Source organism: Hippoglossus hippoglossus, chromosome 1 (assembly GCF_009819705.1).
Source record: "Hippoglossus hippoglossus isolate fHipHip1 chromosome 1, fHipHip1.pri, whole genome shotgun sequence".
In the NCBI taxonomy this organism is placed as follows: Eukaryota; Metazoa; Chordata; class Actinopteri; order Pleuronectiformes; family Pleuronectidae; genus Hippoglossus; species Hippoglossus hippoglossus.
Genome location: NC_047151.1, coordinates 13,639,693 through 13,749,387, shown reverse-complemented (window position 1 = coordinate 13,749,387; position 109,695 = coordinate 13,639,693). Strand labels below are relative to the sequence as shown.

Here is a 109,695-nt window from a genome sequence, read left to right as displayed (position 1 = left end):
AGGGTAAGTCTCAATGATAATCATATTATTTATTCTCTCTCTCTCACACACACATACACACGATTCTGTCTGTGTGTATTCGCAAATATAGACAGATTTATATGTGTATATAAAACGTAGAAAATTTGCATATAAAAACATTTTCAACCCACATCTGACAAAAATCGTGTTTACACAGAAGTGCTCAATTTGGCAGCGTAAACATTGTGTGTATGTGGCTACATGTGGATTGAGCCATGGAAAGACAAAATATATAAACAAACGTTAAAATGTATACAGACTTTGTGTCCCTATTTAAAATCTATATGTTCTATTTTAACCGCATTGATCTCTAAAACACACTGTAATGTACTGCTCTATGAGCAGAGGAAAAATAAGATACGAGTGAGTTTAATTCGTTCTGTATAAGGGATTATCTGATCCTTCTGAATAGCAGGGAAGAGTCTGCACTTTGGTGTGTTTTTTACAGTCAAGATTTCACTGTAAAGAAGGAAATAATCAGCATCTATAATAATTTGTATCTAAGCACATGCTCTCATTCAGAATTAATAATTACTATTATGAGATAAAGGTCATTCAGACATGGAAGCTGAAGCAAAGTATTTCACAGCTTTCTTTCAGAAAATGGAATTTTAATGCTCAAATTAATTGTTTCTCGCACATTTCAGAGAGCAGCCTCGAGCATGTGTGCATTTATTTTGTGTTGCTATTTTTCAGCAAACTTCCAAACCACCTTGTGCAAACTAATGAGTAAGACATTCAACTATTATTGCTTAGTCACCTGTTACCTTTCACAGCATAATGAAAGTGTTGGTAAAAATAAACGTGGTGTGTGTACAAGGTTTGTGTGATTCAGCTGGTCTATATCCCTCAATACATCATACATACATTTCAGTAGCTGACATGCCACTTGCAAATATTCATTTGTTACAGGAATAGAAAGATTCTGCAAAAGGAGAACACCAGCCTCAAAGAAAATCTTAACAAGTGGATCTATAATTTAGCGCCTGCCTGCAATAAGATTTATCACCAAAAAGGAATAGAATCATTGGATAAATATGAACTGTTCCAATGATCCATCCATGTGGAGCCGAGAGGCCACTTTTATAGAATATTATTTACGGGTGCTGTTGACAGGGTGTGTTCTCTGGGGGAGTTGAGGAGAAAGACGGAGGCAAAGGGAACTCATTTACTGGGAGACTTTAAGCTTGTATTATAAATTCTCTTTTCTTGCTTGTTTGCTTGGCACAAACAGGAGAAAATTCCAATGTTCACAAATCAAATAACAGTGAGTGACACACTGAAAATCGGAGTAGAAATCTGTCTCTTATATCACTGTGCTGTTTCATTTGAATCCTTTCAGACTCCCCAATAAAATGTCTCCCAATAACAAGGACAGGTTCCTTTATTTTAGAGTCAACTTTGATCCTGCTTCAACATTACCAGATCAAACTGGCCTTCAGCAAACCACATCATCTGGGCACTGGCTGTGTTTTTGAGTTTTTCAAAATCTGCTTGTTGAAGTAATATGGGGTGAGCCTATATTTGTGCTGCTCTTAGAGACTGGGAAACTGAATAACATACTCAATCAACAGGCAATACTGTCCAGAAGCATTCAGAAGCTCATGTGAATAAACATCTTCCTCTCCATTTAAATTGCAAATATTATCCAACATAGGTCAACACATAGGTAAATTCAATTATACGGCTATAATTTCTCTCAAAGAAAAAACGATTTGAGGGCTGCACCAAAGTAATTTGAGTATCCATCATTATGTGGGTAGATACTAGATAAGTCACATTCCCATGTGTGTGTAAAGGGCAAATTAAATCTCCAAATACAAAGTCTAAGAGGTCATCATTGGAAATTTGACACACAAAATCCAAATGTCCCAACAGCAGTGAGTGAGGACATCATGTTCGCCTGTTATTCTGTTATGGAACGATCCATTTGCATGAATGGAGTGGCCGAGGACATCTGGGCTGGGAAAACTAACTTAACGCTCCGCTCTACTCCAGCAGTTATGTGAGTGAGCTCAAGGGACGTCCTTCACTCCCAGTGATACTGGCAGAAGCTGCAGAGTGGCTAAAAGTAAAAGTTTCATTCTGCCCTGTGTTTCTTACAAGGGATCTAGTAACTGTTTGATTATGAAGCAAGTTGATGTTGGGGGGGAAAATGCAGCAAGAAAAATTGAGCCAAAATAATCACACTGAGATCAGTTTAACAAAAAGTCTGTAGTAGGAGTGTTAAACGCACCATTGGACATAAACACTATATTTGATTATGTGAAAAGACAAAGTGCAAAGCGCAACCTTCATAATGCCACATTCACTTCTCCGATTTGTACGTGATATTTAAAAGGCCTACATTAAAGGACTCAAAAAACATTTTTATTTAGTATATTTAGATTTTCCCCTCCTGTAACAACCAAATTAACCAAAGATGTGAGAGGCGCGAGTGTTATACATTTCCGTGTCGTCCAGCAGAGGGCAACATAAACATACCAAATATAAAGTGATATTTTTTAAATGGCGAGGCATTGGGTTGGATCAAAGACTGTATGGATGACACATTTCCTCCCACTATCCAGAAGTCAAGCCAAAATATCCTCTTGCTCATTTGGAGCCAGTCTGGCGGTAGCGACGTCCCACCGATACAGGTGTTCAGCCAATCAAGAGTCAGTCTCAGCTGTCAATCATGACGTTTCAGCCCGTTTTTATAGAATCAAATAATTAAGTAAAACTAAATTTACCTGAACAATTAACATTTCGACATACATCAGTGTGATAAGAAGTACCGTAAATGAAACCATCTTTGAGAACAATTCAATTGACGTGAACTTTGACTTTTAAGTTTGGTCCATGACCCATCAACTAACAAGGAGGAGGCGGAGTTAATGAACTATACTGCAGCCAACCACCAGAGGGCGATCAGGATGCTTCGGATTCACTTTTGGGAGTCATGCCGTCCATCTTTATATACAGTCTATGGGTTGGAACATGGGGCATTAGCAGATGGCAGACAGTCTTTCAAAATAAAAGTTTCCTGTGGGCCAGTAGCTGTAGGGACACTGATGTTGACGGAACCTTTAGCTACATTTACAATGTGCTGCAAGAAGACGACAAACACACAATTAGCAGGGTCGTCTAGGCACGATTATCAGTAAGTTAGCTAATTAAAGTTAGCTCACAGTAAACGAACAGAAAAAGGAAAATATATAAAAATGTATTTTGCTCTTACTTTATTTCTTTGTTTGATTTGTTTCCATTTAGGCATTCTAAGTCTTCTGTGGTTTAGACTGTTCAGGCAAGGAAAATATAAAGGATAAAAAAAACAAAGCACATGGAAAAACATAGCTTTTTTGCACCCACATCTCCAGTTCTCTCTCTAACTGCCCATATGCTGTCAGTGTCAGGCTGCACTATTACCAGCACTCCTACGCTGAACCTTGACTGCATAAATGTGAGTATTTGTGAGGTTGAGCGTTAAATTCCTCACCATCAAGTTTTCTAGCTTTCGACAGCTGTCTGACGGCAAACTAGGACACAGCCACATTGTGCATTTTGAGCCAGGAGAAAATGTCAGGACTCCCGACACCTTCATATACCCACAGATTGAACAGTTTATCACACGAGATTGAGTCCGGATAGCACAGAAAAACCATTAACTGAGAAAAATAAATAAAAGAGTGGAGATTAAAAGGAAACAATGGAATGCATTCAATAAAGTTCACTGGTGTTATCTCAAACAATCCTCTAAGGGTCAATATTGCATTAATATTAAAATCCCAAATTTGAGAGTGGTAGAGAGGTTAGCCACAAAGCCCTACTGGTTCTGGTAGACTTTCATTTTCTTGGCCAATTAATAATAAAGAGTTCCAGATCAGTGCTTCTCCAGAATACCACTCCTACCCTCATAGCTCCTAGCTCATTATACTGTGGACTTTGTGCTTTTTTCATTGTGTGTGTGTGTGAGTGTGTGTGTGTGTGTGTGTGTGTGTGTGTGTGTGTGTGTGTGTGTGTGTGTGTGTGTGAGGGCTTCTGTACTTCCAGTGCTAAAAAGACAAACTCATTGGTCTAAACTGCATATAAGTTTCTCAGGCACTTGTTTCAAGTGATAAAAAACAGACAAGAGATGGACTTCCTCTGACAAGTGATGGACACGTCACATCATTTCATTCTGTTCTTTATATCCCAGAATTCAAACTCTTCATCTGCTCTGTCTCTGCTTCTTTGTTTTCTGGGAACAAAAAGGATATCGCTGTGAATTTAGCTCTATTGCTTTGATCTCAGAGACTGGACGTCGTTCACTCTATATCAGGGACAAGGCTCCGTGTGTGTTTGTGTGTTAACTAGCTCTGTCAGAAGCTCGACTCGGGGACTGTCTTTTTGCGCCCCAGTGAGGTTGTGCTGTAACGAGTCCTCTGCAGGGTGCCGTAAGATGGTTTGTCCGTTGTCAGGCTGCGTGACGGTGCCGGGGCTGTGGACATGCCATTGCGATGCAAAGATGCTGTCCTGTGCATGCTCTGCTCCGCCTTGGTGGGGATGTTGGACTGACTTTGGGAGCGTTTGATGTCAACCGTCGTACGTCCAACTTTTCCATTTACCAGCTCATCGCCCAGATGGCCTGAGCCATTAGACTTTTCTCTTTCTGCAGCACTCCTGCCTCCCGCTGCTCCGTTAGACAGTGGCAGCCTTGACAGCGTCCTTCGGCCTCCTTCCTCACCTCCTCTTCTCCCTGACTCACCCTCCTTGGACTTCCTCTGGTCCTTATCCTTCTTCAAGAAGTTGCCTTTTAAGAAGGAGAACAGTCCCTCCTGACTCTTGGGCACTTCTCCTCTTTTGGTCTTAGAGTTTTCTTCAAATGCACCTGGATGTTCAGCCCTGTCTCCCCTTGGTCTTCTCAGGGTCCCATCATGAAGGCTGGGTGTGCTGTAGCTGGGCTGAACTCCAGCACTGAAATGCCTTGTTGTCTCCGTATCCTGGGAAGCTTTGGCGGAGCTCTGCTTCCTGGAATCCTTCCTTCTGGTGAGGGTGTTACTGCTAGAGCTACTGCTGATATTCAAGGTGCCCTCATCTCTTGTCTTGCTCCCCTTGCTGCGTCTCAGGCTGGTCGTCTTGTCTGATGGCCTCCTCTGGCCCTCTGGGACCTGTGGAGACTCTAGCTGCTGCTCATCTCTTGCTTTATCCACACAACTCATACTCCCAGCATTGGACGATTTGACATTGGCTAAAGCGGGGGCCACAGCAGCTTCCTTTGTGCTGCGCGGTTCGCTCATCAGTGTTACTATTGGGTCCTTTGTGCAGCGGGGACGCCGGCCAGATTCCAAGTACTGCACTAGCTCCACAGGGGCAGGAGCTTGATCCGGCGGAGACACCGGGTCAGGTTTTCGTCTGTCCTTGGAACCAAAGGACCAGCGAAGGGGAAGTACTTTACTCAGAGTGTCCTTAGTCTTGCTGGGGGTTCTCATGCTCTTGCTGCGCCCCTCAAGTCCCCTGACAAATGGCCTGCTCTCAAAACCTCCTAACAATTATTTAGAGAAAAAAATCTTTTAGTTTTCTCATTCAAATGCAAGACCTTTACACACAATTGACACACTAAACTGATTAGGGCAAATGTTGGGTGTGCTCTTTTACCCTTTTCATCTTTACAACCATCGTCGAGGAAGACGGGCGACTCTGGAGAGTCGGGATTTGAAGACGGGCAGGTGGTGGACGATCGAGACACCAGACTGCCTCTCTTACTGTCCACTGTGAGGCGGACGAGCCAATGGTCTGACATTGATGAGCTTGTGGAGCCTGTGAGACACACAGAAAGAAAGGAATACACTGAGAACATTAAATAAACAACACTTCTAAACGGTTAGCTCTGATGTTTAAATTTAAATGACCTTTGTACAGCCAGAAATAGATAAAATCCATGGTGTCACTTACCTTTGTGGCTATTACAAGTCTTGCAATCCTTTAAACTAGACGTGTTAAAAAAACATCAGATGTAAAAGTAGCAAAAGAGTAGATTGGCCCCTGTAATGGTTTCATTACTCTTTATTACTCATGCCTGAATGTGAAAGTGCTTTTTTTAGGTACCTAGCTGGAGTGGAAAAACATGTAATTAGTTCCACCTCCACTTTCGTTATTTGTGCCTCCTGGTCTCCTTATCGTCTGAAAACCAGCCTGTACCCGTGACTCGATGGATATTCAACAACTTTTAGAGGCTCCAGGCGGGGGGGAATTAGAGATTACACCAACACAATTAAATCCTGTGAGTGCAAGTCTCCGTCAGCTGGACAGAAAAAAAACCTTCACTGAAACTCAGCCTATTGATTGGTAGCGGGCTGCCATGGAAACCAAAATTACAATATGTTAATAAGAGATAATGCTGGACGTCGTGGAAATCAGGACAAAGATGGAATCAAATCTCCCCCCCCCGTACAGCTATTAATGTGAAATTTCACGTTTACTCCCATAATATCTAAACGTGGCTAAACAATTTAAATATCGACTTTATTTTGACAGCCGTTAAAAACGTACACAGTTTACTTATATGCTGTTCTTTTGGGTCATTTGGATAGCAAGTACTTGTACTGTAAACGGCAGGACATCTCATGATGATAAAGGTTGAGACCTTGATGATAGGAGACATTCTGACATTTCCAGGATCTACTCCACCATGGCCTCCTCTGAGCAGCCACAACAAAAGGTTTCAAATTCATCTGCACACATTCTGTTATGTTATTTCCGTCTTTGCCTTCCTTATATAACCCTGTCAGTCGCAGTTAGCATGTCATACATTGTCTTAGTTTAAAAATGATCAAAAATTATGAAAACACATTTTGACAATCACATGTATGTATAAAAATGTATGTGATTGACAGAATCTACTCTGGATGCAATTCTTTTGTCTTATTGAAAAGACTTGTGAACTTTTGAGGGTTTAGAACTTCACCTTTATTGATGGGTGAGTAAAAGTGAAATGGGCAGACAGAGTGGGGAAGACAAGCGGCAAAGGGCCAGGTGGATTCCAAAACTGTTGCTGCTGCAGGAGGACCCAAGCCTCTGTATGCAACACCTAACCACCTGCTGGCATGGGCGTCTTTTCAGCAGACCTTCTGATTTATCTTTGTGGATCTTTTGTTGGACTCATTGTGTGTTTCTGGACTTTTCCCTTCTTTTCCTTGCATTTGTGAGCAACACTATCTCTGTCAAACATTTCTGCCTAGGGCACACGCAGAGTAGGATTGAACCGCCGACCTTCTAGTTAGAGGACGACTAGCCCTCCTCCCCTCTGTGTTAGCATTTCCTTATATGTAGTCCATGCGTTTCTCTTTGTTTGTCTCGCCAGTACTCTGAACGTTCCAGCATTCTCCTTTTGCTTTTCCTGAGTACATGACCAAGCAAGTTTTTAACATTGACTTTTTGCCCGTGTTTTTCGATACCGTTGCTTGATCTGACTGCTGACTAATCTTATTAGGGAGTGTTGTTTTTCAAACTGACTTCATTTATATACATCAGACCGTCCATAAAGAAGCAAAGGACAATGTTTCTGTTGCTGAACAAAGAGCATTAAGGCTTTCAACACTTTAAAGTTTTATAATTTTACATGTTCACGACCTTCACTAAAGAGTGGAGATAATAACCTTTCATCAGTTCGGTGTTTCCTCTTATCCTCTCGTGTGCCTCTGCATCACAAGGTTGAACAGTTTTTTTCTGGTGACTTTAGATCAACACAAATAGATAAACAGGCCGGAGGCAAGACTGCAGGCTCTCAGCTCCATCCAGTACAGCTGGACAGGTATTTTATTACCCTCTCAGAGTTTTTCCAAAGGTTTCTTTCACTTTTGCCCAAGACTGGGCTGCTTCAGTATTTGATGTGAAGTGTGCAGCCTGCAATCTTAATCACATCAGGGTATCTAAGCACAGCATGGGTTTAAACTGTCTCATTAAAAAACATGAATCACAGAACTCTGTACTGCAACTGTACACCTTTTTGCATAGACTGAAGGACGGCTTTGTTGCTCTTTCAGTTGCAGTGTGTGGAGCTGTTTCAGAATCGATAGCACACTCTTTGTGATCGACAGGGGGAAATATATAATGAGGCCTTTGAATCCAGCACACGTCCACCAGAATTTAAAGCTATGAAACATTTCTAGTTTCCCTGCTGTCACACATTTGAGTGTAGGAGTGGATCATCACGGTGCCTCCAAGCGGGTACTTGACATTGTGCATCATAATTAATGTATTCCGCAGGGGGTGTCTATGTTTGATTCATATGTGGAAGAGTTTTTTCATTTACGCATCCAAAAATCTGTGTTGCCAATGACGTCTGGGGGCAAAAAGACACAGGACACATCTGCCCTGTGGAGTAGGAAACTATAATTGATGCTTATGTAACAGCTTTACTTTTCCACGGTGTTGTAGGAGCTGCATTCTGGCCTTTAGTCAGAAAACAAACATTCATTTTGGCTCCCATTCGGTTTCACTTTGTGAAAAGGAGAGACTGTTTGGGTGAGTGTTGGGCCTGACACGAAAATAAGCAACCCCTTCTTTAGGGCATTTCAAGTATCTTAGGTACTCACAAAGGAGGAAAATCAATGAAGCAGGAATTCAAGAACCGGTCGTGACTGTTCAAAAACAGCCAGTATGAAGAAGATGCTAAGGTGGTGAGCAACTGCCTCCGCTGTCGTTGTATTGAGTAGGTAAATAAAACATATTCTTCAGCCTGTACATGCAACAACTAGGGTGCAAGAAAGAGGACAAAGACATTACATGGCAGAGGCACAGTCATTGCATCCTAAGCTAAGTGCCGCCCAAAATGACTGTGATTTAAGAAATACTATGATGATATTTTAAGAATAAGGTCATAAAACCATGAGAATTAAGTCGTAATATCACAAAAATTAAGTCATAATTTCATGTGTGTCACTTTAGAGGGTGAATATCAGAAGATCACCATGTCGCCTCTGTTGGAACGAGAATTGTGGAGCATCTTGTTCATAAAATTGGTTTCATTAACAAACAATCAGCACATCTGAACTAGACTATCATAAGTTTCAAGACTTAGAAAAGATTGTGCAAGAAACGGATTCTATTCTGAAGAAAGAACCACACAAACTTTTTTGAAAAATCTTTTGTGGTCGATTTTGGATCCACAAGGAGTGGAACTCCAACGAACACGGATTGTCCTGACTTTATGTTCTTTATTCTTAAAATATCATGGCTTTCTTCTCAGTTACAACTTTATTCTAGTAATTTTCAAATGTACCTTGTACTAGCACGTCTTTCTACTGAATTCAGACTTTACTCTGGAAATGTTATGTCTTTCTTCTCAGTTATGACTATTCTTGTAATAGTGCGACTTTATTTTTGAAATATCCGATTTTTTTCTTCAATATTGCCCTTTTACGCCTGTTTTTTGCCTTATAGCAGAAAGATAATGGTTCAGCCAGACTCGTCTCCAGCAGTGTCACAGTGCTGTAAAGATAGGTCTATGTGAGACTATCCCTTGGATGCAATCCTTTCAGTACTGCTCCAATCTAACTGCGCAACTTAATCCTGAATGCCTGCGTTTGAAGCACACACATAAATTTAAACATTCTGTCATACATACAGGCATATCCATTATATCATGTGCTTGGTTATCCATTGAATTATGTATGTTTTCCTGTTTGCTAGTCTTCTGATAGCGTACCTCTGATTGAGCTGCTGGCCGACCACTGAGGAATGTTGTTGCGTCTCTGGTAAAAGAGGATGTAAGCTCCTCTGGTACATACTTCCTCCTCTGGCACCAGGTCGACGCTGCTGTCATCATAGCTGTACCACTGGGCATCCACTGAATTTCTACAGTAAGCTGCAAAAACAAGGGACATGGAGAAAATTCTAAAATTTCATCAAGTCAAACTTAAAGAAAAGTAGTAGTAGTAGTAGTAGTAGTAGTGGTATTTGTATACACACCTTTGCTCTTGGGTTGCAAGTCTTTTACTGCAGTGTGTGGCTAACACTATTGATCTTCCCTGTTTGTCAAAGTTGCAAAGCCACATAAACAAAGACCCGCTCGCCGACACATTGAGCTGCTCGCCTCAAATCAATAATGCAGCTGCAGTGGAGTTCTTTCTTTAGCTCTGCTTATTGCAGTAAACAAATGCACAGCACATGTGAGCTTAATGCTCAGTCAATCTTCCCTGGATAAACAAAACTGTGAAAACTCTTATGGGGCCATTTCATTGTGGAGTATTACTGTTAAAACGCTGTAATTAGTCCATATTTAACTTTTATCGGGCTGTAACCATGTCATAGTGCACCAGAAAAACCCAGTGAGAGGATACCCAAGCTGTCATGGCAACGGCTGCTGCATCCTCCACATTTCCTGCTGTTTCCAGTTCTCCTACATTTCTCCTCAAAGTTTTGTTTCTTTAACAAAAGATCTCCATGCAGTCCCAGGCCTAGTGTTGCCTCGACTATGTATCAAGTTCTCCATCCTGCTCGCTGCCCGATTGCATCACCAATCCAGTATATTTGCAATTACCTTACAGAAGTTGAAGGGAAATAATATAAGACTACAAAATGCCTCCAACACTGGCAGGAAGATGATTTTTTTCACGAATTCCAGCTCTCTATTCAGTTGCAATATGTTTCTGACATTCAGACACCTTCACTTCAATTCTGACCAGTCTCCCAGTTCATGCTGTGGAGAAGCAGGGGTTGTGGATACTTTAAGCTCCATGCTCACATCCCACTTTCCAATTATGACAAAGCATGTTGGGCTATTTAAAAAAACATAGTCTGGATGTTGATATGAACATTCAAACTCATGAATGGCCTCCGCAATAAAAAACTAGTGATAGACTGAAACGTATGAACGTGAAAGTATCCATAGCAAAGTAAATAGGCTTCATATAACAAATGATTTGAGGGAATGTATTAAAACAGCTGGTGTCTGCTCAACTGTCAAAAATGCAGTCAACTCAATGTGAGTGATGTTTCATGTAGTAAATAACATATTATACCAGGTCCACACCTGTATAATGTCCTCCATGCATTCCTCCGTGATGGTTACACACAGCGTAGAGGTCGTACTGATAGTCCTGTGGGAGGGTCATGTCGGGGTGTTGTCCTGACGGCTGCTTCCAGGCTGGGGGCCACGGCCCCAGGTTCCGCATACTCTGACTCCTCTTCACTATGTGGGGGGCCATGTCCAGTCCCGTCAGGGGGAAACGCACCAAGGTCGACAGCTTATTCCTGCGCTCACCCACCTGTTGAGTAACAATGTTTTTAGTCATGAATATATAAAAATAATGTAACAGGCTGAGATGTAACTTTGGATCACCTGATACATCCTGGAATCAGTGTGTAACTAAAACCTCATGCAGCTTCCTGCCTGAGTATGTTGAATTTTGCTGAGAACATAGAGAATGTTAAAACGGCCACAATACATGTTCAAGCACTTTGACCACAACCCTGTTAACATCAGTGATGTTGAATCACCTAAGTGTGGATGACTTGGGTTCCTTGGAGTCAATGTGTAAGAACAACTGATCGACCTCCTGTTTTTCCTCAGGTAGTTGAAGCAGGTCCAGCTCTAACTAAAACTGATGGTCAATATGAGCAGGGGCACGACAGAGCATCAATACCAACTGCGTCACTGTGTGGTAAACCAGCCTCACACTACTGGCCGAAGTGAGCAGTGCCATCGGGCAGATACGTGATCAGATATTTTGATGAGCAGTTATTCAGAGCGGAATAAAACATCTTAATAATATCCTTTTATCATTATTATTATGAATATTGGGCTATAAAGGCACTGAATTTAGCAATTGGTGTTCACGGTGAGGAGCTGTGGAATTGAGATCCCTGCGATACAGGTTACTGCAGCAAACCACCAGGGGCAATCAGGACTCTTTGGCTTCACTTTCAGGGAGCAGCCATGCCATCCATCTTTATTTATAGTCAATGTGTTGAACCAAACCTCTGCTGACTTGAACGCGTGGGTGGAATAATAACATTTAAAAGTTAGCTGAGGGTTAAGGGGATGTCATTGGTTTGCAGATATCTTTATTTTGTGTATTTATGTATTCATGCTCCCACGGCTCCAGACAGAGACAACCTTGTTGCCGGTGGAGAGGAGGGATATGCGGCACTGACTCCTTTATAATTGCTGGGCTGAAGGCAGTGACATTGTTAGAGAACATTGTGATGGTAAGAGTGATGGTGCACCCGGTAATGCTGCATGTTGATAGGTTGCTCTAACCTACATGCATGTTCCATAATGCAAAGAAGTCAGGGACTGTGCCTGTGATAGATGGAGGCGTTGGAAATGTTTATTTCAGCAGCAGAACATAGTTAGAGTTTGGCATCTAGGCTCCAACCTCAATACACCCCCAGATATGATTACATGGATATAATTGGGAGTGATGAGCAAATATCTTTGAGTTCCCCCCTGTCGAAGGCTGCAGGTGGATGCTGAGGTGGTGGTGGGGGGGGGCTGAATCGACAGGCAGGGCAGCAGAGGCATTGACGAGCAAAGGGAGGGATGGGAAATCTTTGCAGCTTAAATTGGGAGGATGTAGAGACTAAGGCATGTCACATGATCAAAGCAGTGCAACTCCAGTTGAGGGTGTGAAGGAGCTCGCAAGCATCGTTGCATCGGATGCAGCAACTTTAAGAGGATTTTCTTCCTTTCAGATAAATAGTTGTTGATCATTTAGTTTCTTGCTGCCCCCCCCCCACAAAGGTCAAATCACAACAAAAACTCAATAATAGAGAAAATATGGCCAAAATTGAATTTCTATTTTTTATTCTTTGGCCCCTTGTGGGAGACTGGAAAACCAAACAGTAGAAAACCATAGAGAGTTGTTTTGGCATTGTTAGAGAGAACATACTTAACGGACAAGGAGGGACATTAGCATTCATTTAAAGTTGTGGTTTTGACGATCTGTCAAGGCAAGATCAGACTCTGTAGCTGCTGAATTCTATGTTCACCAGCTAGTTGCTAAGTTTGTGCGTTTGCTGTTTGGTGCAGTTTAGGTACAGATGGTATTTGTAATTAAGAACTTTTGGTGATTAGTGCATCCTACCTGTCGGAAACGCTTGAGGTGGAGGATCAGGATGTCAGGGAGAGTCCACAGGCTCATCTTCACCATGCCCTGCTGAAACTTTTTACAGTGGGGACACTTCCAGGCGTCGTCAGGGGCAAGCTGGAAACAGTCAGTGAAATCATCAATGAAACGTTTATACAAATAAAACAAAATGATGTAAACACAAAATGTTCACATCTGTGGTCACTTGGTCTGGCAATGAGACGTAATGAGACGCATTTTTACTTCAGATTAATTGTTCCTATAAATACGTTTTTCATTAAATCCACTCTGATTAAAATCCTGTGAGCTTAAAAGGTCATGTGTTATTAAAAACAATCAATCCATTCATCCATCCATGGTCATTCGGGGGGAAGCAACCAATCAGCCAAATCCCAGCTGACATTAGGGGACGCAGGGGGGGGGGACACATTGTCTGTTGATTATTTTCTTGATTAATCGATTAGTTATTTGGTCCATGAAATGTCAGTGGTAAACAATTTTGATCTGTGCACCTGACACCTCCTCTATCTTCAGTCTTATACCGTCCACAAACCAAAGATATACACTATAGTGTCATTAGAGAAGCAAAGAAACTAGAAGAAATTCACATTTAAGAAATCTAAAATCAAAGAATTTGGACCTTTATTTCATGAAAAAACACTCAAACCAATTAATCGATTATCAAAATAGTTAGCGTCAAATTTTGTATAACTAACTTTATTGATCGATCAATTGTAGCAGTCCCACAATCACATAAAAATGTGGCAACAGTGCATTGCATTAAATCGTGCAGATGCAGATAAGGAGCATCATATAATTTTCCAGACGACCACCATCTGTCCAACAACCGTTGATTGAAGATATCGATTAACAAATGGACAAATCGACTCTGTGAAGCATTTCAAATGTGGCGGGTCCGAGACGTCAGCTGAGTCTGTGGTGTGTGTCAGCGTGAGGGGGAGAGAGAGAGAGAAGAGTGAGAGAGTGGAGTTGGGATGGACTGAAGAATGAATTTATATTACATATTATATAATAAGAGCCAGTTCCTGGTTTATTACCTATAGAGTTGAATGAATTCTTGAGAAGGCAGACCATTACATTTGCAAAATACAATGACAAAATTGACCCAAAAAAACAACCAATGATGGACTCAGCCGATTGCAGAAAGACAAAATATCCATCCCTTCACCCGACAAGAACATGCAATGAGTGGATGCAATGCAGTTGGAGATGTTTTGTAGAAAAGAGGTCAGAGGAGGACGATCAGGAGCTATAGTAACTCAGATAACCACTCTCTACAACTGTGCTGAGAAGAAAAGTATCTCAGAATAAGCCAAACATGAAACCTTGAGGTGAATAGTCTCCACTGCTGTCGGCCAACAACAGAACTGCACGGCTGCAGTGGACACACAGTCAAGTCTCCTGAATCGGAATTCTGCTGTGGCTGCAGATGGCGCGGTCAGAGTTTGGTGTCAGTAGCATGAATCCGTGGACCCAATCCGCCTTGTGACAATCATCCAGGCTGCTGGATGATTAGTGTGTGGGGACAATTTTCTTGGCAAACTTTGGGTCCCTTAACATTAGTGAATCATTGTTTGAAAGCCAGAGCCTCTCTAAGAATTGTTGTTGGCCACGTTCATCCTTTTCTGGCCACAGATGAGTTGTCTTCTAATGGCTACTTCCAGCAGGATAATGCATCATTTCACAAAACAAACGTTTTATAAACTGGTACATGGACCCCTTTATATTGTTGTATTTCAGGGGAGATGTACGTGACATTTCAGTCATTAAAGTTTTTGTATTTTAGCTTCTCTATTATTGTGGTTTTAAGTTTACTCGTTAGTTGAGTTATACGATCATATGCCAACCTACTTCTGAATTTGTGTAGGGGCTTCATATATGTCAAAATTGCACGGAGGATTTGTTTTTCACTTGGTTTGTCAGGGTAATTTTATGTGTATTAATATCATTCCCTTTTTATTGTTGTACTCTATGGGAGAGGGGGTCCACGTTTGTAAAATTAGTAGTAAAAAACTCCACCAGTTACATGACTATACAGCTGATAAATCTGCAGGAGATATGTGATGTTCTCAAGTCCACATGTTCCAAACATCTGGTTGAATCCACACCACGAAGAATAGAGGGTGTTTGGGAGACAACTGAGCTCCAACCCAGTATTAGTTTGGTGTTCCTAATAAACTGCTCAGTGAATGTGTTTAAGGCTAAGTCCTGTGCATCAGTGTGGTTTGAGTGAGCTGAGAGTTTGAACAGTCATTAGGATAATTTCCAGCAACTCTCCCCCAGTAATCTCTGAAATTAATTCATGTTATGTTTCTGATGAGACACGATTGACTAAACTCCATCTCTGCTGCGTCCTAAGTGGCAGCACGCCTCTGTTCGTGAGAGAGAGAGAGCTGGTACATGCCAAGAATAAATATCAGCCTCTGCATGTTTGCCCTGAAATAAAGTGATGACAAACATCCAGGAAATTCATTCGTCACACGTTAAAATAGACAATTTTACCAGACGCCACTGATTTGTGGACCTACAGCTGTTTGATTGTAGTGGGAACACAGAAAAATCCCATTGGCTTTTGTGTTCAGCGTGATACAAGACCACAGAATTGTAATAACGCAATGAAAACCTGCTGCTGCCATTGCAGTTTGAGCCTGGACTCATTTCATCATCCGACACATATCTTAATCACAAAATGATTGTCCTATTTAAAGTGAGGGTACACTGCATATTTTGTATTACACAATACAGCAAATGTATCGTCCTTTCAGTATTTCAATATGTATTCAGAGAAGATTCAGCTCCACAGTCACAGTGAAGTGGCACACAGAGTATTTGTCCATGAGGTTTGTATCTTTAATATAAAAAGCAGGTTTCTTTATTCTTCTGAAATAAAAAGGAAGACAGAAGATGTGCAGAGAGCCAATGTGGGAGTAGAAAGGCCTATGACCGTGAGGCTGAGCCAATATGCCAATATGTTCTCCATTTTTAACAAAAAAAATGCCAAACACTCAACAACAGTTCCAAGTTTCAATTAAATCCAACAATACACATTGTGTGTCGCTGAAGTCTGAATTAACTCATTTCTATAGTCAGAAGGTTGATCACTGTCATTACATCCCAAAACAATTAAAAATTAATTCAAATATAGAGAACGCAGCAGGAGAGTTTCGTGCACATTCAGGAAACATTCAGAGAGCTGAGCATTAATGAGGCAGAACATAAAGTGTAGACTGCGGAGAGTGCAGTGTTTTGGTTTACAGAAAGCTCTCAAATCTCATTGTTTTTCCAAGTTCACATCTTTGTCAGAATCTTGATCATGTATTTTTTGTATTAATTTAACACAGATATTTATTCTTCGTGTTCTTGCGTCTGTCACTCCCGCCCACTTGTTGGCTGTGAATTACTGTTTCTGGACATTTTCCTGCTGTTTTCTCACATGGGCTCACACGGACATTTTATTATGTGGGCTGGCAGGAAAAGTTCAGAAAAAATCTCCAGTGCAACTGACTCGGATATTTGCGTCCTAACATTACATACTCTACTCTAACTAACATGCTATACTGTACAGTGTGTTTTATCTGAAGAGATCTTCACTCACACACTGCTGAAAAAAGTGACGACGAACCTGAAGTAATCGTCAGCGGGTCATTCTGACGTCTTCCCTCACAGCTAAGATCCTTTTTATTGAACACAGCAACATTCAATGAGAGATATGCATGAAGTGATGAGCTGCTGTTGTGTGAGCTGATTCAGTCACTGGCTCCCTGCGGTGAAACGGTTTCTTATTACAACAAACTCCCTCTCCACCGACTCACTGCACTCACTTATTGATGTTTTTATTGTCCATATATTCAGTGTGAGCTGAGTTATAAACAGTCACCAAGGCTCTGAATATGAATCACATCCATCAGGAGTGAATAACCAATCCATCTGGTCTGTAGTTCCTGGAACTCACAGTTTTACAAGTCACAAGTGAAATGTTATTGCCTTTTCTCAAACGTTAGGTCTTTTTCCATACCTCATTCAACCCACGGCCTTTGACATTTTTATTTTGAGGCTAAAAAGAGAAGTGACATTAATCAGCAAATCAGGCATATGGCAGGAAAAGCTGCAGGAAATTGAAATGCAAACGGGGAAAGGAAATTGTTCTTTTAAAACCAGTATTCTTTATTTAGTTTGTGAATTCAGATATTTGTTTTTGTTTTCAAACCCAATTTCAAAAAGATTTTAAAAATAAATAATTTATTGCTGAATTCAAGTTAGAGTTGGCGAGTTGTGTCTGAAGCACTCTTCATCGTATTTGTTAGAATCCTCCTCATGTCCCCACAGCAATATATAAATGAAGTCAGTGTCAGTGGCCCTGGCAGGACTGTAATAAACACAACCAATCATTTCATTCAGACCTGCGCCCTCACTGCAGATGACACACACCGCTGAAGCAGAGACGATGGTGAGAAGGTAGCGAGCAAGTCGCAGAAAAGTCGTCTTCACGCAGTCGTCAGTCTGATGTATTGGTTGCACATTGTATCCTGCTCTCTCTCCCTAAAGCTTTTCCAGGCTTTGCAACCCCAGCTTTAACGTATTAATACATGCCTCCCTTTTTAATTCAAACTATTTATTGATGCAGTAACTAATTTGTAATTTGTAAATTCCTCTTATAATTGCAAAGCGATTTTGTTTTTTTATAATTTATTTTGATGCATATTTGTATTTTCCACTTAGCTATTAATTAAATGATTTGTTACGAATGCCGCGATTACAATTGCGGTCCTCAGTTTGCTGTACGCTTATATCTGTATCCAGCCCAGTTATCTTCAGTCTGCCTGTTGATTGATTTTCAACTAACACTCGTTCAGTTAACACAGACTAGTTTGGAATGAAAAGGGAAAGTATGTGGTATTCTCCTCGTCCACCAGTGACCCTGAATATCCTCCCATCAATAGCAGCCACATTACTCAGGTTTTGTGGTACAAATACTGAGAGATTTAACAACTTAATGAAACTAGGCTTCTTATATAGAATTTAAAGGTTACCTTTTGTTTTTTGAGAAAGAGATCAAAATCTCAAGGAGACTTCCTGATTAAATAAAGAATAAAATTTAACAACCGATTCTTAAGTAAACCTAATTGGAAAATGTTAGGGACAAACAAAGTAGAAAACATCATTTACGTCTTTAGAACAGAGCTGAATAAACTCTGTTACACTTGGGAGTGGTGCAAATTCCCAGTCCCCTGAAAGATCAACCTTGTGCTGTGTAAACTCATTGAACATCTGCACAGCACTTCAACACAGGCCGACAGACACTTTACTCAGCCTCTCTCTTGAGGACCTTTTCACCCGATTCATCCTGCAGCTCTGCAGAGACGTCTGAGCTTTTAGCGAATGAATTAACTCATGGTGTCACTGTGAGGGAGTCGAGTACTCAGCTTAGAAAAGTCTCTTACACTCAGAACAAGAGGAGGCTGAGAGAAGTACGACTACAAGGTGAAAAGTTTGGATGTCGGGATAAAGTTTTGGTCTCATCGATGCTGCATTGTGTGAAATGGTAATGAGTGTGCATGTGAGCGCTGGTGCCTCACAGCCAGAAGGTTTATTTGCATGTGCGGGTCTTTTTGTGTGCAGTGTCTGCAATACATGCAGATTAGGATCAGCTGTATCGAAGACAACATTTTTATTCATAAGATTTAAAATATTATTATTATAAATTGACTGTAGGTGTGAATGGTTGTCTTTAATGTCAGAACTGGGATCCAGCCCCCCCACCTGCAACACTCTAAGGGACAAGGGGTATAGATATTGGGTGCAAGGATGTCAGTCAGTTCCAGTGCAGTAATCACCTCTGCTCACTTCTACAGAAAGTGAATGCCTGTGTATACAGTGCGTCATCTCAGGGCTTTGCTGTAAATGAGCTTGATGCTCAGTCAATTTCCCTGAATAAACAATGGTTCAATTAAAAATGAATGTAACACAAATGAACTGTGTGAAGTTTTGACATCAACTCCTTCACCTGCAGCCACCTAACTGTCGTCCTGCCCCTGTCTGGTTATACACACACACAGCAACAGCAGTCTGAACTCAAATTCTTCTCAAAATATGGTGCATTACCCATAATAAACTAAATTCAACTAAATTACTCCTTAATTCTCATAATATTACGATTTTATTATCCCTTTAAGGAAGCTTAATATTCCATTGCATGTGAGACTCAAGTGACATCACTTAAGATAATTTTATCAGACTTCATGCAGCCTCCTCTGGAGCCGATAAACTTAATTAAACTATTCATATATGCAAACTGTGAATGAACTGTGAACAGAGCGATGTGTAACGTTTGTTTCCTGGTTAAAAAAAGTACTGCATATATTTACAGCCAGACTGTTGCATCAGTGGCAGTTTGGTTTCCTTATACAAGCCACAGAGTATTTAATTAACGTTTGGATAAAAATACTCTAAGATACAAAGATGTTGAGACTAGAGACTTTTGGTTGTTTACTTGGCAGTCGTGCTGCCTTCAGTCTTACCTGCTCTTCTTTGGTGTACAGCTGGATGCACTCGTCTAAGGTACAGCTGTGCTGCTGCAGGTGTTGCTGCTGCTGGTTCCTCACACTCTCTGCATCCTTCACCACCTCCTCCTGGATGGTGCCAAACAGACTGGAGCGCACACACACACACACACACACACACACACACACACACACACACACACACACACACACACACACACACACACACACACACACACACACACACACACACACACACACACACACACACACACACACACACACACGTTTATAGTGCTTGAATCAGTATGTTTCACATGTACTCAGTTCTAGGAATTGAGTAAAAAAATTAAAACTGAGGAGGACATCCACAGACGGTGTGTGCATGGAGCCTACATGGAGGCTCGAGGAGTGAACATGTATTTGCATGATTCTTACCATTCTTTATTCTTGTGCTCCCACTCTATGACGAGCTTCACGTGAGGAGGCCCCCCGGTGCCACACATCTTCAGAGCTCTATAATCCAGCAGGAGAAGAGAGTGCGATTACATTTCAAATCTACATTCACATCTTCTGACCTTTTGTTTTTCAGTGATAATGAAAAGTATTGTCTCCATAAACCTGAAGCCACAAACAACAAGGGAGGCTGAAATCTGCGCTGCTGGTGAGCAACATGCAACAAGCTTTTGTTATCTATTTTTATTTCATCTTGTTTCAGATACTCGCACACTAGCAACAGAAGGATTGCACAGGATTACCAGGCAGAGGTGAGACCTGGGTTCACATCATGCACTAACAAATGGCTGATGTTCGGTGTTTATATTGCAGAGCTTCACTCTCTGGAGTCTGAGTCAACACCAGCATGAAAGGATCACCGCCAATGAACCGAACAAAAAAGAAGAAGAAGAAGAAAACAAATAAAATACATCATATAAAAGAAACTGCAAAGGAGAAAAAATAAAACAAATATAATAATAAAAAGGTTATTTTTGAGAGATGACAGTGAAGTTGTCAGTCTGAGTTACTCAGGTTAAAGTTCAATAGTGTTGGGGCCCTGACAGAAGAGTAGTATCATGATGATGATGATGAAGAGTACGATCATCCTGTCTTCAGAAGCAGACCTTGTGTCGTCTTTGTTCTCTGTGCACTCTACTGTTTGTTGCAGGAATATGTATGTGCAGCAGAAACAACACTAGAGGTCAGGCTTACACAACATTTGAACAATTCAGGGACACAAACAAACAAACAAACAAACAAATTAATTGTTATTTAATTAATCTGTTAATTATTACTTTTTTTCCCAAAACCGATTATGAAAAGAAGCGGAAACTCATTTGTGATTATTAGCTGAATTCTCTGCCTCCTGTCTGCTCACCACAGTCTCTCTTCTTTCTCTCTCCACTTGTTAATGTACTTGAGTTTTACATGAGTGCTGCAGTAATTCTTTACTCAGGGTGAAGAGAAACTTTGGTCACATTGATGTCACACAAACTTTCCCTTTCACACATCATTCATCCACTGTCGGTACAGTTTCAGGAGAAATTTGGGGTTCAGTATCTTGCTCAAGGACACGGACACGCATAATGGATAACGCATAACTCTGTTCAGTGGGCAACCCGCTCCATCTCCAGAGCCACAGCCGGCAACCAAACATCTTTAGTTTCTTTATGAATTGTTTTTTTGTGTCTTCTATGAAATCCTAGTCATAGAGAAACTGGAGGAGCTTTAATCGGTCCGACTCGTGCCAACAGCCGGCCAATTAAACTCTTTAGAAATCTTGAAGCGGCACAAACATCGTAACCACACCCAGACAAGGAGTAATTACATTGGAACAAAATTAATGTACAGTTAAGCAGAGTAGTAAAGTACAAAATCATTATTCTCTCCTAATAAAACTGTGCGTGCTTTTCTAAACGATATAAGGAAAGAGAAGAAATCTAAAGATATGTGAGTATAGGTTGGTTCATGGTGGAGGAGAAGTCAGAACTTCAGTGGACTAAACAAATCCAGTTTCTAGAACTTTAGTCACAGATCTTCAGCTTGTGTCAGAGATGGGTGGGTTAATATTTTCTTGTGATAATCCGAAAATTATCCCCTTTATATCGTTGTACTCCTCTGGAGACGTACGTGACATTTCAGTCATTCAAGTTTTTTCTATTGTAGCGTCTCTGTTATTGTGTTTTTCCTCATTAGTAGAAAGTTATAATATATGATAATCTCCTTGTGATGTTTATTTTGCGTAGAGACTCCACATATGGACAAAAATCGACCAGAAGATTTGTTTAATAAATGAACAAAATGTACTGAAAGCATTGACATGCACACTGGTATATTCTTATTTGTCTAATACATATTTATGTTGATCTCCCTGTGGGTATTGTGTGTTTGCCAAATCACATTTACATTTAAAAAAAAAAAAGCTCTATATCTCTCTCTCTCTCACTCACACGCAAACACACACACACACAAACGACAACAATCTCATTTCCTTGCTCCTGTGTGGTCCTGCGTGAAGTCTGACCTTCGCTGCAGCTCAGCAGAACAGCAGCAGAGATTTGTACTAAGCTCCTCAGCTGTATAGAGAGACACCTTGATGCTCTCTATCACACAGCAAATAAAGGCCTCATCGTCACGCTGTCAAACTGCCATCATTATACTCTGTTGCCTGTAATCCTCTTAGCGTCTAGTGGCTAAAGGGAATTGTAGCTCTTTTTCTGATGCAATAGAAAACCTGTTGACTACAGTTATGAATATGAAAACATGCAATAATTTCAGTTTTTCAATTTCAGTTCTGGCTTTGAGTTGCTTTATTTGGGTGTTTACTGCAACAGATGTCCATGTTCCATCAATCTGCCATGGCTGATATATGTTATTATTGTAAGGCTATGAGTAAGTTATTCAGAATTACAGCTTTAGCACCCCCTGCAGGATCAATACATTAAAACACTCAAACTCCCTGATTAACATCTGGCAGCTGCTTCTGTCGCCTCCAACCATGAACAGAGAAACTACAGTTAGAGATGGAAAACAACCAGGCTGTTAAGATAAGAGGGCTGAGTGATTACAGAGCAGAACCCAGTTATTAATGCATGTGTTTTTAGGATGTATACATGTGCATTATCAGTTTTTCAGCATGTATATGTGGTATTTGTCTCATCCATCCTGACAGATCCGATCACAAGTGGACAGCATTAAGATCTTCTGTCACTCTGCATGATGCACTCTGTTTTTAACCAGTCGGATGACAGATGAGTCTTATGACTGTGTGTGTGTGTGTGTGTGTGTGTGTGTGTGTGTGTGTGTGTGTGTGTGTGTGTGTGTGTGTGTGTGTGTGTGTGTGTGTGTGTGTGTCGATGTGAGCGAGAGGGAGAGATAGAAAAAGCGATGGAATATCAAGACCAATTGAGGACACATTTGGGTGCGTTCAGACCTGTACTGTGCATGTACAGCTCCTTTCACATATATAACCAGAAAGTCCTGTGCAGACATTGTTTTAAGTTGGAGGCACACAACAGGAGACTGTCTCTGCATTGACACATACTGGATATATTCTCTATGGTTGAGGCAGGACCGGGGTGGTGCCTGGATAGAGCCAGCAGGAGGCAGTATAGGACTGCAGGATTAGTATCTTGGTAATTGAGTAGTGCAGCATGGTGTACTGTAGAGCCTCTTTGTGTGATTGAGTGTGTGTCCTACCTGTCAACAGCAGGGTTGTAGAGTGGCCTGCTGTCCTGTGGCGACAGGTAGCTACAGGATGTCAATCCTCCCACCACTCGGATCTTGAACAGCACCCCCACCTTCTGCAGAGAGACACAGACACAGTGTTACAGCTGTGTCTTTAAAGAGCTGCGATATTCCATATTAACCAATAGCATCAGTTTAACTGGGATGATCTGACAAGAGTTGAAGAATTCTAAGCACATCCTTGAAGTTTGGACCATTGATTTTTCAAAGCAGCATATTCTAGCTGGAAGTCGATGAGCAGTCTGTAGCAAAGCACACTGATGCCTTTATATACATAGTTTATATAGCTAACTTTGCAGTAACAATCATCAGTTTCTCTGAGGACACAATAAAGAGAAAAGTATAAATAACACAGATTCTATGTAACTTGGTAGCCCTGGTGTTAACATCTGTCTCGTGTGATCTGACCACAAGTGGACAGCGGAAAGTTTGTCAGTTCACACCGGGCGTTTCCACACATCTCCAGTGACAACTAGTGGACGTTTCTGTTATCCAAATTATGTTTATATTATTATTATTATTTTTACTTTTGGATTTTTCCAACAAACTTCACATCCCAAATTACAACCAAGGAATATTACAACCAGATCATGTACAAGGAAACAAAAGATACGCAGAAACAAATGTGGTGTTTTCATATTACACTGTGTTCCAGCGAGTAAACAAAAGTCTGGTACTGGTAAGATGCTTGAAGTAGAAAGAACTATCTCACATTACATAGGGTTTTTCAAAAATACTGGATATTAAAATAACGCAAAACAATACCAATGGCATAAATTACTTACTTGGGGAAAAGGTTTTTTCTTAATAACATTAAATATTCAAGTAAATGTAAATTTTTTTGTACGTAAATAAAGAAATTAACCCAAATGATTCAAACTGTGTGTGACCCAACAGTGATGAAAAATGATGTTGGTAATGTCACTAATCGAGTCCATATATTTCTACACTGGTAAACATCAGAATGATTATGAATGAGTGATTCAGAATGAAACATTCACCTCCTGCACGATCTCCTCTACACATCACATCACATCACCACAACACACACACCTTATTTACATCTGGCAGCTGCTTCTGCCGCCTCCACACTTGAACAGAGAAGCTGCATTTAGATGTGACAACAACTCCTCTGCTGCTTCGGCAGCAAGGACAAGAGCGCTGAGTGATTACAGAGCAGGAAGCAGAATCAAGTTGCTAATGTGTTCATTCTGAGCAGGCTGCCGATGAGAGAATAGAAACCGTAGCCAGGCATAAAGAGAAATAAATGAGTTGCTTAATAGGAGCCTAAAGCAGCAAATTAACAAGGCACAATCCCTCTTTTTGGTTTTAAGGGCCTGAGCGAGCGTCTTATCTCTCCATGGGACTAAATGGAAGAGGAGCCGACAAGACGCATTGGGCTAATGAGTAATCACACAAGAGTTTGCTACAATTTTGGAATTAACTTCGGAGAGATACGCATCCAAAGCCTCCTTCAGGATGATCGGCCTGAAAGAAAATATGGAGACACTGTGGACGACGCTGGGTATTGACAAACTGCCCAAAGTGCTGGGTAGATGTAAATAGATCAGAATATGTGACACTACAAAGCTGTGTGGTGTTTAAATGGTAATAAAAAATAAAATAATAATAATAAAAATAATAATATCAGCTTTATTTGTAAACCACATTTCTTAAGTAAGTTATAACGTGATTCACAAGAGGAAAAACTACAATAAAACCAAAATTAAATTAAACTAAATTATAAATCCTGGGTACTAACTAACATGTTAAATTTGGTTGTTTTTTTTTTTATTTGAAAAGGACATCATCAGTTACAACTCAGGTTATGTTCATACCTATGGTTCATACCCAAATGTGTATTTTGCTAAACAAACCTCTGGGTGTCACCAAAACATTTTATATTTAAGACAAGGTGAAGCGAAGACCAAATGAATAGAACTCACACAAATCAATACAGAATATAAACAGCACTGAAATACGTAATAACTATAATGTGGACTCAAAAATACCATCTGATTTCAAAACAAAACTAAAGCTCTCATTTCCTTAATATTTCCTATTTCTAAAAATCGAGTTCAGAGTGAAAGTAGCGTTTTGGATCAGTGGGATATGGGTGAACTTTTCAGCTTAAAATATCTGTACAATCTATGACCTGGAGAACCTGATTATTGTTTACCTTAAGACAAAGAGGAAGAGGAGGGCGAGCGAAGGCTCAGTGACTTTGTATTTGTCCAGACAGGCTTTGAGGCCGTAACTAAGGAACTGAGATAGTGATCAGTAAATAAGTCAGATATTTCTCTTTCTTCTCCTCTTTAGTTCTTTTGTTATAAAGAGAAGCGCTGCTCTCTCTGGATAAGGACACCTCAAATATTGCCGGCCACCATGGAGTTGCCCATGGCAACTCGTAGGCTGGCAGGGGCGACAGTGTGTGTGTGTGTGTGTGTGTGTGTGTGTGTGGGTTTGTATATGTTTGTGTACAGATCACTTGAACTAGGATCTAAGGCAGAGATGTTCTGATACCATATTTCCCTTCTCAAAGCTGACACCTGGGCTTTGCAGATTGGCTGATACCGATTTCTGATCCAAAACCAGTGCATTTAAAAAAGATTACTTGTATAGGGTGTTTTTAACAGCTGTATGCTACTAACCCTGTATGGATGATGCTATCACTGTTGTATGGCCTGACTCAGGTTAAGCCCTTTAAAAAACAAATATATAAACTCAAAAACAACACAAATAAACACATCTAGGAATACACCACAGTTACTTCCTTTAAATAGCTTGATACTTAAGTGTTGTATATGTTTTACTTATCAGACTTTCTACTGTGAGATGTTGCCAAATTGCTGACATTGTAGCTCGCTCTGGCTGATGCTCCACTACCAGAAATAACTTCTTCTTCTCCTAAAAACAGAACTCGCCAGTGGCAGCGTAGCGATGCTGCTGTTTTGATGCCGCAAAAAAGTGATTTCCCGGAAAAGAAAATTGCGATTTTATCTGTGGTTTTGGAACATCTCTAGTCAGAGCAGAACATGCAGAGAGGAAGAGGAGGTAGAGGTGGACTTCAAACAATTCAGAATAACAGAAAGAATTGTGTAAATTATATTAATAAAAATAATTTAGAAATGCAATCATACATTTTTTAAATAATATTTCAAACCAGCTTCTTAATTTAACTCTGTATTCTTCAATAGAGAGATTTGTGTTAGTGTGGTTTGAGGGGGCGGTGATATAATTGAATTTATGCACAGCCCATAAAACCATTATTACTCTCCCATAAAAGGCTTGTACTGTCTCTGTGTGAGTGCGATGTCCTCGGTTGTACTCTGCCACTCTACCGTATGGTTCGTCCTAATTAATTTTTGTGATTAAACTTTAAACACTCCTCTGAATGAATGAAGGTCAGGGAAAACCCTAAAGAACACAGACAAAGGGAACTATGCGACATAGAATTGGGAAATTGTTGCAACCATTATTCTGGTTTTGGAACAAGGTGCATGGTTCAGGACTGCAGCAGCAAATCTGACTAAACATGGTTATTTAATAATCAGGAGCCAAAAGACACTATGTCCCAATATAAAATGAGTGTCCCCAGAGGTGTGAAGTAACGAAGTAAAAATAATTAGTTACTGTTCTGTACTTTACTTGAGTATTAGCTTTTCTGACAACTTTTTACATTTAGTCCTAACTTTCTAACACAAATACATGCACTTTCGACTCCTTACATTTTAAATTCAGGCTTGTTACTCTTTCTGAGGGAAATATATTTTTTTTATTCTGCATCATTGAGAGCTGCCTTTCCAACGTCAAGACAGATATCAACCGAGACAAAACCTGCAAGAGACAGACTCAACCGTGTAGAAGAGGAGCAACAACATGGAAGAAAGTGAAGAATCAGCCAATGTCGACAACGAAGCAGAGCAACTAAGCATTCCCCATCTCTGGCCTTATTTAAATCAAGAATACTTCATTCAATACATTGTACACATTTCATCCTGGACAATTTCTCATGCTCTCAAGTAAGTGTGGTCTAATTTAAATAGTCTTCAAACTATATTAATGTGACACAAGTCACAGATACAGTCTGTAGAAATGACATTCAGTGGGTAACTTTATACCCTTATACCCTACATTTCTACTTCAACTTGAGTAAAGAGGTTGAATCAGTACTTATACTTTTACTTGAATCGTTTTTTAACTAAAATATCTGTACTTCTACTTGAGTAAAGTTTGTGCATACTTTTGCCCCCTGAGTGTCACCTACTCAAACCGTCACAACCATTCGCTCAGCATCCTAAATCTATTTCATAGTGTCAGAGGTGCAATGAGCTCTGATTAAAAATTCATCGCCAAAAGCATGAAAAACAAGCATCAAACAGACTGTCTTTTCCAAATCGCATTGATATGTGGTTTAACCTTTGTCTTTCATTTAAAAATAGCTCCCAGTGTGTCTCACACAGTTGAAAACAGAAAATGACAACAAGCTATTTAAACACAAAACCCACCAATAATTAAAATGAATCAAACTACCACCGAACACTCTTCTCCTTGTGGCTTTTTGAATTTAGCCACACAGAGACGAGAAGGTCCATGAACCCCTGAGCTGAAGGGCTGAGGACACAGGACAGAGTGGGCGACGTGCCTTTGAATACTGAGGGTGCTGCCATTACCTGAGCCTGAGATCCATTCAGCATCAGATAATAGAGCTTGCTGAGGATGCTCTGCTGCAGCTGGTCCCAGGAGATGCTCCTATCCTCGCGCATGAGAAATGGAGGTCCGAACCTGACAGGAGAGGAGAGGAGAGTAGAGGGGGGTAGAGGGGAGTAGAGGGGAGAGGGGGGGTAGAGGGGAGAGGAGACGAGACAAGAAGAAACAAAAGGAAACACATAATTTAAAATCAAGTTATGTTGCTTTTAAACAGACTGTATTTAAAGATAGACAACATGACTGCTCCCCTAAAGTGAAGCCCATGCGTCTCGATCGCCCCCTGGTGGCTGGGTGCAGGAAAGGTCATAGACCCTGCCTCCTCCATGTTAGCAGATGGGACATGGACCAAAGTTAAAACTAAAAATAGACTTCTGTCATTTTAGGTAGTTCTTATTATACTGATGTATGTAAGTGTTCATTTTCCCATTGAGTTTGGTTTTACTCAGTTAGTTGATGCTATAAAAATGGGGTGAGACGTCATGATTGACAGCTGAGGACCCTGGACACCAAATGCAAAAGATGGCGTTGATTGTATCGGAGTATTTTTGCAAAATTTGGAGAATTTTAAAACATAGACTGAATTTTCATACAGTCTATGTTTTAAAATCATAAGCTCTAAGGAGAAAATCTGGACAGACTTTTGGTTTTCTTGAATGAAATCAATCAATTGTTTGTCATTTTCTTTTCAGACCAATTATTTTAGCTGGACGTCCACACTACAAAACATAATATATTAATTTCCAAGAAGGTTGAGCCTATTGAAAGTTTAGAAGGTGGCAGTCGAGGTTTCACTGTCAGAGCCTTGGGTCCTGAACTGACAGACTGTGTGAGCGCTGAGGAGCCAAATAAACCAGTCTGATAACGTCTGAGCTTCATAATGTTTTCTCTGTCTGCTGGTTCACTAAAGGCTCACACTCCTCCCGACTGCTCCGCAGTGGTTAAAGTACATTAAAGGCTGTTGTGTGGGAGGTTAATGGGAGAGGCAATTGAGTTTGTCTAGACAGACAAGTCCAGTTTATCAGCAAAAGTTGCACTGTGTTGCTTTAAGCATCCACACACTTAGTTTGAGTCTCCTCGCAGCAGCCAGATTACCTGCGTGTTGCATACTTTCATTTTAGTTATAGATGACAACTGAGAGAGATTCAGATGAGAGTCCTGCGACATGTGGACAGACGAGTCCTCAAATGTCAAATCCTGACATTATCAGGCCTTTCATAGGAGCATCTATTACGTGGTCCCATAGGTGCATGAGTATGACTCTGCTGAGTTTGACTCCTGTTAAAAGCTATGATATTGAGCCCAAATGGCACATGATGATCACCTGAAGGTAAATATATGAATCGAGTCTTAACAGGTTAAACTTTATATAATGTAGGGAAATCTGAGCCATTTATATAATTTAGAAGCATTAATAGTGGTGCTGGTGATGTTAGTCTTTGCACAAAATATACCTGTTTGTATTAGAGCATCATCAGCACAGTCCTAACCAGGCAGTCTTCATTTAGAATACTGCTTTGTTACAGAAAACTACATGAACTCAATATGGGTTCAGGAACATTACAGTGATTTCAGGCAGCAATAAACTGCAGTCCTTGGAAGTGCATCTTTTACAAGGTTTATGTGCCTTTAAAAAATCCAGCAGGAACTGACTGACCCTATACACACACACTGTACACCGAGGAAAAATATGTGGGCATGTACTGAACCCATGCTTCAGATCATTTAGACTCCAAGTATAAAAAACAACTACTGGACAAAAGAAGGTGGTCTTAGTTGTTAACAAGCTGGGCTAGTCAAAGACTCATTATGAATAAAGCAGTGGACTGATCCTGCAGGTTTTTACAGTAAACCCATTGACAGATTATTCTCTGAAACACGTTGCTTAAATGTGAAAAAGACAAAAAAAAGAAAGAAAATCACTATGTGGCAGTTAATGTGGATATTGTGCAACATGTGACCTCCTCTGAAGTGATCAGATCTCAAACGGTTCAGAGGAACTTCTGCCGTTCGGTCTAACTGATGCTTTTAAGGTGAGCGACCTAACAATGCTGCCTAACTTTGGACTAATACATGGCAGCTACTTACACCTAACTTAAAGTGATAATGCATCCAATTTGAACATGTGATTCAACTCAGTCTCAGGTTTCAACAGCGTCTGCTTCCTGCTACAGCTGCGTCTGAGCTTTCGCTGCATGAACTAAGAAAAGTAGGCCTCATCTAAGGAATGTGTGCAATAGATATACAGGTCAAAGTCAATTAGAAGTCAGTTTGATGTTGACATTCAGACAACATTGGATAATTATAAAGGGAAAAGAATAAATAAGGTATTCTATGACTGTAGAAACAGTAGAATATGAACGTGTCTGGTGCTCTACTGGAACAAGCTTAAAACACAGCCTCACAAATCTGAGATGACTGATTGAAGTAAATTAACTGGCTCTGCTGGTGTGTGCTCACCAGAAACTATTTAAAAGCTGCAAAATCCATTAATAAAAACGCAATCAACAAAAATAAAAAATAAACAATCCGGTTGCAGCTCACCTGACAGCTTGCTGGCCGGAGCCCGCTGTGTTACAGATGACGAGGAGGAGCTTCGTGGAGCCGCCCTGGTTCAGGTACTCGGAGGAGAGGGTTCCAGACGATGGTAACCTCTGGCCATCAGGTCCAGCCGAGGAGGAGTAGGGAGAGGAGGGGAGGCTGTGGTGATACCCTGAGCAGAGCAGAGGAGAAGGCTGATGAAAAATCTGACTTCCTGACTGACTGAGAAACTATCACACCAAAGTTTGTCTCTGCTGCCAAAAATACAAAAAAACCCTGGTGTTAACAGGTTTATGAAGAAATGTTTTCACAAGTAAAAATCCTGCAGCAAAATTTACCGGGTTCCTCCTTTAGTCGCGTCTCATCCCTCCACAAACTTTAATGGGTTCCTGTTCCAAACCACATCCCAAGTTTTGTAGTAATCCATCCTGTAGCTTTTTTTGTATAGCTAACAATCGCTGTTAAGAACATAACCTCTTAAGCGAAGGTAATAAAATAATAAATGAATATTTTATATATTTTTATATTTGTGACATTATTAGATTTAATTATTTATAAATGTGAAGGATACCAAACACAGCTATCCTTTTTAAAGATAATCTAAAATTCCATGCTGACATTAGCCGTTAAGAGCCTTTCACAGACATCAAAGACGTATGAAAGTTTTTATATTTTACAGAATAATCATTGCAGAAAAGATAAGTGATGAATAATGACATCACAGGAATCATTGCCAATATATCTGTATCCTAAAAAAATTATTATTATTCTGCTATTCTGATATGAGTCAAGAGTCAAGTTCATTATTAACAAATGAGGATTAATGTCATTAAGAGAAAATAAAAGGTAAGGAAGACAGAGTGTTTCATAGGTGGTGTGTTTCTATTACACCTTCTTCCAGCTCTTCTTCTAGGAACACGTTACTCATCTCAGAAGCTTATTCTATCAAGCTGCAGGTGTGAAATGGACCAAGATCACAAAACAGCTCTGGGTGCCAAAATGAGAAATTGCAATGCAAAGAGCAATATCTAAAAAATATTTTCAGAAAAGAAAAAAAAAAAACATTAAACTAGAAATGCCCTTTGATTCTTATTTACCCCGAGGAGCCATAAAAAGAATCAAATCTGCTGCCACACATTCACTGGCACACAACACACGCACGTGTTATGATTAATAGTGGGGTAATAGCTGAAGGGGATACAGGAGGCCCAACCTCTTGTCTCCCTGGAAACATAAACTTTGACATTATCAGATGATTTAATTAAACAATGCTTGTTCGATTCCGCATGTGCAATTAATCACTGCCACCTTCCAACGTCACACACACACACACACACACACACACAGTAACACAGTAACACGAAACCTCAACACACACGGATGAGAGCAAGTGTCAAAAGATGTAAAGCATAAATGTAATGTGCACGCGCACACGGGTTTGTCACTCTCTTCGCTTCCTCTATCCTCTCTGTCAATTCGAATTCACACTTTTTGATTCGGGAGGAGGAAGTAAAGATTCCCAAAAGAGACAAACGTCTTTCTTGTCTTGTATTGTCACATTTGCAAATGGGTCCACACAGTCACAGTCAGACAGGATGCAGCAGAGTGGAACGTGGAGCATCGGTTAGATAGAAGGTGCGTCTGTGAGGTGGGACTGATCCTGATCCAACAAAAATGTTTACTCTTGTAGTCAAATATGCAATAATTGGGTTCATGCAAAGTTCGAGTGATAACAAGGTTGGCAGGTTTAACTCCCAGAAGTCAGACTGCTCTTAGACAGACAAAAAACAACAAAAACATAAATTTTCCATGACAGCGTATAGGCACCAATTTCTGTTTCACCCACAGAGAATACAAATCAACCACATGTGCCAACACACTGTCTGTGCTACATTTACATTGATTTGATATCCAACTTGAATCAACTGGAGGGACTATACACTTCTGTGATTGGTTGTTTTGCCTTCTGTCACATGATCCAAACCCTGACCACCAATCAGAGTGTCGCTCCAGATGATCCAAAGTAACGATGAATGGCGAAAAAACAAATCCAATGAGAATAGCTGTTGTTTGGGCCTTTGGGTTTCAGGTTTTTGTAGACTGTGGTTTTAAGGTGTATTTTTGGTGTGGGGGTCGGGCATCATCACCCACTTGAAGAAACTAAATCTGTGTCTGTGCATGACAGGTTTCAAAGCAGATTATTCCTTAGATTGCACCAAGGGAAGTGTGATGTTCTTGTACCACAGGGGAGACACAGCCCATGTCGTAATTCAGATTCTTATTTCATTGTATCAGATATCTCTGTCAGATGTAGTGAGGATGATTTAATCGCATGAAATCATCCTCCACCCCCTTAAAAGCCTTTCACACCAGATCTTTAAGAGGTCTCTGCCTTTTAATCCTCTAAATATTGAGGGGATTTATTCAATAATAAAATCTCTACGCTCAAGGATTTCATCTCCTATTTCTTTATCCTATACAGAAAAGAAAATCCTAATGACGACTATAACTATGGAGCCGTATCCAAATGACGCTTTAGGTTAAGGCTTTAAAAAGAGGGTGGTAGACACTTTGCTATAAAGGCTCCTTTATTGTGGAGTAAGCTTCTTTTGGAATACAATATTTTTATTTAAAAAACAAACAATTATTCAAGTTTTGTTTTTGTTTGATACTTTTACTTTTAAAGCTACTTTTTCTATTAAAAACAAATGTGTCCATCGTCTTTTATCTTTGTTTTTTGTTTTTTAATCTCTTGAAGTAGCATGTTTTTGTGAAAAGTGCAATAAATAATTCTTATTGTCTAGGAGACAATTTGAACAACATCAAAGTAACTCAGGCCTTATTTCAACAGCACCAGTATTTTAGTGTTAATAACATTTCCAGAACCAGAGAGTAATATGGTTCGCCCACATGTCCAACATGTGCTGGGAGAACCTCCTGCCAGACTCTCATTCTCACCTCCTCCTCCCTCTCCTCCCTGAGATGAACACGGGAGAGCCAGAGAACGAGGGAGGTGTTAGCAGGGTGGACGGAGGAGTGACAGGGAAAGGAGAGAAGAGTTGATAGAAAAGGAGAGACGGAGAGTGAGAAAAGGAAATGAGAAAATCAGAAAATGAATAAAGAATAAAAAGAGACCAGACATTCAGAATGAGCAGCACTGCAACACCTCAGATCATCAATTCAAATGATATTGAACTATTTGTGGATTTTATTGTGAATGTAATGGCCGCTGAGGGAAAACGGTCTAATCAGAATAGTCTAAAAACAGTCAAGTGAGCAGAGAAAGACAGGGATAAAGAGATAGAGGTAGAGAAATAACACTAATTATAATAAAGTAATTAGTACAGCACCTTTCAAAACACAATTACAAGCTGCTTTGTGAATTTGTGTAATCTGGGACATTTTTTGCAATTTTGACTTATGTCTGTTTTACACTTTAGGTCAACACATTATTCCTTTCTGTAATCCTTCAGATGTTTTCTAACCACACCAGAAGAAAGTATGGATATATCATATCATCATACCACATTTCAATTCATGTTTGATAAAGTGGGACAACTAAAAAATAATTGGAAAAAAATTAACTAAAACACATTTTAAACGACTAAATTATCTACCTATAAAATGTGTCTATAAAAGAGATCTAAAATCAAAAGAAGGAGTTTGCTACACGGATCTCCTCAGGGAGGTTGTTGCAAGAGTGGAAGAGCCAACATAAAAGGCCTGGTCCTCTCTGGTCCGCAGCTGGGACAGTGGAATGGTGAGCAGGGAGGACCTCGGGTTACGACCGGGCACATATGGTATCAAAAGATCTGACGTCAGAATCCAGAACAGCTCTTCAAAGTGAGCAATAAAATCTTTAAATCATTTCCAACATTTGGGGGCTGTGGGGGGAGAAGCAAGAAAATAAACAGAAATGCTCTCGCCAAAAAAAAAACCTTGGAGATGGTGAGTAAGACCATCTTAAACAGATCAGCCCCGAGGACCAAGCCATACCCCAAAGCACCGTCTATTTCTTCTCTCTGTATCGTCTTATACGCCCCCCCCCCCCCTCTCCCTGTTACACTATTGACCCCATCCCTTCCCCACACACAATGATTCAACTCCACAGGAGAAGCCAGGGAATGAAAATAGGAACAGAAAATCTGGGTAACAATTACAACAAACGCTTTTTGGTTTTCAGATCTGTGGGACGCTTGACGGAGGACATTCACAACAAGTTTGAACCGCGGCTCCGTTCACACAGACTCATGAACAGTTACAAAGTCTTTTCTATCTTTGGGATGTTTGCATGAGAAGAACCTCTGAACTCCACGCTGAGTGACAGCTTTGTTCTTGTGACAAGTGTGAAGACATTATCTTTCAACTGATGGTTAAAAAACTAAACAAGGGATTCACTAAGACTTGGATCTGTTGAAGAAGACCATCTTTAAGAAAAGGTTCAAAGTTCAAAGCATTTATTGTCATATATAAAGTCCTGTACAGTGAAATTATTTATTTGACTTCCACTATGAATACCGTGTTTGATGTCAAGTCTTGCAGTTTCTCGATTAATATCTACAGACAATGAGTTTCTGCACCAGTAGCTGTGATCTTGTGTGATGCTTCCATTATTCTGCAGGCATCCATTCACTCTCAGACACACACACACACGCACACACAGACGCACACAAACACACATATTTATTTTAAGTAGATAATCATATTTTGCTGTTGCACCAGAGGCAAAGTCTTTCAACATTTAGGTCTTATTTTCCAAAAACAGTTTGTTCATTACTGACGTGTAAAAATAGCACGAGTTGCGTAACACACAAACCTCAGAGAGGAGTTTGGGCACATGCTGACTAGAAATGACACTTCTCCCATGTGGTTCGAGACCGAATGAGTGACCCCTGTCAGTGCAATCCACTCACCTTACTAAAAATACCCAGGGGGCCCGTGGGCTTAGCCTCGGACGAATCACAAGCCCTGGCAGCAAACCACAAAAGCCTCTGATGACAGCGAAGCACCTGAGCTTCCTGCCCGACAGCGAAGTGACAGATTAAAGAGGCAGCAGAGGAGGGACTGGATACACCTGATGCTGCCCTCTTGTTTCTTTCTTTCACCTGTCTACCTTTTCTTTCTGTCATCTATCTTAAAGACAGCAAAAAAACCAAATAGAGTGTAAACAGTACGGTCATTGTATCCCTGTTGTGTGCTTGAATTAAAGGAAAACAACACGAGAGTAATAAAGTTGCAATGAAACTGTCCATGTCTCAAATATTGGATCAGCAACACCTTCTGCTCTGCTGACTGATTCACCAAAACACAATTAGGTTGTGTTGTGAATTACTGTGCTATTTAAAATTTACCAGGAAGCTTTCATGTTGGCATTCGCGCCGGCATTTATGCACCATTTGTGTCGCTGTTAATAAGGCAGCCGGGCTGAGTGTTGCTGTTATTTCCCAGATGACTTGAGAACACGTTCCAGAGGCAGTCGTGTTGATCAGAGCACCGACTGTAGACACAACACAAATGTCTCCCTGCCTCCATTCTCTTCAGGTTATTCTAAAATAATGAATTTGACTGGAGGGGGCAAGAGTTCCCCAGTGAATGTTCTTGGAATCTTCTTGCTGTTCTGCACCGAGTCTGCTCCAGGCGTCCTATTAGTGCCTTAATGGAAGTGCACAGGATGTGTACTTAGCAGGCTTAAATTTGCATGTGTGACATCTTTGCCATGTGGTGCCAACTCACAGAAAACAATTCAAGCCCTGTATATGATGTCTATTTTATGATGCTACTGATGTATTCATATTGCGACTTGAAAAGCACAAGTAAAATACTGACAGTGATAGTGGGAAGTGTTTTTCCTATAGAGCCGATCGCACAAATGAGTAGTTTGTGTGTGTGTCTATGTGCTTATGTGCATTCAGGCAGAAGTGATGTCTCCTCTGTGAGAAGCCGATTGACTGCCCAGATAAACCCCTCAAAGTAATGCAAAGATCCCAGACTCTCCACTTGGTGCATAGCCCATAGTGAGTTGATGGAAATGACACAGTGGTTTACTGTGACAGGACCTGAACACTCAAACAACCTGCAGGAGAGTTAGTGGAGCCGCACTGTATAGTCAGCCAGTGTGTGTGAGTGAGATGAAACCAAAGAGGGACTTTGATTACTGCATCTATCTCGAGACAGATCCTGTTAGAGAATCGTTTTACTACTCTATTACCCAGAGAATCTTCTCATCTTCTCTTCATGAACATACAGTATAAACAACTCTCTCTCTCTCTCTGGCCCAGTTCCGTCTTTAACGATTTATTTCAAGAGCACCATCACACTAAGTTAGCACGCTCCGTTTCTATTCAACGCAAAGTCTTTTTATTTGTGCAGAAACACACAGCTTCCTCACCCTATTTATTCGGGGTGGGAATCACTGGGTAACTCACGGTCATGACAGTATTCGCAATAACGTTAATATCACGATACAGCGATTCTGCGATAATCAATATATTGCAAGACAATCATGTTAAAATACGTTAGATACGTTTTAAATGCACTGGGATCGGATCAGTAATATGTGTCAGCTGACACACAAAGTCCAGATATTGAATCCGTTTCGGGAAAAGGAAAAAAATGGTATCGGGAAATCTCAACTATATACGTGCAAACTCACTGAGTTATTGAGCGTGAAATTGGTTGTTGGAGCTATTTCCACCATGTGACCTCCCGCTGCCATTGCCTGTAAACACAAAAGCTCATTACTGTACATGAGTACAATAATAGTACATTGATTCAATATTCCCAAGAATAAAGTCAGAATTTCCCACAAGCTAATATAGACAGCAGCTGACGACAGAGGATTCCTTGTATTCAGTGAACTGCCGGTTCTTCTCCTTGAGGTTTACACACAACATGATTTTTGCCATATTATTAAATGGATGACTACTCAGTATTAATAGGTTCATGCAAACGAAGATGTCTTTGAAAGCTTTTCCTTCCTCCTCCTCCTCCTCCTCCTCCTCCTCCTCCTCCTCCTCTATCTCCATCCTCATTACTGTTTCCTTCCTGTAGCCAAGTAATGTGGAGGAGGAGGCACAGACAGGAAGCCAAGAATCCAGGGCAAGTGGTGACTATTTGTTCAATTTATTTATTAACTCTAAATGTCATTCTGCTCCAGCCTGCACAGCTCTTGGGTTTGTTTTTCAGTAACACTCTCACAGTAGACCTTTTTTTTAAACTGTTAAACACGTACTCCGGTGAATTAATTAACTAGAAAACACAAACAAATGTGACGCCTACAATAACAGTTGGGAGACGACTTTCAAATTCTTGTGTCAGAAAACAACCGGCCAAAATTTTGAAAGGAGCGTTGGCGTTTTAAACCCATGAAATGTTTTTTCATGTTTTTTGAAACTTTGACTCAGACTCTTAAAAGACGGCCACATTAATAAGACTTGAAGGGGCTGCATGTGTGTGGAGGTGTTCCTAAAAGTACCGGTGACAAATGAAATACAAGGTCACCAAGAAAAAGATACTTGGACACCACACGGCAATTTATAATACGACAAGACAGTTGAAAGGTAAAAAAGGGAAACTAACAGTTAAAGTTAGACAGTAATCCAGCAGCTTGAACATATTATATTGGCTAATGCAGATTTTGGTGCTATTAGTGCCACTGTCATTCTGAACGTGGCCTTGTCCCCAAAGTCTGAAGAGCACACTTGCTCAGAACATGTTCCAAAAGCTTCAGCAGCAGCTGTATGGTGACAATAATAATATCACTTTAAGGATCACAGAGGACAAAAGGAAGCGAAGTGAGCACAGAGTTGCGATGATCCAAACTATGTCACTGCAGATAATCATCTTTTGTGCTTGCTGCATGTCCAGGTTCTGCAGGGTGGTAAATTGCTTCATAACGGTTTTATTCCTCCCTACCGCCTCTGCTGCTGAAGCACAGACCCTCTCCTAACAACCCATCCAGAGGAGGACAGTGTACGAAGAGCATTTCAGAGCTGAGACTCAGTCTGATGCTTTAAAATCAATATACAGCTGTCACATGACCCACAAACTGTCCTGCTGTGGGAGCTTGGCAATGAGATAGAGACAATCCTGGGAGGACTCATGAGATGGTATTATCTACATGCTGGCGTCAAGTATCGATATTAATTTATTTAGTCTTGTTTAATAATAGTTGGTACTTTTGCCAGTTGTATTTTACATTGGAATGACGGCACATGTGGACACTGACAAGTTACAGTTGGTTTGTTTAATAATAAAAAGGCACTAAGATAAGACTTTTTTGTTTCTTCTCAGTTTGTATCAAACTCGGGGAAACTGACACCTAATTGCAGTGAATAAATACACAAATGCAGCATTTTGTATTCTTCAGTTTGACAGAAATCGTGACGTATCATAATTTGTTTGACTTTGAATTGCTGTATTGTAATATTATCTTAATCGCGGGCCATGTATTGCGTATCATATCAAGAGTTACCCTGAAATTGCCACTCTACTGCAGTAGACAAGGATTTTAAATGACTACGGCTCTGATTGGCAGTTATGGAAACGTGATCTTCATGATCATTCTATTCATCCGAAAGACCTGTATTCATAAAATATTATGTGTACAGGGTAAACATTTTTTTTTACAATTAATCACACATAAGTAATTAATGGGAATGAAAGTCATATATTCACATGACAAACAAACAAACATCAACCATCTCCTGGAGGAAAACACAACTCCTCAGGAAGTTGGTGTGTGACTTGTGAGTGTTTTTCATTCCACTGTTGGTCCTACAGGCTCTGTGTACAGTCATCCATCACAACAACACGTTTAACTTTTTCCACACAACCGGAAAAACAAACTATACCACATAGCGGACAGTAGCAAGGATTCGCACCACACAACAAATGTGTCCTTAAAGGAAACGGAAAGAAAGATTAATCTGGTTTCAGTGAAGACGTATTATCTGTGTAAAAATATGTGGGTCTTATTTCCTACTAAGTGCATCACACTTAAGCTTTCAAAATCCCTGGTAAAACAGTTGGATGTGTTATTAAAGCTGGACTTCCTCGGTATAAAGTGTCCAGAATGTCAATGCACTGCTTAACAAACTGCTGAGTCATCATTATGTCAGCAATAATGAAGGGAAAAAAAGAGGGAGACACAGATACTAATGTGAAAACGACCCAGAATCCAAAGTCACCTCGGGAGCAAGGTCACTTTAAGGAGTGACTGTGTTTATGAGTGTCTTCAAATGACTGTATTGACAAAGCAGCGCCCCCTTCAGGCTTACATGACCTCATGAACCACAGTGAAACTTCCATTGCATCAAACCAGTATAGCTTGTTTCACTTTTGTTTTATTCAGATGTCAACAATGATTCTTCACTGCAAACAGAAATAGACTAAAAGGAAATATGAAAACAAAACCACAAACCAACCTTGACTTCTCCCCTGTGCTCTAAAAAAATCGAATTATGCTCAATGTAAAAACTTTCCTTGTCATAACTGTGCTCCTCTCTACTCGAAAAGGAAATTATACACCAAACCCCAACATACATCATCTTTTATCTCCGTATATCAAATGACATGAATTCCACTGAATGAAGTTATGATATCCTGGACTCTGGCCCGCTGTGATCTAATGAATTATTACGAGGTAAGAGTCATTCATCATTTTCATCAGACTGTTCCCAAGAATGGGAGGCACCTTCGCCAGTGGGCACTTAAGTGTGATTCATTAGATATACATGTGTGTGTGTGTGTGTGTGTGTGTGTGTGTGTGTGTGTGTGTGTGTGTGTGTGTGTGTGTGTGTGTGTGTGTGTCTGTATGTGTACACATACTCATATCTTACTGAGAACCATGAGCAATGGAGTGAGGACATTTTCGGAGGTTGTAACCTTTTAAAAGGATTGTTTGAGGTTTAAGACTTGATTTTATGTTTAGGGTTGTGTGACCAAATGGGTGTTACAGTTCTTAAGGTGTCTCGAGTTAGTTCATTCCATGAAGTGTGTGTTAGAAGGAAAAGGGCTGGCTGGCAGTGGGTTGTGTGTGCAGCTCACCTTGGGACAGGGTAAGGGGCTAGAGAATGCATTACGCCAATGAGTGTCCTCACTAAGACAAATGTAAAGATGTGTGTGTGTGTGTGTGTGTGTGTGTGTGTGTGTGTGTGTGTGTGTGTGTGTGTGTGTGTGTGTGTGTGTGTGTGTGTGATATTTTTACAATGAGTGACTGAATCTGAATCACAGCAGTAAGGAAAGGAGCTGACACACTGTCTTCACTGTGTGAAGTGACAAGTGAATTATTGATGTCATTCGTCTTCGGGGGGTAACAGCCCCCCCCCCCCCCCCCCCCCCCCCAGCAGTAGAAGTGGTGAAAAAACACATCGTACCTAACTGGCAACCTGCAGAGACTGTTAATGCTATTAATGCCTCACACTCGCAGCCGTAATATGACTCAATTAAGCTCTTTTCAGACACAATCACTGGCATTTCATTTAATTTGTTTGGGTTCGATCAGGCATAAAGATGCTGACTGAATGGAGTAACACAAACTAGGTTGCAGACACTGGCTGAGGTAAACATGTCTGCCCGTGAGAAACACTGTGCTTAATGAAACAAAAGCACTGCTGAAAGTGAAAAACTGTTAGAAGTGCGAGTGCAAATTGGTGCAATCAAGAGGCCAGAGGGAGGCTAAAGAAGAGAACGAGCAAAACTGTCCTCATCGGTGTGCGAAGTTAGCAGTGATTTTTTTTGACGGACATCTTGTTGCCGTGGTTACCTGAGTGCGGTGCAGAGCCTCCACGACTGGAGAGGGGAGGAGCCTGGAAGGCGTAGACCACGTCGCTGTCTGCGATTGTCGTCAGGTCGTCGTCATCTGAGAAGGAGCGCTGGAAACCGGTGGAGTACAACTCTGACAGGATGACCTGAAGAGGGACGGACACAGGGAGATCGAGAAATTAACAAATTGAACTGTGTTGACCAGATTTACTTATTGTGAGGAAAAATGACTTCCAGAAATGAATCAACAATGATAATGTATACAGGTAAAGTCAGGAGAGGAAATAAAACTACGTACATGTGAAATTAACTTAACGGAATAAAAATAAATAATGTGTGTGTGTGTGTGTGTGTGTGTGTGTGTGTGTGTGTGTGTGTGTGTGTGTGTGTGTGTGTGTGTGTGTGTGTGTGTGTGTGTACCTGGTCTGGCGAGATTTTACCCTCCTCTGCCACCATGGCTCTCAGGCAGGACAGGGTACCAAGGAGAGGTATGGCCAGCCCCACCCGCAGATACCTCTGACCCTTCGTACTGAACACCAGCGTCACACACATCGGTCTGCAGGGCAAACAGAGGGAGGGAGGGAGGGAGGGAGGGGAGAAGGGGTGAGTTTGTGTGTGTATGTTTGTGCGTGTCAGGTGGGGAGGGGCAGGAGGACAGGGAGATGAAGGTAGACAACGAGATGCTTCTCGTTACTATCGAGGTTTCTGGCACAACCTCACCCACTTGTAAGCTGCAAGGAGATAAATGGGTCAAAACTCCAGCTACACTTATGATGTATAAATATATTATGCTGTTTCTGCTTGTGGCCTTCATCAGTGTCATCTGAAAAACATTGCATGTGGACTTAACCATAAGCATCCACATACACCACAGTCAATGTTAAATGGGGTTTATAGTTTCCTCCAACTAAGAGGCTATGTTTTCATCAGTGTTGGTTCGTTGTCAGCTGATGAACGAATGCGGCATTGGGTTAGGAAACCCAAAACGAGTCAAATGTTCTGCATGCGATAGTGTTGACATCTGACATGTTTGTGTGACCACAGACGCACACATCAAGCAAAGCCAAAAAGAGTTTATTAAGAAACTGATGTGATTGTGCAGGATATTAGTCCACCAGGAGCAACAGAATGATGTTTTCCATTTGTTTAAGAGATGACTTTAGCCTTAGCTGATCCTCAGCCAAGAGGATCATATTTTCCTGTGCATTTGGTTGTTCGTCAGCAGCGTTACACAAAAACTAGACTGCTGAATCTTTTTTTCTCCCCAATATCTTTAACATCGTGGGATAGGGCGTTTTTTTGATTTCCAAGGGAATAATTCATGGATCTTGATGACAAGTAATTGGGCACATTGAGGGAACTGATATCTATGAGTCTGTTACATTTGGTGCAGCTTGATTGAATTCACAGGGAATGTTCGACGAGGTATGTGCTCTACTAAGTGCTCTTCTAGTTTTACATACTACATAGTTTACAGTTTCAGCTTCCTAACAGCAAAAAAAAAAAAAAAAGCCCTTGGATAAAATGTGAGTTTGAAAGGCACTGTTGATCTGTTTAATGACTAATTAATGTTGGGGGAAAGATTTCCTGTTCATATTTTATGGGCATAAACTGACTGATTCATCTGCGTCTGATCTAATATCTGAAGATGATTTAACCATTTTCCGCCATTGGAGTGTTTCATATTTCCCTTGTGTGTGACGAGATATGTCAAGCAGAACCAGAACATTGTTGATTGACCCACAGGACGCTGCTGTGTGCTGGGACATTATGGGATTTACAGCAATGTGAACACCTCCTGTAAGTGATGGGAGGGTGAAAATGACTAGAATGAGAAATGGAGGGAAAGAGGGGAAATAAAATAAATAGAGGGCGGGATCTGTAACTAAGCGAGTTTGCGATGAGTGAACGGAATAAAGGACAGAAGAAAAAACTGAGAATCAAGGAAAATAAGTAGCGAGTAAGGTCACGCCTTCTCATTTGGAATGAAGACGGTGCTGACACCTCTGCTTCCCGTTTCCCATCATGTTTTATTCAGGTGAGTAATGTGTAAGCTGTGGGGAGGTGGACAGGGCAGACGGCGGCGGATCTGAGCAGCTTTGTTTACGTTGTTAGATGCTGGAGACACCGACACGTGAAATCAAACGGGATGAGAGTTGTGGGATGACACTCGAGAGGAACAGGAAATGGAGATGTCATCTTAAAAAGCAGGTTTACTGCAGCCTCGTGACGGTTTAGAGTCTGAGTCCTTTGTTGTGTGTATCCGTGTTTTGAATCCCACATTGTCGTCAAATCAGAACGGCACCACCATAGTCAGACAGAATGTAACAATCTCAGTCACCTGGTTTGTCAACAAAGCTTGATTCCTTATTATTAGGACAGAGTAGTCGTAAACGTCATAGTGTCACAATCTCTATTGACGTCTTCAAGGTCAATCATAATGTTAAATCTCTGAATCCATGTTGCATACAATCATAAGCCTGGGTAGCCTGTTTGCCCTGTTTCACTTTGCTACCTACAAACAGTCTCAGTGAGACATACTGACTTAATTCACTTCACTGAATTAGTCACTGAGGAGAAACCAACCGAGGAAAGTTTTCAAATTGTTTTAAAAGTAATAGTTCTATAAAACTGGCATGTGTATAGTTCGATGGTCGGTGGCAAACACAGAGGACAGAAGCATCCATCTTTTCTCTCTCTGCTATATACTGGTATTATCTGCTGCACCCAGGCCTCGATGCCACGCTGCCAGCCAGACCCTGCTGCGTCTCTGGGGGCCTCAAACTTATCAGGCATTCTGCTGGGATACTGCTGCAGCAGGACGGTGCAATGAGGCCACTGTGTGTGTGTGTGTGTGTGTGTGTGTGTGTGTGTGTGTGTGTGTGCGTGTGTGCGAGTGCGAGTGCGAGTGCGAGTGTATTCATGTGTATGTGTGTATTAGGTCCGTGTGAGGCCGGCAGTCCACAATGAACCTGAATGAATTTCCCTTTATGCTGGGCTCAGACAGACCACACACTGTCAGAGGACTCGCGTTGCAAGTTCAGGGTGAGCGCTGCGGAAGCCATGCAGAGAGGATGCAGAGCAGAGGCATCTGCATGTTTGAAGATAGGAGGATTCACCCAGCACTGGATGAAGGCAATTCCAGAAACTGGTGAAGTGACTAGAAACTTTTTTTTGTTGTTTTTTCCTCTTTTTAGATATTTCATGGCAAGATAGAGACAGAGGGATTTACTTGGGACAAAATCCACTGAGGTTACCGGGTGCACTGTGGTCACTATGCCCCACAGTTAACTCATTCTAAACGGGTCTGCACACACAGGACTCCATCTACCAGAGAGAATCGGTCCCTAACGCTATCATGTGACCCAAATCTAACATGAGACTGAAGAGGACACATCCTGTCAATCTTCCTCTATCATCCCATATTATTTGAAATAATCAAATTATATTCAAATTTTGTTCATGTTAATTTGTAATACAATTTAGCCTATTATTACCATGTATCCTGCATACAGCAGCACCCCACACATGCACTGCTCTTCTAGAGATTTGGGGTCTTGTATTTTCTACCTGAGTCAAACGTGGTTCACAGCAAAATGTGAAAATGATCTGTTGATAATTATTCTCACATCATACTAGCAACATTTACCTTTCACAGGAATTGCAATGTCTATATCTGTATAATACGTAACAGAGATGTAAAGGTGCAGGTTCTTTTCTCCTCTCTCTCTGCTGTGTGTGTGTGTGTGTGTGTGTGTGTGTGTGTGTGTGTGTGTGTGTGTGTGTGTGCGTCCACGCTCTTCCCGTGGGGACAACACACACACACCCGTGAGCCACAGCAGATCTGCGATAGAGGCCGAGCGCGAGCCAACACATTTATAAAAATAAATACAAAATACAAAAGTCCCAATAGTAGTTACAGTGTTCGAATGTGTTTGAATTTTTTTTTCATTATTTAAATAATATTCGACTCCTGAAATTCGTTCTCACACCTCTACTGTACGTACACACACACACACACACACACACACACACACACACACACACACACACACACACACACACACACACACACACACACACACACACACACACACACACAGAGAGAGATACTATAACAGTCAGCGTGTACTTCTGCAAATGCTTGGCTACACATGTGATCAAGTTTCCCTCTGATACATGTCCTCTCATGGTGCATCTGTTTTGATCAATGGCTTTGTTCTACTTATTCACTGAGGCAAATCATTCTGCTCCATCGGGCAGTCGAAATGATCACATCCACTGGATATCACTGATATCAGGTGACAGCCCCACACATCCAGAGTGTCAACTTCCCAGCAGCTAAGAGAAGCTTTTGCTTGTCTAAACAGTTCTGGGCCTGACAGGAGATTTACCATATAAACCAGAGAATGGTAAATTATTCTAAACAAATATGCTCGACACATATACTCAGACCACAGATACACAGATGTGAAAACATAAAAGAATCCCTAAAAACCGAGTTTGGTCAACAACAGCAAAAGATAATTGTTCTAGTACATATGCGTTTGACTGTGTTATACATCACCTGGTTTGTCGTAGGGGGATCGGCAGGGAGATACATAAAAACGGGTCGAAGGTGTTGCTCTGCTTAAGGCAATGAGGGCACGTCAGAGAAGACCTGAAGAGAGACGGAGACAGAGAGAGCACATGTTAATCACCTCAGCTCCAGCATGAAGGCCCTTTCTGTGTGGAGTTTGCATGTTCATCCCATGTCTGTGTGAATTTTCTCGGACTTTCTTGCTTGCATGCAGGGGTGGATGGATGCATGACCTCAGCTGACTTAGGTTAAGATAGTCTAAACATCCCTTTTCCAAATTTATCCTGCTTTATTCAATTTGGGTATGAGTTTACATTATAGAAAAAAAAAAACTTTCACTTTACATTGCACAGATGGATAGACAGACATTGCTGTCTCTAAATGCCAAATCCCCACATGTACTCTTGTAAGTATTGAGTAAATGTGAAGTAGAAATGAACTGTCTTATGTGCTGCATAGTGATTAAATGGTGGTGGTGAAAACCAAGCACTGAAAGAGGACATCTGGACTGGGAACAGGGAAGCAAAGCAACAAAGGTGGGATGCTGTTCAAAATGTTTTTGCACAAAAAAAAGAACACTGCCCTAGGCAGGTGAGATACTGCAGTACATGAAAAGGGCTGCGTGCTATAGAACATACTGAGCTAGGAAGGAGAAAAGGAGGGAGTGATATGGAGAGAGAGGAAAAAAGAGAGGAAAGGTGAAGGAGAGGTTAAGACAGAGGGAATGGTAACGAGAAAAGGGCTCAACTGGAAAAAAGGGGGAACAAAGATGACTTGATACTAAAATGAAGGGCAGCAGATAATGGATATTGGAAAGGCAGAGGAAACAAAAGGAGAGCAAAGACATGGAGATGAAGAGAAAGAGAAAGACAACAAAGTGCGGGGCTCAGTGGGAGGACAGATTACAAATGAACAGAAGGTTGGCAGCAGGACAGTTGAACTGGAAAAAAAACTAGAAAGCAGAAGCTGGGGGAGAGGGAGACACAGACAGGATCTCTGAGCTGAGCAGAAGAGAGCTGATCAGAGAGGAGGCCTGACAAGACGAATACTGCTTATGGACATGGTGTGTGTGTGTGTGTGTGTGTGTGTGTGTGTGTGTGTGTGTGTGTGTGTGTGTGTGTGTGTGTGTGTGTGTGTGTGTGTGTGTGTGTGTGTGTGTGTGATCATTTTTTTTAATGAATAGAATATAGATTGTTGCAGTGCAATCATCGTTAACATACATATTATCACTGCAATATCCAATGGATCACTATATTAGTTTCCTACTCTCTGCTACATTTACACAAATTTACATTCGCAGAGGGAATTACTACCATAAACACACAGTTTGAGTACTCTTTCTGTGTACATTTCGTTATGACCATGGACTGTATATAAAGATGAACAACGCTGCTTCACTTCCTCAAACTACTCTGAAATGAAGTCAAAGAGTCAGCTGGGAGTCAGAGTCTGCCCAGGACCAATCAGTGGATGGAGGCGTGTTAGAGATACCAACGTTCAACCAATAACAAATCAGTCTCAGCTGTCAATCATGATGTTTCAATATATATACGTTTTTTATAGCATCAAATACAAACATTCCAACCAAACTTACTGGAAAAGCATTTGGACACACATCAGTGTGAAAAGAGCTAGCATAAATGACAGAAGCCATCTTTGAGGAAAATGTATTTGAGATGTATTTTGACCTTTCCATGTCCAATCACCACTAACATGGAGGATGCAGTATTTATGACCTATAATACAGCCAGCCACCAGGGGAGGGCGATAATAATAATGTCTTTAATTATATATCACTTCTCAAAACTAAGTTACAAAAGTGATTGACAAATAAAAGAAACTCACAAGTGAAATACCAAAAAATATTTAAGATAAATAAAAACACAGTCACTAAAGAATAAATAAAAGAATAAAAACACTAAACGTGTGACAAAAATGTTATCACCACTACCCATTACAATAATACAATCTAGAATTAGGTCAAATCAGGGAATATGGTCCAATAAAGCTCTTATGGGGAGAAGTCATGCCGTCAAAGTTAATAATAAAAACAGTTTTATGACCACTGCTTGGCTAGACTATACTCTGTTTTGAATAAAAAGTGATACAAATAAATTAAACTGTTACCTTTGGACAAATAGGCTGGCTGTTTCCTCCTGTTGTCATGATAATCTGAGCCAACTGACTGCTAGCCATAATATTAGAACAGCCATAGGCTATCGAACAGTTTTGTTGCTCGACAACCCACTGGTGTTCTACAGCTCTAACCTGTGATTCAGTAAATATCTGAATCCTTGTCTCAGAGATTCCTCAGGAAAACTTCAACATGTCTTCACTGCAAAGAGGATTGTGTGACGGAAACAAACATTGGCCTGACACTGAAACAGAGTGCAGGGACGGATGAGCAAATACAATAAGATTCAGCTCTGACTACTTAATCCACAGAAAGGTTCCCTTCATGCAAGGAAATTCCCTCGTGTGGGTAAAGCTTTTTTTTATTTTATCTTAAGAAACCATGACCAGAGTCTGGCCTCAGACAACCTGTTGTTCTTGCCTAAACCTGACTGTAATCTGTAATCTAACCTTTTCATATGGCAATCATGTGAAAAAAACACATTCAGTTTGTTCTATTGTCACATAATCCTCTCAGTGTAGGAATGTAATCCTATTACTCATTTGAGATCATTTGTTGTCATTCAGTTGCCTTCCATTACAAACCATTGCATTTTCTGTTCCTGTTTGAAGCTTTGAGGTAACTTAACAAACATGGTATATTTATCTCCGTCAGAGGGAAATCTTTTGTCCTTTATTGGTTTAAACAAGCGCGAAACTGCTGAGGTAGCAGTTTTTCATTAGTACTCTTATATAAATGTACTTTAAATAAGAAAAAACAACAAGTGTGGATATGCAGTAGCTTGTTAACTCTTTGCAGTACATTCTTTGCACTATATTGATATTTATTTCTTGCTTGTATTTGATTCATGGAGGAAACTGTTGCTTCCTGAGGTTTTCTTCTCACTGGCAGCGTTAATACAGTGTCTGCACATGCATGTGTGCATGTTGACAGAAACAAGCTTGTCAAATGTACAAATACGCTGGAAACAATACAACAGTTTTCAAAGTCTATGTTCGTTTTCTCACTGTCAGTGTTCAGCCTGGTGCGCCGTGACAGCCAGCCACAGGCTCGCTAATGATGCCAGTTTGTAGTCAGCAAAACAGGCTGACAGGCTGTACACACACACACACACACACACACACACCAAAAGCTCTTTGCATAACCCTGAACTTCACATGTGCGTACAGCAATCCCCCCCCCCCCCGCACACACACACAGGGCATAATTTAAAGAAGTTTTGTGGTGAGGCCCACAGTGTTTCTAGTCTGCAAGAATACACCATTCAGCTGTCAAACCAAAAGACCATCACTCTTTCATTTAGCCGATACGCAACACCACATACGGTGGCTGACAGAACTCAACACAGACGAAAATATGCAAATACTCATTAAACCACCAAATATACACAAACATGCTGCAAGCTGCTCAACTGAGACGCTTTGCAGCACAATACAGGGGATGATGTAAGAGATTCAGATGATGAAATGTAAGCAGCACAAGAAGACAAAGATAAATGTAACGTGATCTATGAAGTTATAATATCAGGAATGAGCTGACATTGTTGCAGGGTTCGGTTTATTAGACGATAGAAGAACAAATTCCTCCACTCCACTGGTTTTAATTTGTATTAATATTTCCTCCAATCAAAAGTCTGAGCCACACATGCGTTAGTGTTTCAGGAACAAACCTTTGCCTTCTGTCATTTTGTTTTTATTTTGAGTTTTTATTTTTGGGCACCGCCTAAACCCTGCAAAACTTAAATGCTCTAGTCTTAGAAACCTGAGTGTTGAGTCTCTGTACTCATGACCTTATTCACTGTGTAAACAGTTTGAGCAGACAGCGATGGATGGAGGTGGAGAGACAGACCTATACCATGTAACTTTAAAAAAAGATCGACTGAGGATATGAGTTTTAAATTGTTGAGGTTTCATAACTGTAGATACTGTAACTGCTTCAATTGGATTGGTTCATGTTACCATTAATAACATACAATGACAGCTTCATCTAGTTTCTCTTACAGCTGCCAAACACTTATTTCGGCAACTGGTTTTTATTTTAGTCTATATCTTCACAACGATGTATACAATGTATTAGTTTTATTTACATTTTAGGCATTTGATATATCTTAGTTTACATTTTAGTCTAGTTTTTGTCACTGATATTTTAATCAAATTTTCCTCAAACATTTTTATTTCCATCACTTCACTGCAGAAATGAACTCCGGAGGAGGTGCATGTCTGAATGCAAATGTTCGCGTGAGAACTTTCTCTGCTCTTACACATCACTTCCTGTCTCTGCCTGCTGCACACAGTTGCTCCACCTTTCGATTGAATAATGCAGAGGATTTGTTGCTGTTGTGAAACGTGTCTGTGCAGAAAACCTCTCGCTGTGTTTTGCATGTCTGAAGGGCAAAGTCCGAGTAAAGTCCGAAGAATTGGTTCCGGTCTCTACCCAGACTTTTTCCCAGGCCGTGTCTGAAATCGGCTTTTGTTTCTTTGCCGCCTCTTGTCTCTCAGTGGATTGTGGATTAACCTAATCCAGAAATCTGATTCTTCCAAGAACAATCTCAGATAACATCCTTACTGGCAAGACATACATATAAAAACAATGAGTTTTTCTTTTAACAGCAGTGAAAGAGATCAAGCAGCAAAATCTTATTCTGAACAGATATTTTGGGCAGCAGAGGAAACTGTGTTTTAATGTTTGATTTCCCAGATACAGGGTGTTGAATAAGACTTTTCACTAAAACATCTCCTTTATTGATAAGTTGTAGTTTTAGTCTTGTTTTTGCAGTGATAAGTAGATTATCAACCACTATTTTCATCGCAGTTGATCGCATTAAGTCGCAAATGAATACTGGTGCCATAAGGCAGATCCTCGTAGCACAAAGAAATCTTCACGATCTTCTCAGTACCAACATGTTTTTCAGCCAGGAATAGCTAAACTAAAAAACACACAGCAAACAGCAGCAGCAGACTTATTGATGGATTTCTTAAGCCCCCCAAAAATTGTGTATGAATCAATTCTTCACTAAATTAATTCCCTGCGGCCCGCTGTAAATGATGAATGATCCAGTGTGCAGAATACATATTTATAGCATCGACTGTTTGTAGTAAAACATCACTGACCATTCATCAGCCGGCCTCAGGCGCATCCGACTTCAGAACTTTTGGAGCAATTATCAATACAATGATTGTAAAGAAAGTAAGTGAGTAAAGTGTGACGTTGTCTCTATGCCCTGTGACTGGCACACCTTGTGTTATTAGTTATACCTGTATTCCTAAGAAAATATGTGACTCATATTAGTATATAGTAAAACGTTGGGGTGATGATGAGGTTTCTAACATGTGATGGACACAAAAACAAAAACAAATGTCTCGTCATGAGAAAGCAGTGTCAAAGGTGTAGAAGTCAAGATGTCAAGGAGTCTTTTAACCACGTTGAAGTAAACTGTAATTGTAAAGATAATTTAATTTTGTCAATAAACACACTGGCACTATCACCTAAACACAACCCCAGCAAACCAAGAGGTGCATACGTCACAGTTCTCCATACGTCAGTCTTCCTCCCGACACTGACACTGACAGAGCCCAGAGAGTTAATCTTCTTCTGCTCGCCTGTCAATCAGTGGGTCACTGGCCGTGGATTGGAGGGCACTCATCTCTCTCTATCAGAAAATACTACGTCCTGTCGGGGGAAATTAACTCAGCTAAAGTGGCTGATGAGACTCTCTCACTCACGCGCACGCGCACACACACGCACACGCACACGCGCACACGCACACAAACACGCACTCTCTCACATTCACTTTAGGAACATTCTCGGTGTCACCTTCATACTTAAGTTTCCTCCTTCCTGGATGAAACTAACTGACTAATTAACTGGGTGATAAATGGGTTCACGTCAGCTCGTTGAATAAGTAACAGCAGTTACCTGAGCACGTTGACATGTGTCAGTGGTGACGGCAGACGTCTGCATTGCAACAGTTTGGTTTTACATCCACGTTTTTCAGTGTAGAACAAACAACGAAAAAACGAAAACCCAAAGCAGCGTTTTAGCAAGCGGGTGAATTGAAACATTTGAGCTGCTTCTCTTTCACTCAGTCGCTCTTTCTCATTTCCTTTATCTCTCATGCTTTCGTTCTCATGCATTCTTGCTCTCGCTTAATTGCTTCATCATTTCTTGGTGTGCAGTGCTGGGAGAGGCATTCACACGATTGCGTGACTCATCCTCATCGAGTTCTGAGGAGGGTTCTGCCAGTTCTGCTGGAGGAATTAAAAAAGCAGCAATAAATACTAATGGACCAAATCATTAATATGATTAAACATACTGTGTGTAGTAAGGGATTGGGACGGGGGCCGCTGAAGGCTTTTTAAATCGATCAGTGAGGGTCGTCAATAGCCAGATGCATCACCAGTCAGCTGATAGTGACGCCCCTCTGTGCTCTGTTACAACACTGGAACTGCTTTGGAGGCAATGTTGTGAGTGAGTGAACGGCAGAACTCACATAATAAATACAGAGCAACCCACAGCTTTAATCAATGAGGATTTTGACACATGACGTTGTGCACTGTGAGAGCAGTTACTGTCAGACAAAAATGAATAAAAATGAATGAATTAAAACGTAATTTAGAGTCAACTCTAGCAACATTTTGCAGGAGTTTCATGCTTTTAATGTGTAAGACCAGTGTGTGTGAAGATCTTCCTCACAAACACTGTGTATTGCATTAATGGACAAAAAAATCCCATCAACACAAATCTGCGCAAATGACTTCAGCCTTCGCAAAACAAAAAGGGAGAACGAGATCAAAGAGTTGTGGTAATGACTCGATAATGTTCTGCACTAACTGGCCAGCGCCCACTTCAAAGTCTGCTACTGCAGGGAGGCAGGTGGTATCAGCGGGTGGGGGAGTGGGGGGAGTGAGGCCGGGCCTGTAGAAAGCGCTGTGGGTGGTGCAACGAGTCAGAAATCAAAGTGAGGAAGGTCAATGTCGGGCCATATTTTCTGCAGCCACTCTTCTGTGAGCAGTGGGCCGATGCTTCTGAGAGGAAGACGCGAGCACATCCCAACCTGGCTGCATCTTTGGGGTAAAGTGGAGACCGTGCACAACATCTTTGAAGATAAGATGGAGTCTGCACTTTTTTTTTATGATGTATCGAGCCTTCAAAGAATCCGGTATAAAAACATATAATTGGTGGAGAGGAAGTGTCGTACTGGATATCAGTTTTCGTTCTTGCATAAGAAGCTTTTAAAAGGTTTTGAGCTTTGCTTTCTGAAATATTGATTGTTTTCAGCTCTCAGCGCAACTTTCCAGGGACAAAAAAAATAAACAATGGGATTTCCTCACTTGCATGTATTTCAAAAGATCGCTCAATCTCCAAGTCATAATTTACTAGAGTTTCTGTCTCAAACCATTTACACTGCATTACACTAGCTGTATATCATTTCACACTGAATCTGCATCTAAATACAAACCACTGTGATGGGGAAAAAAACCCACCCACAACATTCTTGTTTGCCTAGATGGATGCCGGTGCGTTCTGCACGTCTCCTGTGCCATTAAAAATAGATGCTGCAAACTGAGAGTGACAGACGGAGGAGGGAGGGCGGGAGGCTTTGACAAAGACTCATTTAAACGCCACGGCACAGCGCAGTGACTAGAGCACCGGCTCCCACATCAGCAGCCCAAACCACAAGACAGCCCCGGCTCTAATCGCAAACATTTATTCAGATCAGACAACTCCACCAAAGGCCTCTGAAGAGCATCTCTGTGAGATATAAAAAGAATCAGGAAGGAGAACAAGGGAAGAAAGATGGACCAACCAAGTGATACAGATAGAGAGAGAAGGGCAGGCCAGAGAGAGACGTAGATGCAGCCAGAAACAAAAGGAACAAAAATTAGACACAGCAGGGATATGTTGTTAGTCCACATTTAGAGGCAAAGTGACTCCAGTTCCACCAAATAATTACATGCAGCTAAGAGGAGGTCAAGAGTAAAAGAGTGAAAAAAGAAGAGGAATGAGTCTCTGCTCTGATTTATTCAGTGTGCAGACTGAACTCAGTCTGCAGACTAATGAGATGAGACTACAATGTGAAGAACACACTGAGGAAGGAGAGATAACAAAGTCCAAACCATACAGAGTCTGTGTCCATTATTTATCAAATGTGAGTGAGTCACGCTGTCTCAGAACTCAGAGACAAATCAACACTCTGTTGTTTCAATTAGAGCAACTTGTGTGTGTGATGTGTTCTGCAGTGGAGTGGATGGGGCTTGGTTTAGTTCTTGGAATAAAAAACAAGAACCCGACAGATGACGATACAATGATATTTAAGATTTAAAAAATGTGATCAGTCAATAAACATATGTCAAAAGGAAAATCTGTAGTGATTCTCAAGATATCATTATCAAACCCTTAACACAAAGAGATGTAATTGAGGTTTGGTATTTTACAGATTAACCATAAATTTCATTATAAATAACTATAAATAAAAAGAAAACACAAATACATATCATATCGAACTTGAATAAGAACCATGATTTTTTTTAATGTAAGATTTACTCTATTCTGCATTGTAAACATTTTTGTAAACATTGTATTGGTCATTGTAAACATTTTAAGGACAAACTATTTAATAACATCATATTCAAAAGCCAAAGTATTTTTTGCTTTGTTTTCTTTGATTTCATATTGGCAAACATTAACACGTTTGTCTGTGAGAGGCTGATTTCAGCTGATAAATCAGTCAGGGTCTAATGAGAAACTGCTGATAAGTAATAAACACTTAAACAGTAAGAGTTGAATAATGAGTTTGAATAATTTAATTCTGATTAAGTTGAGTGCTACAAAAAATTAAATATGGTGAGGAATGGAGAACAGGTGAGAAAGTTTAAGGAGCTTAATATATTCATGAAGCTATGAAGTAGGAGGGAATATATATGTATATGCAAGATGTAGACAATAATGTAGTGTCTGACTACTAACAACCCTGTATAGGCTGCTACGGAAGAAGCTGTTGTCCCACAGTGGTACATACATTTACTGACCAGACATCAAACCAATGCAGTGATTTATAGTGAAAAAATGTTACACAATATAAAACTAAAGGTTCAGAAACTATGGTTTTAAAGAGAACTTGTCCTCGGTATCTCAGAGAAAATATATATTATGTAATGATATGCTCTGTAAGATGAGATAAGACTAAACTAAATCATTCTAGTGGTGTGAAATCGTCTGTTTGCAGCAGCAACCGGCAGAAAAACGGTGGAGACAGAAGCAGAACAAACGTGTTGAGCTAAATGTACTGTTTAGAAATGAGGACAAACCGTATTTAACATAAGTATGTGAGTAAAGGTTTCAGTACATGCATGTGTGCTTCTTTAGTGAGGAGTCACAGAGTTTTAAAAGACCAAAATGAAAAATATACTAATTATAAAAAACTAGTGCTGAAACAAGGGTTAGACTATTTATCGAAGAACGAAGAACAATCAATGGGCTGGAGATGTGAAAATTAATCGTTTCAAATGAGCAAACAAGCTTTTTAAAGACTTGGGGGCTGGGAAATAGCATTAATATAGATATACAGAATAAACATTCTGAAAAAGAAATAAAGAGAAATAAAAAAAACATGGTTCTCGGTTCTTCACTCCATCTCAACCAGGCACACACCCACTCTTCATCTCAGCCCCCCTCAGGTTAATCCTGCGGTCCCACAGTTTCAGGTTTCCAGTTACACGATAAGCTTGTTACCACCGGTAACGACTCGTGGAAACAGCAGGAGAAAACAGCTGGAATAATAAGACCAGTTCACTGCTCTCAACACTCACACTTAGTGGTGAGGTGTGAATCAAAGGAGTGATTACTTTGTATGTTTAGAGTGGTTAATAGTGTTTTACGTGATTTTAACTTGAAAATTGGAATTTAAAAAATACAAAATGTCATCTTTCCCAACTGATGATCAGACATAAATTTATATCCAATCCGGACTGAGTTTCCTTTAAAAGTTAGGAGTCAATGATGCGATACAAACATTTCACTCAGACAAGACCACTCAGGTTTAGGATTTTAAGATCTGCTACAGTATGTCTAATGTTAGTGTCAGGGCTTTAGTATATGGCTCAAAGAACAAATGCACTTAGATGTACCAGAGGATGAGTCTGGACTGAGGTTCAGAGTACAAAGTACAAAGAACAAAGTGGGGTCGGACATGGAAACAAAATGTTCTCACCACGATAAAGCTTCCTTGGTCAGATGTAAATACATTTTTACACTTACTTTTACAAGACATCAACCTTGAGTACACACTAGGATGTTTTTAATACCTTGTATGTCATAGTAGGTTTAGCTCCTTGGACTTTACATCAGTCTTTTTACAGATCTTTTTAGGAGTTTAAAAAGTTGTTTAAAGCGTTTGTGGCTCCAGAGGGAGCTGTTAATAAGTGTGGTAATTTGCCTGCATTTATGTCATATAGGATGTTTACACTCTGCTTTTATCCAAAGAGCTGCACAATGTTTGCCTCCCATTCACTCTCACACACGCACGCACACACACACGCATGCACTCCTGAATGACTCAAGGCTACATTCACTGCTACTATTAAAACACTGGAATAACAGCCAAACTGTTGGCAATTAGACTTGCAGTGTGTGTAACGTAGGCGCCAGTTTTTACCAACAAGGAAGAAGAGTGGGTGGAATAAAAGATACACTATTACTGGTTCTGCTGTATCGGTCATGTCCAGGTGAGGATCCACATACAGAAGACACACAAGGACTGATACACAAAGTCTTTCATTTAGGCATATGACTGTAAGAAAGGTAGTGGTATGAAAAAAGTCAAAAAGCACAGTCATAAAACACAACAGGGTAAATACAGGAGGAAGAACACTGGCATGAACACAGATGAACTCACACGGAACTGACCAGACAAACTGGCAACAAGGAAGAGGAAACAAAGGGATCAAACACACAAGTAAACACGACATGAATCTAATAAAGGCGGGGAACGTAATTCAACAAAGGAGGGAAAAAAGACACAGACAGAAAGTAAAGAAAGAGAGACACAAAAGGAAACAAAGACAAAAAACTAAATGTACAAAACACAAGATTGTCCATAGCATAAATCAAAAGTCCAATAAGTGTTTTCAAAAGGGCCAAACATTGTACATGGGGCAGAATCAGTCAGTATCAATTTGACTACAAAAAAAATAAACTATCCAGTGGCAGGCAGTCAGGCCAAACAAGTCAAGCAGTGCGAAAGGTAAAAATCGAATCAATCAATCAATTAGATGATACCTAAGTAGAAGTGATATCTCTTCTAACATCTGATCACAGAACAGTATTCTCTCACATTAGAGAGCTAATGTCGCCTGTTTGCATTAATTTGTAATTTACTGCAGACATTAGAGAAAAGCAGGTTGTTGTCTCCAACTTGATTTCATATACATCAAATCAACAAAACCCATAGTGTAGTAAGACACCGCATGTCACCGAAACAATCCATTGTGAGTCCAACAATATGATCCACACAAAATAAAGTACTCCAAAGTTTACAGCATGTTGTACCGCGCCGCCTACGTCAACAGCCTAACAAACATCAAACAAGAAGATTCTGGTGCTTTTCACACTGTTCTATTTGAAACGGCTCTGCATTCTATAAACCCATATGTGATGGTGAGCGTCTTACAGATGACCTGTGGTCCATCACTAGTCCATTATGAAGCGTCTCCAGTGTCCCTACCAGCCTCAGGAGGGATCACGCCTCAGCACAGAGCCTCTTCAGCAGAGACAAAGCAGTGCCAGGATGCAGAGGCATGTTCGCTAATTACACCACCTCGGTAATGATCGTGTGTGTGTGTGTAAAAACATGCCATACACGTCTCTCTGCTGTATAAATGTGCGTGATTGTAGCAAATACAGCTATTTATTCTCTCCACACACACACAGAGCAGGACAGGGAGGGGTTCGGGCGTCTAGCGCTCATTACAGCAGGTCTCATAAAGGACAAAAAAGACATTACCTCATCTGCACTCACAGCCACATAATAGAGACACAAAGAAATGCCCCTCTAAATATAGACTGAATTGTTCATGAAAAGAAAAGGAGGAGAGGGGACATTGGTTAAATGTGGGGAAACAGGTGTGTGAGTAAGTCTGGGGAAAAGAACAGGATGTTTGTGTGTGTGTGTGTGTGTGTGTGTGTGTGTGTGTGTGTGTGTGTGTGTGTGTGTGTGTGTGTGTGTGAGCTGTTTAAAGATGCAGTAGATGCTTCCAGGGACTTGTGTTGTGAAAATTTCCCCCAAGTGTTGTTGCTCTAATCAGCCAATTAACTGGCAGCTAATCTGATAATGACACATAAACACTCAGGTGTTTGTGTGTCTGTTTGTGTGTGTGTGAGAACAGTGTGAGAGACAACAGGGAAGAGAGAGAGAGAGAGAGAGAAAAAGAGCGTTTAGCCTACCTCAGGGAAACAGTCCAGTTCTAAACATTCAATTCATCATCCTTCAGTGAGGGAACGGGCTAATCCCACGATTGAATGGCTGGTTAATCTTGCAGTGAGCCGGTCAATACAGTACATGTGTCGCAGGCTGACCTTTTTTATTGATTGGCTCCCGGACTAAACCGCTGCAAGTCGACTATTTGTGCTCACCCAAACACAACAGGTGTACGCTCTGGTGTGGCTGTGACTCTGTGCCTGTGAGGGACATGATCACTTCACACCCAGGGACATTTTTAACTAAATTTTAACTGTGAAATCTGACAAGTTGATTTTACTTTAAGAAATCCATAGACACAATTGCCTTGGAAAAGTTAATTAAATAAATTATTAAATAAAGTTTTGTTTACTTTACATGTCCTTTCACTTAAAATTTGGAATAATTTACTTAAGTTTTCCATTTTGCCAGCCTACATAATGTTTTATTCACTGTTCATTGTATTTTTATTTATTTTTTGTTTTGTTTTTATGTCTGCCTTGTAAAGTAACCTTGAGTGCTGTGAAAGGCGCCTATATACACAATTTATTATTATTATTATGTTTAAGTCGTTTCAACTTAAACGTGGCAAGTAAAATTTACTTTTAAAGTTGAAGCAGTTTAAGTAAAAACAGGTTTGGCTGATTTGAGAGAAAAGTTGTACTTATTCATTAGATTTTAAGAAACTCACTGTTTTAGCTAAATGTCAAAGTCCCTTTAAGACTCTTTATAAAACTGATAATTCTGAAAGGCAAAAATTTAAAAAGTGATTGACTGATTAGTACTGCACAAATGTATTGTTGTCAACAGGCTGCTAAGAATATTTACTTAACACACATTTATTTTAGGGGCTTATATGCACATCACTGATGGTACTAAAATGCATCCATTAAAACAGCAACATTGCCTACACTGAAAAAGGATTTATCACAATTGATAACTTTAATTTGAAAATTAAAATTAATTTGTGTGTTATAAAAATGCTCTTTTGAGCTGGTAAACAATTTTCCTTCGGCAGTGTAACACAATCTGCTGAATCAACCAGATAGTAAGTGGATAAGTAAAGAACATTAAGCCTTTAACAGTGTATCAATAATTACATCTGGCATTTACATTGTGAATTCACGCATGATTTACTGTGTTTATGGGTGTGTATGTATTTACTTATTCATGCATGTTCAAAAGTCGTGCCTGTTTTAGGTCAGGCTTTATTTTCCATTTTAGAAACTTCTCTACTCAACATAAAAACAAATGAACCTTTTCCTATTTGCCGCCTGGCTGAAACAACGACAGGAATTTAATTGAAACAAGCTAGAGGACAAACTTTGTTTGGTCCTAATGTCAGACACAGCAGGGTGGTGATGAGGGGAAATGTCTACTCCAACAAACTGACTGACAAGCTCATCTACAACTTGAATTAAGAGCCGACTGCAAACAGACGCTTAAACCGGTTCACTAAAAGTCCAGAGAGCTGAGCGAGCACAGACACAGTTTGTCACTCGGACAAGCTGGAGACACCTGTCGTCAGCTGGTCGTCATGAGCAGATCGATTCATCCACATTTCACGAACTGGAACGGCACTCAGTAGAGTTCATACCGCCAAGGCCCAACAGTCTTACACATTTACATCCAGCAGATCTGGACACCAATTGCACCAAATTGCACACACTCATAAATATCAGGCCCCCTAAACATGTCAGATTTTTTTCATGAAGATGAAATTGTTTCAGTACAAATAACACTGAGCAAATTAGCCGGGAAAATTAAAAAAAGGTTTAATTCTAAAGTCATGATTTGATTGTTTTTCCTGATTTATCTGCATCTAAAAAATGGATTATTGCCTGGCGTTTAGCAATACTCATATTAATGTTGTGTTACAACAAGTTACAGCAGATAGAAAAACAGGGTCTATAATGACTACATATTTCAAACATTTTCTAGTTATTACTACTAGATTGCTGATTATTTTGAAAATACTCTGCCTCTAAAATGTTCATAAAATGTGAAAAATGTTCATAGTAAAAAAGGCTTAAAAGTTTTGCTGAATTTAGCTTTGCTTACATTTTGTCTTTGCACAAGAGAATAACTGTTGTTTCAATTTTTGTCATTTCTAATCATCTCATTGATTGATCACATTTAAATCTGAGCTGAAAACTTGACTTCAACCTTATCTCCTGGATTTACCATCTTTTTTTGTTGAAATTGTTGAGGAATCAAATGAGAGACAAGAGCGTAGGGTTGAATAAACATCCTCTGCCGTGTGTGGCGACAAGGTTCCTGAAAGGTCTAGAGTCAGTTCCATTAGAGGGTCTATCAAACTTGAGAACCCATGTCTCTGACTTTCAGCTGTGAATGAAGCAAAGAGACCCAGAAGCCATTTCTAAAGATAAACCCCCTGAATCCATTGCAGGCCTGTCTGACCTACTTTCTCAAGCTACTGATTCTTATCCACAGGAGAGAAAATACCTGGGCTGAATACCTTTTCTCTTTTTTACGGTATGTATTGTACTTGGTTTATTCAAACGCAACCTCAGGGCGTTAGTTAAAGTGCCCAGTGGAATCACGTGCACGCTGCATAATTGATGAGGATAGTTCTTCAATTGTCTCCATCTTACTTTTTACTCTGAGCTTTGAGTTATTAGCGTTTGACAGAAATTCCTTATGCAGACGATAAAACACCAGTATGACACTTAATGTCCACCACACGATGGACAATCAGCCATTAAGACCACACATCTGAAACGTCTGAGCTGTTTATGTCCCTCTCACCTGTACTGAGCCTGGAAGTGTTCCTGGACAAAACTGTGTCGACCCCGAGGCTGCTGTGTGCTGGCTGAACTGGGACTGGAAGAATCCTCCACTGGACTGGGTCCCTGCAGATAAATTAACCCAAGGGAAAAAATATAAACACATGGTATTTACTTCAACTTTTAAGAATTATTTGCAAAGACACATATTATCATTATCAGATTATCATTCCCAGTTTTATATTTACAAAGGCACGAGAATACTAAATGCAATTTAAGCTGCAGCAGAACAGATTTTGTATTTAGAAATGTGTTCAGGCTGCATGCACAGTGAATCCTTATTTATTTGATTCCCTTTGCCCAAATTCATTTCAGGAACCTGATATGTAACTGACATAAGATTGTTATTGTTTTGTTGCACAGGAGAAGATAAATCAGAACTTCAGAGAAAGAGGGCAAAACTCTGAATAGTAGATTTCACCACAGCTGAAGGCAGAGAAGAAAAAATAAAATATTTGTGTGGCAGGTTGAAGTGAATCAAAAGCATAAGTTGTGCAAGTGTCTGGGTAAATAAAATCAAATAAAACGTTAGAGCAGGGAGGTATGCTATGTACCTGTGAGAGAAGTAAAGTTTAAATGGTAAAAAGCAGAACATTCAGCACAGATTGGATTTTTGTGTCAGCCGTCCTCAGTGCCACGCTGATATCTGCTGAATAAACTAAATCGCTGCGATGGCCTGCATGCTGTGTCGGACGCAGCAGGAGAGCAGAAAGACTTTTAAGACAAACCTAAGAATGAAAGCATGATGGCAATGAATTAAAGATGGACAAATGACTTGGGGAAACAGCACAAAAGATTGCTGAATCTTTATCTTGTCAGTTAACTCTAGGAGGTAATGACTGATTAAACACACACAAGCTGTGAGTCACTGTATGTGCAAGTGCTGCGGTGTCGTGTGAAGTGAAGAACACACCAGAGGGGTGTAAAAATGTGTTTATCGGCAGAGCAACGGGCACAGACTGCGATGGGGTGTTCAAAGGCATCAGCCATAAATCGAGCTCTGCAGCGTCACCATTTTTGTAGCAGAAAACTTTGCACGATTTAGCAGCATTTGCGCAGGTGTAATTAATAACATAATAAAATAATTCTATAGGTGAGCTGGCTCCGTGGTCTCGTACACGCGGGCTTGCAGACTGATTTACTGGGGCACTTGACAGAACTGAACCAGTGATAATTGAATGTGTTTCACCTATGTTGTTCTGCTATGACAAGCTAAATTGCTGTGAAAAGTGTCTTCTTGTTGCTCTAATGACACACGCACAGTACACTCTTACACAGGTAGGGCTGTTGTAGCGCCATGTTCTGCCTGCCTGCTTGTCACGTGAACAGCGCAAAACCGATACAGTTTATGCTGGTCTACCTGCCTGCCAAGGATGGTAAACACTTTATGAATCTTTTAATGGGCCACAGGTGGGATTTCTCCCACTGCAGCTGATGGTAAGTCTGAATGTGACATATGGGTCTATATGTTTATGTGTGTGAGAGGAAGTGACAGTGGGACAAAGAGGACTGCACACAACTCAACAAAGAACAAGAAGAACTGCAGTGATGTCATGAAGAAGTCCGAAAATGACATCATGCATAGCTCAAAAATGCACTTCTCAAGGTATCTCTAAAGTACTACAGACACAACCTGAAGCTTATATAGACTGCAAAAATCATCTATGTCTATGAAGTCAGAACATGACATTATATAGTGTAGTAATGCATTCACTAATATAACCAATAAGAATAGAGACAAGATCTACGGCTTATTTAGACTGACAATCATTTGTCACAATTTTGTGTAACTGTCATTATGATATCTATCTGTGTGAAACACACTGCATCCTCTTCCCAGGGAGATTAACGTGTTGATTCTGTACATTGAAATTTGGGGATATCAATAAGGATCACTTTTTAACCTGTTGCATTGCTTCAGGATGGGGTTTCAAACTTTCACTCGTGAGAGATTATCCAGTATGTTGATGACAAGTTGTTGATCTTCTCTGTACCTTCTCTGGGGGAATGAGACTTTCTGTGCTGGTCTCAAATCATGCCTTTGGAAGTAATGACGACCCAACTTTGCAGAAGTTTGTCTGTTGTTCAAACCAAATCTAATCATCTCTGCATTCACTTTGAACAATTACCTGCGTGGTGGCATCTCAGAAAATCCCTCCGAGGATGGCACTTTCCAGATTATTTAATGAGGCAAAAGCTCAAAGCCCAGAAACCATGTCAGACAGTTTGTTTGCAAACTTCTCCTCAGCCCATTTCCAGACTTGGCCTTATCTTACCTTTAGTGTTTGCCTCTATACTGAGTGGATAAAATCACAATATAAAGCCAATTTTCCTTTAAATCACCACAAATTCAATAGCGATACTACTGGACTCTTACAAGGAGAAACCACGAGACAAAATCCACAATTAGTGCTGCTGTGTCTTGCAATGACACCAAGAGTTAACACAACAGAGCGGAGAAGAGGCAGCTACACCTGCTGTTTGCTGGGATCACTATTTACTCATGATGTAGAGTAAGATAAGAGTGACAGCATTTAGAGGAAAAAGCAGAGATAAAGTAAGAAATAACAGACGGATGCAGGTGCTTCTGCCCCCGAGCAAACGTTAGCAGTATATTTATTTCTATAGCCCATATTCACAAATCGTTAAATGTTATCGGGCTTAACAAGGTGCGACATCCTCTGTCCTTAACCCTCAACAAGAGTGAGGACAAATATACCCTATTAAGGGGAAAAAACTAAGAAAACCTCAAAGAGTGCAATAGATGTCTCGTGTAGCTGAACAGTATGAACACAAAAACATAATTACAACATTTACAATTCTTAATGGGCTGTTTAGAAAGACAGAGTGAGCTAAAGACATTGGAAAGGTTGCTCATTGGGACCAAGTGATGAATAGATTTTCTCAATCTTGGATGGACTGCATGTGATTCTGTGTTGGATCTCTGACAATCATGAGTTTTAAAGCTCACTTGAATTTTTTTTTTTCTACAAAATAGATTCATTCAAATAATTTCTATTACTCTATATGAATATAAACAAAGTAAATTAAACCATAGAAATTGTGTTTTTAAATGCCATTGTTCTGTATTTTCACATCTTTGCGTCGTGTCCCTTTTTCATATCACAAGCTGAGCTGTGGCAGACTCAATTTCACCCTCTTTTCTTCATCTCTTCTCTGGAGGACAATGGAGAACAATCCTCAGACCCTCTGAGACAAGAGTCGCTCACAAGCATCACCATGGAAACGCTGACCGCATTCCACCATACCATGTGGGATCTTTTTTTTAAAATCACTCACAGAATGGCTGGGAAAAAAAGAGTTTTTGGCACCATGTCAATGTCTTATGTGCACACTTCAGTGCATTCTAAAATAAATACAAAAACTCAACCTGAGGATCGTAATAGCACTTTTTTAAGCACTGTCACAACAAGGACAAGAGAATGACAAGTACTCAAGTGCACTCAACATTTGCAGACAGCTTTTCACATTTTCAGAGATGTCATTTGCAGCACCGCACTGAATGTGTTCTCAGCATTAAATGGACTATCTGACAGATTCTAAGAATCCCAAAGCGATGAAATACATCAGGCACAACGTACACCAGTGTAACGTTTTAAATGCTAAATATAAAAAGTGTGAAGGTTGAAGGTTTTCAAGACCCGAACGCAGACACACACTGCAGGTGGGTGCAGTGAATAGGGCTGGGCGATAAAACGATATAGATAATTATCGCGATATAACTTTCCTCGATCGAAATTTAAGACATGTCGATATAACGTCCATGTTTTGACGGACAACACGAACAGCCAATGATAACGAGCATAGCGCCGAGCCAAACCAATCATGTGGCTGGAATAGAGTTACGAGGAGTAGCAGCACATGTGTTAATGTTTGGGCTCCTGCAGAGAGGAGGATGACTATGCATCTATGCAGTGACTGAACATTATCATGTTTTCAGCTATATTCACAGTTTCAGCGGGTTTCCACCACTGAATAATTATAACACAGATGCTTCAGGACAGACGCACATTAAAGGTCTAGTCGTCCTGTGTCTCTGTCGGAGTCTGCTTCGTCCTCACTCCCCCTCTGACCTGCGCTCACTTTACACTTTAACAATAAACACCCTCACTGATCACAAGTTATTAGGACACAAACAGGACTGACGTTTACTTTGTGTTTGTTAGATTTTCTAGAGTTTATGAGACACATGTTTAAACCTGCTACACAACAAGAGACGTAACGAGAGGGTCAGGAAATCCGGGTTAAAGTGACCGGAACGATCAGAAAATATTGCGATAAGATTTTTTTTCCATATCGCCCAGCCCTAGCAGTGAAGAGGATTTTAATTGGAAAACCCGGCTTACAGGTGCTCCAGCTGGCAGGCAGGCGGGCAGATGCAGAAGCGGAGACAAAAACAGGCAATTCAAACTGGAATGACTCAAGGAAACAGGAGGGAACCGAGTATAAGCACGATGTAACACCGGGGGAGCTGCAGAGACAAAATGACAAACTGAGAGGGGAAACACGGGGACTGAACACACATAAGGGCCGAGGTAATGAGACTCAGGTGAAACACATTAGGACGGGGCAGGAAGCAGAGACACAAGGAACGTATATTTAAAGTAATTATAGTAGGAAATAGTCACGTATAGTTGTCACTCAAGGGGGCTGATCACGGACATCTCTTATCTGAGACAAAGGTTAATGGCGTATGTGATGTCTGATGAGACATAATTTGGATATAACGATGGACGACATGACGGCTCCCTAAATATCTCAATTGCCCCCTAGTGGCTGGCTGCAGCACAGGTTATAAATCCCACCTCCTCCACATTGCTGATGGGACATGGACCAAACTAAAAAGTCAAAGTACAGGTCAAATACATTTTTCACAGAGATGGTGTCATTTGCGGTTCTTATAACACTGATGTATGACCAAGTGTTCCTTTCAAATCAAGTTCGGTTTTAATCAGTTATTTTATGCTATAAAAATTAGGTGAAATACGATGATTGACAGCTGGGACTGAAGCGATTGGTCATGTATTTGCAGGAACTTGATCAGCCTATCGCCACTGCGCAGAACACAATGACAAATGATGTCATCAGCCCCAAATGGGTCTGTTCCATATATGGTATATTTTGACTTCATTTCTGGATAGTTAGAGGAAGTGGAGATTCATTTCCCATCATTATATACAGTCTATGTGATTTAGCAATTCATATTTTCGCACACTGAAGACATGTTTTTTCTATCATTCAACTAAAGGTGAATTTAATTCTCTCTCTCTCTGCATTTTAAACACACTGGCTACCATTTAGTATCCTTCCTCACATACATATACATAACTGATGGCATCTACAACCCTGAATGAAAGGAAGCCATTGAAGACAATTTCAATAGAGCCAGTAGTAACCGTAGCCTAAGATCAGGGAGTACAGTCGGGCAAAGAGAGGAGGAGACAAAAGTTGTTCCTCCATCAGGGGCTGTGTCCTTCAGAGGACGCATTTGAAGAACGATTGCTTCACAGCAGTGGGACTAGGCTGTCCCATTTTGAAGGCTCCTACAAATGCGTCCTTCCATTCCCGAGCAGGTGGATCCTTCTGGGGCCATTGCACGCCGATGAAGAAGCCAGCCAGCTAGCTAACTGTGTGGCTGTGCTGCAGTGAGTGCAGCCATTAAAAGTAGCTAATGATACAATAGTAAGAGTGGAGACACAAATAGGAAATCCTCCATAGACCAGACCGTCTCATTTCAGTTCGGCCTTTGTGGTCGACGCGGCCCAAGAAGGCCACCTCCTTTGTGGGCTGCGTTGACCACGTTCTACGAAGGAGGCGGTCCCATATTCGATACACAGCTAAAGAATGGCTTTGATACTTTATTCTCTATGCATAACAAATCAAAAACAATCTATCCCTTGAGGAAGGCATCTTCTAGACAGGTCAACAACATCTTAACCAGACCTGAGAACAGATGCCTCCACTGAGAGAGGCTACATCTACATATAAGACACCTATAATACATGGCAAGGTGACATCCAGTATATATTCTGTACACTGCAGATAACACACACTGGGAGAGACAGGGAGAAAAAGCACAGAGTGTATGGAGTCTCTCTTTATTTAGCACAGAGCGAATAATGAATACCACCACAACTCAGTTCCTGCTTTGCTATCGTCTGCCAAAAATAGTTGCGGGGGTCGGCCGCTGCAATATCAAGTGAATACTAATATTCAGAAGCACTAAGCTGTTCAATTGTCACATGGGTGTAATCCAAATAAACTCTGAAGGACCAGATCTAGGCCTTATTAAACTGTCTACTGTTGCTTGGGAACAAAAACTACTGGCAGCATCTACATGCCCCTGGCAGTGTAATTGATTTCTAAGATTTACATATTGGTCCTGGTTCCAGCACTCAGTGTTCTAGTGTTCTAGCTGTTTGCCTTGTTCTCTAAGTTGTTGTAGCATCACACTGCGGAGGAGCTGCTGTCAGAAGACGGTGGAAGAGCAAGGAGCAGGTGCAACTGCAGCAAGTACCTGAGAGAAGGACTGGAGGGAATCTTCAAGGGCTCAATTGAAATGCTCTTGCAATAAGAGGGAGCTTTTTCAAGCTTTTGTGTATGAAGCCAGTTTTTTGGGGGTGTTTTTTCCCCCACTGCCAGGTGTTGTTTGATTGCAGCACAAAGCTATGATCTAATATCGTGCACTTGCCAAATGCCCGGAGGACTTTGGGTTCTGGGATTTGGACGCGTATCTTTGAGAAAAAGAGCTGAATTATTTTTGATGAGCATTTATAGTAACTTTGCTCCACTGAGCCGGTTTCTATTCTTACAGCGGTGCTCCAACATGAACCACTCGTCAGTTTTGGCAGCAGAGCCATTCCCAACATATTGAGCAAGGTTTCCGTGTGTTTCCGGGGTGTAAAAAAAAGAGCTAAGGTCACTTTGAAAAGAACATTGTGTCCTCCAACTCTTTTGTTCTCCCTCTCTGTTTACTCCCGCTCTGAGCGATGAGAGGTCAAATGGGTACATATCACCACCATCAGCAGAGCTCAGCATCATCGCATCACAGGAGCAGCAAACCCACAAGGGCTTATGGGTATTGTGTATCAGTGAGAACACTGTGCTTTGTGCACATGCAGGCACGAAGGCTCACCACGGCGTGATCACACATGAATAAACACACACACACACACACACACACACACACACACACAGACACACACGGAATCCAAGGAAGCACAGCCCCAATAACAGCACCACTGCATTGTCAAATTAGAGAGAGAAGCCATGTTGGTGCTTCAGTCAGCCTCAGTCAGCTCTTCCAAGTACTGACTGAAACATCAAGATCTCTCCTCTCAGCCTGCCTGTCTTCACCTCCTGCACCACTGAGGGACATCACAGCATGACTAGGATTTAGTAAAGCCACCAAGACATTCTCAAGTGAATGTTTGGCCAATAATATCAGCCGATATGAGTTTTTCACAGACATAACCGTATCTGTATGTTTGTCGATATAACTTTAATTCTACATAAGAAACAATGCAGAAATGATGCATTTATCTTTTGAAAACTTTATAAAAGGTATTTTTACATTTTTTTGTAATTCAAGTTCTTTTTACTTGCTTGTATTTGTGTTTTCTTTATTTTAATTAATTCATTTTTAATAAACTCTAGAGTTAACAGTAAAATATCAAGATGCATTACATTTCTTTGTCATAAGGGTTTGATAATGACATCCTACTAAGCATCCGCATTTTTGGGATACATCTGTGATACATCATTGTAAAATTTCTCCTCCTTAATATCAGTATCAGCACCAGGCCCCCAAAAAATCCATATAAGCCAGGCTACATTAAAAATAATCACTGGTGTATTCAAATCCTTAAAAATGATGGTAACAATGAACATTTGCTGAATGGGCCTATTAGTTTGCCTCACTTAGGCAGTACATGATAATTGGTTGGCAGTATAACAGCCACTTCTCTTCCTTGTAACCTCAGATCTTTGCTCCTTGTCACCTTTCTGACACTCAGGACTGAGTTCTACGTGATCAGTGGAACATTTCTCCGGTGCAGCCACTGTAAATGTCTTTGGCCCTGTGCCCTCTCTGTCTGCTGGCAGAGGCACAGCTTCCCTCCGGAGATCTTCACACTCCAATCCCTACATGAAAACATATGTTGTTATCAAAGCTCTGCTGATTCCCCGTGGCACGCATTCATGTGAGACGTTGCTGAAGAGCTGCTCCACAGCATGCTGGGGAGCGAGTGGGAGTTTGGATGTATATTTTGAAGATGTGCGTATGTGTGTACTTATATCTTTGTGAGGGACATTTTGAGCATATTCCTTACAGAGTGAGGACATTTTGACCAGTCCTCGCTTTTTCAAAGAACTATTTGTGGGTTGGAAGGAAAGCGCAGTGTCAACTGTGATTTTTTTTCTCGATGTGAGGTTATGAGCAGCCACATATGAGTGAGACAATGTCTATGGCATATCCATTTTACTTTTTATGTAAAGTTAAAAAAAAAACATTATTTCACTTTACAACCTATTAGGTACGCCTCAATTAGCCAGCAATAAATCCTCCCTCATGAGGATCATAATGTTCAGTTTTTACTGAATCAGCTGAAGAGAGGTATTGATTTACTTTAATGATCATTTTGGAGGATAACATTTGTAGTGTGGTTGAACTGTACAGGGTTATACAGACAAGGGTTCCTATTGTTTTCTCCATCCTATTTATACGAATAAAAGCCAACAAAAATAGAAAGGAACACTCTCAATATAAGCCAGTACAGATTTGACATACTTACGTTGTACCTAGGTATAGTGTGTTGAGTGCATATGTCACAACAATCCTTTAGAATGATGATGATGAGGATTCAATAAATTATTGAACTATTATTGAGATGGGCCACTGCAATAGTTTGGATAACTTAGAAGCAAACTGTAACCACCCTGTGACAGTGATGCAGCAGCCTGCAGTCTGGTAAGGTGAGATCTCTCTGAGGTAACAGGGTGATGACACCTGCTGGAATAACAATTTCTCCACTTCCACTGCACCTCTTTACTTTTCCCAGTCTGTAGTGCTTACTTTTGAGCAGCAGCAGCCACTGTGTTTCCCCCCCGTGAATTGTATGAATTAATTTTTCAACACTTAAAACTGACAAACTTCAAATTTTAATGCCGGCGGCTCTACACAGGAGTGGAAGTGACCTGAAGGCACTTCTGTAAAGCGACAATAAGGACATATCATTTTATTAATTCTACTGGGTAACCTAAGCTGCGATTGGGGAAAATGTGTCTTTTATTGGGACTAAAAATAACCTTAAAAAAAAAGGTGCCCGACTGAAAAAAGACCCTGATTCAGTTATCATCTCAAACCACATTTCTAATCAACTGCCTGGCTCAAGGGGCTTAACACATCCACCTTAGCTGTCAGCACCCTGCTGCGAGGCATCCCGATACACTAAACACAAGAAAATGCCTGCTCACACAGACATTGCACACATCATATACTTACTCTCTCTCAAACGGGTAAACACAGGCATGTGTATGTGTATTCAGGCAGGGTCATAACACCTTCTAGTTCTTGCAAAAGCACAATAATAATATAACCTCTGGCTCTTGGTCTCGAAGCAAGAGAGACGATATTGATAAAGGAAAACGGTCCCAGTCTGAGAGATGCTGAAATAGGTTTGCTAAGGAATTTGAGATGCTGCCATGATTCTCCTTCCAAATGTGTTTTCAGCACACTGAGGCAAAGGATTTCAAGCCTGTGTCAAGTGCCAAATTCAACCAGGGCAACCAGGCATGTGATCTCAATTAGCCATACCTCAGGTTCAAATGACGAAGGTTTGGAAACGTTCTCATTACAAAATCTGGGAGACAGATTCCAGAGCTGAGTCAAGTCTTTCTGGGAGTAAAGCACATGTCTTGCCTGCCCGAGCTCCTGGATGTAGCACCTCACACATACAAATAAATTAGGTTTTATTTCCTTTCCTCTAGTGTGTCGCATATGTTTTTTTGTGCATGTAAAAAGGTCTGCAAAGTTAAAAGGCCTCTCCACTGCAGAAAACACTGCTCCTGAAGCTCCTGAATCATTTGTATTCCGGCAGCTACTTCAAATTCAAATTCAAAACAACTTTATTTGTCCCTGGAGGGCAATTCTAATTCTTCTGAGGTCACATGACATCCCAACAACATTTGTATAATGAGCACCTACCTGCTAGTCTGACACACACACTAACAAAGCCAAGTAAAGCCAGAGCGGAGACCAACATTTCCTACATGCACTGGAAGTGGTTGATCAATAACAACAGAGTGGGTCAGCTGGCCAATCACAGCAGACTGGGCTTTATCGGGAGGGGGGGTCATGAAGTGACAGAATGGACAGTATGAGGACAGTGATGTGTTTTCTGAACATTAGAGCGTGTAAACATTTTCCAGTAACAACCCAAATTAAAATGATGAGGGTAAGGGTTAACCCTAACCCTGAATATATGAAGAAGACGTTATCAATATTGATAGTGTAGAGTTGGTAGTTTTTTATATAAAACAGTGTTGCTAAACTTTTATGTCTCAGATGTTGGACTTTCCAACTGCACTAAATAAACCACAGTCTGCTCCACACAATTACAAAGAAACCTTTTTAAGTAAAGAATGAACAAATAATTTGTCATCGTAATAAAAGATGCAAGAGCAAAGATGGGAAGACTAAAGAAAATGAATACAATTACTGTGTAGGAAATATACTACATACTAATGAACTAAGGGGGTCTTCTGATCTTTTGCAAGCTTTGTGTGCAGTTTCTATCTTATCCAGCTTTTTTATCTGTGCATTAGCATGTGTACTATTTGTGAGTGTATGCTCAGTAACTTTTTCTGTGGAACACTTCAGAGAAGTTGAGCGAGCCCACACTTACAGCTGCTGGTATCAGCTTGATGTTTTCAGTATCCTGCAGGAAGAGATGACGTCTCCCACTGAGCGTGCGAAATTAGTCGAGCCAATGTTGACATAGCTGTTGGCTGCTTCAGGAAACAGCCAGATCTACTCTTGTCTTTCAGAAGACACCTCGCCACCAGAGCATTTCGATGACAGTCATATCAGCACAGGCCAGATTTTATAACAAGTGAGCATGTGTGCGTCCTACACCTGAGAGTTTGTCAACACCATTTAAGCCGAATCCCTAATTAAACAGCTTCTAATAACAAATCAAGCTGTGCTGAGAGTCTTTCATAATTCCTCAAATGATCAGCGTGGAGAGGCAGCATGGCGGAGGTTGATCAAGGTCAACAAGCAGAGATACAGGAGGAGGGAGTCAAAGGAACAGACGGCAAAGAAAGGAAAGAAATATAACAAAATATTGGGCCAGGCAGATAAGAAAATTACTTCAAGGCCGTTGAGACAGGCATGCAGCATGGCAGGAGGAAGTTACAGAAAATATGTCAGCAGCAGTGTTGAGTTAATTACTTAACAAGTCACATCGTCTGTCCACTGAGGCTCTAATACTCCTTCCAGTGAGGCAGTTGAAGTTTGGCCTGATGATGGCGCCAGGGAGGAGCTGTTTTGCTTGCTTCATCAAAAAGGTTTATGCTCCGTACAGTGCCAACTTTAGCACGTTCAGCCAAAGGGCACAGCTGCACTTCTTCAGGCTCATATATTATTATTATTATTATTATTATATGTTATAGAGATTTGTTGAATAAAAAGTAAAGAACTGGAAGAAGCAGTTAGCAAAAGAAAAACAGCGAATTTTGGCTAAGGCTGACAAACTACGTCTGAGTGGAACATAGATTGAGAACTTTGCCATTTCAACTGCATGGCAATGTAAGAATATAGTTCTGAAACAACTCCCCTTAAAGGAGAGCTATGATGCTCATGTTCAGGTTCATATTTTAATTGGGAATATTACATGAAAAGGTTTACATGCTCTAATATCCAGGAAACGCATCACTGTCGTCATACAGTCCACTGCTGCAGCTGCTCTTTTGTGTTGGGTAGAGAAGCTCCATTTAACGTAGTCTTTGGGCTTTTTTTATTTTATTTTGGCCCAAAAACACTACATAACACACTAAAAAAATCTAAAAATCATAACATATCTCCTTTAATACTATAGAGGTTAAACACTTGGGCTTTATTGACAAGTAATTCCATCCCTAAAAACTGTTTTGGTGCATTCTTATTTAAACTAGTGAGTGAGTCAGATTGTGCTGTTGCATTTAGTTTCCAGGGAAAAAGAAAAGAGAAAACTTTTCACAAAGAGCAACACAAAACAACTTGTGCACCTGATGCACTGAACACTGAAGTCAGGCGGGACTTTGGTCAACGTGAGTGGAAAGAGTGGGGGAAGAGAGAGGGATAGAGAGAGAAGAGAGAAAGAGAACAGGGGCACACAGTGGTCCAGAGAAGGGGAGGAATGAAAGAAACGCTGTCCGTGCAGTAAAGCGGCTGACTCACCCTTATTCTTTCAGCTCCGGACTGCTGCCGCTAATTCGGCCTATTCAACGCTGGCTTATGGTAACAAGGCAGTCTGGGAGATAACGGTGGAAGCCACAGGCATGTTCAACCACCCCACCCTTTGCACCTCTCTTCCTCTGCTCCACTGCTTCCCCCTGCCCCCTTCCAGCCGTCAAAACTCCTTCTACACTGTCACTTCCCTCCAAATGCTCTTTGTCCAAGTCACTGTGTGCACGCTCTCAACAAAATGCTCCCCCTGTAGTGATGTACATTAATTACACCACTTGTCAACACATTTGCTGCATGTTATTTCTGATCTTAGGCCTGCGTCAAGTTGAAGAGTACTGCATGTACCTATTCCATTTCATTCGGCGCCAAGTGCAGCGAGAACCGCCACTCTCCGGCTGTTACTATGGAGATGCCAGAAGGGCCAAAACAAAGGCAGAAAATAAGAAGCCTCAGAGGAGAGCCAATGGCAGAGCCCTCACACTCGAATCTGGCCTGGCAGCGGGGGCTAGAGCCATCCCTTTCTCTGCCAGGTCTCATCTGCACACAAGAAGTGCTTATTCCAAGCAAAATACTGATAAAACAATTGACAGGACTCACTGAGAGGAAATGAGGAAGGGTCTTGTAAGGGTGTTTGCACTCCCTGATAGGAGATGAGCTCTGAGATGTTCAGGGCCAGAGCCTCTTGTCCTAACAGAGAAAAAGGCTGCAAGGTTGATCTTGCAGCCTTGCAGCCTTTTTGCAAGGTTGATCTGTGCTTGGCTTTCTCTATAAAACAGGGAGAGATGTCATAGCAAGCTTTTTAAGTGAAACCTGATCACCTGCTAGACTGGTTAACATCCGCATATTCTCTCTCTGAGACGTTACAAAAGGTCAGATACACAGAAAATCCCCAAACACGATGCTTAACAACACACATCAGGTCTGCAATTGGTTTAGTTTTACAGGCAAATTTCAGCAAAAGCCCAGACAGCCAGTAAATGGAAGTATATGGACGCAGCTTTTTTTTTTTAGATAAGTCCACTTGTTTTAGGGGGAACATAATTGACGATAGATCTGTGTCTTAGTTAAGTACTGCATGGCCCTGCACCATGATTCTTTATAATAGGATCAACAGCATCCAAGAGGCAGAGGTTGATGCAGGGAATGAGTCCAACCGCACAGAGAGATGAGGGCGTGGTGGCTGCAGTTAACTGCAAAACACTCAAGAGGAGGAAGAGTGAAAGGCTTCTTGAGGAGTACTTACGGAGGAAGGAGCTGAGAGTTGCTGAGGTAGAGGGACGATGGTTGTCCCTGCCATGAACTGGTTGCAGACTATATTAGTTTGTGGTCCTGATGACTCTTCTCAATTGTGTGTACAAAGCTGGATATTGTGCATGTTTCTTCAACAACTACACTGTCAGCAACTTCAGGGCAGACAGCGAGTCAAACCAACAGCTTGTCAGGGAGGGTAGCAGGTCACCATGAGAAATCCCACCCCTGTTAGTGGCCAGTTAAAATATCCATTAAGTTTCAACCGTCCTGGGCAGGCAGGCATGATTTTGCATAAATTCAGTAGATACCGCTTTGTGTGTGTGTCTGTGTCTGTGTGTCTGTGTGTTTGTGTGTGTGTATATACTGTGGTAGTGAAATTGGCATCAAGTATTATAGTTTTTAATCAAGTCTGTTGTGAGAACCAGATCTCTGGTTTTGTGACATCCATCGTGAAATGTTCAAAGCTGTTTTGTTTTTTGTGTTTCATGAGACATGATGCTGCTGATACTGTTACAAGAGCTTTTCGTTTGGGCAGCACAGTCAGTTTTTTAAACCCTTTATCCTTCTGCACAATCTGCCAGACTGGCACATTAACACTTAAGCCGCTATAAAACCAAGAGAAAAAAGACATGCACCCACCCACAGTCAGTCACAAGCCAAAGAGCTACACTGCAAATTACAGGCTGATAAATAGACCACTGAGAGAATGAAAATCTACATTTTGAGAAAAAAACGACCATGTGTTGACAACATAGTTTTGACTCAAATGCAAATACGTTTGTTTGAAAATAAAACAGAAATGAGCCAAATTGTCTTTTTAAATGTAAATTTATTTTTCACTGGATTTCATATGAAACCAAATGACTAGAGCTTGAATGAGTTATAAATATTTTTAGTTCAGGCCTCTGAGGATGATGGTGAACAGGAACAGGTCAGACTGCATCGCAGCCACCAGTCCTGTTCCACAGGCCTGCAGGCACCAGGAAGACACAACCGTATAAGGCTGTAAATGTGGGTGTGGTGGAAGTAATAGCAAACAATGAATCCGCGGGACAGACATAGTTGACCTGAATAAAACCAACAAAAAAAACACAACTCTTTTCAGCTTCCACAAGCACCTGCAAAACCAGTTCTCGATATCAAACACTGATCAAACCTAAGACGACAGGTGAAAGTGAAAAATGCTATAGAGTTTCCTCTGAGGACCTGCGTCAGATTTTTTATTCTCGATGCATGTCTGTCAGACTCAAGGTGACAATGTGAGTGGCCGATAGACACCAGGTATCTCACAGCAACCACCCCACAAGATCTTATAACTAAATCCAGTCGACCTCATCATAAAACCTGCTGTGTAAATGTTACATCAAAAAGGGATTTTCAGTGGAAGCAATGACTAATTGCTGGGTAAAAAAAATTGTTGACATGTACAAAATTTAATTGAAGTTCCAGTTCCAAAATAATAAGCCGTAATTATTTTTCAATTATTAAATTAGATTAGATTTGATTAGATTGCATTCAAGGATAATTCTGGTGATATTATAATTTTTTCTTATTTAAAACAGATTCTATGACAAACCAAAAAAACTTCTCCCCAACTGATTCCTCTGAGTCATCGAGGCGGTCAGGATTTTCAGATGCTGCCATGATTCTCCCTCCAAATGTGTTTTCAGCACACTGAAGCAATGCATTTAAATCGTGATTCAAGTGCCAAATTCAACCAGGGCGACCAGACATGTAATCTCAGTCAGCCAGACCCCCGGTTCAAATGACGAAGGTCTGGAGAAATGGAGCTTAAGCTCTGCCAAGTGGTTCTAAGAGCGAAGCACAACTCTTGCCTGTCCCAGTCTCTGGATGTAGCATTTCACTTACCGTGAGGAGCCGCATCTCTGTCTGTTAGCTTGATAACACAGAAACCACCTTTCAGCCATTCATAGATAACAAATTGGGGATCAAAGTTATTCATTATCACACTTTTATATGATAAGGCCATGAAATCCCTCTGGTTGTTTTAAGAGGGCTGTTCTAAACATGTTATCTGATCAGACAGTTAACATGTCCTCCTGCAGAGAAACTAAAAAATCAGAGCTAGATCACCGACAAAAGAATTACACAAGAAAACGTCATGTGCGACCTGCATTTTGCTGCTGAACCACAGAAAACTGCAGCAGGAGCATGGACTCACGAGCCCGGGTGCAGTCAGCAGCGTGTGGCCGGGGCAAATAAAATGCAAACATTGATGTCTTTAAATGGATTATGTGGATTTGGTTGATTTTTATATCAGAACAATGAATTGATCCTACTGAGTATTATCTCTGTGTAGCCGAAGCCTGATGATATCCTACTCCTCTGTATCATAGAGCCCCATTTTTGTCAATTTTTTTTTAAAGAAAACACATCAATGAACTACTCTGTATTTAGTCAATATCAATGTGTCTTTATTAAAATTCACATGAGCCCTGAGGTTTATTCTGAGTCAATCCCATATGGACAACTTTGATGCTGAAAATACTAGTGCACCATAACTTTGGCTGTAAATACACCATTTACTATTGTTTGAGTTACTAAAACTTTTTGAGGAAATGATTTAGCCTTTTTATTTTTTTTTAAATAAAGCATATGTTTGTGCCATGTTTTATAGAATTTATTTCAGTTGAAAAACAAAAAAAAAGATTGTTTGGTACCGTTCACTGGATTTTTTGACAATATGGAAAATACTGTATATTTTCTTTGTCCCTTTTGTGAGAACTTTGTCTTACACCCCACCACAGACCAGAAACAGTTGTTGAACAAATATCATTTATCAAAGACAGATGCTGTTTGCTACAGTAGCTGCACAACACAGCATGTACTACACAGCCTCCACTACATAGACTCGAAGCACAACATCTCAAATTATGTATTCACTTTATCAGGAAATTTGTGCAGCAGAGTGTTTGTGTACAAGAGAGTATGACAATTAGTTTTTCCCCAGGGCCGTTACAGTCTCAATACACACTTCTCTAATCCACTGGGAGACCTAGCAATTCCTTCCACATCTTTAAAAGGATATCAAATTATTCAACGTGAAGGCTATTAAATTCAACGTCTGTACCGAGCTCTTTCAGAAACGCACTTATTTTATGCTCTGGACGTGAGAGCTGATTTCTGCAGCACTTACAGCACGGGTCTAACTTCCCTTAACTTCCCATAGTCCTCAACTCACCCTGATCTTCATCAGAGGAAGCTCTGCACCAGCTCTCCTCCACACTCTCCACTTCTCTCTCTGTGTGTCTTTCACTTTAATTCTCTCTCTCTCTTTCGGTATAGACAGAAGTTTATCTTTCAGATGTTCATGAACTATTTAAAGAGGGACATCCTTTGAAATATGAATGTATTTAATGAAATATTTCCTAAGATATGTCCTGAATATTTCATTCACATAGTGGGATCCATTAAAAGCCTTTTGCAGTAAATGTCCACCTGCAGGTTGGTGGCAGTGTCGGTGATGCCCACCTTAAGTTACTGTACTTTGGTCAAGTGCCTACATGTGTGCGTGTGTGTGTGCGCGTGTTCTGGCAAGCGAGCTAAAAGTATGGACAAACATTAATAGAAAACATGTTCCTGACCTCAAAGAGGATAAGATGGAAAAGTTAAAGAAAAGAGCAGGCGAGGGCAACTCTGTCTGCTCTTGTCAAACATGCAAGAGAGGGTTTTAAAAGCTCATCCTAAAGTCTCTTCTACCCGCTGTCACACATGAACATGAACACGAACACACACACACGCACGCACGCACCAGTATGACATGAAGGAAGCGAGGACAGGAGGTTGTGGTTGCTCGCGCTACCATCTCCTACGCATGAATCAATTGCTGGGCTAGTGCTGCTGCCACTTATGGATCTCCTCTGTGTCCGTCTCTCTGAGCAACTGCTTCCCACCCCCTGAGAGGAAATATTAAATTTTTCATAACATCCCGCAGCATGGCATTTCAGTCGCAGCACTCCTCTGTTGGGCTGCTCAACAGCTGAGTGGGGGGTCCCTATACTTACAGATCCCTTGACTCACAAGCTCTGGCTACTCAGTTTCCAATACTTGCCTCTGTGTTGCTTATAGCTTCCTGCACAGAAACGTCATGCAGCATTTCTGTGATTCCTTCTGTGGAGCCAAACAGGTCCAACCAGATTTTTAGTCAACATTAGTCAACAACATTCCTTCTGGGGGGGAAAAAATGAGAAAGTCTGGTCAACGGAGGATTTCCTATTTGAATTCCAGGTTTCCACTCAAAGCTGGGAATGGCAAAATAAAAGGCTCCAAACAAAAGACAACCTAATAACCACACTGTAGACTGTCTGCCCAGACACATGAAACCAGCTATCGTCCGGTGAACACAGTTTAGCATTTAGCAGCTAAATAGACAAATATTTCTTTCAAGAGTTGGTGGAGACCAAACCAGAGCAAGAGATAAAGCAAAAAAATGTAACTTGCAGTCATCGGGTGGATAGAAACAAAACTTGTGAACAGGTTTACTGAGCTTCAAAGGAAAAAAATCATTAGCAAGCATCATTAGCAATTCAGTTGTAGCCTTTCATATGCTACGTGATGACTAAGGCACCAACTCTTTTTTTGTCCCAGGAGGATCTCCATTCTCACCTCATTACAATCTCTCACACTGAATAGAACTGGAACTGGAATAGTCTGTTTTCTACCTTCCTTTCTTACTTATTGTCATTCTGTATTTTCTTTCAAAAGAAAAGACAGTGAAAACAGAGCAGAGTTTCAGCCTGAATTCTGTGTGAGCACTGGATGTGCTAGCATACTGAAAGACAGCCTCCTATTCCCTCCTTCCTAATCTGACACATTATATCTTTTAATTTGAACTTCTTCTTTTAATTTCCTTTTGTAAATTTCTTAAGATATAAGACAACGTGAAAGAGTCAAACGTGGAGACATAAATTAGGGTCAAATATTGGGGTGGGGGGGTTTCCTGAGCAAGCAGGAGTTTTTTTAACAAGCAGCGATGTACAGACAGTGGGCAGTGTCAATTCAGAGGTGACCCAAAGGAATGCTGAGGAGATCTCAGAGCAATTTCTCTCACGGGGCAAAATGCAAAGTCAACAACTTTGTTTCATCTCAATACGCACTGCAGCGGAAAACCCACCAAACAATCCGTCTCATTTCTCTGCACAAAGTCTGAGAGAGTTGAAGGGAGGGGATGGGGAGCGAGAGTGACAGAGGAAGGAGAAGGGCCTACTCATTCATTCATCTCTCACTAGCTGATAGATCGAGACATTACATCATGAAAGAGGCTTTAAAAAGACACTTGAACAGGGAGAGTGAATTATGGATGAGGCCGTGGCAAGAAAGAGAAAGCTAAAGTTTTAAAAAGCAGAGGCAGAGGTTGATGTTAAAGTTTCTACCCCCCATTAGTGGGGTAGGATAACACATGGGAATAAACTGACCCCGTCTATTCTGTCCAGACCATTTTACACCGATATGAAATCGAAATTCAGACATACATACAATAACTGCTGAAAACTGAGTGTGTGTGATGAAGGCCTGAAGTGCTCAAAAGAAGCCAACGCTGCAACAATAAGCTTTATGATTTATTTTCCAACATCAAACATTCTTCCCCAATTTCTGCAACAGTAACGCTCTTTGGAAAAACGCATCAAAAAGAAAAAAAGCTCCAAGATGTCTCTTTCAGGAACCTTCACACTCCCTCCTCTCTGTCAAAAGGAATTTATGGCATCTCAGAAATGTCACTTTCACTTAAAATCAGGTTTCTGGCCGAGTGTGGGGTGGTAGTTGTGGCAGGGGTTACCACCGCTTTGATGTCACCTGTGTGAGAGAGAGGACAGGCTGAGCGGCGAAAGGGTGAGGGCAACTAAAGGCCACACACAAGAAGGACTGATCTAGCCACAGACGTTGGTACATAACTTCAAAATGAAGTGCCAGGATCAGGGTGATGACGGCCCGACCCATCAGACACAAGGTGTCAGGGAGGAAAAAGAGCATCAGGTGCAACAAATGCTTGTTTTATCCACCATCTGGAAAGCCCCACCGTGTTTCAACAGGAAAATTGCACGTTAGAATTTCAGTCTGTGAAATTGTCGTGGTACGAGTACAGCCCACTCACGCACAAGTACTAAGGCCTGGTCACATCAAAACTTACAATCCAGGATCCACTTGAGGAGGCAAAGTAAATCTAAAGTAAATGTTTTTTGAAGAGATCAAATTTGATTCAGTTTGTGATAACTTGATGCAATGACGTTTTGCACTATTCACTTTTATACAACAATCTCAGCTTAGAGCACATCCTATTAATCCTACAGATACCTAGAGATCAGTATCAGAATTCCTGTTATATATTCCTGATATGCCCCAATATCAAAACTTATTTACAGAATAAATAATGCAGACATGAAGTTTATGTACAAAAGTTGATGTTCTATATATTTGGTTATATGTGTTTTCTTTTTAATTAGTTATTGGTTTTAAGTATAAAGTTTATGTTCAACTGTAAAATATCTTATTGACATTTTTTGTCATAACAGTTTTGTAATGACATAACAGTTTTGTAATGACATCTTGGAATCACTGCTAATTTACTCTCTAAAATCTGTATCAGCATTGGTCCCAAAACTCCACATGGATCGGGCTCAAGTATAAAACTGTTCCACACCATTATATTCAATAAACAATGGTTTATTGAACATAATGGTTTGCAATGGCACACACCAGCAAAATGCCTGGGGAAAGTACACATACCAGTAGGGAGAAAATCGAGTGAATCCCATCCCTACATCACCTGGCTTCTAGCCTCAACAAGCGAAACTCACTTCATGGTGTTACTGTCCCTTCATACCAAAAAACTGTGCACGTGTGTGTGACACAATAATATGCTATTTGTATGCTGCACACCCACACATTTGCCGTTCAGTCACATCAAGGATTTATGACACTAAGATCATTTAATCTCACATAATCACTGTCTCGAAAAGACAAAAATGTTGTGAAGTCTAATCCTGGCATTAGTCGGTCTGTTGGTCATCAGTCAAACACTAATGCCACTAATAATTTAATCTGTGGTGTCTGTGAAATAAAGTTTGTCTGCAAGTTCTAATGAGTTTAGAGACATTTTAAAAACATGATCAATACTCTGATTTATGTGTTTAAAATGTAAACGCAGACCTTTTGACAACTATACTCTCAGGGGGGGGGGGGGGGGGAGTTATTGAATTAGTTATTATACTTTAAATATTTATGGAACATTTGCATTACTTCTTATCAACAGTGTTAATGTTATTCTTTCACAGAAATTATTCAGAAGCTGTTATTTTATGTTGAGCCAAAACGCCTCTTCATAGTTCTATACTAATTGTAAAGGATACCCTGTTGACAGTCTCTTCTTAATCCTGTCACAGTTTTCGTTAAAATGAGCAGAGCCAACAGATCGGTTCAAACTCTACTTTTACATCAAATGTTATAATATTTTGGTGTAAAACCAGGAAGGTGAATATGACGTCAGATCATTGGTTCCGTGATGACTGGCACAGATGATGGAAGACACCATAAATTACCCATCAACCTCTCTGTTGCGGACCACTATTTAAAAAAGAATAACGCATAGATAATACTTTAGCAGTGGAGTTGCATTGGCAAACCTCCTACGCCACTATTGTCCATATAGGGTTATAGATGAAAGATGAGTTTTTGAATGCCCTCACTTTAAATCCCCCTCATAGAGGGCCTGGGGCAAAATGTGATTGAGCTCCATGTGCTCACTCAATGAACACAAGGGAATGGATGCCACTCTCCGAGACAAGGAAGTGTGAGATTGTTATCAGGATAGTTTAACCACTCTTCCTTATATTTTGAGAAAGGCTGAGGCCTAAGGGGAGAATGTAGTTCACCAGTTGTGAGTTGGATTTTTGAAGTTTAATATCATGTAATCTGCCATGGCTCATAGGCAGAGGCAGCTACATTCTGCACTGCAACCAGTAGGTCAAGAAAACTCCTCTGCCGCCTGCCGCTAAAGATTTTCCTCCCACTTTTCAAGCACTTGCTGAAAGAACAAACCTGCCAGTTTGGCAACATGTGATTTGAGCTTTCCAGTACTTGCTTGTTTTTCATATATACTTGAATGACCATCGCAACAGCCACTAATTTATCACTGACAGTGAAAAAAGAACAATGATTTGAGCTGTAATGGTGCACAAAATCATGAGTTTAATGTGGTCCCCTCTTGGCCAGTGAAGTATACTGCTGATGTGGTGCCAGTGAAGCGAGAGAGAAACCAAGCGAGTTTACTGAGGTCCCATTGGAAGCAGGATTAACATTACTGAGCTGCCATCGTGTGTGTTCACTCTTGTGTTATGTAATGTCACTTGGGTGAAGCGCTGGACTGGTCACACTGCTTGTAGATCAGGTGCACTGCACAAACAAGGATTTTAACGCTGGTGGCCCTTTCTGCATGTCTATCTAGAATGGTACTGAGTTAAGCACATACCTCGGCCAAGGGTCAACAGTCCTCTAATGAAACCATGTTTAAATTCACGAGATCCAGATTTTTATTTGGATCTGGACCAAAATATCAGTCCCCTAATGTCTTATGTTTTTCAGCAAGATTCATGAATTATTCTCTGAGAAATCTACGATAATGTTGAAAAATGTTCTCTCTCAATGTTAAGGGGGGGGGGGGCAATCCTGGATCCGCACCAAAATATTTCTTCCCTGATTCATACTGCATCAGGTTTGAAGGTAATTCCTCTAGTAGTTTTTCTCTTTCTTGGCGAAGTCAACCATGACAATTCAGCTTCCTGCAAAGTTGTGTATACAACATAATGTATTAACTCATACAGTATTTAAGTTTATGCACACAAGTAAGGTCTAATGCAGTTCAATACAACACAACTGCCTCCTCAGATCAAACCCTAAATAATACAGATAGGTCCATACTGTGTCAATATCCAGTTAAAGTCAATGGGACCTTTGTTTCATCACACATATACAGTACATGTACCTCACAAGCTGCTCTGAAAATGCTACAACCCTGAGATGAATCAGTGCATTAAAGATGCACATCTGTCTTTACCGGCAAAAAAAAAAAACCCACCATAAATAAACAACATATGTTCATGTTTTCCTGACAGTCAATGTACCATGTAGCCGTGAGTGAAATAGTGAAACACAAACGTGAATGTGCATTTGTGCTAAAAGGAACTCATTACACCTGTTCTAAGATTTTTCAACACATCTCCAGAGGATAAGTCATGACAGGAATGAAAATGAGGCAGCAAAAATGTCAACATCAGAGGAGGAGGGTGTTAAAAATTGTCACAGAGGCAGGTGATGTGAGGTGATGTGTAAGTTGTAAAATAAGGGTTGCAGCTGTTATCAGTGCAACAGGTGGTGTTCATACAGACACACACCAATTACATAACTCGTTTAACCCATTCGGTTCATCTCCACATTTCAGCAGCAAGAGCCTGAGTCACACACACTCAAATGCACCACAAATTTAGTTTGACAGTAATATTCTCCACCGAGTAAATATGTTCAAATCTTCCAATGTTCCTTTTAGCAATAGACTGTATGACTGTACACAGATGGACAACACGTCTCCCCACTTCCTGCCACTATCCAGAAATGAAGCCAAAATATCTTTCACCAATCACGAGTCAGTCCGAGCTGTCAATCACGATGCTTCACCCAGTTTTTTACAGCATTAGACTAATTGAACCCAAACTTACTGGAAAAATGAACACGTCCATGTCCCATCCACTAACAGAGGAGAGAGGCTTTATGACCTACACTACAGCCAGCCACTAGGTGGCGATTGAGATGCTTTGGCTTTATTTTTGGGGAGCTTTATATACAGTCTATGGTTTGAGCCTGTTCCAGTTGTATTCACAGACTTGTCAGGAGTTTGCATAAGAAACAATCAGAAGTCTGTGGGTGGGTCAGTGTGAGGATGAAGTGAAGGCCAAGGTGCCACTCACTAAATGTCCGTGAAATAGACAGCTTCTCTGTGGAAACTGTTAAGTTTCTGTCAGCTCAGCATGACCTGTGTCATCCTAGACGCCTGTTCCTGAGGCTTCGGTGACAGACAGAGCAATCAAAGTCACTTTCCAGCCTCCCTCTCCCTCGACTGCCCGACTCAGCCTCCCCTCCCGTCTTACTTTATGTCTGTCCTGCCAGAAGACGTCTATTGTCATCCGATTTGTACAGAATCCATTGTCTTTCACATACAAGTTGAACATGGGCAGGAGGACTTTTGCAAAGCCCTAATAACAAAGAATTTTTGATAAAGGATAAGCAGAGAGCGAGGAATCAGGCTATTTTAATTTTCAGAGGTTCCTGTCGCAAAATATTTGGACTTCTTGTCTAATAGCTCATTCCCTAGTTTGATTGAGAGGGTCAACGAATGTCAGCGACCTCCTGCATCAGACACGGATCAAAAACTGTTTGGCTTTGAAAGTAACAGGAAAGACAGAGCAAGCAAAAGAGACGTAAAAAGAAATAACAATACTGACAGCTGCATCATATGAAATAACAGGCAACCGGGGAGAGTTGTGTCGTCAAGATCAGGGATTGAATTTAATGTCTAATCCCTTATCACAGAGTAGGAGATGAAGATAAAGACAAGTCAGTTACAGATTAAGTGCGTTTTCACAACTGAAAGTTTGGACCAAGGTTCAAACCAAGGTTTATGTCTTTGTCAGATAGTTTACATTTCATTGGTTTGTTTTGGTTTCGGTATCCAATTTACAGAGCGGAATAAAGCCTTGTATGACTAACGTACGCCCCGCCATCATCAGCTATATGGGCTGTGTGTACCCACACTTGACATTGATTGGTTTGTAGATGGGCGTGCGTCTTATGTCGGCATGTTGTCATTCGGCAGGGAGAGGAATTGCGAAATTGAATGAACCGTTTCATTTTGAACTAGACAAAGACCACCTCCAAACCACTTTTTGTTTGGACTAAACTGAAAAGTCAGAGGGTCCGCACCAAAAACGGTAGGATGTGAAAGCGCCTTAACAAATAAACCTGGTTTCAGCCAACTGTATGCACGACTACAACGGACTGTAAGTGAAACATCAAAACTGTCAGCAGACCAGGCAGTTGGTGTGTGTTAATGCGTTATGTGCATATTCATTTGTGTGTTTTTATGCTTTTCATAACAACTTCTGAAGATGCACAGATGAGGTTACTCGCTTTTCTAAACCCATAGAGGAGCGTGTAATCTCCGAAGCTGGAGCTCCAAGGTTTTCATTTTACATCAGCAGTATAAGCATGAGCACACTGTGCTACATGAATGAAATCAATTTGTGGGGAAAAAGGGGGCGAGCCTTTCATTTCAGAAATCAGGCATGTTCCCTCCTGGTGTGAAAAAGCCAGCGGTTTTCTTCTTCTCTGCCTCTTAGCACCCGCCGAGGAAAGCCGGCTTTATGATACCATGATTCACTGGCAGTCTAATGAGAGCCACAGCCCTAAGCTCTTTATGTGGCATAAAGGCTGCCTCTATTAGTGCTGCTGTCAGAGGGGGAGCTGGGCATTGGGCGGCAGCACAGTGACAATTCAGCTCACCGCATTTACTAATGGGGATGTGGGGCTGTCAGCTGACAAACTGGCGCGGCCCCTGAGTGGAGGCAGAACCAGCGGCTCTAACCCAAACTCCAGGTCAACGAGGAGAAACAAGACGATAATTCGCAAATGTAACTAAACTCAATGGGTTTGTCACAGTAGGAGTAGATCACAGCAGGTCTCCACATTAAGTAGTTTATATTGTAATGTGCAAACAAAGACAAACATGTTTTAATACCAGAGAACACCTTCCGACTTCAGTTATATTTGTTTTCTAGAGTAATGAACTAAAAGATGTTAATTTACAACTTTCTCACACTCATCACTGCATCGTCAGCACAATATATATCATTTTAAGTTTTTGATACTTTCCGTGTCAGCTCCAATATCGAGTACCGGGGAACAGACAGATAGTAAAGGGCCGATATGAAATGAGTGGATTGTCTTATTGTCAGAGAGGATAAACAGCAAACAGAGGAAAAGACAAGACAAATTTAACTGGCTTTTTTTTCTTGGCCAGCGTTAATCTGAGGCTCCAGTCATGATAAAAAGTCATCGGCTCAGACCTGATGTGTCTGCCCTTCATTCGCTCTCAACAAGTCACGTCCAGTCCTGGCTCAGGCCCAAGAGAAAGGTTGCCAGGTGAATGTCCCGTATCAGGGACAGAGACAAAGACAGAGAGAGGGAACAGCCACATGCCTCCTCCTCACTGCAGGAGTCACGGCACTCATGGCCCATGTCAGACTAAGACCAGCAGGGTTTCAGTTCAACTGCAGGTGGAAGAACCGCAGCAGCCTGACTGGGACATTTGGAGTTACTGTCATACCCGGAGTACCCAACTGAAAAAATCCTCTTCTTTTGCAAACATAACTGAAGTGAATCCTTTGACTCGAATGGAACAAATAGCTGAATCATTTCACCCAGAGACGGCCACTGAGCAGACAACTGGGGAGGTCTGCTATTATAAAAATCAAACAATGGTCTCACAAAACGGTTCTGCAACTTAATGGCATGTGTGTATTCGTGCGTGCATGGTATCAGGTATCATTCCAAGAAAGTAATAAAATGACAAAACAACCCAGCAGCAGAAGAAGAATTATGCATTATGAGAAATCCTTGAGCCCAGTCACCCATCACGTCAACATTTTAAACCAGTCAAGGCCGTGATCTCCAGCGCTGTGCACTCACCTTGGCCTTGCTGCTGCTGCTGTTGCTGTTGCTGCTGCTGTTGTTGTTGTTGAGGCCGGAACTGGCATCTTCGTGAACACTGTCCAAAAGCCAGAGGAGGAACTCCAGGGCGTCGTGCTGAGAGTTTCCACGAAACTGAGAGCCGTATTTGGCCACTATGCTCTGAGGAGAGGAGAGAAGTCATAATTAGTCTTTCACTTTAGGTCATTTCAAAAATCATTAAATATTGACGTCCGTCCTGAAAAACGAGATCGCGATCACATGAAGTGTGGGAGTTTAGAGTTGGTTCGGTTTGGAGCACTCGGGAGGGAGATGGAAGAAATACAGGGACATTTCTCTCTCTGATCATCACTTGATGCACGCTCTTTTAGGAACATCCTTCCGAAGTAAGAGGGGCTGACTCAGGAACTTATTTGGTATTTCAGAGCAGAAAAGCTTACACTGATGTTAATGTCAGGTGGTTACTGTATCTGGCAAATTTTTTCTTTTATGCATTGAGTTGCAAATTCATATTTTACTGTTTTATTTCTCTCAGTTAGTGCAAGTAAACCTCTAAATGTATAATGCTGCAATTACAGGGTTTCTGCAAGTTTCCTGCATTTCCTTCATCCTCATTTTCTATTCTTTAAATAAAGATAATGTTATTTCTGGCAGCATATCAGTATCAGTACACAAAATCAGACACATGATTTGTGTTGCTGAATGTGAAGAAATTGTTCTCTTAACATATTCATGGCTCATACAGAGGAAATAAAATAGATTGCCAGTGTCTAATTCAATTATGAGAGTTGTGAGTTTGTGATTCAGACGGAAAAACTGACAAACTAAACTAATGACAGCGCGCGCGCACACACACACACACACACACACACACACACACACACACACACACACACACACACACACACACACACACACACACACACACACACACACACACACACACACACACACACAAGGTGGCTACTTCTCAGCCTTTGCATCATTCTCCCTCTCTGTGTGTGACTGACAGGATCCAGGCTCCGCTCCACATCTCATTAAAAATCACCACATCATACCTGCACTATCCCTGTTTCTAAATATAAATATGATGGTGACCCCCCCACCACCGCCCTTCACACATACACACACACACACACCTGACGGAGACAGCCCGCTAATGAGCTTCATCACTATGAGGAAGCTCTGACGGGGGATGGAGGGATGAGGGACAGATGGATAGAGGGAGCGGTGGTGTGAGGGAGGGTATGCTGGCTGAGTTTCAACAGAAAGGCCTGCGAGTGGTTTTGCTGTCAGCGCACTGAGAGGACGGAGCAGTTGTGGCTTGGCCCAGAAATGAAAAAGTGAGAAAACAGAGGCAGCAACATAATTCAAAACTTTAAAAAAAAATGGGAGGGGTGAAAAGACCAAGGACGAGAGAGGTAGCGAGGGGCAGTATCCAGGGTTACGAGGGCCTGGCTGAGTCTGGACTCAGGAACCTGACGACATCGAGAGGTTAGGACATCATGAAAAGGAGGTGGCCCTCATCTCTACTGTTTTCACCACATCCCTTTTCTGTGAGGCCAATACTGTTGCAAAATTGTGTGTGTGTGTGTGTGTGTGTGTGTGTGTGTGTGTGTTCAAATTTGTAAATGTGGAAAGGCATCTTTCCACATTGCATTTACATAGACATGTAAATGCAGTAAATTCTAATATGTCCTGCCAGTTTCATACTGATCCAAAACATTTTTATTTGCGTTCCTAATAACATTATGTGTGAAGAGCTATTTGCAGACAGACCTTATAGTTTCAGCTGCAGTTGTGTCTTTCTCTCACTCTTCAGTCCGTGTAACTTTCACTCGAAACCTGTTGTACATGTGACAGTGGCCTTTGTGCACTTGCACATGCAACTCATTGATTGAATTAATATGGTGGGAAACGCCAAATGAGGTTTATTAGTGAATTGAGTTTTGTACATGTGTGCATAGATCTGTAAATATGTAGATAAATCTGTAAATGTGGACCAATTAACGGCTGAAAAGTGATTTGCTCCACTGTTGGTAATACAGTGAAGTCACCAGTTACAACTCAGACGGCCCCTGCAATTGGCTGTCGTTTTACGCATGATTGTGTGTGATCTTTTTTTTTTACCCTGAGTGGAGGAGGTATGGCAAGCTAGGCGGCCATTTTCGTCTCTTTTCCCATGGGTATAGATTCCTGTATCCGTTTGCAAATCTCAGTATGTGTTTGCTGATTCTTTCACCCATTTACAAATCTGATTACACAGACGTGGATTGAGAGACGGCGTGTGTGTGTGTGTGTGTGTGTGTGTGTGTGTGTGTGTGTGTGTGTGTGTGTGTGTGTGTGTGTGTGTCACAGCTGGGAATGGCAGTTTAGCTCATCTCTTTGATATCTGTTTACAGTTTTGTCTCAAAGCATCTCTGGTGAAATGTACCACACGCTCTCAAAAGGCACCTAAAAGGATTTAATGAAGTGGCAAAGTTGTATTTCCAAGCAAGTCTTTTTTGAAATTGATTTCTTGTAAAGGGAGAAATGAAAGAAAGTAAGTTCTTGATACTGAGAAAAGAGGGACAGGCAAAATGTAGAGTAGCAAAAAGGTTGACAGACTGAGTTCCTCTGCAAACACTGGCAGTGTTCAAGGCTGACCTGAGCACAGCTCTGGTGGGATCTTAAGTGTTTGTTGAGCAAACACTCGAGCGCTTGTTGAGGAGAGGATGAAGGCGAGCATGGGGGTCAACTTGAAGGAGCAAAGAACGTTTTGGAAGAACTATTGATCAGTCTAGACCAGAGGATCTCAGCCCACACCTGATCGATTGGGTTGAGGCAGCATTTCACTTAGTTCACTCTGGCTTGAAGTGTCTTGTCTTTCATTTATTGATTTTATTCCTCATCAAATTGGAGCATCTGAAACAAGGCCGTGTGCTATTTGACCTTATTTCAAATAAATACATTTCAGAAGAAAAGGTTATCACAATTCTTCAATTACTGTTGATACTCAAAAGACAAAATTATGTTAGAAACACAGTTACAGAGAATAACTGGGCTTGGTCTCCAATGATTTGGTCCCACTGAAAAGTTAAAGCCAATGCAAATCTGGGTAGAAATGAAAGAAATGCCACCTTCCCACAAACAGAGAAAGGCATTGGAGATAAAGATGACAGAATGACAAAACACAGCCATGAACCTGCGCAGTCTCCGCGGCAGGGGGTCACGACCTCCCAGCGGTCAGCAGAGGGGCAGGGCTGCACTCTGGCGACCTCCCCTGCGTCCACACACAGATGTCTGTGTGGCTGTCCCATCTCGCTTACCTTTGCTTCACCTCACACCATTACCCCCCTCGTGCCCTCCTCCACACATCCATCCTCCTGCTCTGTAAACAATGACGGATCAGCACGCTGGGGGGCTGGGGATTTACCATAAACACACATCAACCCACCTACCGACCCTCCTCTCTCTCGCTCTACCTCTCTCCCTAAAAACAGTCATTTTCACCAGCTCACCTCATCGTGGTGCCGCCTGCCAAACAGGCCTGGCTGGCTGGATGGATTCCCCAGGGGCAGACGGAGGGTGATATTGACAAATTATGACAGGGTATAACCTTAAGAGGAACTGCACACACTCTCTTTTTGTTTTTCCAGACACACCACCCATTTCCCTCCCCCCCCACAGGTGAGGCTGGAATGAAGCTGGATAGAATCTGTCATTACTGGCTGCTCCATTTACCATTTCATTTTTCAGCGGGCCCAATGTTGCCGACTCACCTCTACCGTCAGCGCAGACCGGACGCAGGGCAGTCATCACTTACAGCCTCCACTTATACCACTGTTTCTCCCCTCATGCTGTGTTTCATCTATCTCACCCCCCCCCCCCCCCCCCTCTCACACACAACCCCACTGTCCTCTTTCTATCCTCCCCTCTTTCTATTATCTCCCTTTTTTCTTTCCTCTCTATCATACAAGAACCATTCTCTCCACTAATCAGTCCCAGCTGAGCTCTCTGAGCTCTCTTAGCAGTGTAGCACCTGTCCTCCTTCTATCATCTTTCCAAGTCTAAGCTAAATCCACCTTCTTCTTCCCGTGTTGTGGGAGGCCACACTGGATTCACCACAAGAACAAGCAGGTATTTCTGATGTCAAACCTCAATGGTACATTTTGGAATCAGACCTAGCATTTGTCTATAAAGCAGAGAAGCTTGATAAAAGCTAAATAAAACGATGTTGGTTTCCTCAACAAACCCTAGCTTGTCCGCAGATGTCCCCCAAGCTTGGGATTTATTGGCGATCAGTGAGAAAAGCGAAGGGATGAGATGTGACGGAAGCAATCACCTCTGAATGGCTCACAGCCCAGGGAGGGCTCCCCGGGCTCTGCTGAGAGTGAGAAATTGATACTCGGAGGATTCACAGCTGAGAGGAAGGTCAGGGGCACATCTAGGATTTTTCTAAGTCAGGGGCCACATTTTACACAGCTGGGGTGAAAATATCTGTCCAACATCCAGTCACAAATCCTTATTCCGTGAGGTCATTCCTTGTTTAAAGTTGGCTTTACAGCTTTGAGCAAATACACAAATTATTACTTCCACTAAGAAGGTCATGTTTTCAGTTCTGTCCGTCTCTGAGCAGGATAACGCAAAAAATTACTGAGACGATGTTCTTAAAAACTTGGTGGAAGGGGGGGGATATGGACAGCAGAAGAACCAATTCGCTTTTGGAGTGGATTCAATTAAGGGCATAGGATTTTTATTTTTTACACTTTCTTACATTTTGTGAAGTTCTCAAGAAATAATGCAGAGATCTTTATAAATAAATCATTTTCATTTATTCGTATTCCCAATATTTAAAATGTAAAATATAGATAAAACATGATGTCCCACAGTTTGTGACGTTCACCGATCTGTAAGAAATCCAGGGACTAGTGAGAGGAGAGTTGCACTTCAAGGGCCGATCACATCACAGGGAGTGCCCCTCTGGCCCCACCCACTGGGTCCTCCCATGAGCAGGACTGTATCTGTCAGCTATCGAGAGCTGTATGAATACGTATCCCATTTCAATGTGCTTCCCGTCACTGAGATAGGGCAGCAAAATCATCCCGGACTCTCCTTCGTGATTCAGCGATCATAGTCTCGCACCCCAGAACATTAAAGATTGATTTATTCCCGAGGCCTCCCACGCCACATCATTCAGGCCTGGTACCTAAATCATGGGAGGGAACGAAACCTGGTGGGAAAACTCTTATTGTAGCTCTTACCCAGACACAGCACAGACACGCACTCCTTCTTGTGTCTCTTTATTGCTTTTTGTCACAGCGGTGTAGGTATAATGGAGTGCAGCTCATTGAGTCGTGGGAATACATGCTGCTTCCCAAACAGCGTACGGTGGCCCTGTTACAGTACTCGTAAGTTGTGTTTTCTATGTGTGAGATGAACCGTTCTAAGTTTTATCACTTCACATTGTCTTCAACAGCTGAGACATAGATCCTGCTGCACGTCTTTGGCCAAACATAAAATACACTCATTATGATTATATCTGCTGGATGCTTGAAGGGGCACAATAGATCTTCTAGCCTCATACTGTTTTCAAAGCTGAAATCCCCCCAAAACAATTGTCCCACATCTGCTCCACTGAAAAGTGCTGCAATTACATTGAAATGAAAATCAACCACACTGTGCAAATTCATCAGAGTCCAGGTGGTGAATATCTGCTACCTCTGTATGCACGTCTGTCGACAGTGTATACATTTGCAGCGCTGAGGGTGAGAATAAAAGTGGGCCTTGAAGGAGAGCAGAGACAAGAAAAGACAAACACACCATCCTTGTCGCCGCCCTGCCTCGCTGTCACACACTTCCTGCACTTCCAGAACAAACAAGACAACTTAAAGCACCAGGCCTCGTCCTCCCGGGCTGAGCTCCTCGGGCCTCGCGGAGCCGCATTCTGTCAAGCGTAAAAAGAAAAAGATGAATCCGGGCTCCTCGCTGCAACTTCTTAAAGTAGTTTAAGTGTCGTTAAATCCTTTAGGTCAGGAGTGTAAGGCAGTAAATGGAATGAGCCTGCGCTGTTGTCAAGTCAAATTGATGTAGACAAGTGTTGGACCAACTAATAAAAGGACACTTCATCCCTGCAGATCTCATCAGCATCAAATGCGTAGCGAGGCAGTCATGGCGGGGTCGGAAATTGTAACCTTTAAATACAGAACCTCCGATGGGCTGATGACTGTCATTTGTATGCACAGATGCATCTGGGAGCAAGTTTCTTAACGGATTCATGGTGGGGGACAGAGAGCTCTAAACCTCCTCGTTTCTCATCAACTCTACGATCTTCCTCCAGAGAAGAGTAGAGTACATCTGAAAGTGAAAGACCAACGCTGGACTCACACGTATGTGTTACATTCACTCTTGAAGGGGGGCATGCCTGCCGCTGACACGATGCCGGCGCGATCGTCGTAAAGACAACAAAGTCGGTTTCATGCTAGGGACACACAACAGAGCCAGGGAGAAGAACACCAGAAATAAAATCCACAACCAGATGAACACACACCAGGTTCACCAGCTGCCTCTGCCGCCTCTTTCGGATTAACGCGATTTGATTGAATAGTGCCGAGCTCTGCTCAACTTCTGCTGTGCGCAGTGCGAAGGACACGACACTGAACCACAATGTAGTTCAGCAGCACATGACATCACCCCCTTCAAGGTGAATGAGCAGCATTTCGGTTGAAGCCTCCCAAGCATACGTGACTCCTGGGTAAACAATCCCAAGCATCACTCCAGACTCAGAGTATTGCAGACACATAAGCTGTTTTCAGACATGAGTTCCACATGTGAAGAATGCAGCAGGAGATTGTCCAGGTCAGATGTGTTCAGGAATGTCCCGAACATTCAGGCGGGGGGGGGGGGGGGGGGGGGGGGGGGGGGGGGGCACCCGGGGCACTGGGGTAGAGCATGTAGGAGGCAGGGCATGACGTGTAAATTCTACTGTCATGTGTTGTTGTTAACAGCATTTGCCGTTATGACCAAATGGTCTTGAATCTTCTCGTCTTTCCAAGTTGACATCTTCGTCATGTATGTTAGAAGTGGGCGGATCGATCCCAAAATATCGATACTATGAAATACTCCGTACTGCTCATGAGAATCGATTCTGGCGCCAATAGGATCGATACAACGGGATCTGTTTCAGTGTCTCTCTTCTATGTTGTACCCGTGCATAGAGGGAAAAGAGCTGTCCCCTCTTAACACATAATCATGTCATGAATGTGTATAAACTTACTCTTTCCTTCTCTCCACTGTGTCGTGCAGACAACACACACTCAGGGCAACACACACTCAGGGTGCTCGCCCTGACCAGCCGCTTAACCCGACATGCAGTGATGGCTGAACAAAAGAGGAGCGCTTGTTTAGACATAAAAATAACATGAGAAAGAAAACTCAGAGCTGCAGCAGTAAAGTAGGGAGGAGGAGGGGGAGATGCTTCAGCAGCACCCGGACCCCCGACACATGACAGTCTTTTCAGAAAGGCAGAGAATATCCAGGTATATAGATATGAAAATAATATTATAGTCAAACTGTATTGGTCATCATTTGCTGCTACTTCAGCAGAGTGATTAAATATAGCAGACTATAGTCAGACATTGAAGTAATATATTCAGCCAATTAAAACTTGCTATCTAAATGAATTAGTTTAATAGAATTGAAAAAAATAATTGACCTCAAACCAGAAATATGAAAATGGATAAATATAATATTCATTTAAAAAATACCTTTTTCATGTATGTACTTTAATTTACAATGATGAAAAAACATTTTTGGTATTTGCCTTTAAAAACTGTCCTGTGTTTTAATAATAAAAAGTATGGGTTTTGGTGATATTGGCCCTAAATGACTTGGTATCGGCTCGAAACAAAATCTTATGGTATTGCCCACCCCTAGTGTGTCACCTCTTTTTTTTCACATTTACTCCTATTGCGTATTAGAAACAACATCAACACACCCACTTGCTCACTGCGAGTCTTCCGGACATGTTCTTGCTGTATTCTCACATGGGCTCACTCTCAAAATGTCAGGAGCAACTGACACAGACATTTGGTTTCTCACAAGCCCCAGGAAAATGTCCGGACTTCAGTGCATGTCTGAAACAAGCTGTGCAGTTCATTGATTTGTCAAATGAAGATGCATCCAGCATTTAAATGCAACTTAGCAGCCTCTTTGCAAAAAGCCAGAGGTCAGTCTGGTTTCTTCAGTTGAGACATTGTGAATTCTACTGACGGGCTCCTGACTCCTACTCATTCCTAATCCCAACCCCTCCTGACAAAAGTTAGAAAAGATCCAACTTAGTAAGTTCTTCCACTTATTTGCAGGCCAGTGCTTCCCTTTCAGTGAGGATACATTTTGGAATAATGATCAGCTCTCAAAGATGTCTGGCTACAGACAAGGTGGGGTCTTGTGAGGATCACAGGAGGGACATTAAGCTTTGTTTACCAGCGCCGGCTCTCCCTCCTCTCTCTCTTCCTCTGAGTGCACACCATTGGAGGCATCTCAGCAGGGGGCATCCTCCCTTTTCCAGGCTGAATGCACTTGATACAGTAAACATCCTCTCTGCCGCTTCACCCTGGGATGAGCAGACACAAATCACTGTGTTGATGCAGTGGGGCGAGGCGAGAGAAGGGGAGTGAAGGACATGCTTTCTTTTTATTATTGTACCCTGCTATGATGAGAGGTATTAGAGCAACACAGAGGAAAGATTGAACATCTCTGTTTGAATACAGGGCCGCACTTTCAGACATTAAGTTCAGGGGCTAATACTCAGTGTTTCCTTCAAGTAGGTGGCCAACACACTGTCTGATTATCAGATTTACACTATGATATCAGTGTGGTGGCAGTTTGTGCTTTTCCCCTACTTTTTTCTCTCCTCATGCTGTTTCATGAGATGGTTCTTCGAATAAGTTATGCGACTGCTGATGAATTGGGCAACACTAGTGCCACCCCTCGAAACTCAAGTCTTGCATATGGTACACGTCGCCGCTTTACATGTGGGACTTTCCACCGTAAAATACAGCCAAAAAATATTTGCTCTGGCTAACACTACACTACAGGAAATCGCTACCTCTTCGCCGATGGATTCAAACGAGATTCAGTCCAGGGTCAAATGACTCTGCAGTAGACACGGGTTATTAATCTGTTACGGCAGTGATGGAAACATGACATCTGGGTAAACATGCTAATTTATTCTTCTTCTTCTTCTATATTTTGGCAGTCCAGATGCTGACGCTGCATCTTGTTTGCACTTAAAACTTCTGGGCGTACCCATGAACTTTGGTGTACTTTGCGTTTGTGTACTTTTGCATTTTTTTACATGTTGGGAACAACGTGCAGCAGGAATTGTTTCTTTATATCATGCAAGATGCCAAACTGGCAAGACGGCGAGGTGGCAGAGCTTCTCAGTTTCTGGTGAATTTGTGACGCTGAATATGACTCAAAGGGGAGAAAATATAAATAAACACAAACCCCTCGGCACGCTTCTGCCCATTTTTAGCAGGTTTACCCGCATTCAAAAAAACTTGCATATACCGGCTATTTATTTGTGGAAAAGAGTTTGTATAAGCCTGCAGGTTGAATGTCTTCCAACAAGCGTAGAGGGCAGACTGGGGGCCCTGCGTCTCTGGCTCACAACATCCATGACTGGCTACAGCAGCAAGAAGACCTCTGAAGCTCAGTGTGTGACCACATGTTGATTTAAACTCCTGGTATTTGACTGGTCATGGTGCACTTGTAACGTAGCCTCCACTCTATGCTATCACACGCACTGACAGGGAAGCTTGACTAACCCCGTCTTCCACATGACAGTCCAGGAATGTAGACGAACCACCTGAAGTGCTGCATTGTTGGACAGGTGAGTCAAGCGGAGACACTGTGACCTGCACGTAATAAGTAACCACAAGGCATGCACACTCTAAACTACCGCTGCTTCAACAAACAGGAATGAAGAGCTGTGAGGTGAAGCCATGAGGTAAAGTGCTTGGGTGTTTCTGTTTTTATTGCTCCTATGATGCAACTTTATGCCACACGCAGGTTGACCGTTGACCTCTGAACCACACGCGATTAAGTGCACACCTGACATGCTTGTTCAAATATTAGTTTTTTGCAAATATAGACTTTAATAGTAGGTCAAACAGTACAAGTCCCAGAGAACTCTACTAGCACTGAAAACTATAACTGCTGTGTTGGTGGGCCTGCAGGGGCCCAGGACGCACAAGTTGCACTACAGCCATTAATGACTGTGTGCTTCAACTAGTAGCCACGCAGATTATGTGGGACAAACATGTGTGTCTGTATCTAGTCTGAAGATGATGACATCTAACGACAAGTCGTTTTCATACATGTCCGGACAATTGGGTCCGAAGGTTATCCCAACTTTGCCTTTCACCTATGAGCAAGGCAGCGGGAGATTGTTTGAGTCACACATGTTCACAACAACAGGATCATCTCCAGAACATTCAGGTGAAGGGGGGGGGCACCTGGGTAGAGCATGCAGTTGGCAGTGTTCAGTGTGTGTGTGTGTGTGTGTGTGTGTGTGTGTGTGTGTGTGTGTGTGTGTGTGTGTGTGTCTCTGCCTCTGACAGACCTGTTGAGTCCAGCCCACACAGCACAGCACCACAGACAGATTGATAATGTTTTGCCTAGAGACCCAGAAATCCACCTGTTCTCTTTGGCTTGACTATAAGCTGGTCACAAGTTTGCCGCGTCAATGACTTTGAAGTAATTTGATTTTAAAAGCCTTGCCGCCCTCGAGTAAAGCATAATTCCAGACAAATGTGCAGTTAACCCATTGACACGTAGTTAACTTGGGCCCTCGGGTGCCTGGGGCCTACGCCTGCTGCAGGTGGGAATAGAGATGGAGCCTTAACTTTAACAAACAAGCTGAATATAAGTTGTAAAACATATATGATTGATATATGAAAAAATAAGTGTTTTAATTTAGTATTGGCTTCTAAGGGCAAATAATTGGAAACTATGTAGTGAAAAACTAAACTTTGTCATAGCAGAAACTTAGGATGGTGAAAGCAGCTAACTCTACAGACACGTCTATAGACTTGAACACATGGCCGGTCCACATCAGTCCAGTGTGTAGAGAGCCCTGGTCCCCTGGTCCCCCGGTCCCCCAGTCCCCCAAGTCCTCACCTTGAACTCCACGGACAGCTGCGGCGTGTACTCCAGCGTCCACAGCGCTCGAACCAGCGACGCCAGCTGCTCGGTCACCTCTCCCCGGGCGCCCTGGGGCTCCTCTCCCGGCGCCTCCCCGTTCACCTTCCCGTGGCACATGTCCGACCTGTACTGCTCCAGCCCCAGGTACTCGGCCAGCAGGTCCGTGTTGCTCAGGCACTGGACCACGGCGTTCATGAAGCAGGTGTTGCCGTGGTTCTTCAGCCCCAGCACCCCGGGGGTCTTGTCTCCGTAGCACGACGACAGCCTCTCCTTCACCGAGCCGTGAGCGGAGCAGGCTGCCGCCGCCGCCGCCGCGGAGCTCTTCTTGGCGGGGGCCGAATCCCTGGAGACCTGCGGGCAGTCGTCTTTGAAGCCCGCCGAGGAGCTCTGCCCGAAGCCGCCGTCGTCGTCCTCCCCGTCCGCTGGTTCCGCGTTGCCGAAGTGCGCCAAAGTGCCCAAAGTTTTAAGGATCCTTCCCATGAAATTCCCAAAAGATCGCAGCGATTTCCTCCGGATGAACCTCCCGGTCTTGTATTTCTTCTCTTTCCGCGTCGTGGACTTGGCTTTCATGGGCTGTTTCCTTCCCTTGTTCTCCTTGCGGGGATCCATGGCTCCTTCAGGCTCTGGGACCGAGAGGAAACGAAACCGGCTGAGGAGACGCACCTGTCTGCGAGGCTGTCTGCCCCTCCTCCTCCTCCTCCTCCTCTTGACTCCTCTCCACAAACCTTCACCGCTGTTTGGGCACCGGTGCGGCGCCAGTAAGGCACATGATCTCCGGCTTCATGCTCCTGACGTCCCGGTTGTTTTGTCCAGGTTTGCGTGGTGGTAGTGATCGGTGACGCTCCCTGCACGAACTACGGAGACCAGCTGCCTCCCTCCCTCCTCACGCCGCAGGTTCACTCGCACTTCCTCATCGATGGATCGAGCGCCTGGCTGTCTCTCATTCCTCCCTCCCTCCCTCCCTCCCCTCCTCCTGTCGATGGAGCCACAATGAACCAGTCTGTTTCTCTTACTACCCGCCCATTACCCATGTATGTAATTAACCTGCATCACTTAATTAGTTGAGAGGTGCATGCAGTGAACAGGAAACCTTGTTTTACACAGCCACTTATCTGGATGCTAACTTTTATGACTTGTTTATTACACTGGGAACAAGGAAGTAGTTGTTAAAAAGGTGCCAAGCTCTGAAGCTGTGAGCTGCCCCCATAAAACCAATCACATCCGGGATAAATATCTCCAGTGGATCTCATAGAAAACATCTTCACTAGTTATTAAGACTTTATATATAATTACTATATATTATCTACATATTTATCCACCACCCCCATAAGTGCAATAATCATTCGATTTAAAGGTTCAGTGTGTAGAATCTAGTGACATCTAGTGGTGAAGTTGCATGTTGCAGCTGAATACCCCTCACCTCACCCTCCTCTTCCGAACATGAAAGAGAACCTGTGGAAACTTTCAGTTGTCGTAACAACTCAAAAGGTGTTTAGTTTGTCCAGTCTTGGCTACTGTAAAAACATGGAGAGGACCCACTCCCGATGTAAATATAAAGTAGTTCAATATAAAGGGCTCATTCTAGGGTAAAGAAAACAACAATTCGTACAATGTAGATGAAACACACTCGTGAAATATCACTAGGATTGTTTATATTCAATTTCTGCCAATAGATCCCTTTCACCAAAATCGTACACATTCTGAAAAGCCAAAGGACGTCGGCCATCTTTATATACAGTATGTAAAGTAATGCATTTATTGCTATTGATTGCTGATGCATCGTTGTTGGACAGAATGGCAAAGTATACTGATGATGCAGCTGACAACCTCTGTGTGTTACTATGCTCATCATATACATCCTGAAATATGCAACACTTCACCTTAAAACTAAACTAAAGCCCCTTTTCCACTGGTCAAAAAACCCACTAACAGCTGCTGACATCGGGCCTTTGACTGCAATAGGAATAGATACAATGGTGTTTCGTTCCCGGGTCTAATAACTCTGCAGGAGCCTCTGATCAGCAGTGATGGAAAAATGACACCAAGCTAAATGCAGTAATTTGGCAAGACAGCGAGGTGAGAGGGCGCCTCAGTTTTCGGTGCATTCGTGACGTGGAACATGACGCACCAGGGGGAAAAAACTCAAAGGCAAACTCCTCTACTGGCAATGGGAAAGGAGTCAATTGTCTTTTTTTTTAGCGTGACAGTAAAGATCTCTCAGCTCTTCACTATATTCCATTTCTTGCATTAAAATTAATAGAATGTTGAATCATTAAATACACTATGATCAATTATTCCTATACTCCTCCATGGCCACTTATAGGACTAGTCAGTAAAGTATCTACATGCAGAGTCCCGTGTTTTCAGTCTACTCCATAATGTCGCTGTACTGTGTCTGTAGAAGTGTATGCTGCTATTGAAATACCTTGACTATAACCCACCAGGCTTTAGAGACAGATGTATCCTATAAATAGCCTGGCTACTGTCTCCATGCCCACTAATGCTGCTGCTAATACACACTGCAAGCCCCACAATGTAAGAGACATGGCTGTTATAGAACCTTTTGGTCAGATACGTCACGAGCAATCAACAGGGATCCAGCATCTTTTTGTGCTATATTCAGATTCTAATCATCTGAGGCTTAATTTCACAGCTCACCAGCACTAAAGATTGAATTTTGTGAGCCAGATGTGCTGATTTATTGAAATAGATAGTCAGGGCACAATCCAATACTTTCATAATTCCTCTGATGCTCTTATTCCAGCGCTGTTGGGAAACAGATACACCATTATAACGTTCTGAGTAAAACTAGGAGTCTGTGTGTTTCTGTGTTTTTCCTTGTACTGTAGTTTTCCTCTGTTCATAAGCAGGGTGGAAGAGGGTCAAAGACAGAGATGCCCTATTTTACTGATCCGGGGATGTTTTTGCTGACTTTGTTTATGATCTAGCTTTGTAATTTCACTTTTTGGGGAAAGCAGGGGCGAGCTATTAATTATTTAGATAAGCCAATGCGAAGAATAATGAGGAGAAAGGGTTCAGATCAGAGACAGTCTGGGAGGCTCTCTGTTGTGCGTTGCCTCCCTCTTTATCCAGAATCCTTAGAGAATCCCCGCTGATAGATTAGCTGACAGAAGCCATGTGTTTAAGTGCCACGAATCTGGGCCTCCTCCTTCCCTCTGCCACTGCAGACAGAGGAATCGCACCCGAAAGTAAAGTATGCATTTAATGTGCTGTATAATAAAGCCCTGTGAAAGTATGTAGAATGTCATTAATCCTGCCGTTCTCAAACAGTCTAAAGACACATAACGCACGCTCTTTGATGTTAATAATATATTCTCCTGCCTACATGAATTTCATATTCATGTAAAGTGTCGCTCTGTGGATTCCCACCTATTCAGCTCCTGGGTGGAATATCACAGTAGAGACCACACTTCTCTAAAAGTGCAATCTCGTCTGTGTGTGATGTCCCTTTGCTCCTGAGAAAGGAACCAGCTTTATACACCTGCAGTAATTGATGCTGAATGAAAATATGTTTATTTCCTTACTCTGAGAGTAACAACATTGTAAGACAAAGTAAGAATGTAAGACCAGTTTCTCATGACAGTATTTGCCAAGTCAGAGGAAAGATTACAGGAGAATGTTTGATACATTTCAGTGGGAATGTGGTGGCACTGGATTAAAAGTTCCTGCTGCCTCACGGAGTGTCACATTAGGAGGAAGACGGATGAGGGAACCTCCAGCGGAGAACGGCTCCGTCTGCGCTGGTGCTGACTAAGGTGCGGTTGTTGGAGCAGATCTTGATGCTGGTGATAGTGACACCATGAGCTACCCCCACGTGTGTCACTGCACCTTCCATGTAGTCCCACACCTTCACCAGCTTGTCTTCTCCACCTGGTCAGGAAGGGAGAGAAATGTATCAGTAAGTTTGAGCAAAGCTTGTGTTATAACATTAGACAAGGAAGTGAAAACAAAGGCTCTGAAGAGATGAAAACACTCAATGTATAAGTGTAAAAAAGCCTCATAAAAATAACCAGAGACAAGACAATACTGATTCAACAATAATCCAGGAGCTTGGGGAGTTGGTTCAATTATATTAATTGGAAATAGATAAATATAAACATAGAGTAAATTGATAAAATGAGCAATGCAACAAGCAGCAGAGGTGTAATGGGCCGTACCCGTCACAAAGTGTTTGCCGTCCTGGGAGATGTGCAAGGCGTTAATGGGCCCAGACTGCGAGCCCTCCACTTCTCTTATGGTAGCACCTTCGTACACGTCCCAGTAGGCAACCTGAGACAAACACAAAACACACATAAATGATCAAATGTTGGTGGGTTCATTATCGGCATTGTTTATGGAAGTCAAGGGAGAAACAGTGTATATGTGTGTTAAGTATGATGTACACTGATATTGTGGTGTCTCGTTTCTTCACTGTTTTTGTAGCATAGAATCGAATCAAGTAAAGTAAAGTAAAGTAAAGTAAAGTAAAATAATATAAGAAAACAAAGAGGAAACAAAATAGTGTAGATCGCCTCCTAGGGGCTGGCGGCAGTATGGGTCATAAACCCCGCCTCCTTCATGTTAGTGGATGAAACATGCAATAGCTGTTGAACAGACAAACTACACGGACGATAAAGCTGATGACAACTCCTTGTTATGGTTTTGTTCTATTACATCATCATATACATTCTGAAATATGCAACATTACACCTTAAAACTGAACTTCCATTATTCTCACTTTGTATGGAAATGAGCAGATCTGTGGTCAGATTCTATCAGCCTGTCAGACACTATTTGTGAGACAGGTTTGCTGATTTGAATGAGATTTAAACATCCCTGGGGCTTCACAGCTGCCAAAAGTATCCAGTCTCACAAAAAGGCACTTGTTAGCTGAAGTTATTTATAGCACCAGCAGCAGAATCATCACAGTACAGGACACAAACAAGGGTTCCTCCCTGTATTTACTGTAAACCACCAAAACTGATTAGATCTTAAAAGCATTAAGGTAATAAAAGGTAAATAAAGGGGCCAGATGGATTCACAGGGTTATCAGATAGCAAAACGCACATCAAGTGATTAAAGTATCATAAAACAAATTTAAACATCTAATTTAAATCTATAGCCTGACTCACATGATGCTAATAAACAGTATACAGTTGTTTACTATATTAAATGACTAAGAGAAAGCATATGCAGCTTCATATATGTTGGTTATGCTCAAAAGTAAAACTTCGAGAGCTGCTCCGAATAAGCCCAACGTTTACGACAACGGCTTTTGAGACAGGATTTCATTCCTCTGCAAGTCCATGCCCATAATGCATTAGGGGAGGAGAAAATGTAATCTCAGACTGACATATCAAATACTGTTGGTTATTTTGGAATGAAAGAGGAACAAAAGGCTCAGTGGGAAAAAAAAAAAAAGGGATGTTATTTATAGTTTCAGAACTGCAGAGTGATTCTCAAAGCAATAAGCTGCCCTTTTAAGCCACAGGAACATTTCTGTGGGGACTGTTTGAGTCCACAGCGTTCCTCTGCCTCAGACTGCCTTACTCACACTGCCGATATTAATATTTCCACTAAATAACCTTGCAAAACATAACTAAGAGAAACACCAGTCACGTGCAAAGGGGAAGACGGTTCATCGTGAACGAAAAATGGAAAGTCCTGTTATCTTTTTATTTTATTTTTATGAATCTTGCTTATTTGCCTCAGATCAGAATATACAGTTCACAGCTGCACAGATTATGCAAATTCATTCCGCTGAGGAGTGTGTTGTGTTTACTATCATGGGACCACTTAAGCAATGTTTTCAACAAACAGCAAACAAAGACGTACCTCCAAAAAACACCACTACATAGCTTCTCTTTGTGTACGGGAAAATAATGTTTACACAAAGGATTCCGTATAAATACGAATGTGGCCAAAAATGACACTCCTCATTCCTCTACTATGTCACCTTGCATTCCTTCCTCCATGGCCGCAGTCACGACCTTTACCTCCCTCGTCTCATCTGTGCAGCAGCTTATTAGAGACCCGTGCTTGTGTGAGTTGTCTGGACCCATCTGTGTTCCCTCCACCTCAGCCTGGGGGTCTGGCCCTCAGCCATGACACTGGGCCACCAGGTAAATTAATTACATGCAGCGAGCGGGAGCAGGTCTTAGATGTCAGGGCTTCTGTTGGTGCAGCTCACCTCCTTACCAGGAAAGACTTGAGTACAGTCTGCTCAGCAAGAGGAGCTACATCATTAAGGCCTTAAGCTAATGAGTTCATTAAATGTGGAGTTAGAATGAGGCTCACAAAGTTCTCAGTTATCTAAGATCACACCTAACTACTATGAACTGTGTAAACTGCTGGCTATGGCACTTTATATTTATTTGTTTTTTTTATTAATAAAAGGTTGTTTTAACTATGTGATATAATATATGAATTGTGTTTATTGTTTCTTTTATTTCACTTTAACCAACCAGATGTAGCACTCTTCATTTCATTGTATTTTTACCCCCGCCAAGGAGGTTATGTTTTCATTTGCTGTTGGTTGTTATTAAGTAAGATTACACAAAAACTTAAGAAATAATGCAGAGATCTTTATGTAGAAAATCCTTCATATGTATCAATGAACAGGTAAAACATAAAACTATTTATTCACTTACTGTATGGTAACAAACATGTTTGATGTTTGCGGAACATTTCTGTGCACATGTATCTGACACATGTATATGCAATATGTTGATAAAGTGGCCAATCAGCCTTGGTGGAGGTATGTGCTCTTTGGATGCCCTTCTCGTTGTACAATACAATAAAGGCTTTCTATTCTATTCTATTCTATTATATGTGCTATTTTACGTTAGCCATCAAAACTAAATCTTCTCTTAGCAAATCAAACATTAAATCTATTGAATCTAATTATATCATTCCTGACCATCAGAGAAGAGTCAGCACCCCTCGGCCCGTCCTTGTATCAATGAGGCCAGTTGCGTAAACTTGCAGACAGACAAACAGCAATGGAAATATAAACTTCTAGGTGGAGGTAAACATGCATCATCATCATTGTTCACAATTTTTCTCTTTCTCTTTCTCCTCATCCTTTTCTTAGCCGTTTGGAGTAAGGAGAGAGAGAGAGAGAGAGAGAGAGAGAGAGAGAGAGAGAGAGCATTGGTATTTGTTTTCCTAGACAGAGCGCCTGTGTCCTGGGATGAGCAGATGGTGGATCTGGCTGGCGCTTGGGTTGCATAGGCACATCCGCAGGAAGGCACGAACACCACAGCACTCCTCTCAATCTCTCTCCTCTCCCATGAATCCCTCCTTCTCACTCTCTCTCTCTCACTCCGCTCGCTCAGCACATCCACAGCGCTGAGTTAATCAGCACAACTTGTCCTCGCCTCCCAGTGTGCGGGGGGGAGGCAACCGTATGGGCCTGGTGTGTGTGGCGGGGTTTAAAGGGTGCGAATGAAGTGCACAATCAAGGAAATAAGCATTTCACTCTGCCACGGCGAACTTGTGACCTTATGTAAATAAGTGGTGTTGAGTTAATCACAATGACTCCGAGTGTGAGTGTTGAGTGTTTTTGCCACAGTGACTAGCAGCCAACACGGTGGCTTAATTATGTTGAGCCTAGAAACAAATTAGGAGCTTTTCGAGCTAATCTACAGACACGCAAGTGTGTGTGTGCTCGTGCAAGTCTGCTGATCTTACAAGAGAGACAGGCTTTTCACTGAGTGGAGATTATAACGACAATAACAGCATAATGAGATATCTAGATTATGATTGTCGAGTGTCAGTCTCTTTGCACACAGAGGGATTTTCAATCACTGTGTTTTTTTTCCTGCGAGGGATGAGTGGCTCTGTTATGAGTCCCTGGGAATTCTTTGCTAACCAGCTCTTACATCCCAGTGCCTAAAACCAACCAAGACCGATACATGGATGGATTTTTTAGATTAATGTAATGGATTACTCTAGTTGGGCTCTACAATTATTATGCACTATAGGTACTGAGTTAAAGTCCGGAGGCTCACCTTTCTGTCCGTGCCACTGGTAATGATCTGGTGTTCCTCTGGGTGGTAGCACACTGCCCTACACATCGTGTTGGTGGCCATCATCTGAAGACTCATGAATCGCCTACAGGAAGAGATGCAGAAGAGCCAGAGGATGAGATTAAAGAAATTCCAGAGGAGGGTGTTTCACAGGTGCACTCATAATCTTGAAAAATAATCTATGCTGGGGGTGTTCTCACTCCATGAACTGCCCACTTCAGTTTACTGAAGACGAGCCATGTCAATGGTGTGACAGTTGCCTCGCCTTCTGGTTTTCGTCACTTCTGTCCAGCATCTACTGTTAATCAACTTTGGGTGTGTGTGCTATGGTACACAAGCCATTCTGTATAGTTACAGATTAATCTAATTATAAGAAAACACAAAAAAAAGAAACTAGTGTATTGCAAACCCACTTGCAGAGAAAACATGCACACACACAAACCCCAACAAAATGTCCTCTTTGTACAGAAAGATTATTGTGTCAGTCCAGATTCATTTAGGCCAGGGGTGGGAAACCTCCAGCTTCTGGTCTGCTTACGGCTATGAGACAATTTGACCACCAGACATACACAGACATAAACAAAAAATTCAATTTTTTCCGCCATTAAATTTGTTGAATGTTTGTGGGGATGCAGTCGCCGTGATGAAAAATAATATGTAGCGTCATGACAGCTGGAAACGTGATAAACCGGATTGTTAGCTGGATTTAACACTGTGGCAGAGACAATGTCACACAGGCAGGTTTTCTAGTGAACAAGCTAAGACGCTAAGAAGTTGAAACCTCATACAGATGTAAAACTGAAGGAGCCTTTTTGCTGCTGCGGAGCTGTGAGGACTCGACAAAGTCAAACTGTGCATCATTGTTTGCAAACACTGTGCGTTTTCCTTCTCTGCAAGAACAATTTAAACCTGCTATCATGTCTGCATATGCAAAACTCCTTCAGGCCTTTTTTTTTTTGCGTGGATGAAAAGTAAACAAAAAGGAACTGAAAATATTTGCTACGCCATTAAATATGGATCCAGCTGACGTGCCTGACAACCCACAACATGAAATCATTGAGCTCCAAAACAACGACAAACTCAAAGTTTTTCGAACAACAACCTCCCTCTGCCCGAAATCTATAAAGTTATGTACGGCCTGAAGATTTACACCATTCGGAGGAGACGAGCACCAAAGTTTACATCTTTGTTTGGGACAACCTACTGCTGTGAGCAGTTATTTCAAAACTGACACTGAAAAAAACCCTCTTTGACAAAAGAAAGGCAGGTCTAGTTATTACATAAGAGGGATAGATTGATGTTTTCAGTTATTTAGTCTGCATCTGAATGGCCCTCAAAGGATGTTAAATGTAAGTGGCCCTTGATTGTAAAAAAGGTTCCCCATCCTTTTTGTTGGCTCTTGTCTGTCTAATATTCTTTTCTCCATCAGCTTGTTAGTAATCATACCAAAAGCCCCGGCTGCCCTTTAATCCACCGACTTATTCATCGAAGAGGAGAATCACTCATAATTCAACCACTGTCAGAGTTTTTAAAGGTTTTATTCTCTTCACAGAAGAAGCCCATGGATTGAAGGATTTAAAGCTTTCTGAAGCCCAGGATTTTTTCTTTTGAATCCTATTATACGAGCCAGACACCAAGGGACAACTTCAGCATTGCTCTCTCATAGCAGCTCAGACCTTGAGGCAGTGCTCTCGATTTTCTATTGTCATTTCTTTTTCTGGTGGTTATGTATATCATTAGCAATCGAGTACTGGATAATGTAATTACCCTGCTTGCGCTGAACAAGTAGGTTACTGTTTTCACCTGTGTGTGTGTCTGTGTCTGTGTGTGTGTGTGTGTGTGTGTGTGTGTGTGTGTGTGTGTGTGTGTGTGTGTGTGTGTGTGTGTGTGTGTGTGTGTGTGTGTGTGTGTGTGTGTGTGTGTACAATATAACTCAACAGCACATGGACGGATTTTGACCAAATTCTGTGGGAATATTTGCATAGAGGGTATCTTCACAAGTTCATCGCCTTATTATTCTTATTAGACATTTTATATCTAATTAAATATCTATCAATTCATGTCCTCTCAGCTAAATAGACCCAGCTGAGTGTTAGAAAACTCTAATTTAAGATTCACCCACTTTGAGGTTATGGGTGGAATTAACATTTGACCAATGAATCACAGGATTGTATTGCATTTCCTACAACCACTAACATAAACTAAAAATGAATTAGAAAACCCAGGAGAGTACTGTATTCACTAATTATACAAGAATAAAGTTAATACAGTATGTGTGAAATGGGTGTTTAAGTTTTTGCTCTGTGAATTGAAGTTCACATGTGTTTGCGTATATGCAGATGAGCTACTCACACAAGGTCCCAGATGATGCAGGAACCATCAGTGCTGACAGAGACACACTCACTGTCGTCGCTCTTGATTTGGATACAAGTCACAGGGCCTTTGTGCTTTGTCATGGTCTCCAGCAGTCGATGGCCTTGTTTCTGCAGCTCCCACACACGCACCTACAATAGGAGAACCCATTAAGCCTCACAGGATATGCTTTTGTACATCAGATATTATTCATATTAAAATACTCCCTTGTCTTTCTTTCAGTGATTTGTAATGCAATGGCATAGTACAACTATATGCTGTCTTTCTTTTGTAAATCTGTTATAATGCAGTCTCAATGTATTGAACACA

At 41.5% G+C, this 109,695-nt stretch overlaps 2 protein-coding genes across 2 annotated transcripts in view; both read right to left on the bottom strand.

Moving 5' to 3' along the window:
• Positions 1-3,967: 3,967 nt before the first annotated feature.
• Positions 3,968-65,772, bottom strand: usp43a (ubiquitin specific peptidase 43a). The gene is made up of 15 exons (XM_034588030.1): positions 65,691-65,772; positions 61,286-61,389; positions 45,918-46,010; positions 41,771-41,906; positions 41,352-41,496; positions 30,590-30,758; positions 28,012-28,123; positions 23,291-23,394; positions 20,033-20,110; positions 19,613-19,742; positions 13,071-13,190; positions 11,015-11,249; positions 9,689-9,847; positions 5,638-5,799; positions 3,968-5,524 (listed from the first exon to the last, which is right to left on the bottom strand). The coding sequence occupies exons 4-15, from the start codon at positions 41,900-41,902 to the stop codon at positions 4,362-4,364; spliced, it is 2,709 nt and encodes a 902-aa protein (XP_034443921.1). The 5' UTR covers positions 41,903-41,906; positions 45,918-46,010; positions 61,286-61,389; positions 65,691-65,772; the 3' UTR covers positions 3,968-4,361.
• Positions 65,773-102,490: 36,718 nt separating this feature from the next.
• The window catches only part of cfap52 (cilia and flagella associated protein 52), an 11,968-nt gene continuing 4,763 nt past the window's right edge, over positions 102,491-109,695 (bottom strand). Inside the window, exons 11-14 of the mRNA XM_034584048.1 lie at positions 109,366-109,517; positions 106,996-107,098; positions 103,162-103,273; positions 102,491-102,874 (exon numbers count right to left, since the gene is read on the bottom strand). Coding sequence (XP_034439939.1) covers positions 102,693-102,874; positions 103,162-103,273; positions 106,996-107,098; positions 109,366-109,517 — 549 coding nt within the window. The 3' untranslated portion in view covers positions 102,491-102,692. The remainder of the gene's footprint in view (positions 102,875-103,161; positions 103,274-106,995; positions 107,099-109,365; positions 109,518-109,695) is intronic.

Coding starts and splice junctions, on each gene's coding strand:
- usp43a (XM_034588030.1), bottom strand. CDS start 41,902: ATGTGTGTGACGCTGGTGTTCAGTACGAAGGGTCAGAGGTATCTGCGG. Junction 28,124..30,589: donor TCCGGCCAGCAAGCTGTCAG/GTGAGCTGCAAC, acceptor CTCTCCTGTCAG/GTTCGGACCTCCATTTCTCA. Junction 9,848..11,014: donor GCATGGAGGACATTATACAG/GTGTGGACCTGG, acceptor TTGTTTTTGCAG/CTTACTGTAGAAATTCAGTG.